Source organism: Phaseolus vulgaris, chromosome 2 (assembly GCF_000499845.2).
Source record: "Phaseolus vulgaris cultivar G19833 chromosome 2, P. vulgaris v2.0, whole genome shotgun sequence".
Lineage (NCBI taxonomy): Eukaryota > Viridiplantae > Streptophyta > Magnoliopsida > Fabales > Fabaceae > Phaseolus > Phaseolus vulgaris.
In genome coordinates this window covers 40688487-40825468 of record NC_023758.2, presented here as the reverse complement: position 1 = coordinate 40825468, position 136982 = coordinate 40688487, and the positions used below count along the sequence as shown (strand labels likewise).

Genomic DNA, 136982 nt, shown 5'->3' with positions numbered 1-136982 from the left:
TTGTTCTAACAAAAAAATAGATGGTGTAAAGCCAAATTAGATAACTTTGTAGTGCAGACAGCCTATACTTTACTGTGAATGGCTATGCAATTTCATAAAACAATTTGAATATCTCAAGAGTCCTGATTAGGTTGCATCTGTGGTATGAGGGGCAAAATACCCATTACCTATAAATAAACATTTCCCCCTCGATAGGAACTCGATATAGATTGAAAAAGAGAAAAGAACTGACACCTATATATTGAAGGTTTCTCTTACAACCCCAGAGGAGGAATCCTCTGTTATAGAAAACAAATGACATTAATGGAGTGAGATCCTTAGAAGATGGCAAATAGGAATTAGAACAAAATAAAAATGTCAACACCCAGTGACTGAGAAATGACAAGTTCCTCTTCTCAGACTAACAACATAACACGACCCTTCATAAATTATCTCCTTCCCTCATCCCCTTATTAGTATGCACATCAAGGTAAACAATCATTCTGTCTCCATGCTTGATTTTTGGCTTCCCGCATTCTGTCCTGCATGCGACCTTTCCATTTTGTTATTCCTCTTTCTTCTCCTCCCACTCCCTTTCTTGTCATGTTTTTCCTTTTCCTCTCATATACCCCAAGGCCTTGATTTCTCAGGTCCATGTTCCTTTCATTCACTTCCTTACCCCTCCTACATACTTGCGTAATGTGCCTATATCTTACATATTACAGTCCTAATGGTTCATCTTTTTCATTTATTCTTTCATGCAACTTTGTTTAGTTTTTCACAATCAAAGACATCTTGTGCTTGTACAACTGAGCATTTTGATAATAATACATTTTGGATGTTGCCTAATCAAGCATTTTGCAGTCCTTGTTCTCTTCTAAATCTGTTTGTTTCTCAGCAATGTTAACTTGTTATCCAAGTTTCCATTATTTTCTTATTGAGGTTGTTTCCTTAAGTATTACTATTTAGCTTGTGCCTTTTTTCATTCTCATCCTTCGTACGAAATTAGTGTAAAACCTTTTTAACTAGGCTATCTTATTTACAGTTCGGTGTAGTCAAGAAAGAAGAAAAATCAGTTACTAATGAGTCAATCGTGAAAATGACTTATTCACGGCATTAGTTTGGATGTTGAGATAGCAGTTGACACTGTTTTTTTTTTGTTTATGACAGCTAGGGTTGTTTTGTTAGTGTTACTTACAGCTTGGTATTTTGTTCCCTGACCTTTCTTCTTCACACCAGCCTGCTGTAAGTTTTGTGCCCGTACCTAAATTCTCAAAGGTGCGTTCCAGTTCATCTGGAATTAAAAGACAATTTGTCATGTCATTTGTTGTTGCTATCCAATTGCTTATTGAAACTATGGAAAATGTCTTCTTTGTCCATTTAATGTATTGAAACTAATGACTGCAATGCAAGGTTAGATTGTTTCAATTCTATTCCTGTTTTGTGTTTTAATATGCAAGCTTCAATGCACCCATTAGGTGTTATCCTCGACACTAATTGTGGTTATTTTGGAAGCTAAATGGTAGGAAAATGCATATCAGTGAGAAAATATTTTATATCAAGAACTCTGTTACTCGAAGAAACTTCTACCTGCTCTAAAGTAGTGTCTGAATAACTTTTCAGCAAATGAACAGTCTATTAGTACTTTGTATGAAAGCCTAATCATATAGTTTTCTTTATCCTTCGTAGTGGATATAGCTTCACCATTGTTCATTGCATTTTCACTTGTCAAGTCAAGGGGCCATATGTTGTCGTATCTGTAATGGTTCATGGTTTTTTTGTAAAAAGGAAAATAGTTTTTATGACGTAGCTTAATTAAAGAAGCAGGTGTTATAATTCAATAGTATTGTTTGAAGGATGAGTGGTGTTGGAAATTGAGTTCTTGAAATCTTTTCAGCTCTGATTTTTTCTTGTTGAGTGCTTCTTGACTCAAGTAATAGTGTACTCATCGTGTACTTCCTCCTCACTTCTTACCGACAGGCTGAAGAGTGTGATCTATCACTTCAGAGGAAATAGAGAATTTCCTAGGCTGAGAATTGGTTGGTGCTTCTGTTGTAAATCCTTTATTCTTTACCTAGTTCAGTTTATTACTGTCTTTTTTATTTTCAATTTGCTTTGTCGATAGGGATTGGAAGTCCTCCTGGGCAAATGGATCCTAAAGCATTTTTGCTTCAGAAGTTTAATTTAACAGCTAGACAACGAGTAAGTTCTTAGTGAACTGCTAAATGCACTTTTGGTTTCTCATGTAATGAACATTTCAGTTTGGTTCCCATGGTTCAAATTGCAATGGTGCTCCTCATGTTTTCTACTAAGTACACAACTTGAATCAAATTATCAATTTCAGTGGCGGTTGAAATAGAACGGGAAAATAATGATTTGACATTGTAATGTGGTGCCAAGAGGGGATGGCCTGGTTGCAGTACGGGGTGTGACCGTTAATGCAATGTCATAAAAACATGTTAATAGTTCCCATTGCGTGGCTTTATAAAAATGAATGTACTGATCCTGAAAATTTGAAGGCAAAATTTTTACCACGGAGCCCTAGTTGTTAGAAACATGTGATGTGTGTACAGGTAGTAGCACTACCCTGAGTCACACTACCCCATTTCTATACTATAGCAGATTTGTTGTGGTAATCATGTGGAAATTGCTTTTGCATACTTTTCACATCGTGGTATATGCACCGTATTAAAACGAGCCAAGTTACAAAAATCTTCATCTCAATGTTACTGGATTTTCCCGTTGAACAGATTGACGAGGCTTTGCAAGAGGGAGTTGATGCTTTGAAGCTCCTTTTATTTAAAGGTTTAGCAGAGAGTGCAAAAAGATTCAACAAAGAACAAAAGTATAAGCACTTGAGAGTGCAAAACTTACCAGTATGATAGGATTCTATTTTTCTCGTTAGACTGCAATACATGTGTACAACTTAATGATTGAAAATTGCCTGAATTTTGTAAACATTCCATATATATATTATAACTTTTTCCATCTTGATTTGCTTTATTTTGGATATTGTCTCTGTAATATGCAAACTCAAAAGTATGGTAAACTGTGTATACTGGTTGGACTTTGATGAAAGGGGCTTCTCTCAGAGTGGCATGATGGAAAATGTTTTTGTTAATTGTAATCGGAGACGCGCTATGAATAATCATATGGAGTAGGTAGGGAAATTTGACATAAACAGGTCAAAAATGAGTTTTTTTGTTTGAATTTTTTTCAATACATCTTTCATAAATTAGTTATATATACGTTAAACTTGGAAAAAATGATTTTGTTATTAATGTCGAAAAGGTTTATCTAAAAGCGTAAAAAAAATAAATTTTGAAAATCCAACCTACAGATATTCGACTTGGTTGTACCTAGAAAAATGAAGATTATGAACCTAACTTCTACTTCCTGTCCACTAGCTACCTATGTGGCTTGATATATATATATATATATATATAAGTTGGTTAGGAGGTACAAATACTTGGATAAGGATATTGTGTTTTAAAGCCTTGGGCCGGTGTTAAATAATTTGGTTGGTAAACCATCACTCCTCATGTTACTCTTACTTCATTTATGAATAATTATCGTTAACTAATTTCTTCTCATTCTTTTATCTGGACTTTTCTGGAGTCATTTCAGGCCCTGAACGTTTTCTCTTCAACACCCTTTGATTTTAAGTTCTATTTCTATATTTGATTTGATGTTTGCCGTAGCTAATTCAATTTTTAAAAGCAATCAATTATATGGCTGAATATTAATCGAATTTATTATCATGTGAAATAAAAGAAAATGAACATCCATAAGCTCAGGCTTGATTCTATTAATGTTGAACCTTGCATCGATCTAACTGGTTTCATTTCATACGCTCCATGTTTTGATTATCAAACAGCACAACGTTATGGGCCGAATAAGACAGTGAAGGATTTACAGTAGCCAGCTGTTCTGAGATCTAACCATCTTCATGCTGAAAATTTCAGAAACAGGTTTTCAACAATGTGTCGAGTGGAAAATTTCCATGTGCTCCACGTCCCAAAGGGTCCTTATAAAGAAAATAATTGACAGATTTGATTTTCCGTAGTACCATATGCTTGCCTTGTACTTTTTTGCAGGTTGCTTTGCTAGTATTCACACCATATTTAATGCATTTATGTTTAGGATTCCTCTGCAGTAATGCTTCATTTATGATGAAACACGATAAACACAATCAAAATAAATAAGTACCCACTATTCTTTCTTTATTTACTTTCAAAACAAATACATGCCATTACATGTTGTATTGCATGCAGATTCTTACCCTTTTTGTACTTTCTTGGGTTCTTTTAAAATTTTACCTTCTTTGATTTATTCAACACGTTCATTTTCAACAGGTACAACACCACTTTATTTCTTTTATTTTGGAATCCATGAAGTCTTATGTTCCTCATTTTATCATAAAAATAAAGTGACATTTTTCATCTCTTATATACCAACTGAAAATGAAAGCAACAGGCAAAATTAGAAGCTGTTTCTTTCAAAAAACTATTTTTTGTATTCAGTATATAGACAGTGTAGGCAACAAAAGGAGCACAAGCAAAGACCTTGGGATCCATAATGGGGCTATGGGTGTAGGAAAAATATTAATTTTTGATTGAAACAACTAACTCTATGGCGTCATTGTATTATGAAGGTGTATATGTTGGTCCAGTCCATGCAATGATGGAAGCTTAATTAATGAAATGGGTAGTGTTATCTGATACCAAATTGTGGATGGTACAATTGGTAGGTGAATTGTGCATGAATCATACATGTATGCCAGCTTGTTCATTTGGTGTCCTTTTATTTATAGTTGACCCTATCTTCTCTTCTCACTTCTAACACTTTTAGCCTTTGCCCATATACCCAAGGTGGAAATCACTTCCTAGGCTACCATCTTCTCATTTTCCAACAACCTTTTCCAGATCTAGGATTAAACTAATGCTGTAGTTTGGTCAAATCTCACTGTTCTTTGCTTTCATATACCTCATTACTACAAGCAAAAGCCATGGAACACATGCTGCCTGCAATATTAATCCGCAAACTAGATTTTTTAACAATTTGGTAAAATTTTACCTTTTAAAATGGATATTCGTATCAACATGACACAACTTCAATGTAAAAACACTACTTCATTGTGAAGAAGTCATGCCAAAGTAACACGATTTTAGTATATTTGAACAAAAGTCGTGCTAATGTAACATGATTTTAGTGTATTTGAATAGAAGTCATGTCATCTTAGTACGACTTTCAGTATAATCAAATTTATCAAAGTAATACGGCTTACCTATTTTAATAGTTTTTAAAAAATTTATCCATTTTAATAATTAAGTGATAAAATTGGACCAGTAAAAAAATCAACAAACTATTTACACCTACATAGGTTGATCACCTAACTATGTATTAATATATTGTTACAAAAACTATTATGATTAGTTTTTTTCTTCCATTTTAATTTGGTGAACATATATATAGCAAGCAGTTTACACATTTATGTAGCTGGGGATTTGCTTGGGCCAGTGGTTAATTATGGTCACAAATATACATCAGTGGAGAATTATTGAGGAACATATAATTGGTTCAACATTTATTTAATCCAACCACTGACATAGTGACATGTTTCTGCTTGTTTTAGCTGTAGGTGTTTGCAAAATCATATAACCTGCTCCTTAATTTGATATTTCGCCTACACCACGCATGCATGGTGTGCTACATAATTAAATCCATGTTACATTTTTCCCTTCATCGTGTCCCTTCCTTTCTGACGTTAACTCTAATTAATTAAAATTTTGAGTATGCATTACGTGGATACATAATCTGCTTAACCAATCATTAATTATCTTTCTCTTAATCCCCTTTTGTGTCACATGCATGTGTTCTGTTCCTCTCCCACACACAAAACCAAGTACAGTCACATAGACTTTGTAATAGTACTGCTGCAATTTACAATTAGCTTAATTAATACCAATAAATAGCAAGTAGCTAGCATCACATGTTGACTTCCACACGGCACTGAGAATGTGAAAAATTCAAAATACTTGCTCAGTAAGTTCTCACAATAAGGGTTGACCATGAAGTTCTGCAGTGAACACTTGTCAACTCCACTCTCAAACAAATGGGGCAAAAGTAGAAGAAGTTATGTGTGGTATCTAAGTATGATGATGGTGAGTGATCTAGATCCTTATTTCTAGCTGTGACACACAGATCAGACCAAACAAGTCAAACATGTGTGTATGCACATCCATCTCAGGCACCTTCGTGGTTGGTTCCTCCTTCATTGAAAATTTTATTCAGTTTTTTATTTTCATTTTTGTAGTGAAGGTACCAAAACACATAAGAAAGAAAAGACCAAGTCACCGACTTGTCTCACAAGGATCATGGACCGACTATTCTTCCCAGATATGCTTTGCTGACTGCTACAATATGAAGGACCTTCAAAAAAAACCAAGACAACAAGTAATGTTTTCCTTCATTTTAAATTTACACCCTCTTTTGGTTTCGACAATTCTAAGGTGACACCTCACGATTATTTATCTTATTAATGGATTAATTACCATAATTATCCTATTATATTATTGGTAATTACTTGATGGACATAATTACTCTTACCATAAATAATTAGGGTTTCTCCTTGGGTGTATTATAAATAGAGAGTACCAGACAACTAAAGAGACATCCTCATATTCTAACATCACACGGCCGAAACTCATTCTCTAAAGGGATTTTCGAGTCTCTCATCTCTTTGTCTCTCTACTCACATAATTTCATTCTAAGTGATACACCCTAAAGGGAAACCCGATCAAGATCATGTCTTCGTCCCTCAACCATACGATTACGAGTCTACCAGGTATTATTTAATTATTATTCTCGTTTCATTATATGATTGAGGAATCCTAATCCAACATAATGTAATTTAAAGACATGACATACTTGTCACAGTTTTTATACATTTAAAAAGTATGTTTTAAACCTCAACTGTCACTTATATTTACACCAGATTATGCAAAATTATAATATATAAGTATTTATCACCTCATAGTTTTTAAATTGTTAATTATTATATTTTAGGTTTTGTTTTGGTAAGATAGTGTAGTGAATATTTGAGGGGTTGAAATGGTAGGTTGGTTAATGAATGGTGGAAAGTGTTAAAAGAAGTAGAGATTAGAAGGAATTGTTTGGTGAAAAGAATAAAGAAGGTGGACCAAGAAAAGAGAAGAGAAGAGAGATTATATATTATATAAGTTGTTAATTTATGTACTTTTTGTTGGACTGTGTTGAAAATTGACCCAAAGTTCTTGCTTCACAAGTACACACTTTAGGAGAAACAACGATGCATGAGTTTTGAAAAAATGGCTTCACTCATCACAAGTGTCGCCAAAATCATTAGTCAAAAATGGTGCTGCCAACAACTTCACAACAACACCATCTGGTTCCTCATTTACTTATTTCTGTACTCGCTATTCTCTATTGTAATTAAAAAAAAACTAAAAATAAGTATAACAATATATAACAAGGATTCATCTTTTTTATGTATAGAAATTATATTTTTGTTTTATTTTTATTTAGAATGGTTTTTAGTTGACAAATATCATTTTGTTATAGCAAAGGCCGGACACTATTAATAGTAACGTACAACAAAATAAGTTTATGCATTTACACTATAAGATAATTTGACATTATTATTTAATAATGTAATAAACTTATTGAATTACAATAATTAAATTAATTTACAACAATAATCTGTAATTAGATTATAATATGTAATTGTATCGTTCTAGTTTGTTTGAGTTCTAGGTATTTGATATTTTTTTGTAGGTATATCTAAAGATAGTTCACATCCGCATAAATATTATGATACCATTGAATTAATTAAGGACGGTTTTTCTTAACTCCTACTCATAATTAACTTATTTTTTTTAGCGGAATTATCAGAATGTGAATTGAACTTTACGAGAGAATTAGATATAAATGTTCTACCTATCTAACGAGACAATGTTAAATACAAATAGAAAAAAGAAAGAAAAGAGTGAGATAATTTTTTTGGCAAAATAAATAAAACCTTAAATCTTAAAGAACAAATATTATAATATTCATTTGTATACAAGTATTATTTAAAAAAATAAATAAATAACTTCTTAAAATTAGAACAAAAATACAATTAATAATTGCAATTTTTTCCATATTATCTCTTTTGAAATTGTATTGTGTTTCTGAAGTAAACATCAAAATATATTTAGTTTGAATTTTGTTTGGTAATATCCATTTACTAATGATATAAAAAAAATTCCATACTCTTATTTAATTATATATATATATATATGAATGATAAGTTTGTTTTTATAATTTTTATGATATTTTTTACTGAGTAATGTATTATTTTAATTAAAATATTAATTAATTACCACATTAAATAATTTAACAAGAATAATACCATTTTTTCCCGTAGATCTTTTATTTTATTATTTATTTACTTTAAGAGGTTATATTTTCAATTCTTTCATACAAATCATTATGGAAACTTTATAAAAAATCATTTCCTTTTTTTTAAAAAAAAATTAGCCTAAACATAAAAATAAAAAAATCATATCCTCCCACATTCAGAATTTTAAAAACTAAAAATTTTCCTAACATCAAAGTTCACCAGTCACCGACGCTACTAAACTCACCAATCACTCTGAGCCGTTTGTTATATTAAGGCAGTGAAAAGACTTTTGAACCCCTCCATAATTAATTGTGTTGAATTCAGAAGAAAACCAAATATGAAATTAAAAAATATATATCATCTAGATGAATAAAAAACACAGAAAAGGGAGAATTTTTCTCTTACTTTTAAGTGAATAAAAAAAATTAAATAACAAAATTTTCATCATAACAATTAATGAAATTTATTCATTTTTGTTATTTTTGTATTCACACATTTTTTTATCATTCTAGTCTTAATTTCTTTATGTTTTTTCTTAGTGTACCAAAATATTAATATTCTGACTAGAAAGTAATTGTATGTGAAGGTATATGCCTTACAGCTAAAGAACAATTATTTTCTTTGTTTATTAAGTTATTTTAACATAACTCAATAAAATGTAATTACTTAATAAAATTTAAGGTCAAAATTTATAAAATAATAGAAATTAAAATAAAATATTTCTATTGTTATAAAAAAATGTTGATAGACAACACCATAACTAATAATTAAAATAATTTGATTTAACTAAAAAATAAAACTTAAAAAAATAATTTCTTCATATTTAACCACTCTCTTTCCTATTGGGCTATAATTAATAAGATGAACAGAAATAATACTATATATATATATATAATATTTAATAAATATTTTTCTTGTAAATGTATAAGTTAAGTAAGTTATTTAAACATGTGAAATATAATGAGTTTGAAAATAATTTATTTTATACAATATTTTATAATTCTTTGAATATCAATCTATTTGTATGACTTATAATTTAGCAAGTAAAATGGTTTAAGCTTACAAAGTTTATAAAAATCCAAATATTATCACCTTGATTATTATTTTTTAATTATCTAAAATATAATTTAATAATATATATATTGTTCTTGCTTTAAATAGTAAAATATTATTCTCACAATAATTATGGTCAAAGTTAACTTTTCTCTTTTTAGATAATTCCAAAAATGTTATATATATACATATATATTTAATTACTTATAATCTTAATATTTATTTTTTATATTGAATAAATATCAAAATTGATGTATGAAATATAAGTGTACTGACTGATGAATCATTGATTAAAATTTTCATATAAGTTATTAAAAAATGTATCACATATAAGTGGTTCGATACTAACATAAACAAAAAAAGTCTCTATCTATTTATCAAATGTTAAATATTCATACACCATTTATATGTCAGCAAATAATTTTTTCAAAAATTATTTATATACAAATTTTAATTAAAGATCTGCAAGTGATCACACTCCTTTTTTTTTCTTAACCAATTTAAATATTTACATGTTAAATCACTTCTAATATGATGTACTTTTTCTATATGTACATACCTCTGGAAGATTGAGTTGTTTCAAGAATAATACTTGACAAGGAAAATTGCTCTCTTCCTCAATTATTTTTGATTATATTAATTTTAATAATTTTAATATTTTGAAATTACCCTATATCAAATTTTTTGATAAATTGAACATTTGACTTAGATAGTTACATATGACATCTATTCATACTTTAAAAACATACTATGTATTAAATTTAGTTTATTTAATAAAAAAATTAAGTCTTTTTTTCAATCATGAAATTATAGAAATTTAATTATGTACAGAGTTATATAATTTGAATTGAAAAAAATATATTTTTTAAATAAAGTTATCAATAACGTAATATTTAGTAAAATTTGATGTGTGTATATATATATATATTAGTTTTCTTATTTTTAAAATTATAAATGCACTCTTTAATTTATATATTCATATAAACAAAATAATAAATTTAGAATTAACAAAATTTAAATTAAGTTTATTGTTATTTTTTTATTTGTAAAAAAAATATATAACGATATACTGCGTGTTCAAAAGACTCTATATTCACTTGTACTCTAACTCATTTGATTAATATTTTTAAAAAAATTGTAATTTGTTTTCAATACAAAGATATTAAGATCTTATTAATATTTTATTTAATTATTGAAGTAATTTTTTTTTTTTATGATCTTAATAAAACCCCAAACCTTGTGTTTTGATATAATGTGGAGGTTTTATAAGATTGTGATATTAAATATGATGTATATATGTAGTCTTAGATAAACATTTTTTTTGTAATAGTTGATGTGAGATTGTTTGTGCATGGTGTGGTTGTTGAGAATTGAGAGTGGGACCAATTAAAAGTGTGTTTTGTGAGATCTTGGAGAGGACACGTTTTCAAATTTTGATGATTTGTTAACAAAAAACAATTCATCCTTCTAAACCACTAGGTTGCCTCCATCTGCATCAACTACATACATAGATTAACCTATATTATACGTATATCATGCTTATACAACAAAGAAAACCCTCCACTTTCCCCTTATTTTTAGAGAATTTATTAAACATGCATAAATTCTATGTGATAAAGATAAAAGATTTATTATAAACCCAAAAATTTAGTGTTGATAGAATTTATACAATCCTATAAATATATTACATTTAAAATATTTTATTTAAATAGTTTCTATACACATTTTATATTTCTTCTAGTGTATGTAATTTATTTCGATGTGAAAAACATGATCATAAAAGTTAAATAGATAACACAAATAATATCCAGATTAGCACAATAAATGTATAATAATAAATGATAATTCTAAAAATCTCATCAACAATATCTAACATGAATAAAATATTATTCATATTTAACTAGATAACTTTTAAAATATTGCATTAAGTATTAATATCAACATCAACAAATAACATTTGTTCTATCTATACTTGTATATTTGATTATAAAGCGATATTTCATTTCAATCATTACCAAAAATCTAGATTTCTATAGGGTAGTTTCTGAAACTTATACAAAACTTGAAGTTAAAACTCATATTTTTATTAGATATTCACTATCTGATGTCTTCATATAAGTAATAAGGGTTGTCAATAGAGTCATAAATCTCATTATGCTTAAGTCAAGTAGTACTTGCAAAATATTAGCAATCATGTTTTTACTTCCTTAATGATAGTCAATTCATATGAATCATCCATTTGATTTAACATCAATAATTTACCTATGATATTAATATTAAATTAATACCATTGCTATTTTTCATCATTCTCATTCGCAATAAATTATTGCACATAAATTTTCATAAAACATCCTATCAAAATTTCATACAACTCATTTAATTTTAAGCATAACAAACATAAAGGATATGTTTTATGAATAAGTACCCCTGTGTGAAGTGTTCTTAGTTATCCTTCTAGATAAAAAATAATTATGTCAATATTTTTCTCACTCAAATGTCCAAAATGATGATTGAATGTCTACATCTGATTGCTTGAATATATTGTCATTGAAGCATTAATTATCTCAAATTCTTAGTGGTCAAACTCTTATAAAAGATAGCATCACTTAAATTTAACATCCTACATGTAACTAGATCAATATTCAAGCATAAAACTATAACAATCTTTAAATATATTTACAAATGTGAAATTTAATCTAATAAAAAAATTAAAATAAATTATTTACTTGGATTCTTAGTGGTCAAACTCTTATAAAAAAGAGCATCACTTAAAACATCCTACATGTAACTAGTCAATATTCAAGCATAAAGCTATAACAATCTTTAAATATATTTACAAATTTGGAATTCAACCTAATAAAAAACTTAAAAAAATTCTATTAAATTATTTACTTGAAATATTATTTTTTTTCAAATTGAATAGGTTTCACAACTCTCATAATTAAGAAATAAAGGTCCTTAATACATCTCAAACCAAACATTAATAATAATCAATACAATTCAATAATTCATTCAACAATCAAACTTAGATATTTTCCACATAATGTCATTTTAGATCAATATCAATAATACACTTGTATCAATTTAAATATGGCCAATATGTAAACATAAACTTTTTAAATTCTTCAACTTCACCAAATAACATCTCAAATATTCTAAATCAAAACTCAATTGTCATACCTTAATAACAGCACAAAACTTAAAGGGTTTATTTATACCCATTTTATTCATCAAAACATCATTAAAAAAAACATCCAATATTACACCAAGTTATTCCTAGGCATCCAATATATGAGATTTTCAATTTCAGTCATTAGCTTCAATTAACTTTCTTTAATTTGAGCTATTGCATCTTTCAAAACCACTGCTAAAAAAAAACTAGAGAGAAGTTATACATGTGAGGGAATCTAATTCACAAATCAACTACGTCACTACATACATAGATTAACCTAAATCCATATTTACTTATTAAATCCTACATCTAACCACAATCTAATCCATGCAAGAAAAAAAAAACTAAATATATATGAAAGAAGGGGAAATACGTAGTTAAATGAAAATTTTGACCAGATAGTCTTAACCTAGGTTTAATAGTATTCAAATAACAAAATCAAATATATACAAGAATGAACGATCTTCTAAATTTTTTAAAGATAATTTTAAAAAAACTAAGAAAAAATGAATTATAAAAATGCTATTTTTTATAAAATAAATAGTTAAATTTCTAATTTACATAATAAAAGAAGACATGCGTTTTTGTTAATATATAATATATAACAGTATATATATATATATATTCTTATTTTATTATTAAGTATATTTAAAATAACATTTTTGAATCAGCTAACTTTTTAACTCATGCAAGACAATATAAAGAAAAAGAGAGAAAGAAATCTACTAAAAAATAATTAAATACATTTTCAACTATTTGACATTTCACTAATAATAATAATGATATTTAAATTTTCATAAGGATGTAGCTGCCGCCAATATTAATGTTATTTATTAATGTTTTTGTTTTATTTATGTTCGACGTTACCATTCTGTCGTAGCTTACATCAAATCTTGAACCATTTCTAAAAAGGTTGTGACGGTTTTCTTCTCTCACCACATCATCTCATAAACCAAAATCGAAAAGGTGTCACACATTTCAAGACAAACAGCGTGCTTTTTGCAGAAGTACTTGTATCATATTAATATCATATTTTTTTTATAGTACTTGTATTAATTCAAACTAATAAATACGTTTTCGTTCTTTTATTATGGGTTGTTGAATTGGTGAATTAATTGAAAGAGTAAATAATAGAGTAAGGTAGTTACGAAGATAAAGAACGTAGAAAGGAAAATAAATCCAACAAACGTCAGAGAGAGTGAAACAAGAAAGGGTGTGGAGTTTGACTTTTGCGTGAGTTTTGGTGTTTGAAATTTTGGGAAGTTTGTTTGTTTCCACAGACACACGTACAAAAAACTCAGCCACATTTCAATCGCATTAGTTTCAGTCGGTGTTACTATGCTGACCCTTTCTTTTAGTTTCCGCGTTCCATCTTTTTTTATTCTTCTTTTCGCTTTCATTTCAGAGTTCACACCAGTGGCCACTCACCACTCAATCACCACAAAAAGGGACCAAAACATAACAAAAATGGACGACACTTTTCGGGCCAGCTCACATTATTTAATTCACAAACCATGCACTACAGCTGCATCTTCTACTTTCCTGCTCGAATCTTTATTTATCTATCTTTCTCAATTAATTTCTTCACTTCAAAACCACTGCTACTCATTCCATCTTATATCTACTTTCAAATTTTAAAATACGTGATAAGATACGTTTATGTGGGTTTTATAGTGTACATATTTAAGTTGTTTAATGTACTTCTGTAGACCAAATTTCATAACAAATATGTTTATAATGTGAGGTAAGAAGTAAAAATATACCAGTTGGTATATGGTAAAAAAATTAAAAAAAGCGATTATTTTCATTTTAAAATAGTGATTTTTTAGTTGTATTTGATGTATACTTAGTCAAATAGAAAAGACATCGACTATTTACCTATATTTTTAAATGTAGATTTATAAGGATAATTATGATAAATATCCGTATTTTTATTTTTTTTTTTTAAAAAAAATTTAAATCCTAAACTTAAACATTAATAAAAAATTAAAAATTTAAAGCACCAACGACAACAACGACAAAGCGAATACAACACAACAAAAACTCAAACAACAGACAATGAAACTATGGTGACCTTCACCAATGCAAGAAGAAAGAGAACTCGAAACGAACTTACAATAATACGAAGAAGACAATAAAGACTTGCAGAAAACGAAAGGAAGCACGAGAACATAAACATAAAAGAAAACAAAACATCAAAGAAGAAAATATGTATGAAAGCGTAAGTGATGGGTTTCACTATTAGAGTAAAAGATGTTTTAAGAATACAACTATTAAGTAAAGCCGCATTTTTAAACAAAATATTTTGACTTAAGAATAAAACTATTAAATAAAATCATATTCTTAAATAAAACGATTTATTTAAAAATGGGATTATTTTTAAATAAAAAACTATTACAAATAATCACATTTTAAGATAATGTTATTTTTAAAAATATATTCGTATTTTAAATGTTGATCGTAAAAACACATTAAATAAAATGTTTGGAAATGCAGAGACCCTATAACATAGAATACAGTGTACGTAGTAGTATAGCAAAGATGATTTCCGCATCTAAGCAAAAACATAGAACACAGTGTAAAAGGAACAGCAGGAACCGGAGAAGAGATTTTGTGGTCTGGGAAACGGTACGGTGTTACAAGTTACGGTGGCAGCGCAGCGTGGCCCACTCTCATTCTGACACGTGCACATCCCTATACTCCTTCATTGTTCCATGCATGCAGATCTCAAATATTATGACAGTTGGAAGTGACAATGTTTTGTCCATCTATTATCACTCATAATTTCTTTCTCTCTCTCTTTTAAATTCCTATCTATTAATTAATATTTCTCACACTTTTCAATCAATTATGACTTAATCTATTTCAATAAAAGTGCTTTTTTTTTTCTATAAAGTTTGTTCTTAAAATATTCAGCGTTACTTTTTTAGAACAGACAATAGTACTGAAATGACTTACTGGAATAGCGTAGCTTTCCTTGGTTTGGGTTTGACCAACAGGTGTATTCAGGTTACAAAATTGTCCACTTTTAAAAATATAATAATTATTACTTATATATTTATTTTAGCAGCATTTATTTCTTAAATTAAGTTCTAAAAAAGGTTAAAGTGAGAATGGAAGGAATAGGAAGGTTCCTGATTTTGTTGAATGAAAAAATAGAACACGTGGTTGGTATAATTGTGATTCATAGTCTTTGTTGAATGTGAAATTGAAAGATCTTGTGGCTTGGCATAGATATAGTTGTAATTATTTAAAATAAGAAAAGAATGAGAAGAATAAATAAAATGACCGAAAGATGAAACAGAAACACGTAGATTCGTGTTTATGTTTCCTTAATTACCACCTAAAGCAGTCGTTTTCAATTTTCACAATAAAAAAATGATAAGAAAGAAGAGTTAGTTTAATTATATAATTATATATTATCTTCTCACCAACTTAATGTATATCTGTACATCACTTTCCGACACCGTACGTTTGCATACCCTATTATTATAATATCTCTTTTATTTTTTATATCTCGTTTAGACTTTTAACACTGAGAAACTAAACAATTTGTTTCCAATTTTTTTTAAGAACTTTAAATTATTATTATCTGTAAATGAAAAAAAAACTCCAAAACATTATTTCTTATAAATCATCCAAAAAAAATAATGGTCATGGTTTTTATCATGACGGGTTATTTTTTTTTACCAAAATGAATTCCGTTTTAAAAAAATACAAATTTAGGCAAGTCGTGGCAATTTCATATGCACAAATCGTTCCAATTTGACACGATTCTGCCATATCATACTGAAGTCCTGTTAACTTGGCACGAATCTGCCACATCTTTTTTTTTTTTTTTAAATTTTATTGTTTATATATTGAGTAGTAAGTTATGTAATGTTAAAAATTAATTTGATACATAATTTTTTAAGAACGTTAGTTTTAAGGAAAAAAAAATTAGATATATAATTAATTTTAAATTATTTAATTATTTCAAAATAATAACAAATTATTTATATTATTTGACTTATTTAAAATTTATATAATTATTTTTAAACTATTTAATTATTTCAAAATAATTACATTACTTATACCTTTTTATATTTTAATATAAATGACATTAAAAAAAACAAACAGGTTTAAAAAATGTATTATTTGAATTGTGATAAAAAAAATTATTACTTAAGAAAAAAAAAAATCATAATTGTGATACACAATTATCCAATTTTTTGTTCCTTAAAACTAACACTCTTAGAAAATTATGTATCAAATTAATCTTTTACATTATATAACTTACAACCCAATATATAAATAATAGAATTTTTTTTTAAAAAAGTATGACATGACAGAAGTCGTGGCAAGTTGGCACGACTTCATTATGACATGGCAGAGTCGTGTCAAATTGGGGCAATTTATGCATATGAAGTCGTGTCAAATTAGCACGACTTGCCAAAATTTGTAATTTTTTTTAAAATGACACTATTTTGGTAAAAAAAAAAAAAAACCAATCATGATTAAAAACTCCTCAAATGACCGTACATTTCACGCACACTGAAATCTTTATAAATAAAATGAAATCATTGAGATTTCCTTTTTCTTCTTTGATGTACTTTTAAAATTTTATCCCGTGTAATATTAAATATAATAAATTTAACAATTATTTATTTTAAATCAAAAATTTGAATTTGAAAATATAAAGAATATAATTTATTACAATTTTACCTTTTAAATAATTATTTTTAAAGTTTAAATAAATTTTCACAATAAAAAAATGTACACAACAAAAAATTTACAAAAACCAAAATTAAAAAAAAAAATAATAAGTTTTAATAATTTTTTTATAATTTAATAATATATTTTTATTTCAATAATTATTATAATAATAGTATTCAAAAGGAAAAACTGTAACTATTCATCTTTTTTAAAAATAATTTATTTATTTATTTATTTTTAAAATTAGTTTTAATTTAATTATTTTCTTGAGAGTATATAAATTTATTAAGATCAGAACTTTATTTAAAAATATTTGTTTTAAATAAATAAAGGTATAAGATATAAATCGATGATATATGTCCATTTTTTTTATTTCATTTAGAAATATCATTTCACTAAAACTCATATTTCATAAACCCCATATTTTATAAATTCCTTCTAGGCATCTAATTAATACAAATTTAATATAAAAAAAACATTTATTTTTAAAAAAAAAACAAAATTATCTCGAAACCATCACATCACTTTTAAATTTCAATAAACATTTATTACACCTCCAATGTAACACACTTTAATTCAATCACACTTTAATTCAATCACACTCATTTACTTCACACTTTATTCTCAAATTCTCCCACATCCCATCCCTATCCTAAGATATTCACTCTCCAATCCAAACACAACCTAAGTTTAATTTTATATATTTAATTTTTTAAAGAAATAATATTTTAATAAAACAGTTAATTATGAGGATATTTTATATGCAATAATTAATTAATATTTTAATTACAAAATAAAATGATTGGAACTTTTACAATAAGTTTACTCAATTTCAATCAATAATTAAAATTTAATATGTAGGTATTCCTAATATAAATTCCAATGTCATTATATATTTACATTATTCGAACAACACAATAGAAGAAAGTAATTATTTAAAAATATATTATATAAAATATAAAATAAATAAATAAATAAAATGTGAACTAGCAGACCACTGAAGTCATTTATTAGGGACTCATTTACTATACCACACTTAACATGTGTTGTGCATTCAAAGAGGCAACATAGGTCATTGGTGTGATCACTTCACATTATTTGGACTCTAAGCGCAAACACTTTTTGTTGCTATTAATTACCCAATGATACAATCTCAAGCCACACCCCAAGAACATACAAGGAAATTTCTCTCTATTCAGATTCATTACTTTGTTTACACACAAATTGACATTTTTGAAGTAATATTGAATGAGCATAAAAAAATTGAAAGTGTTGTCGTCAGCAATGAGCTACACAAATGAATTTTGAAGTGGGTATATGAATATTCAACTTAATTATCTTAGTTTTGGAATAATTGTCAAGGTTTATGATAAACAAACACTTTAACTACTTTACCCTTTTGATGGATCACATGACCTAATCAATGGTTGATTTTGATAAAGTCAATCTGCTTCTCACTTGGAATTAATGGATTCTTTTTTACTTCCAGACTTTGTCAAGAAAATGACCCCTCCATTTCAAAGAGGCTTATTTCTTAGAAAATTATCCACAATTTGTTTGGAGCTTATATGTGAGAAAAAAACAAAAATATCTCAGCAAGTCAAATCAAAATTCAAAATAAATGTTTTCTTTCTAATTTGCATAAACTCTTAAAGACTGCCAAGGAAATAAATAGATACACTGTTTGTTATAATCATTGTAATACTAAAAAACATATCATTAAGACTGTTTTATTCATAAATGAATTGTGATAACTAAAATAACTTCATGTGTACTTTAAACATGGTATTTATTGACATCAATTTTTTTAAGCATTAATTAACAAATTATAATATTTAACAAGTTCACTAAAAAAATTATGAAATAAAAACCAATTTTAGAGAAAAAATAATAATTAGTTGTTATAGTGATTAAATTAGAGACCATGAGACTAAGACAAAAAAATGTTTGGTTTCTAAATTATTTTCTATTATTATTAAATGGTTTCTAAATTAGTATCTAATTAGCTATAAATTTTTTCACTACCAAATTTAGAATCTAAATAATTGATAGTTAAAACCTTGGTAACTAATTAGATATCAATTTAAAAATAATTTAATAATAATAAAAACTAATTTTGAAACATTTTTTTTAGTTTATAAAATATCTCTAATTTAGTCACTATAATAACTAACTATTTGTTGAACTTAAAATTAATTTCTATTTCATGATTTTTTTTTAGTGATATGAAAGTTATGTTTATATAAAAGAATGAGAAAATAAAATTATATTGGTATAAGTTTTATTAAATATTACATCAACTAATAATTTTATACTATTTTTTTCTAAAAATTCTTTTTACAAAAATTATATACACAAAAAAATATATTAATTAAAAAATATTTTATATTTCATTTATATAGACGAAAATCCTCCTAATATATATTTCTTAAAATATATTAAAATTATTAAAAAGAATTATAACATAAAAATCAATTTTAAAGATAAAAAATAATTAATTATTATATTAATTTAAAATAAATACTCTAAAGATAAAAAATTATTAAAATCTAAAATAATTTCTATTATTAATAAATATTTTTTTAATGTAAGATATTAAATTAATAAATAGTTTTTAAATTATTATCACTATCAAATACTTTAACTTTTATAGTTACAGCTAAATGTAAATAATTAAAGATTAATTTAAAAACTATTTATTAATATATAAACTAATTTAAATACAAATAATTTTATTAATCTATAAAATAATATTTAATTTAATTAATATAATAATTAATTTATTTTTTATTTTTAAAATTAATTTCTATTAATAATTTGATGGTAGTGAATATTAATTATTCCATAACTTTATTACCGTTATTTAATTTAAAAATAATATAAATAATTATGATATTTTTTATATAGTATTATTAAGAACAAAATCTATAACGTAAATATTTATATTTATATTTTATCCTTAATTATATTTTAAAATTGAATTTTTTTTGTATAACCAGATACAAAGAGATACAAATTTAATATTTTTATTTATTCTTGAATATATTTTAAAATTAAAAAAAAAACTATCCAAATATGATAGGTAAATGTCATGTAATTATTATTTTTACAATATATAAGGTCATAAAGTGCTTCTTTACCAATTTAGTAAAATATTTACTCTGTGATACCATAAATAAAATATCTCTCCCATATAATTAGGATTACCAATTTATACATTTTCTGAAGAGAGATATACTCAATCCCAAAAAAATATCGCCCCCCCCCCATATAAATTCAAAAACTTGTTTTCCTTAATTGTATATACATTAACTAGGAAATATTAATATAATACACATTTTTATTATAATGTATTTCATGAGGTTAAATCTAAAATTAAGCACGAGTTTTTTATTTGTATTTAGGTATCAAATAGAGAGACGTTGCTTCAGATATTGGATGGAGTCATCAGCTCCAAGGTTTGCAAAACAACTTTTCGACAATATTATTATGTCAGTTTGACTAATCCTATTTTTATATTTTTTTTACATATAATTTGAAGATTGCTATTTAACGGGTACGCGTGAAAGTGAAACAAAACGTTCACCAAGATTTATTTCATTTTATAAAGATAAAAACTCCAAATGAAAATATTTTATCAAATCCTTAGTTTTTCAAATAATTTAATTTTATATTTTATATTTTTAATTTTTAATTTTGTATTATGTATAAGTTTTCGTTTTTCTAAAAAGGATGAGAAAGTATGTTATGGGTGTGCTGGTGAAGAAGGCACAGACCAGAGTCCTTCTAAAAATAAAGTGAAGAAGAAAAATCTGAAAAAGAAAAAATGGAAATAAAATAAAAGGAATTTGAGTATACTTGTTCGACTCCACGTGGTTGGAAAGTGGAAACACTGTCTCTCTCTATCTTCATCTGCATCTTATTCTTTCTTCTCCTAAGATATGTATATATATATGTGAAGTGATTCATACCGAAGGATCCCATTACCTTTGATTACAAGTTCAAGCTAGTTACCTACTTCACTTTTCCTGTATCACCTTCTCAAAAACCACCATTTCACTCATTCTAACATCTCATTTCCTTAACTCAACAACACTGTTCATCAATCTTCATTCTCTCATCTCATCAACCCATTACATATTCTTTTCTTTTCTCCTTCCTGCCTTTCGAATCTTCAGGTACCCTACTACCCTCCATTCTCCTTTTGGTTTTAAGAATCTCTTTTAATATGTAATTATTTTTGTGGAATGAATCATGTGTATAGCATACTGCATATGGTGCTTGAGTGTTTTTTTTTTTAAAGCTATTGTACTCAATCTAACTACCTGTGAAGAAAAATAAAGTTTTTTTCTATTGTTGATGGTTTAGTGGAAGTTTTTGTTTCTTAGATCCTTGCTATTCTTTAACTGGGTTATCTGTGATATTTGATATGTGTTGGTTGGTTGGTTTGGAATCTGTTTAAGGGAATGAAACGGGTTTGCTATTTACTGTGTTTGAGATTCTCCTTTCATGAATATGAGACTGTTTTCTGTGATTTGTCTTTTAAAATGGGAGTTTGGTTGATGGGTTTTGCGGATCCGTGCTCCTTTGTTTCTGATGATTTTGCAGCAGCATAAAATTTGAGTGTTTGTTGATGCTTTTGTTCTTGCCTACATGATAGTAAATAGAATAATGCATTTTGAAATGGGTCTTAAGAATTTTAGTTTTAATCTTGGTGGAATTGTGCGGTTGTGATGTGAGTACGGTCTGAATTTGATGGTGTGGAACCGTTGTGTTTCTTATGATTGTTCATATTATTGATGTACTTATTCCATCAAGTTTGACAAATGGAAAATGCATCTTCTTGTACTTTAATACCGACTTTGCAATTTTCAGGACCACGGATTGCACAAGTTTCTGCAGATTGGTTTTGTTGTCATATGGGGATATCCTTCTCATGTCCATTTGCCGAGTACAATGATGTGGAAGATGGCTTAGATTCTGTGGTTGTAAAATCCATCAACTTTGGCAATGATGAAATCAAAACTCCAGTACGTTCTGTTAGCTTCAAAAAAGAAGATTTAGAACCCACCATTCTTAGATCTCTAGGTTCTGGAAAGATGACAATAGAGGCATCTGTGAGCTTCAAAAGAAAAGACATTGATGATATTGTGGCCACCAACACTTTGTCATTTGACAAAGAGAAAAACATGCCTATCTCAAGGACTAAAAAGAGCAAAGACATGGATAATCTGTCATTCAAGTCGGAGTCTCAAGAGGAAACCATCCAATCAGCACTTCAAAATCCAAGCAGCCCCAAACACATTGCTGCGCTTAAATTGCAGAAAGTATACAAGAGCTTTCGTACCAGAAGAAAGCTAGCAGATTGTGCAATTCTTGTTGAACAAAGCTGGTACTTATTATTCATTGGCCTAAAGATCTCTTTCCTTTTTTACAAAACTTATTATGTTTCTAACATGTTTTTATCGAATCTTTAAATAGGTGGAAGCTCTTAGATTTTGCTGAACTCAAGCGCAGCTCCATATCTTTCTTTGACATTGAGAAACACGAGACTGCAGTTTCTCGTTGGTCTAGAGCCAGAACTAGAGCTGCTAAGGTACTTTAACATTATTCAGCTTTAGGAGTTTTATTTATTGGAAGTGTAATGGTGATTAGATTACTGGTTAATATACCATGCTCCAACCTTCTTGTCCAAACTCTCAAGCTGGATTAAACTTTTCTTTGTCATTGCAGGTTGGAAAAGGTTTATCAAAAGATGATAAGGCTCAGAAACTTGCTTTACAGCACTGGCTTGAAGCGGTTAGTCAAACATGACTTCTTCTTATGTATTGGTTTGTTAATCTTTCATCAACTATTACTCACTGAAATGTTTTTGATGTGTAATAGATTGACCCGCGCCATCGCTATGGACATAATCTACACTTCTATTATGATAAGTGGTTTCAGTGTCAGAGCAGAGAACCCTTCTTCTACTGGTAATATTCTTTGTAAAATATTACAACTTAAGCTACTCTAGTGTATAGATCTTAAGTCACCAGAGTTTTAAACTAAGTTTGTTTGAAATTGCAGGCTAGATATAGGAGAAGGAAAGGAAGTAAATCTTGAGAAGTGCCCTCGTTCCAAACTTCAACAGCAGTGTATTAAATATCTGGGGCCGGTAAGGTTTCTTCCATTTATATGAACACCACTGATACATAAATGTGCTTGAGAGAATCTTTTATTTAGAATTTTATTAATTATTTTCATTGTTCTTTCTTCCAGATGGAAAGGTTGTCATATGAAGTTGTTGTGGAGGATGGGAAGTTTTTCTACAAGCAGTCAGGAGAGCTCCTTAACACCACTGGAAAAGATGCACATGCCAAGTGGATTTTTGTCCTTAGCACATCTAAGACGTTGTATGTTGGCAAGAAATCAAAAGGTTCATTTCAGCATTCCAGCTTCTTGGCTGGAGGAGCTACATCATCTGCTGGGAGACTAGTGATTGAACACGGTGTCTTGAAGGTATAAATCTGGCAGAAAGCTTGTATAAATTTATGACTCTTATGCTACAGTCCTACCACCATAGATAACTGTTTTAAGTGTTTAGCTCTAACTCATTTTGTTGTTTCTTTTCAACAGGCAGTTTGGCCACACAGTGGTCATTATCGACCGACAGCAGAAAATTTTAAGGAATTTATTTCATTCCTTCAGGAGAACAATGTGAGCCTTTCAGATGTCAAGGTATGGAAATTAAAACATAGAACCAATGCTGTACATTCTTTTAATGGTTTAGATATGTAATTACAAGATGTGAGAGAATATCTAAGGAAATTCATTTTGCTATATGCAGATGGATCCAGTTGACGAGGCTGATGAATTACGCTCTCTGAGAAGTGGTCATCTTAGAAGCCACTCTTCTGAAGAGGACTTCACTGAGAACATGAATGGCCTGGAGATTGAAGAGACCATTATTGAAGGCTCAGTTGCAGCAGAGAAGGCCAATTTGATTCAAACCGAGAGGCCTTCTGCGGTGATGACACCTAGCCCAAGGCACTTTCAAATTCTTGGAAGAGAACTTAGCAAACTTGAAATACCCAATAGAGGTCATGCGTTTGAAGGACTTGAAAATGAGGTAAAAGGTGTTGAACAAAATTGTGAGAGTTTCCAAATGGAACCTCACTCAGTTGTTCAAGAAGCAACACAAGCATTTGCATCTGAGCTAGAGCATGCAATGGCAGAGAAAAACTCGTGTGATGATAATGATGTGGAAACCATTCCACAAGAGTCCATACTCAAAAGAATCAACTCACATAAGGACATGAAATCATATCAGTTGGGGAAGCAGTTGTCATGCAAATGGACAACCGGAGCCGGACCACGCATTGGCTGTGTGAGGGACTATCCTTGTGAGCTTCAGTTCCGAGCCTTGGAGCAAGTTAATCTGTCTCCAAGAAGTGGATCCCGCTATAAATCATCCCTTACTCACAGAAGCACCACTTTGTTGAACTCTAGTCTTTCAAATGTAGCCAGTTTATGTGGGGACACAACTATTGAACCACTTCACATGCCTCAAAGAGGTGAGCACAATAATTCAAGATCAGAATGCTCCCCTTTGTTCAGAGGATCATCAGTGATACCAGTTATTCATACTTCATGAGTGAATAGGAGACTCCATTGTTTTATTCTTTTTTGCGTTAATAGGTAACCAACAATTCTATTTTTGTTATTCTTTCCCTTGATTCACACAGGCATTTTTTTCCCACTCATGTATAGTACTACATCATAGGATCAAAATTGTAAAATTGTTGGGATCTATTTATCCTCCCATTACAATTCCACCATGGAACAAGTTCATGGCTTCAAATTCAATTATATATTTATTTATAATCTATTGAAGGTGCAACTTTATATTATCCTTTTCACTCTCAAATTTAAGTCTAATCCACAATTCTTGTTGTGTTGTGCTGCTGGAGGCATGTTTGGACTTCAAGTATCTATAATTTTTATTTTATCAACTGAAAAAATAAGGTGTTTTAAGATATCTCAATCCTTCTATAAAAGACTTACCTGAAGCTCTTATCATTTAACCTCCTATAGCAACTGAAAAACCTAAATGCATAAACCTATTACCCATATTAACTATCTCATATAAAAATGGACTCACATCATTTAAATTGGCTCAAGGTACCAATCTGAAATGGTTTTTCTGTAAACAAAAGGTTTCTGAAGAACTTAATGATTCTATAATCTTTTTTCCAGCTTTGTAATTGAAAATGTCTCAAAAGGAGAATGTGTTTTCGTAGGAGAATGTCTCATAATCTTCATAACCTTTCGTGACTTACATACTGTGTATGATATCATACTTAACAGAAACAAGATGTCTTCCTGAGACAGATAAAAGAATGTGTTTTCGTAGCAGAGATACGAAGTTCATGTAACCAAAAACCAAGAGACTCAAACTTAATTATCTCAATTTCATTAACAACATATACTATGAACTTCATAAAAAAGAGTAAACTAGACAATTGAAGCTTTTGTGCCTTTTGAAATAATCAAAACTATAATTATATGAAAAGTACTTGCAACCATTGCAAAATGGTACTGTATTCACTCTCTCTTCAAACTAGCAATTTCCAATTAGTTTTTATAAAAGCCCATGGAGGCAATTTTTTTCCAATGATATGTGGTCAAAGAAAGTAGGTTGTCTTTTGAGGCTTTTTCTTTTAGCACCCTCGTTATTACTAACTGCACTCCCATAAAAATAATAAAAAGACAAAATAACCCACCCTCATTGTACCATGCCACCGTCGTCGCTCTCATCGTTACCTCTGTGCCATCATTATTGCATCTTCATTCTCCACTGCACCTTTGAGAGGAAGAAGAAGAGGAGAGATAACTCGTTCAGGAAACTATCATATGTTCAAAAATCTTGTTTTAGAAATTCTATTTTAGAAAGTTCATTTATAAATGTTTTTCATGTATTTCAAAAATCTTGTTCTAAAAAGTTAATTTTAAAAGATATCATATATATTTTATAAAGCATTCCAAAGGATATCATATTTTAAAAAGCATGTTCCAAAAATTTTATTATGAAAATCTCATTCTAAAGTGTATTTCTCGTGTTTCATAAATCTCATTCTAAATTTTGGAATAGATAATCTTAGAAAGTCACTTTTGCAAGGGTGCAGAAACAAAATGCCCATTTCAGTAGGAAAGTCCAATAATTTAGAGGACCCCTTGTAAATGGAGAAGGGCAATTTCTCCCTGCACCACATTATTTTTTATATGCACCCAACCTAAATTTATAAATTCAACTTTGTCCTTGTCACATATTTGTTTATGGATACCAATGTCTAGAAGACACATATTTGTCTATGGATATTGCTATCCAGAAGTGTCAGCTTTGCCAACGAATATTGGTATCCAGAAGTATCATGTTTGTCTACGGATATTCATCCAAAATTGTACTATTTGACTACGGATATCTTTATCCAGAAATCCAGAAGATACCATCATGCTTCCAAATATATATATATATATATATATATATATATATAATATAAGTCAATCATCCTCGACTTTTATTTTTTGAAAGTATGATGATTTTGGTACTTTTAATGGATTAAAATTTCTTAAAACTAAATTAATTTAAAAAAATATAAGTAAAGAGTTGGTGGTGTAGTGGGTTGCTATGGTGGTGAACGAGTTACAAATATTCATATTGGGAAGTATTTTCTGAGATCTGAATTTTTTTCATAAGAAGTTAATTTTGAGTTGGATAAGGTAAATTTTCACCTATTACTGTTGGGTGCATGCCAAAAAATGGTACAGGGAGAATCAGTCATGGAGAAGTTTCCATGGACAGAAAATAAAAACCAGTAAAAAAGCATAATAAGAGAGAAAGTGGAAATGAATCCAGAAAATGAGAAAACTTCTTTATCTATAAAAAAAACAAATTCTAAATTAGTTTCAATTTATTTCTGGAAGATATTTTTTCAAACAATCTATCAATATTACAAATGTAGAAATACTTGTCTTTCAATGGTTTTTCTCACTTCAAGCACAGTTTTTTTATATGAAAAGTATTCTATAAATTGAATGACTGCTTTTTAGAACAGAGTAAAAAATCTGTTTGAGAAGTACTAATTTGAAAAATATTGTTTCAGACAAGAGAATAAAAAAAATTAATAAACTTCTTCTGAAGACATAAAACATCTATAGAAAAATAAATAAAACAGAAAATCGATTAAAGGCATTTTAAATTTTTTAGGATTTTCTAAAATTAAATACAACTTATAAGAAGTTGAATATGTGTGTCTAAGGTAAGTATAATTATAGTCTAAATAATAAAATAAGGTTCGTTATTATATGTAAATAATTTTTTTTTATAAATATAGGATTGCATTTATTAACTTTTATTTAAATAAAATTTTAATATATATATATATATATATATATATATATATAAAATATAAAAGTGTTCATTTATTAATAACACATTACATGGAACGTCTATATTAAAACTATAAAAAGTATGAATGTCATATAAAAAAAGTAAATTTGGGATAGGTGGATGCAATTTTTCTATAATTAAATCCTTCAAACTTTTTTATAGGCAAAACTTAAATTTTTAAATTTTATTTTTCATAAATTTAAATTTTCGTAAATTTTAATTAAATTATAGTTATGTGTCATCTTTAAATAAAATAAGAAAGGTGATGATACTTTATTATAAAAATAGAGGACATGATTTTCTACATACAAAAATTGAAGAGAAATGAAGGCTATTTTAATAAAAAAATACCAGGAAAATAAAGTGTATTTTAAAACTAGATAATTGTCATCACTCTGTTAAAAACTTAATTGTAGAAAACCCAGTGTAAGAATATAAATAAAACAAACAACACAAACAAATGCACATGCATACAAGATAAGTAGATGTGTTGTACTCACCAACCATTATATATATATATATATATATTCAATCAAATACTTGTAATAATAATATCATGTAAATACTAATAAAGTTGATATAATATTGTTTGGATGACTTATAACTCAATGATACATAATGAACTTAAAAAAACTATAGATTGTTATTTTTATAAATTTTAAATTTAGGCATTAGAATAACAAAAACGTCTTAAAATATACAAATCTAATTTTAAAATTGAAAATAAGATTAACCACAATGCTCCTTATAAATATGATCTTAGGTTAATTCCTGACACTACATTAATGGCAAAATCTTCTGTGATTTAAGAAAATCAAAATGACCTTGTTTAAGATAATCTTTTGTTAATTCCTCTTTTAATACTCATTTATCAAAATTAAGCTAAGAATGAATATTTATGTACTAAAGGTAAATAATCCAATTAATTATTCGTATGATTTTTATTTCAAATTAATAAAATTATATTTGTTGATTTGTGTGACATTAATGAAATTTTCTTTTTAAATATATCGTTTTCATAAAGTATATAAAGGTGTATACTGAGTGGGTCTGGGTAAATCCATCACTAATCACAATAATTCTTTATTTTTATTAAAGTATGTAATTTTAAAACATTTTTTAAAATATCTTCATGATTTAAAATTTAAAGAATTTAATATTTTAAAAAATACTTCTTAATAAAATAATGAAATAAACTAAATAATAATTATATTATTAATTATTATTTCCAGAATCTCCCACTTAGTGGGTAAAAGATTAAGTTGAGAAATTAGATCAAGATTGATATAATAAAAAAAACGACGCAATCTGTTCGATAGATTCTGTCACCAGATATTTCCACCCAATGAAAATTCATAAAGGTATATTCAAATATGAAAGAAGTTAATAATCTTTTTTTTCTTCCAAAATGCAATTATCAATTACAATTTTTTAATGTTTTTAATTTTTATATTTCCTAATTCTGGGAGAAATTGTACCTAAATTTTTTTTCTTCCATAAGATTATAAGATAAAAAATAGCATTAGATTATGTGAGAATATTATTATTATTATGTGTTTATGATAAAGTAAGATAAGGACAAAAGAAAAGACGAAAGTGAATAAGTTTATGGCGACGAAAATCTACGTTCTAACTCCATTTAAATCGAATCGGGAATTGGAAAATTCTGGTCTCCACTCTCAATTTCAAAACCGAACGAAACGAACCCTTTTTATTGTGCTGTTCATCGCCAATCCCTCATCTCTAATCGTTGCATTCTCCTCACGCCACTTTCCACTTTTCAGGTTAACCCTTACTCTTTTACTCTCTCCTTCGTTTTAGCTTTCATCTTCTATTTATCTCTCATGCTGCCTACACAAATTAGGTCAGCGCTTGGTTCGATTCTTTATGTTTCACCAATTCCTGTCAAATGTTGATCGTTACGTTCTGTGCGTTTTTTTTTTTAAATATCTGCCTGATTAATGATCAATTCAATTGCAACACGTCATGCAATCGTGAAGCATTTTTTGATAGCGTATTTTTTTTTTAATTCTGTTTCTTCGTAAGCTGCACTGCATTGTTAAGGATAAGAATTTTAAGCTGTTACTCAGTATCCCTCTCGTGATTGTCCTCGGTGGAGTTAGAGTCTGATTCGTTAACTATGGCTCTTACTTTCCGAAGAAAAGAAGGCAATCAATAAAATCCAATTGCTTGATTTTTTTTTGTTTATTAATTAATAATTCCAATTTCATCACGGGCTTCTCAGCGAATAATCTAAATGATAAACTGGTACCGAGAATTAAAAGAATCTCATGTTCCTAACACTAAAACTACTCCGAACTAGAAGGGCTGCGGCACTTTACATTGGAAAATGTCCTTACGTTGAAAGATTACATTGTATGGAAAACATGGATGTAAGGATAACAGGGATTCAATGCCAGTTACATCCATGTTAGTAGTACTGTTGTCCCCAACTTAGAATTTGACCCTGGAGAGAGTTATCAATTTGTATCTGTGTACTTTGTCTAGAGTGAACTTTTGTCGGTTAGAAGACTGAAGTGTATGAAGTTAAAAGAATGATTTTATGGGAAAGCAGAATCCGAAGTTCAAGCTTTCATATTTGAGTTGGCTGAGAAGTGAATTTATAGAATCAAATAAAAACTAAAGGAATTTTAATTCTCTTAATTGTAGTTAAAGGCACCAAAAAAACCTGCCTAAGACATTGAGGCAGCACTAGATTGGTTCAGCGGATTACAGTGATAAAAACCTCTGAATTTCAGTTGTCTAACTTGATAAAGGGGTAAAATAATCAGTATGCTAAAACAATGACTAGTTGTTGGTCTTTGGGACCCTTATCAGCAGGAATCTTAGAGCTCTGTTAGTTGAACATCATACTCTTTTGTTTCTACTTTGATGCTATAATGCTGAATTTGTTAGTTTTGTGGAAAATCAAGCAAAATAGTCCAATATTATTTTGTTTTCTTTTTCTATTGTTAACTCCTTCAGTATGGTGTGTACTTTTTGTTACCTCTTGCCTTGAGATATTAGAAATCCCTAGTGCCTATAGGCTGCTTCTGCCTTTGACTTCCTTTACGCCAGTTCCTCTATAACTCAAGCTTCTACCAAATATAAAGTCTGAATAAAAATATGCCTTTGAATAAAATATATTTCTGAATTGGGTATATGCAATCTAGAAGAGACTAGGAAAAAACATCTAAGAGAGGGAACCAGCCAAATTGTTAATTGTTGGGGTCCAGGGTAGCTGGAAAGTAACCATTGGGCCTACCAATAGATTACAAGAGTGAACATGACATCCATTCTTCACCCAAAACCTTAAGGAATTGGGCATAGGGGGTCTGTTTTCTTATCGTATCTTCATCTAACCCATTCTTAACTTACACAGGACTTCAAACAAGCTCTTGAATTTCCAGCACTTGTTTAGTTCTGCAGCCTTGTTTTTGGTTGTTTTTTATAGCTTTTTCCTCTCTTTCTTCCGGCTTTTGCCATGATATATCAATAACTAGATGAAGCCATTATAATAGTATATCAAATAATAGTTTCATAGGGATATAAAGAATTGTTTTAGATGAATGCTGAGTGTTGTTTGTGTCTTTATGTAATAAACAATGACCTATATTTGTCTTTTGTCTTGGGTTTATTGGTTTTTGTCACGAGAAAAGTGAAAGCAGTAGCTGTCTCTATATAGTTTGTAATAGCAATTCATCTATTGCAAAGCCACTAGTTCTGAAGATTTAGTTTTCTTCCTTTGATTCTCACTTCAATATTATCCAGTGTTCTGCATACCTTGTGAAATTAAGTTTTGAGGCTTTTGTTGGAGACATGCAGTAGCAGTATACAACTTTAGTACATATCGAATTTCAGAATATCTAAGTGCACTTTGAAATTGTAATAAAAGTTTGAACTTATCCCTCTTTCCTCGGCAAAATAGTTTATGGGTGGGATGCTGGAATGCTAATAGGTTTTTCATCGTGGATCTATGTTTTTTGTGTGCTTATTTTCTGCTTCAGATGACACAGTGCTATTCGATATTAAGTATTTTTTAACAAAAATGAAGTTCTTTAGTCTGTTTTTGATTAGTTTGTAATTGTTGCTAATACAAGTTCTCCGGTGTAATTTTTTGGATCAAGTATTTATTATATGTTCTTTTTATAGTTTTTGTATACTATTTATGACGGAATTATGGGCATGTACAACTTGTTAATGTCTAAAGTTGGATTAATAATGAACAGTTATAACTTCTTGATCCATGGGATTTACTAGAAAACTCAATTATACAATATGTCTGATGATGTTTTCTATGCCTTCTCACTTCTTTAAAATTTATAAAATTTTATGCATTTGACATTTTGTTTAATTTATGTCCTATCAAACTCTACTTAGTTTTTATGTCTTTCTCCTGAAGAGCATCATCTGAAATAAGTGACATTTTGGGCCGTAACATTCAATATTCTGAAATTTTAAAATGTTATGATTGTCTTTTATGTGGTCGGTGGCAAGCATGGCATCCTCTTTTGGTGTGTTTAAATAATAGATTTGATTATGAAGTGATATTTTAATGAAACATATACACGATGCCAATTATTGTTTTAGATCAATGGTCATTGGTCAGTAGTCATTGCTGGTGTCAATTTGCACCTTTTCTAGTTCCAACTATTTATGTATATTGATGCAACTCAATATTTGTGAATAGGTATAAGAATCAATCTGGTGAACAAATAGTGGTAGGATAAGAGGTAGAGAATTCTAATGACGTGAAGAGTGGATCTTTTCAATTTAAAGAGCTTGTTATGCTTCAATTATTCAATTACAATTGGTATTTCTTTACGTAATCCATTTACTTTTTGGTTGTTTGAAATGTTACAGATCTTGTTTAGCTACTGCGTCTTGAATTCCAAAATGCCAAAAGTTAGAAGAGTGAAGTCCCCATCTACTGATTGCAATAGATCATTTCCTTACCCGTCCACCTCGAAAAGCATTGAGATGCATAAACCTACGAATTTGTCCGGATCAGTTGATGAAATGAAAGAATGGGAGGAAGCTAGATGTCCTATTTGCATGGAACCCCCTCATAATGGTGTTCTTTTGAAATGTTCTTCCCATGAGAAGGGTTGCCGTCCTTATATGTGCAATACCAGTTACCGCCACTCCAACTGCCTTGACCAGTTTTGCAAGTCCTTTGCTTCTCATCTGTCATCAGAAGTACTGGAAGAAATTCCTGTCGCAAGCAGAGTATCTCATAGCAGAGAAGTTCAATCAGAGCCTGGGCACCCGTCTCATCTTGGGGGCCAGTTACAGCCAAAGCTCATGTGCCCTCTTTGCCGAGGAGAAATATATGGATATATGCTTTTGGAGCCTGCTCGAAGCTATATGAATTCAAAACCTAGGAGTTGTTCTTCTGAAACGTGTGAATTCCAGGGGACATACCCGGAACTCAGGAAGCATGCTAGGTCTGAGCATCCTTCTGTTCGACCATCAGATGTGGATCCCTCGCGTCAGTGCGATTGGGTAAGGATGGAACACGATAGAAGCTTGGAAGATCTTTTTAGCTCAATCCGTGCAAGTTCTGGAGGTGAATACAATAGAAGCGCCATTTTGACGGGGGGCCTTGCTGACTTGATCTCCTCATTCTTGTATGAAATCTTCATCTCTATTGAAGATGTTAACCGAATGGCTAGTTTGTTGTCTAATTCAAGACACAGAGTGCCATTATATGACAGAAGGTCTGGAATAACGCACAGGGTATCAAATCATACACAGGCAAATCAATCAGCTAGATGGAGATCCAATTTACCTTCAATGCATCAACTGGAGAGAATTGGTAGGAGTAGGGTGAGAAGCAATTTTCCAGTTCTATCATCCCGTGATCTGGAGGCAGAGGCTAATAGAACTGCTAGATGGAGGACAAATTTATCATCTTTAAGAACACCTCGTGATGAGCATCAGTTTTATAGAGACCTCAGCGCAGAGGTCACACCTTCAACAAGGATGCCTCGGACCTCACAAGCTACTCAGACTAATCCCCAGAGCGACATTTCTTCATCTGGAAGGATCCCACCTCGTCAATTACGTTGGCGTGATCAAAGATGGTCCACCAACAACTACTACCAACGATGAGTGCCAATATATACATACCATACTCTCTTCCATATAAATATTTACTTCTGCTATCCATATGCTCATGGACATATCTCAACTCAACTGTCATTAAACTCCTTTTATTGGATATTTGGTTCAATCAAATCGCTTTACTTCACTTTCCGCTATGCTTCAATTCAAATTCTAAATTCTAAGTAGTACCCCTCAAACTTTCAATGACTTTATCATCTCTTGAGCAACATAATTGAAAAACATAACTTAGTTGGATTGCTAATTCAACTAATACAAGTTTTCTTTTAATTTTAAATATTTCTATCTCAATTCAATTGTATTCAAACTCCCAATTCATTCAACAGCAAAATACAAATTTTTTATATTGTTTATTCTTTCGAAAACAACCATAACACAGGGTTATATAAACTCTATTTGTTCATTATTATAATCACACTTAAAGTAATCAATATCATCAATATAACTCCAATATCATAATATTCACCCTCCATGACTAACTTAATGGTTTAGGTATATCTTTTTCATCCAACAAAACCTACATAATTAAAATGCAACAAATTTCATTCTAGTTCATCCATAGGTATCTAACCTAGAGCTTATAAGTCACCTCAATTACAATTATGAAATTCAGTGAATTTCCCTTGCCTCTTAAACACTTAGTTGTTCAAACCACTTAACCAAGAGAGAGAAGAGTTAGAAAAGCCTTAATTTTCTCTCATAAATAACACTTGATTCAGAAACCAACCATCACTGAAGACTTAGACTAATTGAAATTCAACTTGCCAAATCAAATCACATGCAATAGCAAATCCAATATCATGCATGCAATATCCCACAATACCTAGATTTTTAGGGGGGAAAGCTTAAATTAAAAATCCAATCGACTAGATTAATCTAAACTTAATTATCTTCAAGATTGAGATGTTTTTAGACAAATATAATATATTTTTCAAAATTTTAAAGAGAAATAAGAGAGAATGAATTTTAAATATAATTTTTAGATAAATGAAGAATAAACTAATTTTAATTAATTAATATATATAGTATAAGAAAATCATTAAATAGAAATTAATTTTAAAAATTAAATAATTAGTTACTATTTGACTAACCATTTTATAAATTAAAAGAACTATTGATATCTAGAGTAGTTTCTATTATTAATAAAAAATTATAAAATAATTTCTTTATTTTGTTTAGGATTTAAATTTTTTTTGACCTATTCATATTTTACTTGTAAGTCCCCTCTATTAATCAGGAATTGGGGATCGAGTTACAGTTATGAAAAACGAAGGTCAAACTCATTATTTTTATCTATTAAACCGCTTAAGTCTAATCCACATAATCCGTAAGGGTCAAGGATAGGACATGAGAGACTAGTTCGCATAATAAAAAAATATTTCTTTCCAACCCTCCTCAAATTTCTTAATGCATCCATTAATTTCAGAAATCAAATTCTAAAAACGAAAATAGTTTCTATATTCCAAAAATTAAAATAGCTATTTCGAAAAAGTTATTTCAAAGTATTTTTTATCTTCTAAATTTTCATTTCTAAAATTGACTTTTATGATATAAGAAATAAATTTTGATGAATGCATTAAGAAACACCTTAATAAAATAAATACAAAATTACCTCATCCAATTTTTATTTTCTATATATATTACGAGAGAATTAATATTCTTTTTATTTTTAATAAAAAAAATTTATGCAGGTTGGTCCTATGCAAACTATCTCTTATGGAGACTGAGCCAATAGACTGAGCCTACATTATTTAAGTGGGACGAGTCAACCCGACCCACATTTTGCATGCCAATACGGGATAAGCCAGTCCGCATTGTCCCTCCCCAATTAGTAACTATACCATTGCTATAGAGTGTCTAGAGGCCCTATTAAACAGATAAAAGTAAAAAGAACAATTGAAATTAACTTGTCCCAAAACTGAAATTAATTTATACAAATACATAACAAATGAATATGTTAAAACAATAAACAAAAATATCAGCCTGCTTTTGATGTTCTTGTTACATTTGGAAGAACAACAGAATCAAGATCCCCAGGATAAGGGGTAAACAAGCCTAGCCCTCCCCTACTTTCTCTTAATTTGCTATTCTTTAGTTTATTCAAGTCTTTAACCCACTCTATGGGAGAAGAGTGCTCTCTCGTGTGAGGGTGCAACACAAACAGTGAATTGTATTCACAATTGGGAAACATGAAATATTTGAATGAATCCCCCAATCTGAACGCAGTATACCCAAAACTAAGTTGATCTCTTGGTGTGAAGAGGTGAACCTCATTGAACCACAAGCAGCTAAATAAGTTACTCATGGCAGTATGTTCCCGAATGATAATGGCTCCCTCTGGTACATCTGAAACATTATCATATGTTAACTACATCACATCAACCATTACTGTTGGTAGGAGAGAAAATGTTAATGAATAGCTCATAATTTCTAACAATTCCCAAGTCAACATAAACCACAACATTTGCATACCATACAGATCAGCGAAGTAATCACAGAACTAGAGATAAAATTATTTTCTGAGGTTTCATTTTTGAACCTTACAAGCTATTTGTTGACAGGATTCTTTTGTCAATCGGCCCATTGATTTCTTTCTACAAGGAGCTCTTGTAAGAAGAGTTTACAGGGATTGCAAGGTAATTCTGGAGAGTCTTACTACACGCAACATAGGGTCTTGAACCTTAATGTTTGTTTAAAGAGACAACTAAAAAGTTACAAATCCAATAATCAAGTGGTGGTAGCATAAGGGTGATAAACAATTAACTTCTATGAGAAACTACAGAAGAAAAAATCGGAATCACAAGGTGTAGGTGAACCTCTTTTAGACGTGTTTATTAAGGTTAGGAAGGTTGCTAAAGTAGTCTTGTTTTGGGTGAACCAAGAGGTTTTGTACTGGGCTAAGGAATGTGGGTGGTTGAATAAAAATATTCAAGAAAAAGTAAGAAACAAAATGGAGTGTCTTAAGGTCTTACATGGGGTCAATAACACTAAAAGTTGGCAAAGTATCAGAAGGCTAGATGAGACAAGGAAAGTTGAGTAACAATTCAAAGCATTTGAGGAGTTATACCGAGAACTTGGAAAAAAAGAATGAACAACAAAAGATACATACGCTTGCCCAAAAATGGGAAAGAAAATCAAGAAATTTATACCAGTAAGATGTATTATGCATGGAAAAATAATTTTAAAGTTTTTCAAAAATGATCGATGACTTATTTGCAATGTGAAAGATTAGAAATCAAAGATGACAAACAAAATTTGACCTACAAAAGCAAAATACGAGTTAGAAAGGTAAAGAAACCATTGGGAGGGTGAACATAATAAAAGTATTGGTTCTGATGGTATTTTTGTCGAAGTTTGAAACTATATTAGAGAACAAAAAATCATTTGACTCACTAACTTCTTTACCAACAGTTTGAGATCTACGAAAATGCTAGATAAGTGGAGGGGGAACACTTTGGTTGCTATATCTAAAAGAATAAAGTATATAAACTATATATAGTTGAATAAAAGTTGAGTTACACTATAAAATTATGGGTAAAGATGATTGATCGTAGATGAAGAGAACAGACTAGAATTGGAGATTTACAATCCAAGTAATTTATCCTCTACGAGGTTGATGAAAAGGAATCAAAGCAAGAAAAGAGAAATGATTAGTCACAGTAGTGTGGAACCTTGTTTGATCCTCATCGAAAGTAAAAACTCATCAAGGTTAGCCACAGTTAAAATATCACAAACAAGATTAGTCTCAGGCTCACTAGACTAAGAGAAACCATGATAGGAGAATAAAAAGCAAGAAAACAGAGACTCAAATGAATTTTATTGACTTGAAATGTTGTTTTTCCATAGATTATATCCCGCTATATAAGACATGTATGGTGAGGTCACTACTAATGTGAGATGGGTATACATTAAAGCTTCATTTTGATTCCTTGTTTAATCTAGTTTTGGATATGCTTCTCCGGGACAATTAAAAGATAATCCCCTAAATATATGCTTTTTGTGGATGATATAGTTTTGATTGTAGAATCAAGGAAAGAAAATAACCCTAAACACGGGTTTTGGAGACATACATTACGGTCAAAGATTTTTGCTTCAACAGGAGTAAGACATAAAATATATGCATTGCAATTTTTAGTGAGACAAGAAGAAAATGACTTGGATGTAAAAATTGAAGTTATCGTACCATAAGTTTAACTATTTGGGATCAATATAACAAAATGAGGAGAAATTAAAATGAAGATGTCACACCAATGAAGACATTGGAGATTATTTGTCACACAAAGTACCTATCAAGGTCAGAAGATTTTTTTTATAATGTTGCTGTTTAACCAACTGCGTGAATGTTGAACTTCAACAGGACAAGAGAAAAAAGTGAGCAATGATAAGATAAATGTGTCATACAAGAACTAGATGGTATGAAATAATTGTATACAAGAAAATTTTGGTGTGAAACCTTTCAAGAAGATGACATAAACACTATTAAGATGATTTGGATATGAGAAACAAGAAAACTAGAGGCACCAATGCAGTAAGGTGAGTAAATCACATGGTTTTTAGTCATGTAAAAAGGAGAGAAGACCAAGAAGGACACTGGCAGACATTATTGAAAAGGATCTTATGGTGAGAATAACATCCTTGAACCCAATGGTGACATGTAATCCATGCAGTCAACCTCGACTATTGAAATAAGGCTATTGTTGTCATCACTGTTATTGCATAGGAGTAAATCAGAACAAGTTTAGAAAATTAAGATAAAGTTGACAAAACAATGTGTAAGGATAATAGTGATCCTGTTTACTCTTACCAAAATGATTGAAATCAAACAGTAGAAACAAAAAACAAAACCAGAAGGTCATGTTTCCTATCTTACCACTAATGGTCTTTTTATTTGAACTCCATGGTTTCATTCCCTCATAATAGTAGATTTTCATGTGGAGATCAATAAGGGGTCGAGCATATCGCTTTCGCCTCTTGTTTGCATCAGCCTCCTCATATATGCTTCGGTGATGCTTGTGTTGAGCAATGGCAAACGTATGCTTCCCTCGCCACAGGTATCTACACAGTTAATGTAATCTTAAAAGGTTAGCATCACCTCGAGCCCAGAAAAGCATGCACAGATGTGATTGGCAGTTTATCAACATTGCAACAGTAAGCTCTTAACATGAAGTTACAATGGGAAAATTTATGCCAATAATTCCATTGTCTTCTGTTGGTTGAAATATTGTTCTCATTCAAAGTAATCCCCAGTTTTATATTTTGGACATCAATATCGCCATGAATTAGCTTTTCAAAATGAACTAGATATGCTGTTATACAACACAGGTGTCAAGTGCAAATAAACATAACCCAGATAACTCCAAGAATAAAGAAAAGTTATCCATTCTGCTAGAATGCTTTAGCTTTATCAGTTTCAAGTACGACTGTTTGTTTTAGAAGAAAGGAAGCAGGAGGTTAGTATCAAACTAAATCACAAGGGGAGACATACAAAGGCTAATATCATGACTCAATCAAATAGTTATCCCAAAAGAAAATCTACAAACACGTGACAAGCAGTTCCTACCAAACCAATATTTTGTTTCTGAACTTCTTCATTCCAAAATGTAAAAAGTCCAAGTAAGAGGAAAATGGGAACACAAAAGACATCCATTAAGGTTTTTATGTAACTGATAACCACATGAAATGTATCAAATTAAAGATAAAATGCCTCCTCCCCAAACCCCTTTCATCCTTCTGAGATCTCTTCCTAAACAAAGCATAAAAGTTTAAATATTTAATCAGGAAAAACAAATTTAAAATGGTACTGCTATCAGAAAAACTTGGCGTAAAATATTTAAAGAGATATAAGTACCTCTCAAGGATTAGCAATGGATCAACTATCAACTCCATTTTACCATCAATCCAAATACTATACTGCGCTTCAGGGAACAACCTGTGGGTTAATATTTTAGGAACCTTCCCATTCCTTCTTGGTTCATCATAGGGAGGATTCTTAAGAAGAATAATCCGCCATATTCCCACCCATTTTCCACCAGCACTGTCTTCTTTGACAGTACCATTTTTCCTCATGAATTTCAGAGATACCTCATCCACTACCATAAGAAAGCAAAAAAGCTTCTTTGAACTGAAGCTTATATTTGATGGTTCATGTGGTAAATCATAGCCATCAAAGATGCCAGATGCAACAACAAATTTGCATTTCTTGACATATTTGATATCCACAAGCTCCATTTCAGCACCACCACCTCGGATAAATCCACAATGCACCTAGTGGGCAGAGCACATGGGAAAACATGACTCATTAATTATGGCAGCCAAATACAACACAATCTTACAAAATTGTAAAGCAATTGCAACTAAAATGAACTTGATCAAATCAAGGTAATTAATTTACCTTCATATTTGACTTTAGTTTGAAACTTTCCTCCCTCTGTTTCCAACTTGGATGGCCTCCAAACAAAGGAGATGATTGATCTCTATTACTTGGAATCTCATCTTTCATAATATACGACAAATTTTTGACAATTTCATTGGGAGTTCTTCCAGTAGGGATATCTATTTTATCAGGGTCATTGGAAAGAGGAATCGGACATCCTAGTGAATATAGGTAGCACCAATATCAAACACACAATTACCATTTGGTGAAGTCCGAAAAGAAGGGATGGAGACAAAACCGCTAAAATCTTACTGTGAGGGTTTGAATCTTTTGATACAAGTCCCATGGTGTCTAACATGGTATAAACCTTGCTATCTTTGTTACACATAGCTGCAGGTCAGGTAGAAAATTGATATAGTATTCAGAAATGTTATCATTATGTTGAAAATCTAGAAAAAAAAAAAGACAATGAATATTTATACTAAACAAGCATTCGTTGAAGTGTGCCTTTTAATAAGCTAACCAAACCTCCCATTAAGTTATCATCCTTCCTTTCTACTCCTGGCAAATTTGCACCCAAATTCACCAACCAAATTGTAGATATTTATGTTTCCAAAGTGAGTTTCAACTATCTAAATATACATAAAATACAAGTCAAGTGCAGCCCTACTTCCCCTTAGAATACAAATACCATCAAAGATAGGCAAAACATAACAAGAGAACATTACATTAAATTCAATTTTCTGTACTTAGATACATATACTATTCATATCTTCAACCAGAAATAGGAGAGTTCCTAACCTTCTAATTCCATTGTCTGCAAAAAAAGTTATGCTGCTAGTACAACTAATGGATATGAGAGAGAAAGAGACATAAAACTTAGCCTTATATACATTGAAAATGAATTTCCAAACCGTTTTATTTTAATGTCATCACTATGAATGGCAAGAAACGTTCTTTACCTGTTGTTTTTCTAGTCCAAGGAACCAATAAATTAACAGGCATAGGCAGCTAACAAAATCAAGTTAAAATATAAAGTGATGTGATTTATTCCCTTCTACCCAACTCCCAAAATATCACATCAAGAATAGTCATCAGATAGATGAAGAATCTGTTTTATTACAATTAAGAAGAGTTATCAGCAAGAGACAAACATATTCACCAATTAAAAAGATAAACTTGAGAAGATTCCCAAGAAGTAACCAAATGTAATAAATTTTACTAACCTGATAAAAAGGAGACAGAAGTTTGACATGACCATATATGAAATAATAATGCAAGAAGAATTAATAACATCCACAAGATCCCGACTACAAGAACCAATCGAACAAACCCTTTCTTCCAAACAATCTTCGTGGGGTAATCTTGAGATACCCTCCCGGAAGAAAATAAAGTCACATCAACATCTGCACCACCAACAAACAAACACAGTTTATTTGCCAATGCCAAAGTACCTGTTAACTTCACTGCAATATCACCTAATAGAGAAACAAAAAGAAAAAGAGAACAATTTCTCAACAGATAAAAGAACCGAAACAGTTTATAACAACCCTTCGTCACCTTTAGCAGGATTTTGATTACTTCGGTCTCCTCTACGACTTAGGCGCAGAGATCGAGACCTCTGAAGATCATCCTCCATATCTGTTTCTCTCTTCAAGTTATCATCCCTGTCATTGTATTACAAAAATAAGGAAGATTAGAATAAAAAAGATGACATTTTTTTCATAACCCATGAGACTAAAAAGCCCATAAGATGCCCAAAGTTATTAACAACTAAATTCAGAACGAAAAAGGGAAACTGATCCACACAGCAACTGATTACCCCATCAACTCCTATAAAATATTAAATCAGAATAACTTTCGAAAACAAAACTTTAAGAGAGAAATGAGGGATCAAAAGGGAGAAAAAGAATAGGGCAGGACCCAAATGAAGATTAAGATTAGTAAACTGAGTGGATATGGGGAAGAGTGGTGTCGGTGAGAAGGGTGTCGATGCATATAACCATACAAATAATGGGAAAAGGAGCAACGAGTTGGGGCATCACTATCAGGTGTCAATTGTGAATGAAGTAATGGAGGAAAAGCAGAAGAAATTGGTACCTGGCAGAAGAAGGGATGGTTTTGTTGACAGTGACAAGAAGAAACAGATCTGTGTGAAAAGTGTAATGTTGTATTGGGTTGCTTCCAACAAGAAAGAAGGTGAAGAGAAACTAAGAATGTAATGAAGAGATGTTGAAGTTTCAAACTGAAACAGATCTCCCTCTATCTATCCTTTGTTTTCTCCTCAACACTCATCTGGGGTCATCATAGGATCATGGAAGCTTCAGAATCTCTTGTTTTATTTTATTTTCCCCCCTTTAACTGTAAATTCATTCAGGAGCCCAAAAATAAGAGGGTTATGGCAATAATCTTGAATATCAAGTGTCACCTAGTTTTTAGTCTATTTTATTACTCAAAAGCTTTGTTCCAGTTTAATATTAAATATAATATTATTAATCAGTAATCATAATATAGATAATACAATATCAATTAATTAACACGAAATTGTTTGAGTTTAACTAAAAATCTTCAATTCAAGTTTTAAATATACAATTACATTAATATTCTGAAGGATGTACTCCATAAAGAAATAATAAGTAATGAATTCTTTCAAATATTTTGTTTCCTTAGATAAATTTACTTGCTTGAATTTCAATTACTGAAAATTTAAGATAACCTTTAAAAGATATAAAATAAAAAAACTAATCACTTAAATCATGCAAAAACTTACTTATAGTGTAGCGATTGTAACAAAGTATCATATATTTTTTCTATTTCAAATTATTTTTCACTTACTCAGAATTTTATTTAAAAAATAGAGAGCATGTTTTTAAAATACTTAATTACTTTGCAAAATCAGAAGACATTAAAAATCATAAAATACGCGGCGACACTTTATGTAGAAAAAATTCAGTTAAAATGGTCATTTTGTTTTATAATTATAATAATAAATAAATGTAATTAAGATATTGTATGTTAACTTAAACGGCAAGTGATTGTAATAATTAATATTAACTAATAAAAGACATCTTTGAAAGTTCCAGTTGAATTTTACGTTTTAACTACATAGGTGAGTGATTGTTGTCCTTCATTTGTTCTTGTCCATTAAAAGCTCGAAGCTCTTCATCATCCACGTGGCTCTATGATCATTCATGAAATGCCTCAAAGCGATAAGGTGCTTATTACAAAGTCAATTGAAGTTCAACAAAGCCATCATCACTTTGTTGATGGTGACAAATGGACTTCTCCTTAGAGCGAGCCTAAAATTTCAGCATCACATAAAAACGAACATAAAACATGAGCCTCTAGTTTTGAGTTGAAGTATGTAATTTGGGGTGTCCATAGAGTGTTGCTGTGCTACTTTTTTCTCTTATTCTACTCTTGTTCCTTTGGTTCGCAGGAAGGAACATGGAAGCTGTGTGTGCTTTTTCTGTTGGCACACTTCACATCCCAACAACACCTAAAACACCAACCTCATTTAGGAAATCCATATTCTTCAGCAACCATGTGAGTTCAACATTTTCTTTGGTTCCTTGGGGAAATTCAAAATCCAAGCTTTTCACTGCCTTGTCACCCCCTCCCTTGACAGAATCCAGCAACCAGCCTGAGGCTGAGCCAGAATTTGAAGGGCAAGAAGAAAAGTTTGACTGGTACTCTCAGTGGTACCCTTTGATGCCAGTTTGTGACCTAGACAAGAGGAAGCCTCATGGGAAGAGGGTGTTGGGCATTGATGTGGTTGTGTGGTGGGATAAGAATGAGGGTGCTTGGCAGGTTCATGATGATGCTTGTCCTCACAGATTAGCACCCTTGTCAGAGGGAAGGATTGATCAATGGGGCAGGTTGCAGTGTGTGTACCATGGCTGGTGCTTCAATGGCAAAGGAGAATGTAAGTTCATTCCTCAGGCACCCCTTGATGGACCTCCGGTAATTCCTCTTCATCATAAATTGTAGTTAATGTATGTTGTTCTAGTATAGCTTCTAAAGTCGTTACTTTTTTATGTTACATTTCTTGTGTAGTTAGTATCCAAAACACACTACAAAATGCTTACTTTTCACCCCCTTTAGCAATCAAAAGATTCTGATTTGCATGGACCATTTACTCATTTCCTAGCCGTTAATTTTAGCTTGTCACAATTTCATGGAGTTTTGTTAATCTGATGTTATGCTTCAGTATACTTGTACTTTATGCTAGCTTAATGTAGATGCAAATGGGAGACTCTGATAGTCATTAAATTTTGTTGACAAATTGTGCAGATTCATACGTCCAAAAAAGCATGTGTAGCTTCTTACCCAAGTACGGTGCAGAATGATATCTTGTGGTTCTGGCCAAATAGTGATCCTCAATATAAAGATATTATTACAAGAAAAAGGCCCCCACACATACCAGAAATAGATGATCCATCGTTTACTAAATTAATGGGAAATAGAGACATTCCTTATGGGTATGATTTTTAGACTGATATGTTCTTTCCTTACGTGTATGTGACTCACCTTCTTTTACCTGAAGCACCTCTAAGTTTATTTTTAATTTCCTTTGTTTTTGATTGATAATTGGCACAATTATTTTAGCTGATTCTCAAAGATGAAAACATAAGTGCAATGGGGAAAACCATATTCCCCAATTAGTGTATCTTTCTAACAAAATGAATGTGAAATTTCAGGTATGAAGTACTGACAGAAAATCTTATGGACCCTGCACATGTTCCATATGCACACTATGGACTAATGCGTACTGCAAAACCAAAAGGTAAATTTTTTATATATCTTTCTTCACTTGAGTAAATTTCTATTCCAACAAAGAATGTTATAGCTGTCCATGGAAGATAATCAACCGAGATTACACATCAAAGAGAGAAAGGAAGAAGAAAGGGTCTTCAATGGTTTCTTCAAAGATGCCTTCTCCTTGAGTTCTTTAATTCCCCTCTGTTATCCACCAATTGTCCCATTTGATTTCAAAGGAAACATAATTATATATTGTTCCAGAAAATTTGAGATTAGCGAATTGTCTTCTCCAGGGATCATGCTTTCTATCTCCTTCATTAGCTTAGTGAAATTGGATTCATTAGAAAATTCCTTGCTTTTTTGTTCCTCTACTCGCTGAGAAAAATTGGATTTTCTCAGCAACTTTGCATTTTAGCTCTTAAGACCTCTCTTCATTTATTTAGTTGAGCGAATTTGAATTCACTCAACGAGTGTGCTTGTGCACAAATTGTTCATGCACTCACAATAAGCAAAAAGTAATTAAAGTTTCATCATCTAAAATTGTCAATTAGATATTCCTAATGTTATCTCCTAAATTAAAGTAAAACAAAGTTGAAACACAAGGGATATTAGTGAATTTTCATACAATTATGCTCATAAATGAAGTAAAATTGGCACTTATCAGATCCTTAGATTTTACTGGCCAGGCTTGAAACAATAGATAAATAAGACCCTTTTATTTTTCAATATTTCAAAAAGTTTAAATATATATCATAAAAAAATATTTTTTATTATATTAAATGAATAACATAGTTTTAATAAATCCTAAAAAGATATATCAATTTTTTTATTTGGTGAACTATCATTTAATTTAGGCATGTCAGTGTGATATGTTTGTTAAAATTTTTAGAATTTAGAGTTTAGAATTTAGGATTTAATGTAAAAAAAAAAAGTGGAAAAGGTTTCGTATTTGAATTAAACATGTCTATATTTTTAAAATCATCCCAATTTGATTTAAGTAAACCCACGAAGAATTCATCACATTTTTTAACAATTTTAATTTACTTATATATTTTAAAATAATAATGTTATATTTATAATAATTTTTACATATATTTATGTTCTTCATTTATATGCTAAATTTTAGTTTATTTCCTTTATAATCTCAGCTTTTATTTGCATTTCCTATTTTGTGAAAAAAAAAGAGTAAACACTTTAAATATATTATCATAGATCAATTACATATTGATATGTTTATTGCAATAAACTGAAAACTCATAATTCAATGTAGAATTATAAATATTACACATTTCATTACAATATTTTAATCATATGTGGCATTTTAATTTGAACAAAAAACTTATATAAAATAAAACAATAATTTTCAATCTATTTATAAAAATAACTTAAAAATTATTATATACTTTTAATGTGGACCCTTTGTTTACTGTGGGCACTGGACTGCACATATCTTTCTTTAGTAAATTTGTATTTAATATATATATATATATATATATATATATATATATATATATGACAGATATGACACTTACATGTTTAGAGCTTAATGACAGTGAAAGCCGACAGAGAAGGAGGCAGGCCACTTGAAATGTCTATTGAAAACTTAGATATCAATGGTTTTACAGCAAATCAAGGTTGGGGCAGAAGCAAATTTATGCCACCATGCATTTTTTATGCATATACTCCAGATCAACCTTCCTCATCTGGTGAAATTAAGGTAACATGGATGCTATCTTTAGATAAAAAAAATATGCAGTTATTTCAAGTGTTGCATGATGTCTGTTAAACTTTATGCAGAAACCATCAGCTCAGAAGAAAATGTCTTTAATCTTTATCTGTGTTCCGGTTAGTCCTGGTAAAAGTAGATTAATATGGTGCTTCCCAAGAAACTTTGGATTGTGGATGGACAAAATTGTACCACGATGGATATTTCATGTGGGACAAAACCTGATTCTAGATTCAGATTTATATCTTCTCCATGTTGAGGTAATTCCTATCATAATTTATAAACTATTTATCCTGTTGACTAATCAGTTCCATTAGTCTGTTTTTTCCTCTTCAAGTTATTGTAAGTTATGAAAACAAAACTATCACAAAGAGCAGCAACAACTTATTTCACTAGGTGGTATTCGCTACATGAATTAAACGATGCTATAATGTTTTATTGTAAATCATGTTTATACGCTAACAGAATAACTATTCACTTCTAAATCCTTCTATAGGTCTACCCCTTATAAGCCCGAACTACCTAAGACAAGAATATCTAAAATGAAGTAACTAACTTTTTCAATGGGTTAGTTTATTTTGCTTGTCTTTGTGCTTATTAACTTATGTGGCCATTTGCAACAAAGAATTTGATCAAAATATTAGTAGATGATATTTTCACTACAAATGTTTGTTATGCATAGTAGTTGACAGGTTGACTTTATCTTCGAATTTGTGCTCAGGTTATTAATGTATAAAATCTCTTTTCTCAATATTTGTAATTATTAATTTCTTTAACTGTAACAGATTGATCACCCAATTTCTGTCAGTATCACAGATTTTGGGCCTGATGAAATTTATGTTCTTCTGACTTGAATGGTCTCAAACCATTTTTTTCTTAGCCTTGGTGAATATATGGACTTTTCAGGCCTAAATTAATTTTCTGTTGGTCGAACTGTTGGGGGCATTTTGTCGAAATAACTCTTTAAGCATTCTGCAGCTTTATAATTCGACATTTGCTTCAGCTTTTATGATTGAATATCTCTTAAAGGGTTAATAATTTTACTTAACAATGTTGAAAAATCTATTATGTTTTAACAACCAGTTGCCACCTGTATTATGTTCTACATGTAACCAAAATTGGGTACCTGTCTTTATTCTTTTCTTGCCTGTGTTTCTTAGTTTTGGTGCTACATAGAAAAGAAATGTCTCTAGAAAACAGTTTAATTTGATTTCTCATATTTGGTTATTAAATTCTTTTGATAGGAACATAAAATAATGGATATTGGTTCAAACAATTGGCAAAAAGCCTGTTTTGTTCCAACAAAGTCAGATGCCCTTGTTATTGGTTATAGAAAGTGGTTAAAGAAGTATGCTGGTGGTGAGGTTGATTGGAGAGGAAAATACACTGGAGGTCTTCCTTCAACACCTCCGAGAGAACAGCTTATGGACAGGTACTCATAAGATTGCACTTGAAATGGAAGTTTCAATTTAGTATATTTCAAATAGATTTGCTTCTTCCTTCAATATGTTCTAAAAGGAAGGATTTTAATGAGTTAGTATACCTTTTGGTCACTGGATGTGGCAACTTTAGGTGCTTTGGTCCATGAAAAAGTTTATACAGATTAGTCCTTCGAGGTACGGAATTATTCACAAGTTGACTGCTTTAAAGGGGTAAACTTGTTATAGATCTATTGGTATTTTAGTTAGAGATAAAGAAATTTAACAAAGAAGTAGCAAAAAAGAAATGTAACTATTGTTCCCTTGTATTAAGAAGTAGACTTTAAGCCTAACTCGACCTCATAAAACCAACTTATAAGGTGATGTTTCCACCCATTTATACACTATGAAATGTTCTAATCTCTAGTCGATGTGGGATCTCCAACACACTCCCCTCACGCCGAGAATAATAGCTCGTGTGTGGAACAATATATTTATGGGTGGTCCGATAGCAGCCCAGTAGCGGATGACCTGATAAGCCTAACAAACTCTCGCTAGGATAAACTTTAAATGACTCTGATATCATATTATAAGTTATTGTGAAGAGGAAGAATTATATTTGATAACGGTATATTATACAAAAGAGATAGGAAGAGTATATATAGAATTACAGAGCATGTATGCAAACCCATGTGTACTTAACTGTCTAATATCCCCTCCTTAAAATTATGGTTTATCAGTAACCGTAAGTTTACTATGAAACTAGTGAAAGAATGTCCAGACACTAGTTAGTTTTGTTAAAACATCGGCCAATTGAAATCTAGTTGGAAGATGAATTAACTTAACATGTTGTTTTTTGACGTAATCCCTAACGAAATGGAGATCTAATTCAAAGTGTTTTGTACGAGAATGCATTACTGGATTTATACTGAGTAAAACAGCTCCCAAGTTATCGTAAAAGAGTTGAGGTTGTCCAGTGGAGATGTGTAGTTCATGAATAAGAGATTGAAGCCAAATAACCTCAGTTAGAACAACTACTATGCTTCGGTACTTTCCTTCTGTGCTGCTCCTAGAAACTACCTTTTGTTTATGTGAAGACCAAGCTATGATGTTTGATCCAAGGTAAACACAATAGCCGGTGGTAGATATTCTGTCATCAACGTCATTGCCCCAGTCTGCATCACTGAAAGCAAGATAATTCGTGGAGGTGCTACGTTTGATGAGCAAACCATGCGTTGTTGTTCCAACGAGATACCGTAAGATACGTTTGATTGCTTTCCAGTGGTGTTCCTGTGGATTTTGCATGAATTGGCAAGCTTTGTTAACAACATGAGAGCTCGGGACGTGTAATGAGAATGTATTTGAGTGCACCGACTACATAGCGATATAAGGTGGAGTCTTGAATAGCAGGTGAAGCATCTTTTTGTAGGCGAAGAGTTGATTGCATGGGAGTTGGAACAGGGTTAGCTTCTTGAATGTGTGTGCATCGTAGAATATTAGTGATGTATTTTGTTTGAGACATAAGAAGATTTCCATCATTGAGATGTTGGACTTCAATGCCAAGAAAGTAATAAAGATGTCCCAAGTCTTTTAGAGCGAAGAAGGAGCCCAATTTTTGTATTAGAGCTTGAATCTCATGAGTAGAAGACCTTGTAATTATGATGTCATCTACATAGTATAAGAATTGTGAAACCTAACAAATAGGGAGTTATCACTATTTGTGGAATGAAAACCAAAAGTTTCTAGAGTAGAAGTTAACTTTTGAAACCACGATCGCGGTGTCTGCTTCAAGCCATATATACATCTTCTTATAAGGTGGATGGCTTTACAATAGGACTGTAGGTTTCGTTGTAGGTTTTGTACCATATTAAGAAATAGACTTTAAGTCTAACTTAACATCATAACATCGACTTATAAGGTGAGGTTTGTTCCCACCCATATACTATGAAATGTCTTAATTTCTAATCAGTGTGGGATATCCAACACACTGAAGAGTAAAACAGATCATGCTCCACGATATTAGGAGTTACAAGTGATAATGGCAAAATCAACTAAAAAACAAACTTAAAGTCAGAAACTAACTCATCGATATTAGAAACGACTAATTTGGCTTTTTCAAACTAAAACTACTTTGACAGAATCTCAAGGCATGTTCTTAAAACTCTTCCTTGCCTTGGGGACTACCAATGCCCAGCTTCTTACTTGGAAATTAAAATTCTCTGAATGAAAAAGACTTTCCAAACATATCAGCAGTTTGATCTTCAGTTTTACAGTAAATAATGCTTATATTACCATTTTCTTGCACTTCTCTTTAAGTAAAATAACTTTACTTTAAAGTGCTTGGTCTTCCCATGAAACACATGATTATATGAGATTGAAGTAGTGCTCGATTATCACCAAAAAATTGTTGCGCTATGATCTTGCTTCAATCCCAAATCTACTATAATGTTTTTTTAGTCAGATAGCTTGATTTACAGCTACTGTTGCAGCTACAACCTCTTGTTTCTTTGAGCATAAAGAAAAGACACATAATCTGTGACAATTGAAAATAGATGACCCAATTGTTACTATACTCGCCCTTATCTCTCAAAAGCAACAGAGGAAACAAACTCTAGATTTCTTTCCAGCATCCCATAATTTATTTATAACCCTTGATTCCCAATACAACTGTGTTTTCACTAACTTCTATTTTTAGAAGCCTGACCAACAAATTTGGCAACTAACAACTAACTATTTTTCTCAAAACAATAAGGAAACTAACTTTGCTAACTGGCCCCGAATTCCACTTATTACAGGAAACTAACTTTGCTAACAGTACCTTGAAGTACTTTTCATGTTACCTGGCCAATCATTAATCAGAAAAACCAAATAATTTGAAGTCTTTTACCTTGTAATACTTGACTCCTTAATTGACTGTTTCTTTGATGTATTTTTGCCTTCAAGTGTTGATCTTGCACAGTGCATGAATCTTGATAACAAGCTAACTGGGAATAAGATGTCAGGCCTTGTAGATGTAAGATACATTAGATACCCAATTAAGCTTCTAAAATGAGCTTCATCGAATTTACCAGCTCCATCCTCCTTGATGAACTTCTCCTTTTGATTCATAGGAGTGTTTATTGTTTTTGCATACTTTTTCTGGCATATAGTTATATTCTAATAAACAACTTTTGGAATGCTTGTGTTCCTTGGTCCTTAAATTTCTCATTACAAATTAATTTGTACAGGTACTGGTCCCATGTAGTGAATTGCAAGAGTTGCAATTCTGCATACAAAAGCCTCAATGTGGCTGAAGTAATACTGCAGATCATATCTGTTGCTTCAATTGGGATTGTGGCAACCATGAAGCAAGGTACAATGTCAGTGGCAACAAGAAATTCAATGGTTGTGTTAGCAGTGCTATCATTTGCATTGTCTAGGTGGTTAGCTCACTTCATATACAAAAACTTCCGCTATCATGACTACGACCATGCATTCCGCTGAGATGTGTTTTCCATAGTTCTTCATGTCCAAATATATGTACATACATACTATAGGGAAGCTCCACAAGATTAAAGCTAAACATTCTCAAGTGCAAAAAAGGAAGAGATATGAGTGAAAAGTGTAATGTTGTGTTGGGTTGCTTTCAACAAGAAAGAAGGTGAAGTGAAACTAACAGATGTTGAAGTTTCAAAACTGAAACAGATCTACCTCTATCTGTCCTTCGTTTTCTCCTCAACACTCATATGAGTCGATTGACATGAGATTGCAAGATTATTTAAGTTAAGAATTTTAAATTTAAATTCTGAATATAAGAGCATTAAATATTTAGAATAAAATATAATATATATATATAATGAATTCACTTAAATATACTGCCTCCTTAAATTAATTTTAGAAAATAAAATAATTAATTACTATTAGATTAAATTAAAGATTATTTTATAAACTAAAATATTATTTGTATCTAAAATGGTTTTTATTATTAATAAAAAATTATAAAATAATTTTTAAATAAAATATATATAAATTACTTACCTAGATTTTAGTTGTTTACTACTTTATGTTTTAAATTAATCTATGTTAAAAGATTAATAGAAATTAATTTAGAACATAAAGTAGTAACTAACACTAGCTAATTTATATACAAATTTAAAAATTATTTTATAAATTTTTATTAATAATAAAAATAATTTTAGATATCAATAATTTTTTAGTTCTAGTATCTAATTTAGCTAATATAATTATTAATTATTATTTTTTTCTTAATTTGATTGTTATTTAATAAATTTTTTTTAATTGGTGTAGTTATAATAAGAAATAAATATACGAAGATATTTATTGTCATTGTATTAACTTAAATGGCAAGTAATAATAAGTGACATCTCTGAAAAGAAACGAATCAGAGTTATACCGTTGATTTTTACGTTTATGGTCCATTCATAGCTCCAAGCTCTTAATCATCCACGTAACCTTTTAATAATTCATAAGATGTCACATGGCGATAAGGTACTTTTTTCCAAGGACAAGCTTCAATGTTAAAACAGTTCACAACTTATAGAGAATGTTATTGAAACTCAAAGTTCATTGAAGTTCAACAAAGCCAAAAACACTTGTTTGATGGTGACAACCAGCAACTCATGGACTTCTCCTTGAAGCGAGCCTAACATTTCAGCGTCACACAAAAGTGAGAGTTGAACATGAGCCTCTAGTTTTGGGTCGAAGTATGTATGTAATTTGAGGTGACCTCTGTGTGTTGCTACTTTTCTCTCTTCTTGTACTCCCTTTGGCTTGCAAAGGATCATGGAAGCTGTGAATGTTTTTTCTGTTGGCAAACTTCACATCCCAACAGCACCAGAAATACCAACCTCATATAGGAAATCCTTATTCTTGAGTAACCATGTGAATTCATCTATTTCTTTGCTTCTCAGAAGCAGTTCAAAATCCAAGCTTTTCACTGCCTTGTCACCCCCTCCGTTGACAGAATCCAGCAACCAGCCTGAGGCTGAGCCAGAATTGGAAGGGCAAGCAGAAAAGTTTGATTGGTACTCTCAGTGGTACCCTTTGATGCCAATTTGTGACCTAGACAAGAGGAAACCTCATGGGAAGAGGGTGTTGGGCATTGATGTGGTTGTGTGGTGGGATAGGAATGAGGGTGCTTGGCAGGTTCATGATGATGCTTGTCCTCACAGATTAGCACCCTTATCTGAGGGAAGGATTGATCAATGGGGCAGGTTGCAGTGTGTGTACCATGGCTGGTGCTTCAATGGCAAAGGAGAATGCAAGTTCATTCCTCAGGCACCCCCTGATGGCCCTCCGGTAATTCCTCTTCATCATAATTTGTAGTTAATATATGTTGTTCTAGTATAGCTTCTGAAGTCGTTACTATTTTATGTTTCATTTCTTTTGTAGTAAGTATCCAAAACACACTAGAAAATGCTTATTTTTCAGGTTTTGCAATCAAATGATTCTGATTTGCATGCACCATTTACTCATTCCCTAGCCATTAATTTTAGCTTGTCTTGATTTCATGTTTTCAAACATGCAATATTGATGGTGAGATCATATTATATCAATGCGTAGAAGGTGAGTAGTGACTTGTGAGTGGTTTGGTGGAGTACTTTCTTATTAAATTCGTTGGTTGTAGTGTAGATCTCACTAATACATCATATTACCCGTGGCTACTACCCAAGCATGTCACCCATGGCCAACCCTTCCTCTTTTTGTTGATCTGATGTTATGCTTCTATAGATTTGTGTAATTTGTATTTTTGTTTACGTGTGCTTCTTATTTGAACATGTATGAGTTACATTACATCCCCCAAAATTTAAAGTTCCGTTTATTCTTGATGTGTGACAACTTTCTTGTATAGTCAACTTATCTACTTTCCATGAGCAGTAGTTTACTTGTACTTTTGAAAGTTAATGTACTCCATTCATATTCAGTTTATAGTACATAGTCAACTTACAGAATACATAAGCAACTGACACAACACAACTTCCAGTGCTTTTTAGAAGAAAAAAAAGCAATAATACTCATGGTTTAGTTTTGTGCTTCGTAAGGTCCAATTGTTTTAAGTAAGTTTATGACTACTACACATGAACTTGTAACCCTTTTAACAACTCAGGAAAATCACACACAACTCAAAATTTGAGTTTTTTTAACAATATCCATTAGCCTGATGAATGTATGATAATTGAATAGGGACTTAACACATTTAGTAAAGAATCAGCAGGCTGTGTGACCCCTAATGAAACTCAGGAGGTAAGTCACAAACGACCCTTAGTAGGGGTTTCCTTTTATTTTCAAAATTGTTAAATGCTTCCAAGTTTCTTCTACTTATAATCCCTTGATCAAACAACCAAAACTGAGGATAGTAAAGGGTAGCAGTAGATTGATTCTTCCATTGTTAGCTTAGCTGTCTTGGGTCTTCTCTTCCTGAAATGCTCCATATGCTAGCTTAATGTAGCTGCAAATGGGAGACTCTGATAGTCACTAAATTTTGTTGACAAATTGTGCAGATTCATACGTCCAAAAAAGCATGTGTAGCTTCTTACCCAAGTACGGTGCAGAATGATATCTTGTGGTTCTGGCCAAATAGTGATCCTCAATATAAAGATATTATTACAAGAAAAAGGCCCCCACACATGCCAGAAATAGATGATCCATCTTTTACTAAATTAATGGGAAACAGAGACATTCCTTACGGGTACGATCTTTAGACTGATGTGATATTTCCTGTTTTGTAGAGCTACAGATCTGTAAGTGACTCACTTTCTTTTACCTGAACCACTACTAATTTTTTTTTATTTTTCCTTGTGATTGGTAATCGGCCTAATTATGCTGATTCTGGAAGATGAAAACAATTACACAAGCATTACATTATGGATAGAATTTGCATGCGAGGGATGACAGCCATATCCCCTTCTCTGTATATCTTTCTTACAAAATGGTTATACAATTTTAGGTATGATGTACTGATGGAAAATCTTATGGATCCTGCACATGTTCCATATGCACACTATGGACTAATGCGTACTGCTGAACCAAAAGGTAGGCTTGTAAGATATATCTTTCTTCACTTGAGTAAATTTCCATTTACTATATATGTGACACTTACATATGTTGAGCTTGTTGACAGTGAAAGCTGATAGAGAAGGGGGCAGGCCACTTGAATTGTCTATTGAAAAGTTAGATATCAATGGTTTTACAGCAGATCAGGGTTGGAGCAAAGGCAAATTTATGCCACCATGCATTTTTTATGTGTATTCTCCGGATCAACCAGCCCCATCTGGTGAAACTCAGGTAACGTTGCTGAGCAGATATTATCTTTAGATAAAAAACAATATGCAGTTATTTCAAGTGTTGCATGATGTCTGTTAAACTTTATGCAGAAACCATCAGCTCAGAAGAAAATGTCTTTAGTCTTTATCTGTGTTCCGGTTAGTCCTGGTAAAAGTAGATTAATATGGTGCTTCCCAAGAAACTTTGGATTGTGGATGGACAAAATTGTACCACGATGGATATTTCATGTGGGACAAAACCTGATTCTAGACTCAGATTTATATCTCCTCCATGTTGAGGTAAATCCTGTCATAATTTATAAACTCTTTGTTCTGCCGACTAATTTGGTTCCATCAGTCTACTTTTTCCAATTCAAATTATTATCTGAATAAAGCAATCATAAAGAGGAGAAGCAACAACAGTTTCTTCCACTAGGTGGCATTCGCCACATGAATTCGATGCTACAATGTTTTGTTGCAAACCATTCTTATACACAAACAAGTAAATTATTCACTTCTAAAACCCTTTGTAGGTCTTCTATACAAGCCCAAACTATCCAACAATGACAAGATTGTATAATCTTTTTTGACATGGGTGCTACCCAAAGTTCTTCTCCAATACATTTCTTTTTTTTTTATAAAAAGTTTTCATCTTAGACATCACTATGTTACTTGACATCTCAACTAGGCTGACATCTCAAGTAACAACAATAATTTGCCATCACATGAAAAAAATATTATTAAAAAAATAAAATAAAAAATACAAAAATATGGGAGGATTAGACCAAAACCCATATCATATGTTAACAAAAATGATATATAGGTAGACTATACCTATTAATAAAGAATTCTAAGAACATACCAGATGAGAGCGTATTATACCAATGAAATGATTCTCTATGAATTAATTTTAAATTAGCCAACTTATCAGTACACGCATTCCCTTCACGAAAAATATGAGTAACTCTAAACCTGAGTAACCCTAAACCTGATTTTTACATAGTAATTAAGACAAGTATTTCATCGATTACGAAGCATCCAAGGAACATTTGTCCTAGCAGTAAACGCGACACAAACCAATGCAGAGTCACATTCCAGTCAGACATTAGTAAGTCCAACTTTTTGAGCTTCCTCCAAAGCATATATGACTCCATCAAAATTCAGCAACTAAAGCAGTCTGAACGTCAAGAAACACAGAGAAAGCTCCAATAAACTCCCTCATACTCCCATGAAAAATCCCTCCACAAGTGGCAAGACCTGGATAACCCCTAGCAGCCTCATCAGTGTTTATTTTAACCCAGCCTGGTGAAGGAAACTTAGGACGAAGAACTTTACCAGTACGAGTATTAATACCAAAAAACTTAATCACACTAAAATCCATCATATCATTCTTCATTGAAGTTTTAGAAAACTTTCCCACTAGACAAGCTAAATCTTTAATAACTGAAATAGCCCTATAAACTTCAATCTTATACGGAAAACGAGCATAAAGTTCTCACAGCAAGCTTAATCAATTTAACCAAAGGACTATCATCACTTTTAATAAAAGAAAGAAGATCATCCTTATTAGAGAAATGAGAAGTAGGAAAATCTGTCGAACCCAACTCCAAATATACAAAGCATTAGGGCATTCAAAAAATAAATGATGAATAAATTCCTCATTCTTTTCACAAAGTGTACACATAGAACAAATATGCAGACCTTTATTTTGAATATGCTGAACTGTAGGAAACCGCCCATGAAAAACTTTCCAAAGGACAAGAGTTTTGGAAGGTGGGATATCTAAAGACCAAATAAATTTACCCCAACCACAGGGAACTCCTGGTTCCAAGAAAAAAAGTCCTAGTCGTTTTAAGAGTGAACCGACCAGACTCATCTAGAATCCAATTAGGAACATCCTGATCCGCCCTAACCATTATATAACTAAAAAGATGAGGCATCTGCTATAAACACAACGGAATATTCCAATCATGACCTGTCCAAAATTGAGAAATTGTATCCGAAATGTTAATACCATCAGATAATCCTGCAATATGTGCTAAAGGAGTAGTAGAACACCATTTATCATTCCAGAAATTAATAAAAGAACTTGTACCAACAGTCCAAGAAGTATAATTAAGTATAGTAGAATAAAATTGCTTAATTTCAGGCACAAGATATGAGGATCTATAAACCATTTTAAACTCGTATTTTGATTTAAGAACCCTGACTTTCAAGAGCAAAGACCAAGACTTGTTGCTATAAGCAAAGTTCCAAGTAAGCTTAAGAAGATATGCATTATTTTCATGGTGAAGGTTAATAATCTTCAAACCTTCATTCTCAAGGGGAGAACAAATCGTATCCCAATTAACAGTAGCTATGTCTTACATAGAATATCTCTAGTCCATATAAAATTTCGACACCACTGCTCAACTTGCTTAAGAAGAGAAACATGCCATTTATACAAATTAATGCTATATGCTAGAATTCCCGTAATCACCGTATTGACCAACTGAATCTGACCCATTATGCTAAGAGATTTACCTTCCAAGATGCTAATACATTTCTATTCCTATCTTGTATAGTAAAATTGAGTTTCATAAACATTGCTCTAGTTGTATAGTAAAATTTTCCTTTTTGTTCAAGTGGTCCTTTTTTTATCACACACAATACCAAGGTACTCTTCCCTTTCGTTCTTACAGCTTGAATCTTATGGTTTACATCTACCTCTTTTGCTCATAAAAACAATAAAAGAAAGGTATTGATTGTTACTTTTACATCGTAATAGTATAAAATTCAATATCTACAATTGTTTCAATGGATTGGATTGGTGGGCTTGGCTTTGACCTTATTAGCTTATAAGGCCATTTCCAATGAAAATTTTGATCAAAGTATTAGTTGATGACATTTTCACTACAAATGCATGCTATATATATACTAGTTTCTTTAATTATGACAGATTAATTGCCTATGTTTTGGTCAGTATCACCAATTGGGCTTGATGAAAGATGTATTCTTCTAACTTAAAATATGCTCAGTCCAGTTTTTTAGCGTTGGACGAGCAAATGGACTTTTGGGGGATTTTGTCCCATACGAAATAACTCTTTAATACAGTCTGCTGTTGTACAGTTCCATTGCTTCAGCTTTTATGATTGAATATTCCTTAGAAGGGTCAACAATTTTACTTATCAGTGATCAAAACTCAATAAATCAGTGATCAAAACTCAATAATTTATATCTTAACAACCAGTTGCCACCTGTATTATGTTCTGCATGCAACCAAAATTGAGTGTACCTATATTTATTCTTTTCTTGCCTGTTTTACTTTCTTCAGCTTTGGTGTCGACATAGAAAAGAAATATATCCCTGGAAAATAATTTAGTTTGACTCCTCATATTTGGTTATTAAATTCCTTTGATAGGAACATAAAATAATGGATATTGGTCCAAACAATTGGCAAAAAGCCTGTTTTGTGCCAACAAAGTCAGATGCCCTTGTTATTGGTTATAGAAAGTGGTTAAAGAAGTATGCAGGTGGTCAGGTTGATTGGAGAGGAAAATATAGTGGAGCTCTTCCTTCAACACCCCCGAGAGAACAGCTTATGGACAGGTACTCATATAAGATTGCACTTCAACATGGAAGTTTCAATTTAGTATATTTCAAATAGATTTGTTTCTTCCTTCAATATGTTTTAAGTGAAGAGTATTAGAGCTAGTATACGTGTTTTGTTCTTGGATGTGGCAACTTGTGTTGCTTTGGTCCCTGCATGTAAAAGGTTTTCAAGAACAAATCACACACATATACTAATTCAAAAATGGAAAACTCTTTAGCCCCTCTTAAGATGCTTTTTCCCTGGTCCTGACATTTCTCGTTACAAATTAATTTGTACAGGTACTGGTCCCATGTAGTGAATTGCAAGAGTTGCAATTCTGCATATAAGAGCCTCAATGTGGCTGAAGTAATGCTGCAGATCATATCTGTTGTTTCAATAGGGATTGTGGCAACCATGAAGCAAGGTACAATGTCAGTGGCAACAAGAAATTCAATGGTTGTGTTAGCAGTACTATCATTTGCATTGTCTCGTTGGCTAGCTCATTTCATATACAGAAACTTTCGCTATCATGACTACGACCATGCATTCCGCTGAGATGCATATCCAAAAATATGCATATACACAGTGAAGCTCCACAAGAATAAAGTCACTGGCACTTGATTTGACTTTTATAATTTTAGAAGTTAATATACACTTCGAAATTATAGTTAAGAAAGTGGTCTGCGAAATTACTGTTCAAATTATTTAACATAAACTTTTTAACTTACTCTTGAGATGAGATATCTCCCTTTCTGGTTCTCCAATCTCCGACAATGAAGAGAAGATCATGAGTACTTCAACGATTGAAGAACTCACAACCTCCATCTTTAGGCATTTACCATCATTGAAATCATCTCTCACACAGGCAAATACTTTCCACCTGCCTCACAAAAGGGAGAAACTTGGAGTCTAAATGTCACTCCACAACAGAAAAAGAGATATGCAAAAGAAATCATGCATAAAAAGAGTTGGCGAACCAAATATTCTTACCTCCCAATAAACACAGGCATGCAGCTTTTTCAAATTTGAATGCATTATCTTTTTTTTTTCTCTCCCCTACTCAGGCATATTGTTGGAATTATGATAGAAAAATTAAGAAGAGGAAATAGAATACATCCAATAATTTTTTAGCTGAAAGCAAGAAATGCGATATCATTAATATAGATTTGGTTCTCGAATAAAAATATTCTCATATTCAATTGACTTCACGACCACGTTTCAACTCATAAAAGTGTATGAATTTATTGAACAATATGGAGTTGATCACTTAACATTTGAAAAGTTTTAAACAATTATGGTGAAGTTGACTTAGTGCAACATTGAGAATAGTTAATATTTATCATTGTAAATGGTAAAAAGACATCTATTGAAGAAATAATCATACACAAAGATGAAGTCATTTTATAGTTGATTTTCCTCTAGCATATCACTTACCGAGCAACTCTCCCATAACAATCCAATTGACCTTACTTGTCTCAATATGACAATATTTTGGCAAATAACATGGATGACTTTAGGAGTTAAGATTCTAGAAGCATAATAATTGACTTCGTCAAATAATGAAGCCTACTCAATAAAGGTGATGGGAGAAAATGTAACATTTTATTTTACCCCTAATACTGTGTTTGTTTCCAATGAGAAGAGAGGAAAGACAAAGTGTTTTGTGTTTTTTATGTTTTTTTTTCAGTGGTTTTAGTGGTTTTAAAAGTGGGGGTGCATGAGGAAAAATATGAAGGAGTAGATTTATGTTGATTCCATATAAAATTCTTACATTTAACCCAAATATCTTTTTAGGTGCATTTTATTATAATATAAATTATACAAAATTAAATATTATATAAATTTATTTAATAATTTTAAAAATATTTCATTATACTATTAATAACAACATATAATAAATAATGAAAATAATAAAATAAAAAGTATAATATCAACAAAATATATAGTTATATAAAATAATAAATGTATGTAATAATAAATATTATTTTATAAATTTTAATATATTTAATAAATTTATTTTTAATTTAACACAAAATATTTTCTATTATATTTTTATTTTTTATTAAAAATACAAGTAATTATGAATATTATATATTAAAAAAATTAATTCAAACCTAAAAAAAAAATATATCACAATTTATTATTCAAATATATTTCAATAACAAAGATAAATGTGTAAACATACATTTTAATTTTTAAAATAATTTCTAAATTTCTTTCCAACCTCTAAAATCACATCTCACTCACAAATTCACTCTACCATCCCTAACTCAAAACCTCAACTATCCTCACATATCAATCTCTAATTCTCTCTCTTTCCCTCCCCACAAATCCCCTCACAACACACCTAAATCTCTAAAAGTGATATATTTTTAACTACTGCAGAAATAACATGACATTTATGAAAATGTAATATTGAAAACTCAATACTCTTATTTATTTGGAATTTGTAAAAAAATTCAATAAAAATACTCAATATTATCTCACAAACAATAGTACATCAAATCATTATATGAACATGGACATAATTTGCAAACATATTCATACAATAACTACCATTACAGAAAATTACTTGAAGCTCAAACATTATTTCAAGTTTGAGTACTTAAATATTATTCATAATTCTCATTAAAAAGTATCAATTTATATAATTGTCTAAAGCTAAAAGTAACTTTATTTGGATTCATTTTAAACTTAAAAGGATTTGTAATATCTAATCTACTCACAAAATGACTTAAATATTAATTAATTACAACTTAAAATAAAATAAAATAAAACTCAACCATTCTCAGAAAACAATTTCATGAAAGGTTTTTTTAAAATCTGAATTTAATGTTTGAGAAATTAGGTAATTTGATTTATATTAAAATTTTAAAATGAATTTCAGCCGCGATAAGAAATAAGACATAAATAAGAAAAATGAATAAGTGAAATGAGAAGACGGAAAAGGCACAAGAGGGAAAGTGTTACATGATTTGTAAGACATCTAATAAAATAATAACATTTTAATTTTTGTAGATTATTTATCTTAAATTATTATATTTTATCCTTAAATTATTATGTGTGTGTGTGTGTGTTAGGCGAAAGTAAATAGAAAGAAAGAAGTAAACGGAAAAGGAAGAGTGGTTAGTAAATACTTACAGAGTATACTTACACCACTGAATGACGGGTCACCAGATTCAGATCCACCGTCGCCATCATCATCATCATCATCGTCGTCATCGTCATCCTCACCAATAACCTCTTTTCCTAACCCTACATCCTTCGCTTTCTCAGATTCAGATCCCAAACCCTAAAAATGAAGGACTCCGACTCCACCACCAGTACCAACAGTGGCAGAACCGAACCCATTGCCCAAAACATCATAAAACTCATAAGCAATCTTTGTTTCTCCGTCTTCGTCTTTTCTGTCCTAATCTTCACCGTCATCGCCATAACCTACCAACCCCCAGACCCATGGCTCCAGTCCACCCCAGCCCTAACCAACCTCTTCACCCAATCTCAAAATGCCACCTTCCGAATCGACTCCTCCGTCATCAAAACCGGCGAGGACCTCGCCCCCTCGCCTCAGGACCCTCCCCTACCTCGCCCGCCCTCTGTCGCCGCCGTAACCGAAGCCGTCATCGAGAAAACCGAAGAGCGAATCCTAAATTCCACTGCCAACTCCACAGACCCGCCGCTCCCCTCTGCCGCCGACTGTGACTTAACCCTAAATTGCTCCGATCCTCGCATCCTTATTGCTGTTCAGAGGTTCAACCTCCGCGCTTTCAAGTCCATTGCCTTCTTCGACTATCAGCCGCCGGTGAACGGCTCCTCCACCGGCGAGTGTGATGTCGCGTGGCGCTTCCGGAACAAGCGGGAGCGGTCGTGGCGCAAGTACCGCGATTTTCGCCGCTTCAAGATCAGCGTCGCTGATGATTGCAGGTACAAGGTGGTGCACGCTGGTGGGTGGCACTCCGGCGCCAATGCTCGCCGAAATTTTACGAGAAGCGGCGCCGGCAGGGGCGGTAAGACCATGCCGCCGCGGGTTTCGGCCCGCGATGATGAGATCAATGACACGATTCCGACTTTGGGGTCGGAGAGTAACTTTAGGAGTGGGAAGTATTTGTATTATTCGCGTGGTGGGGATTATTGCAAGGGGATGAATCATTATTTGTGGAGTTTCTTGTGTGGGTTGGGGGAAGCTATGTATTTGAATAGGACTTTTGTTATGGATTTGAGTGTTTGTTTGGCTTCCAGTTATAATCCTAGTAACAAGGATGAGGAAGGGAAGGATTTTAGGTACTATTTCGATTTCGAGCATTTGAAGGAGACAGCTTCCATTGTTGAGGAAGGTGAGTTCTTGAGGGATTGGAAGAAGTGGGATAAAACCCATTTGAAGAAGAAGAAGATTCCTGTTAGGAAGGCTGTCACTCACAAGGTGACTCCTATGCAGCTTAAGAAGGACAAGAGTACGATTATATGGAGGCAGTTCGATGCGCCTGAGCCTGAGAATTATTGGTACAGGGTTTGTGAAGGTGAGGCTGCTAAGTATATTGAGAGGCCATGGCATGCTTTGTGGAAATCGAAGAGGTTGATGAATATTGTAACTGAGATTAGTGGAAGGTTGGACTGGGATTTTGATGCAGTTCATGTGGTTCGGGGAGAGAAAGCTCAGAACAAGGAGCTGTGGCCTCATTTGGATTACGATACGTCGCCGGATGCTCTTCTTGAGAAGCTTAAAGGAATGGTTCAACCTTGGAGACATTTGTATGTTGCCACCAATGAGCCTTATTATAATTACTTCGACAAGTTGAGGTCAAATTACAAGGTCCATTTGCTCGATGATTACAAGGAAATGTGGGGAAACACGAGTGAATGGTATAACGAGACGACTCTTCTCAACAATGGAAAGCCTGTCGAGTTTGATGGGTACATGAGAGTTGCAGTGGATACAGAGGTCTTTTACCGTGGTAAGACACGTGTGGAAACATTCTATAATTTGACTAAAGATTGCAAGGATGGGGTCAATACATGCTGATCAGGTTGGCACGACTGATTTTGATGCTTATGCAGAATACATGGTACACTCGGGCCTTGCTTTGGATTCAGTTTCAGATTCATACCATTGGGTTGAATATGAGCTTCTTGTTGTACTTGCCTGTTCTTTTATTGTATTCATTTATGTTGCTTATCATGATTTTGTATACATACTATAGAGTCCACTGCTTTCCTCTTTCCTTCAATTGGCTCAAGCTGCTAAAATCATTCTTATTCTTTTTCTCTCTCTTCTCATTAGAATGTCGGTTTCCAGAATGACCACAACACTGTATTGAAAATTAAGAAGGGTTCTTTGCTTGCTGAAGCCCTTTAAGATTTTATTGTCTTCGATGTTTGCATTTGAAGTCACAGTGGATACTACAGTATATGCAATCTTCACCTTTAAACACACTGTTGCCCTGACGAAATTCCAACCAAACTAATTTACCTCGTTCCTACAAGCTCTATGCATAGCCCAATTATTTTAACCCAATTTTAACACCATCTATGTATACTTCCTTTCGAATAACCTTTTTGACTGCTAGGAATACCCGTTTACTCCGTGCCATAGCCAATCTAGATTAACAATGGGTTGTATCACTTGTATGAATCTTTCTTGACTTGAATGTGGCATGTCTACATCCCCCTCAAAGGTCTGTTTTATCGAGATTACAGATTACCATGTGCCCTTTCTAAAGTGTGGCATCTCCCTCATGTTTATGCTGAAACATAAATCGTTCAGAATTATTGAGCATGAGTTGCTATAGATCTTGTATGAGGCAAACTTCTTATGGATTTTACATTACACAACCGTCTATAAGAAAATGAAATGGATCAAGATAATACCTTCCTCAACATTTGTTTGAATTCTGCCATGAATTACATTTTAACTACATTGTGAATCGTAATCTGGGTTGTTTATACATGACACAGGTGCAAGTGAGATGATTGATCAAACCAATGTTCTACGACAGGCTTAGACATTACCAATATGTTTGTCTCTGCACATCAGAGTGTGGATCAAATCCCGCACATCTAAGCCATTTTTGTTCCATTTAACATGAAAAAACAATTTCTTAGAGGAGTTGAATGCCAATATAGTTATATTAACACAGAACATGCATATACGAATTGCTTAAAGACTACACAGGCAATCCTCCGTTTATTAGCTAGAATGTTCTTACATGCTTTCGTTAGTTCATCATTAAAAATTAATTTAAACCTGTCAATACAATCCAAGCAGGCATCAATAACAGTAATGTCCGGTTTCAACATTAATATCTATCGTTCAATCTCCGTTAAGCAACCTCATGTAATAATCACTAATAACTAATATAACCTTACTTAATAGTACGAACAACTTCGATAATAATCACTGATATCTTACATAATTAGCCATGTTCGAATTGCTTAAGGCTTAATCCATTTTCGAATTATTTCCTGCGCAAGACAACATTTACTAGAGAAAACTTTCTCACTTAGTGATTTTATTACCGTTTCTCCCTGAACCAACCTTCACCACGCTGATATCCATCAACAACTTTTACAAAGACATGTTTAACATCATTACACATTAACTTCACCACGCTTATAGAGACCACCATCGCACATGAAAACAAAAAAATAAAAAACGACAGAATAGTTGACCTTGAAAATCGATAATTAAATTTGGAAGTGACATTCCCTCTGGTAAAGTCGATAATTAAATTTGGAGATGAAATTTCCTCTAGTAAAGTCACCTACATAAGATTTGCGATGAATGGTTTTGGGATTCTCCGAACCGATTTTCCCAAGTTACCAGCTGAAACTGGGTTATATAAGCAAACAAATCCGTATTGGCCAGAACCGTGAAACCCCACAACCGTAAGTGATACGGCCCGCACAACACACCAACAATACAGTCAGAGTGTAATTTATTAACTCAAACAAATATGGTTCCAGAGAACTATAATCCCACAACATTTGCCCCATCTTGTATCTCATAAATTAAAACAAAAAGCAATCACGGTGCAGCCATAGAAGTTTAGTTTGATGCCTTTTCCTGACGACAAAACTAATCGGGAAACAAACACGAGGCCTCAGAATAATGCCACGATATATGCCAAACTGTAAAATGTTATTCCCATACAGCTGAAAACAACAAAAACATCCACAGTCTAGGCATTAGATATAGCTTAGGTTGATGTTTTGTGCTGATGGCAAAACAAATCAGCACAAGACCGTCCATAAGCACACTAATATTATAAACAAAATTCAAAAGGGGCAAATGATTTCAGTGACAATGACAGGAAAAGGAAACAAGATATATGAAAACAAAATACAAATTCAAAATAGGAGAATGTTTATCATCCTCCACATTATCCTCGAGAGAGTAAGCAAGAGGATGTGAAATAAAAGAGAATGAAATTTGTTTTCGCACATGCTTTGAATTTACAGGCTATAAGGGAGCGTTGCAAATCTTCGAAATGTGCAATATCAGAACTAACATTAAAAGGGGGAACGTGACTAACAATTCAAGAAGAAAAGCAGCACGCAGTTCGGCAAATTTTCGTTAATAAATTTCATTCAACAATTAATACGACTTCCCAAAAAAACAAAATTCTTATCCATTAATAATTTAATTGTACATCATTCTACAATTTTTCAAACAAATAAAAAAGGACCAAAATCCGATATCACAAGTATCAATACAATAACTGAAATACACAACTGACTACTCATCCTCCTGGCTGCGTAATCTGGCAGTTTTGTTTGTTACAACAACATCAAGCTGCGCAGCTCTCTCAACTATTTCCTTCCTCTTTCTTGTCGATACATTGTGTGCGATCTCGGCACAGTAAGTCCTGAAATTAAAAAATAATGTTAAAAAAGATTTATTTGCAAAGGCATCAACTGAAGACATGGAAATTAGTAAACAAACAAGGAACTGTAAAATTCAAAACAAACCTGTTGTGCATCATGAGCAGTTCCAAATCCTTAACGTTGCTAACAACAAATTTTTTGAAGCCGTTAGGAAGATAGTGAAGAGTCCTCTTGTCTGACCCATAACCAATGTTTGGCATTAAAACACATCCTTTGAATTTTCTCCTAACACGGGAATCTATACCCTTTGGTCTACGCCAGCTAGGCTGTTGAAAATATATTATAAACAGAAAATAGTCATTAGAAAATTAAACTAAAATAACCATTAGCAAACATTAAACACCCCATAGGCAAAGGAAACTAACACAATGTAACACTTCTGCAATCTCAGTCGAAAGATGGTGAAATTGTCGATAATAATCACAGACAATCAGCAAATACGGAATTGACATCACTGATTGCAATTCAGACAATTTTCAGATATAAATAACGGAAACTATCAATAACTTCCTGGTTACAAACTATAAAAAGAAAGATTTTGAATGCAAAGGATTTTGAAACATGAATTTACGTATTCAATGTAAACAGGAAAATAGTAACAGAAGGCTTATTAAATAAACCAACAGTGTCGCAAGGCCTGTAAAAATTTATGTATGCCCTGTAAAACGAAATGTCCAGCTACAACTGGCCAAAGGCCAGAACTCTGGACATCAGATACCATGAGCAATGAAAAATGTTCTTAAAAATACGATGAAAGAAAAAAATAAATAATGAACGAGTAAAAATTGAAAAATGTAAGAGATCAGATGGTAGTGCATGTTAGTAATCATCATTTAACAGCAGAATAGATGGATAAACATCATCATATCTCTTTACATCTCACGAGAAAAAATTGAAAACCATTCACGAGGAGAATAATGGTAACGTGATGACATATTTCACATAACAAAAGCAGAAAGGGTTGTTCAACAAGAAAATAGTGGAACGATTTCAATTGAAAACTTAAAAATCAAAGTGAATGAGCAATGAATACATTTAGTAGACAAATTCATGAACGGATCAGACAAGTAATAATTCACCAGTGTGCACCGTAGGAGCACTAAGACTGGGTGTCAACAAGTTGTCATCACATCCCATGTTTAGAAAAGAAAACAAAAGCATGACAATAATGAGACAACAGAGAATCAAACAATTGCTAGATCTAACAATCACACAACACATAACACAATTCTCAAAAATGGGATCAGATAGTCGATCTCTCACCACTCATAAAAATATATAGTAAGACTGGGTGTCAAAAATCATCCTCATATCCCATTGGTCTATAAAATTAAACATCGTAGAGGATAGCAAGTATACAGCAGTAAACAAAGAAAATTCGGCACTGAAATTGATTTGATCGTAGAAAAATAAAATTAACAGTAATAACAACGTAGAAGGATCAGATAAAACGTCGATCACCATCTTACACCTTGTGGTGCAAATTAAGACTGGGGCGACAAATTACTATCATCATTTCCTTTACAAACACCACACCAGTTCAATTCAAATCACGGTGAGATATCAAGAACCATCACTTGTCCAAACAAGACATGTAAACTTGAAGAAACAGAGTATTTAAAAGGAAAAATGAGTACCTTGACGGAAATCTTGCGGTCACATTGAGGCCTCTTGAACCTCTTCACTCTCTTCTTGACGACCTTCTTCGAGAGGAGAGGCACCGCCATTGTCTCAAAACTGGCTTTCTTGCTGAAAAAGGTGGGGATGGCGTTGTATATATAAGCGCTTCAGCGTTTAGGGTTTTGAAGTTACAACAGAATGCCTCTATTCTAGGGTTTTTTGGATTGAGGTAAGTGTGAATTATATTGGGCTAAACAATGGGCCCAACTAACATCATAAGCTTGTTATTTCCACTTCCAGAATTTCTATTATCACCTCCTTCATTTTGAAATTTGACATGCCTGCAAGAGACATCAATTATTGTTACATGGACAATTGTGATTGCTCAGCTATGTAGGAGTCAAATGTTGTTCCCCAGTTTTAGTCACAGATAAGATTATTTTATTTCTTATTAATAATATAATTTATTATTATTTATATTTTTAATGTTATTTAAAATTAGTTATTGTCATTGTAATAAAACAAAAAACAAAAAAAAGAGTATCCAACCGTTATTTGAATTCAAAACCTCTTTCTTAGAAAAACCAAGTCTAGATTACTTAAACCATTAACTTGTATAATTTTAAGTTCCTTATTGTTTTATTCATATTTTTAGTATACGTATAATTTTTAACATTAATTCTACTATTAATATAACTTTACACAATGCTTAGAAAATATTAATATTAAATATTATATTGTCGCTAATATCGACATTAAATATAAGTAAATAAAATATGTTTAAAATTTAAACTGTTTAAAATAAAAATTAATTGTATTTTTAAATTATATATTTAGTTGTTTTTAAATATATATTTATAAATAGAAGTGTTGAAGTGAGTCAATCACGCTTATGTGGATTATTTCATCACGGCTTGGCCTAAAAAAAATAAATCAATTTGCTTCATCTTTTGGTAAGCCAACAAAGTTTTGTAATTTGAATTTATATGATAGATTAAATGAGTTGATTTATTTCAACATATTTTGTTTTTAACTTGTTTCGTATAATTAAAGTGAATTCACTCAACTCATTTCTTTATAACATTAATATTCACCTGCTTTACTAAACATTTATAATTAGAAAGTGATATTATAAAGATGGTACGTAAAGATCAAAACCTAACTTATGTAATTGGACAAACAAATAAATTAAGCATAAAAAATCATTCAAATATTGTTGAACAATACTACAGTCTTAAAAAAATCAAAGTATCAACCTACCAAACTCTGAGACTAATTTATATAGAGATTTGCAAAACGATATATCAATTGATAAGAATCAAAGGAAGGTGCATTACATTTTTAACATTCAAGTCAATAAACAAATATAAAAGCATAATAAAAAAAATAAGTATAAAATTGATTTGAATTGAAGTATTATCTTCTAATAGTAATATTATATAACTTTTATGTGATTTTATTTTTCAGTTAGTAATGTAATAATAAATTGTTATAACAATTGGAAACAAGAAGGATGTGTTAATTTTGATCTCTTAATAATTATGTAAATGATAAATATATATTAAAAATAATGCTTTACATTTTTTAGCTTTATTTTTTTAACAAAACAATTAATGATTTAAACAGATAATAATTAATTATATAATACGCAATAATTCATAAGATTATTATGAGTATATCAAAAGCTTGTAAATGCAACTTTCAAAGGCTTGTAGTTATTTTTAAGCTCCCTCAATAAATTAATGATAGAGTTTTTATTTTTTTACTTTTTTTTATATACATTTTTTTGTCTTGAAGTCCATGTCTATTCAATATATTTTACTAATTTGATGTATATAAAATATTTTGTTTATCTTAATGGAATTAGTAAATTGATATAACTTGTAACAATACATTTCTCTATAATTTTCACTTCAATATTTGAGATTTAGCTTTTGAAAATACATTAACTAAAATTTTTGTAGATATTTTATAACGAAAAACTTATTCATATGATAAAGTTCGAAAACAATATTACATTAAGAATCAATTTGACCATATAAAAAACATTAACATTTTATAACATAATATTTTTATTCATAAATATCAAAATTAAGGATACAAGAGTGTTTTAGCTGAATAAAATTTTCAATTTATATAAAAAAAATGGAGTGTGATAATAAAAACATCATGGGAGTGTGAGAATAACAAATCCCTTAATGAAAAAAGCAAGAACGCATTGGATCCTCACCATTCAAATCAATATTTTGGCTAAATCGCTTATTTCCATAGCCAACTATTATTTTTCTTTTTCATTTCAGTTAAAAAAATTATTTGATTTTTTTTTTATAGATTTTACATAATTTTCAGATTAATTTTTCAGAAGAATATTTTAACAATTTCTGCAAAAATAATCATAAAGAGAAATACTACTTATAAATCACTCTTCGAATACCTTTATCTAAATATATGTTTTTTACTTAATTAAACATCTCAAAGTTTTATCCATTTATTATTTTATTGAAGTTTTAATTAGTATTTCAACCCTAAATTTTGACCTTCATTTAACTAAAATTATATATATGTATATTATTTAAGATTTAAATTAATAGTTTAAACTACGACAAAATATTTTTTAATTATTAAACTTAAAAAAAAAAATTAATTTGAACAGTAAAATATAAGATAAATTAAGAGTAAGAAACAATTAAGTGTGAATATTATATATAACAATGTGTGAAATGCATAATTAAATAAATAAATATAAAAAGGTGTAATTAAAAAAAGGGAAGAGTTTATATCTGACTTAAAAAAATACGTGTAGTAATTTATAGTATAGAAATATTTTTAAGATCTTTATTTACTTTTCATAAAATTCTGTTGTTTTTTTTTATCGCTGATTTAATTTTATTTTGTTAGTTTTTGTTGTTGTTATGTAACACTTTTTATTTCAAAATTATTTGAACCTTTTATTAAATTTATGATGTTCATAATCCTTTTATTAAATTTATGATATTCAATAAAAAAAGTAAGTACAAATATTTTTTATTAAATTTATGATATTCAATAAATAAAAAGTAAGTACAAATATTATTTGATGGATAAAACAAATGGAAAAATAAGAGAGATACTATACAGGGAAAGAAAAAAATATTCTGTCAAAAAAAAGAAAAAAAAAAGAAAAGAAGTGTATTAATTAATAACATGGTCACGGGTTTTGTCCTTAGCTGTTGCAAAACCAATAACATATTTTGGATTCACCTAAAAAAGAACCATATTAATAACTTTCAAAATGTAAAAGATGGAAATTCTGTAATATTTAAACGGGAAAATATGTTTTAAAAATATTTTCCAAATAATTTTTTTATATTTTAATTTTCACTATCATTGTGATAGAATGAGTTAATAATTGATCTTTCTATTTTTTTAAATAATATTTTAATTTATATTTGTATATATTTCACATCTTACACAATGCACACTTGTATTAAAATTTAGAATTATATTTTTTAAAATAACATGATCTCAAATAGCTTATTTTCAGGAGTTATTTTTTCCATCTAGAATATTAAAAAAAGTATCTTAAACAAGAACTTTTAAAATTATGAATATTAAAAATAAAATTATATCATGATTTAAATTATTTACCATAGATAGAAAATATAATTTATAAATTTAAAATGATTTATTTATGATAAAATAAAGATTTATCCTATGCATGCACAAGATAAATATTTTTTTTTCAAGAAAACTAAAAAAATTCAATGCCATTCAAAAGTAAATTCAAAGGAGGTGAATGTAGTTTTTTTTCCTAATTATTTATGCAATAAACTACTTAGCAAACTTTGAAACTTCTAGGATTAAATATCAATTATATTGAACTTCTTTTTTTAGGTATATTTTTTTAAGAAACAGTCTTATTGGATCTAAATGCAACTACTAGATAACATTCTTAATAGAAGTATATGTTATCATAAAAGATTTTATAATTTGTATACAACTTTAGATTTAGATTTATTATTTATTGATATTAAATATCATTAGTATTTGTGTTTTGTATTAATAAATAATAAAAAGGACATTTTGAAAAATTAATAATAATAAAAATGAATTAAATTAAATTAGCTAGTTTTATTAGTAGGTGTTATTATGTTAGAAATGTGATATATTAAGGAGGGAATAATAATTTGATTAAAGGAATGAAAAAGAAGCTTTATGGTGCATGCATTATTTATGAATTTATGAATAAAGAAATAAAAAGGTGCATGTGCAGATACATAAAAAATGTGAAAAAAGGGTAAATGAAGAGAGAAGTAAAGAAGAACATAGGGCAAAATGGAAGGCAATGATGTGGATGTAATGTTGTCTGTTAGTAATAACTCAGTGGGGAGTGAGTGAGCACTGTTACCTCTTCCTTCACCTCTCTCTCCCTTTCTTCTCCAAATCATTCCCATTCCTTCTCCCAACACAAAAATCACTAGTTAGTTGGATACTTCACAGCACCTACACATTGCAACCCAAATCTCCCAATTCAATTTTCTCACTGTTTCAGTTTCTGCTAAGTGCTACTGTGCTCAAAGCTGTTGCCTTTTTTCTGGTCTGTTTTGTTCTGTCCCACCTTTGAACTTGTGAATAGTAGCTACCCAACACCCACTTTACAGGTTCTAACAAAACCAGGTCCATACTCTGCATTTCTCTTGCTTTCTTTGCAAACCCTTTTAGGAGGGTTAGGTTATTTCGTAATAAAAGGGGAATCCCACTTCTCTTTCTTTTCCATTTTTAGAAAATGTTATAAAAAGACAATCTTTATTTTTTGACTGAGCATTGATGTGCACAATGTACCTATTTGGAAAGCTTGCTCTTACTAGATTTGATTTTGTGTAGGTCAGTTTTGTGCTAGAGTGCATGTGGGATTGTACATTGGTTATTGTTGTTTTGTCCAACTTTTGGTCTCTGTATATGTTAATTTCCTGTTTGTGTTTTGTTGGTGATTTTAATTGTTCAAAATGTGATTTCATGTTTTTCTTTGCTGAAGTTTGGTAGCAAGGTTTGCTGGGCAGCAATATTGGGCTGAGCTTCGTGGCTGAGGTTGTGTTGGATGTGATGACGCTTAAAACATGGTTTGCGAGTGTTTTGTTGCTAACTATTGCTATGCTCACCACTACATTAGGTAATTTATACCTGTTCTGTTATTTTGTGTGTGTTTGTTCTGAATATCTCAAATTGACTTTTCTGCTCTCTTTTTGTTCTTATGAGCAGTCTACTTACTGTATTGTCCAGACTGATTTAGCAGTTGCACTGTGTGTCAATTTAATTTTGTATTGGAACTTTTTTTTTTAATATTGTTTCTGGGCACACCATCATGTGATAGGTTTTAATTTTTCAACAGTTTTTTGTTTTACTTATATAAAAGTATATGTAAAACGTTTTTTAAGTCTAAATGAAATGGATGTTAGGGGACAGCTTAGCCAATAGTCATGCATTCCCCTAAATAAAGTGAAACTTATCTTGGCATTGGCTTTGTGACATTGGATTTATATATTCTACTTTGGCCATAGACCAGGATCTATGGCCCAGTTCAATCTTTTAATTGTTTGAAACTTAATTGCTATGTTAGTACTTTTCATTGTCTATCAGATTCTGCACGCAAAGTCATTAGTTCATCAAGCTGACTCCGAGTGGCCTGAGTCTCCTATGCTTGCATTTGCATTTATTATTTATTAACTACAATTGATGAGGTGTTTCCTCTATTGTTGGATTGAGATTGATAGTTACAAGCACGGATTTTTACAGTCAAGAGTCCTGTTTTTCTTACATAAAAGAGTGACCACATGTCTTGTACGTTGTTCAGGTTGTTTATTTTAATAAATGTGTTATAGTTACCCGAAGGGGAAGTGATTAGGGATGTGGATGTACGGCTTTGATTGTCTATTATATTTTTCAGTTGAAGCTAGATCTAATTGTTTAACTTGCAGGTGCATTGGTGGGGGTAAACATTGGCACTGATGTTTCTGATATGCCATCTGCTTCAAATATAGTTGACATTCTACAAGCTAATCAAATTACCCATGTGCGTTTGTATGATGCTAATGTGCACTTACTACAAGCACTTTCTAACACTAGTATTGAAGTAATTGTTGGTGTCACTAATGAGGAGGTACTGAAGATTGGAGAATCTCCATCAGCAGCTGCAGCCTGGATTAATAAAAATGTTGTTGCTTATGTCCCTTCCACCAATATTACAGCAATAGCAGTTGGGAGTGAGGTTCTTTCCACAATCCCAAATGTCGCCCCTGTTCTGGTTCCTGCCATGAATTCTCTTCACAAAGCCCTGGTTGCTGCAAACCTTAACTTCCAGGTCAAAGTTTCAACTCCTCAATCTATGGATATTATCCCTAAGCCTTTTCCTCCTTCTGCTGCCAGCTTTAACTCTTCATGGAACAGTACTATGTATCAACTCCTTCAGTTTTTGAAGAATACCAATTCCTCCTACATGTTAAATGCCTACCCTTATTATGGATACACTAAAGGAGATGGTATTTTCCCTATCGAATATGCTCTTTTCCGACCTCTCCCTTCGGTGAAGCAAATTGTTGACCCAAACACTCTGTTTCATTATAACAGTATGTTTGATGCTATGGTGGATGCTACCTACTACTCTATAGAAGCCTTAAATTTCAATAATATACCCATTATAGTCACAGAGACTGGCTGGCCATCATTTGGTGGGGCCAATGAACCAGATGCTACTGAAGAAAATGCTGAACTCTACATTAATAACATGATTCAGCGGGTCATGAATGATTCAGGTCCTCCTAGTCAGCCAAACATAGCCATCAATACATATATATATGAATTGTTTAATGAGGACAAGAGGAATGGGCCTGTATCCGAAAAAAATTGGGGCATCTTTTATACCAATGGGAGTACCGTTTTTCCTTTGAGTTTTGGTGCTTCTGACCAGATTACTGGAAATTCTTCAGGAGTTTTTTGTGTGGCTAAAGACGGAGCAGACACTGATAAGCTGCAAGCTGGCCTGAGCTGGGCATGTGGACAAGGAGGAGCAAATTGTGCTGCAATTCAACAGGGCCAGCCATGCTATCTCCCCAATAATGTGAAAAGTCATGCCTCTTATGCTTATAATGATTATTATCAGAAAAAGCATAATGGTGGTGGAACTTGCGACTTTGATGGTACCGCTACAATTACTTCTAAGGATCCTAGTAAGTTTATATGGTTTCTTATTTCTATTTTAACTCATTCTGGTATTTTTCTCTTGTGATACTTCAACTTATTTCTTTGGATCTCATATAGCCATTTTTTCCCAAATTGCGCACTAACAGTTGTAGGAAATTTGAGAACATCATTGGTCATTGTATCATATGTATTTGAATGACAAATGGACCAAGAAAGCAATTATATTATAACTATTCAATTTATAGGCATATATACCAACATGCTTTCCAAATTACACCACCACACATCTATGGCTTAGCTTAAGGTTGAAGTTGAATAAATACTTCTAATTCCCCCTGCAAAACATAGTGGGATAGTAAAACTTTGTTTGGTGACCTTGTCTCTATTTTTCATATTATTATTATTATTACTACTATTAAATTTAGCAAGATAAAAAGTTAGTCTTTGAATCATTGTAAGAGCAATGTAAAGTTTTAGGTTTGTACAGTTCAAATTGAATTTAATTACCATCATTGGCATCACCTCAAAAGCATAGAGCCACTACTCTGTAGAATATTCAAATAAATTATGTATCCCTTACTTCTTTGATCGTAGTGTAATACAGCATCATCTCTTGGCTCCAGTCTCATTGCTTGATAATAGTAGTTACTGAATTAGAGTGACAATGTCAGTAAGTTGCACTTCAGTTGTCTATTATCTTGTTATGTAGAAATGCCTCAGCCTAGGTAATTGGGTCTGTAGCAGTATTACTATTGACTGGGTGCGTATCTTTGCCTTTATGCTGATTCTATTCCTAGTTTCTGGTAAAGATGTCATAGTGGCTGGTCTCTTTTCTGTAAGGCTCAATGTCCAGACCACTCACCTCTTTGATGTTTGATAGAGTTTCAGAAGTTTGTTCTTTTGGTTTGGCAATATGATAGCAGTATTTATGATCCTCAGGGCCCAGATATAAAACCTGTTGAAGCTTCATGAGCTCTACCTAATAGGCTACTATAAATATCTCATTGTAACCTGAAAAGCTAAAACCAATAATTGCATAATTGAGAAACTACTGGTGTGGACTTTTTCAAACATGCATCTTATAAATATGGGTGCCACTGAAACATTTCCTTGTGAGTATTGTCATATCTTTGTGTTGAGGAATTGTAGGAAGTTACTTAACCAATTGATTCTGTGGACTTTGTTTCAGGTTCCTCGTCTTGTATATTTACTGGAAGGTATAGAATCTTAATCTTTATACATCCTTGATACATTAGATTATTAGACTTAAGGTCTGTTGGTGATTTTTTTTTTTCTGTAAACACTTCTAATAGAGAAAAAGAAGATTTTTTTTATAAACTAAAATTAGTTTATCTACGAATTACAAATCAGATTTTGGATAAGCTTTAAGAAATAAGGTACACAAATTAACTCATGTATAAATGAATTTTATTTTTCCTTTTTTTGTCTCCTAGAACTATTTATGGAAAAAAAAGAGTTCCAAATAGACCCAAGAATTAATTGGTACGTTTTAAATTTCTTATATGTTCATGGATTTTTTTTCATCAGTTCAAACTCGAGTGGTGGATTGAGTATACCTCCAACGGCACTTGGACCATCAAGCCCCTTTAGTGGAAGTACGAACCTGCAAGTGTGTAGCCTTAAGTATTTGATATCTGCAATTGCTGTATTTTTGGCTCTATAAATGCTCATTTAATGATTCGTCCAATGTGGTCATCATCGATTTTTGTTTTTTCTAACTTTTCTTTTGTCCATGTTATTCTTCATGTGTCCCATCTAGTGCATTTGGGATCATTGTAATTCATCACTCTTAAGATAGGTAGTTATTTAATCCAGTGCTTTAGCCAGAAGAAACGAACCGAATACCCTTAGAAATTATGCACTTCTCGTGATCATAAAAATTTAAAGTAGCATTTTTTCCATCCATCCATTGGTTTCTTAGGCTTAATGTTAATGAAGAAATACGCATGCAATTTTTTTGAACTATTATGAAAAGGTGAGTTCGCTGAATTACTAACAACAATGAGCATGACACCAGTGAATTATTTAGTCACTTTCATGGAACTGCCAAGAGTTTGTAAGAACGAGCTACGGGCAAGAATAATATTAATGTTAATGTTTCAATTAAATTTGGGTTAGGTCAAGATTTTTTCTGTATTAGTGTTTCTTCTGATTCACGGGGGCATATGATGATACAAAGAATCAAATGAATACAAATACATATATATTTCACTCGAGTTAGCATGTACACTTCAATTAATGATATCTTTTGTCTAATATTATCCATCTTTCTCAAAGGAGCAACTTTGGGCTAGTTCATAAGTTACCCACTTCCTCTATAGATTATTTCAATACTAAAACACATTTGTGACTAAGTTCAACATGTAATTTGTGGCAAACACATCACATGACCTTCGCTACTCATGTTAACATTAGGAAAGAAAAAGAGATTCACTAAAGAAATTCATGAAAATATTCAACAAGGTAGCGATGAACATAAGAAATCTAAACTTCGCGGTGATGTTACACCACATGGTCATGATACTCAAACTATATCCATTCTTTGAGGTTATCAAGTTCATGTAATTTGAAGAGTTGAAAGACTTTCACAACTAAGTACCAATTGAGACAAACTCACAAAAGATCAAACTTTAATCAAAGTCCCAAGAACAACATTGTCTATACTTTACCCATTATACTTCATTGAACACCAATAAGTCAAGAATCCAATTGGATTACACCCCTATAATATATCTTCACTTAAGGACATGTCACAACAACAAGGAAGAAAAAACATTCAATAAGAAGACATCTTGATTCATACTAGTAAGGAACAAATCCTTTAAACATGGATTTTCAACATCACTCGTGAGATGAATTACCCATACACGAGCCAAATACATGATGAAAAAGCTACATAGGAGGATATGAAGACTACACTTAGGGATAAAAAACGACGGTGACACGAGTTTTATGCTCTGATTGTTATTGACCAACTTTGAAAAAGGAGAGATTGTGTTGAATATACCAAGAAACATCTAAGGTGTAAACAACATGAAAATCTAATACACATTTGCATTGAAAATGTTTCATCAAATCACCTCACCTTGAACTTTCACCACTTGGAAGATAAATATTAACAAACATTTTCTACCATTTACGAGATAATGCAAATTTCTCGTTAAAATGGATCAAAACCAAACCTTCAATAAAGATAATAGTCTAACAAAGACATAAATTAATGTAGAAAAATAAAATATGTCAATATGTAGTTCTCTAATTATTACCATTGACATTCATTGACAAAGGTTTCACATAATTTTACCAAGAATTTGACATGCAACATTGGACTATCTTGGTGGAATACTCCTAAAACAATTGGGCAAAGAGAAACTACGATTGTTTGAATTCCATAAAAAGATTGAGAGCAACAACAAAAAAAATGAAAAAAATGAGTTGAATAGTTGTTAAAAACATTGTAGCATAGAAATATACTCTAAAATCATCACATAAAAGATTTTATAAACCTCACCTATGAAATTGGATGTCCTGGTCCTGATTAAGAGTAGTGAACCATCACTTTATTGATAAACATTTAAGGTTGAACTAAATCTTGTTGAAGAACTACTATACAAGACAAAAATCTTAAGAAGAGACATGCAAAATAAAAACAATTCATAGATAAAAGAACAAAATATTAAAGAACCAATATCAAGTAAAATCTTGTTCAATTAAAAGAAACTATATTAAATTGCATAAACATAAATTAGATACATTAGAATACTGGTCTAATAAAACAATGCAAATTTTTAGAACCCATGTATCTTAAATTTTATTTTAATTACTTTTATATTTTTTAATATTTTTTTTTTCTACTACTGATTTTTTTTCTTTATATAGAACATAATCAAGACTCGTTAATTTTAGAAAAAATAAAAACATATTTAAATCAAATAAATATTTATCTTGATAAATAAATCAGTATACTAATATATTAAATAATAAGAACGAATGTTTAAAATACTCATGTCGAGATGAAAAAACTTGTACCAAAAATAAAGTGAGTTTTGTTTCTCATAAGAGAAGGGATGATATTCAAGTTTAAAAATTGCAGTAAAGTGAAAAGAGTAATTTTGTTTAAGCATTTTATTATGATATTTTTGAATAAACGAGTCTCACAAGAAAAGTGCAGCAACATAACATGTTACCAAATTAGGAGCTTCCTCTGCAGAAGAACAAATCCAACAATAAAAATTGTGATCGATCGAATCGGAGCATGGAGAGAGATTCCGGTTCAGGCACTAACGGAAAAGGATACGCGTGGGCAGTTTCTGCTGGATTCAACGCCGCTCTTGCAGCCATTTCCGTAAAGCTTCCTCTTCACCAGGTTAGGTTAGGTTACACTTTTGTATTTCATATTATTATCACTTCTCTTTCCTTCGAGCTTTGTTACTCATTGCGAACGGAACAGTTTCTCAGATACGGGATGGTGTTATTGTTCAATGTAACGATGTGGGCTTCTTATGTCAATAGCCTTAAAGCTCTCTCCTCTCTTCAAGCAACTGTCACCAATTTCGCTACCAATTTCATCTCTTCCGGTTTAGCAGGTTTCCTCTTCTTTAGGGAATCACTCTCTTTCCAGGTACCCTTTCTCTTGTCAATACTGTAATTGCAATTTATACACAATCCTTTCTGTGTCCATGTTTGAAATAATTTCTCAAGAACACTTATAATAAAGAAAAATTAGAAGAAAAAGTGAAAATAACCTTTCATAAGTTCAAATTAGCTCATATATAAGTTAATTAGAAGAAATTTTTTTATATAATTAAAAATTTTATTTTTTTGACCTGTGCATAAACTAATTTTAATTTATAGAAAAGTTAATTACTTCTTTTCTTGTTCATATTTGTCACAATGTTATCACTTTGGCTTCCAATTAAAACACCTTATGAAGTTTGGTTAATTTTGAAGGTTTTAACTTGGCTGTTGAAGTTAGAAGGTCTACTCCATTTGCATCTAACGTGGTCATTTTAAACTATCTCCGAACCATTTTGTTATTAGTCAGACTTTAGACCTTCCATGGTTCTAAATTGCAGGTGTGGATACTGCGGCAATTTTTTATAGTTATTATAATTATTAGTATAGCTTTTATTTATAAAACTGCATAGAATTTTATTCATTTTAAGACATTTCATCATTTTAAACCATTAAATACCCTCCCACTCCCACATTTCGGAAACATTCCACACTACAACACTTGGAGTAAAAGATTGAAGTTTGAATATTTTTTCGACAAAGTAACACACAATGGTGTTGAAACTCTGTTGTGACTTGCCGCTCCATTTCATGTGATTTAGAATCACACTCTAATTGTGGGTAGCTTCGCAACAGCAATATTCAGGGAGAAACAAGTGCTTTGGTCTGCCTTTAAAATCCATGGAACCTTCACATACACCATTTTTGAACTATTCTCTCTGGTTGGAACTTGGAAGCCAAACCTTCTTCCATCAACCCCTACTTGGGACTTGGAATTGTTTTTGGATTAAGAATTAATCAGGTTAACCTTCTAGATGCTTCAGAGTTATTGTGGCTGTGGGCTAGAGTCAGTTTGGTTCCCCGTTAAATTGAGCTGAACTATTCCGGGATGATCTAGAGTTTTTGATGCACTTCTACACATCAAGTCTATCTTTCTTTGGGTTTTAGTGTGTTTTGGATTCACATGAGATCATCTAAGATCACGTTGAAATACCATTTAATGTAATTTTAGGTAAATATTCACATGTTTGGCTCATGTCGATGAATTGATTTTGTTGTCCAGATTGATTGAGTTAATTTTTTTTAAAATAGCTTATATGTTGCAATAAAACAGTTATGGAGTTTTTCTACTAACTTGATTTTAGAATAAAAATATCCAAACATAAATCTCTTCTCTTTAAAATCAATTTTACAAAAGCTCCCCAAGACACACTTAATTTTCAAGGGGCACCAAACAGATGACCCTTAAATGTTGTCCTGCTCCTTCTTTTGTTGTGCTAACAGGGTATAGGGATGATACTTGGCTTTTCTTCTTTGTTACTGATGCTGACAGTGCTAAATAACTAAACCGCCAAAAAACTTATTCATTTGTGCATTTTCTGATGCAAAAACTGTTCCACAGTGGTTTGCAGGTGCCATACTTATAATAATTGGTGTAGTAATACTTAGCAACTCAAGTATTGAGGAGAAGGTTAGCACAGATTAGGTGTTAGAGTTCAGCATGATACCTTTTTAGGCTTGCTTGTTGAAGACGGAGGCTAGCATCTGCAGCTGCATGGAAGCGCATTTTGGACTAGAACTTGGAAATATCAGGAGTAGCAAAGTTAGATAGTTTCGAGGGCAGTTCACTTCACATGAAACAAACACAGAAAAAACACTTCTTGCCTTCGCTGGTTTAATAACTCTTGTTATATGTCATTCAGGTTCAGGCAGTTATTTGCCGCAAGCAACTTTTTGTTCCACTATTCTATGGCTCCTTTTTTAAATTTAGATTTGTATTATGATCTCAAGGTTCTATCTGCTACATTTATGAATGTTCAAAATTCATCTGCAACTACAAGTTTTCTTGCTGATCGAACTAGCTCTCCATTTCTTCTATGAATTCATTCATTACAGCATCAATGTAAAAATGATATTACATTTGAGTACTGCTGCCCATCCAATAACACAGCATGACATGCGATGCACCAGCTAGTGATGTTTAAAAACAAAAGGAAAACAGCAGTGGGGGAGTTGTGTTTTATTCATATATAATCTATGGATAATCTATAAAGAAGATTTATTTTTTAAGCGTTTTTTAGTTTATACTATTGTGAATACAATTCATTTTATTGATTTTATTATTTATAAAAAACTACTAATGATACATAAAAATTATCCTCAAGTGGCATGAAATTATAATATCATAAAAGTTAACAAAAGTATGTATATTTTTATAATTATTCTTTCTATACCACTGTTTTTATAACTTTAATAATAATATTTCATTTTAATAAATTTTATAATATTTAATATTTAGTTATCATAAAAAGGTGGATACACATGTACATAATAGATGCTTGTGTTTCCATTAGCACAAGGATAAAGTAAATTTTATTGACATTTTTTAAGATTTTGTCAAATTTATTGTGATAACTTTTTTTCTTGGTTTTTCTTTTGAAAAATGTAATATTGTGTACATGCAAAGAAATTGTTACAAATATTAAAAACAAGGTGATTATCAACAAAATGATTATCGGAAAGAAACCTAATTAAATACAGGCTAAAAAAATATGTTCAATGTTTAACCTATGATAGCTTTTTATAAAAAATAAAGTAAAATAGCATAATTTAATTATAAGGTAAATAAATGCGAAGGTTTTAAACTAGGACACTGACACGACATGGATACAGACACAAAAATATGTATAATCTTTAAAATGTAGGACACGGGGACATAGATCTATATATTATATAATTTTGAATTATATAAATTGAAAATAAATATTTATATGCAAAAATATGTTTGAGATTCTTTTGGGAGCATGAAGATATTTTTCATGATGAGTTCAAAAGAATTTGTTCCTTACTTTTATAATCATAATAAAAATTTATACAATAAATTTGAGTTTTTAGAAAATTATTGTATTTATATTTTTTAAAATTGTGTTAGAATCGTACTAGAATTTTCAAAAATCCAACAAATATTTTTTGAATTAAACACTTATACTACTATTGTCGACACGGTAGTTCGAGTCTCATAGATTTTAAATGACTCTTGAGAGTACACGTGATTTGTTCTGAAATGATGGAACTCAATAAATAATTAAATTAATTCTATATTTTTAATTAATTTCATTTAAATTGACAGCAAAAATATCAGTAATCCCCCAACTTGACAGAAATTTGTAAGACGTCGAAAGCCATATATGATATTCTATCACCAACTTTTGTAAAAAAGAATTATACGAAAGAAAACTAGCAAGTTTTTTTCACTAATTTTCTTCTATCAATTCTATTAACAAAAGGTTTAAAAAATTATTTAAAACATTTAAAAGCAATCCATTTTGATCAACGAGAAGATTACTTATTAAAATATTATAATATAAAAGTATAGAAACTAACATCATATTAATCCAAATAGCATTGAATTGAAATTCCTGAGATAAAATCTGGGATACCCACCTTCCAATAGTGAAAAAATGGATGCATTAGCAACTTTAGTTTAGTTAGTTAATAACGATGAATGAAGTTTAAGGACGTAGTGGTAATGAGAAGCGAAGATGGGAGAAGATGAAGTGAAACACCTTGGTCCTTGATTGTGGAAAGTTTGAAGACGAAGAAGAAGAAAGTTGTTGAATTTGTTTGGGGTTTGAGAGATTGATGAAGATATCAGGAGGGGGAGGAAGATCATCGTGGAGTTCTTCAACATCGTCATGGGTACCCACAACCTCCGTGTCGGCATCGGGAAAGAGGATTCAGAGGGAAATGGTGGAACTCAACAACGACCCTCCTCCTGATTGCTCCGCTGGCCCTAAGGGCGATAACCTCTATCACTGGATTGCCACAATTATTGGAACCCCAGGTAGCTACACATTCCCAATTCTATTTATTAACCCTATCACTGTCCTATCATCTTCCCAACTTTGATTTTTCCTTTATTAACTTCTTCTCTGTAGGAACACCCTACCAAGGTGGAATCTTTTTCCTTGACATCAAATTTCCCAGTGATTATCCCTTCAAGCCTCCCCAGGTACATTCTCCATATTGCTTGCACCGTTCTTTTTTGTGTTTTCTACCAAGGAGTGAACATGTACTTCTTTTGAGTAATCCGGTTCATCTTTTTCAGTGTGAAAAATGTTTCAATTTCCCCTGTATTCCGCTATATTTGTTTGTTATTTTGTTTTAGGGGCACGTATTTGCAAAGTTAACTCACTTTGAACTAGTGTTGTTTTCATTTTTCGTTATTCTTTTTCTTCTAATTAAGAAATTTATCCAAACAGCCGCATTAACCACTACCTGACTTATTCGTAAGTGTGACAAATTATTTAGCTAGTGGTAACATCTTTTTTCAGTCAATGTTTCTTTCTCATAATTTAGTGTTTGCATTGGCATGTGGAGGAATTTTGCTAGCAGTCGCGGGACTGGATCTCATAATTTTGTTGCTAGTTGTGATAGTTGTTGCTTCTGTCCTTTATTCTGTAGGTTATATAGTTATACAACCAGAAAGGTGTATGAAGTGGCTAAATAAAATATCGACTATATTCTAACTTTTTCCCTTTAATTTATAGAGCATTCTATAGCAATATTTTAGAACGTGGGGTTTTCTTCCTTTTCATAAGTAAAGGTGAATGATTTACATGAATTTGCATGCGTGTGGGTGTGTATGAATCTTTAGACATTGGTTTTTATTTTCTTTTAAGAACTACAGTCTATAGGCTGTCTTTTTCTGATCAGAAGATGATATGTGTAGTTTTTGAAATATCTCTTCATTTAATGAAGAGATATCTGTCAAGTTGGGTGTGCGGTTTTATCTGTCATTTTGTCATTGAATTAAGAACTCAAAGGGGGGTCTACTTGCATTCGTTCAAGAAAGAGTGGATCCCTGTTGAGATCTCATGCTTTCATTTCAAAAACCCAACTAGAATATGATTACTACAGCGATAAGCCCAATCCAGAGTATGAAGCATAGAAGAAAATACCAATTAAACTGATCACGGTAATACCAGCTACAGTAGCTATTATCCAAAGAGAAATTCTTCCAGTACATTGAACTTGGTGAGATCTGGCACAGTTTTGGTTCTGTCAGCTCTTTAGCAGAGTTTACCGGTGTGCATGCAAGGCGAATCAAGAATCAGGAGCGCTAGAGACTGTTTGACAATCTAGACAGTAAGCCGTAAGGAACTAAGGGGTTTAGATCGAGACTAGGATTTTAGGTAGAGGAAAGGTTACTCTTAAGCTCAAATGCACATGCTGACCTGTTGTGTACATGCTTGGCATGGAGGTGTATTTTATACATAATTGGATTGAATTCCTTGAAATCCATGCTCATTGTTAACCGAATAAAGTTGTTCTTGTATGGATAGTGTTGATATTTACTTAATAGTATTGGATTGGATGTGGATCAAGACGGGGTACTACAAGAAAATCATTAAATAGAAACTAATTGATAGCTAAAATCTTAGTAGTTAATTATATAACAATTTATAAACTAGTTTATAAATTCTATTAATAATAGAAACTACTTTAGATATCAATAATTTTTTAATCTCTAAAATAATATATATTTTAGTCAATATAATAACTAATTATTTTTTGTCCTTAAAATTAGTTTCTATTTAATGATTTTCTAGTAGTGGGTTTGACCAATGTGTGCATGGGGTGCACATTTGGACCGTGATTTTCACAATCACTTGAATAATTTAAGCAGACAGTACAGATGACTTGCTCCATCAGTTTAGTTCAGTTTTGCAAGGGATGAACTTGTCTCTCTCTGATTATTACGTTCCATATTTGAGTATAGAGGCTCAATATGGCACTTGAGCCATGGGGGCTCTTCACCCAACAGGCTAATTTATGGGATGAATGCTTATAATAACTTGCCCGTTCATTGAGAAATAATTGATGTGGAAGGGTGCTTTAAAAGAAGCGGCCAGGGAAATACGTACATGATACATGTGCTTGACGAGTTAGAATGAAAGTCATTCAATGATTGGTTAGCTAGAGTGTTCTCTCACTTAATAGACCAGTCTTACGGGGTGGGTTTTCTCATGGGCTTGAGTAGGAAATCTTAGAGACAAGACAATACCTTCAGCAAAAAAGCAAATTAATTCTAAGATCATTCAGCTATGCATCACCGTTGTGCAAATAAGGATATGGCGTATAATTCTTGGAAAATAAAGAAAGTTGAATGTTTGTGTCACCTTTCCTTTCCAAGAGTAGGAGGGTTGTCCAAGATTCCAAGATATATAGTCACTAGATGCTCATTTTTGTAAGTATTTGATAAATATTATTGGAAAAAGGTTTTTCATTTGCTTGAATGCACATATTTTTTGGCTTTTGATTTGGCACAGACAGGGAAAGTTATCTGTCTGGCTGTGCTGTTGACTGGGTCAGCGTGAACTCCCAGCTGCTTTTTCAATTCTAGTTTTTTAAATTGAAATTTGGAGCAGTTTACTTTTGTTTTCTTTTCCTTTTTGAGTATGTCACTGTTACCTCTTCTATTTTTGCATTTTTTAAAAGTATACCCCCTTTATTTTCAAATCATGCACAAACATTCCGTATGAAGAGCCTAAATTATACTCCTTCTGTTCTTGATTTTCATAAACTTTCCCTGATCTAGCAAGAGTGGTAATGGTTTTGGAAACAAATGAGCGATATGCAGACAAACCAGAAAATAATGTATAAAGCTGTTGAGTAATTTCAGTGTTTTACTGTCTTAAATTAAAGAAATGAGATTGCAGGTGGTATTCAAAACACGCATTTACCACTGCAATGTAGACCCTGACGGCCTTGTAAGTATGGGAATATTGAAGGATGATTGGAGTCCAGCACTAACAATTGCTAAGGTGCTACTTGCAGTTAGATCAATTTTCACAAATCCTGATCATTGTAAGTTCTTCCAACCTCTTAAAAAAATACACATTGATATGACTATGTAGGTCAAACATCTAATATTAATAACGCCAACACTTTCAATCAACATACCAACCAGGCATTTACGATCTTGGAGTGTAAAGTTGTCATCTTTGTTGCAGATAATACTGTTGTCCCTGGCATTGCTCACTTGTATTCGGGAGACAGAGCAAAACATGATGGTATTGCTGCAGAGTGGACTGTTCGATTTGCCAAGTGAATGTGGTTCAAGTGTCCTTTCTGTTCCACTATTTATGTAAATGAGAAAATGATAGTTAATAATTCTATAGCAACTCCTCCTTGCTGCTTGTTCCAGAGAGTGTCTTAGTTGATTCTTCATAGTTGTACCTGGAAAATGGTTATTTATCATCACATGCTTTTAATTATTTTCTCTGTTCTTGTTTTCATTTATTTTGTTATATTAAATTTGTTTGTTTAACTAAATCTGGGGTAACAACAACAAAGACTTATAAACATGTCTTTTGTTTAAGTAAAAAAAATGAACATGCCTTTTAAATTTAATTTTGGGAATTTTAGATTTTTTACGAAGTTATGGATTCTATTTAATCCAATTTCATATATCTATGAAAAGTAAGAATGACCATGTATTTGAAAAGTTTTGGAAATTGAGATGCAGTACGAGATTTAAAACTGTATGCTGTATTAGTATATATTTTACTTTTGTTTCTTTAAATATATTTTTATAAACTAACTGTTTTAAAATCATGACTAGTAACAAAATTGTTCAACACTATATTGAAAAGCTAATTTATTTATATATTTGTATAAACATTAATTTAAATGTTATATTTGCTCTTCATTTATAATTCCTAGTATCTTAGGCATTCTTAAAAGAATTTAGAATGTGCTTATACGTCTGTATGATGTTGGAGTGCAATCTAAAATTGAGAGGCAAATTCTTTCTACACCATATCTATTTCAACCTATATTTAATCTGTCATTTAAAAAAAATACTTTTAAAAAATGATGAAATATCTATTTCAACCTGTATTTAATCTGTCATTCTAAAAATATACTTCTAAAATGACGACAAATAGTTTTAAATAAAAAAATATTTGAATAAAAATATACTTCTAGAACTCTTTTATAAAATATATGTTAAGATTTTTTATTTCTGCTTTTCAAAAAATGTGGTTGGTTGGTTGTGAGGAGAGGCATCACCTACTACAGTGCTACCTTGTGGTCAACTTTGGGACCTCAAACTCACCAACCGCATTTTAACTAACCTTTTTAATAGCTTCCAACATTTGGTTCGTTATCTTTTCCAGAATGCTCTCAACTCAAGCATTTCATCCAAATCTTTCTATTATTCTTATCATTATTTTTATTTTAATATAAATTATTTTATAATAAAAATATATTTTACTTTTAAAATTAATTCTATGTTAGTTTTGTAAATTTTATTTTTTTAATATATATTTGAGTCAATCAATTTAATTATTAACTGAACACTGACTTATTTACCTAATACAGGTACTCTTATCCGTTAAATCAGTTTTTTACTAAATTAACATAATTTTATAGATTACTTAATAAAATAGGTAAAATTAAAAAATTGATCAAAAGTGATGTTAGTTTGACATATTATAGTGTCTTACATTATTTGAGTTGACAACTAATTATATTAAAACCGTGTTAAATATATTAAATTGGTGTTATTTTGTTATAATTTTTTCACAATAAAATTATATCAACTTAATAAATATTAAATATTTTAATAATATTTTAAAAATTATCCATATAAAATTACTCTATTATGACAACAAAAAAATCCCTTAAATTGGTATGTGGGTAGGTGTAATACAGGGAAGTCAAGCTTGTCAACATACTTTTTTTTCTAACAATAATGGGTTGGAAGTGTTAGGTGGTGTGAAGAGACTGCATGATCAAATTCAAAAACTGAAGAACCCCTCTGCAAATTTTGATTCAAGTTGGAGGGTTGAAAGAGGAGAGAAAGCGATGGTGAAGAGCGTGAGGGAATTGGAAGTGGAAGATTTGGTGAATGCAGGGTTGACACTGGCACAAGCCAATGAACTCTACGGCGTTTTGAGGGATATTCTCTCTCACTATCCCTCCCACTCCGACAACCACCCTTCACTCATATGGCGCCACCTTGTCTCTCTCAAACTCCTCAAACCATCCTTTCCACACTCCTTGCATCACCTTCTCTTCCACTCTGTTTATCACTCTGCCTTCCACACTCATCATGCTTCTCTTCCACTCTATTGGTTCCCTTCTCTGTAAGTCTTTCTCTGCTTCTCACACTTTTCACTACTACAATCTTCACTCACTTCTCTTCTTTCTTTCAGGGACCACTCCAAACGCACCAACCTTGGCCGTTTCATGGAAACTCATGCCCCTCAGCTTTTAGGATCTTCCTACAAAGACCCTATTACCAGTTATCCCCTCTTTCACAACTTTTCTGTTCAACACCCTCAGGCAAGCAACCCAATGCCTCTTTAACATCTCTTCTTTTCTTTCTTTCTTCGTTAATTCTTATTGTCAATGCAGCTCTACTGGTCCCTTCTTCTCAAGGAACTTTCTATCACCTTTGTTGAACCTCCCAAGTGCATTTTGGATACTTCTGACCCTTCTAGACATGGAGGGACCTGGCTTCCCGGTTCTGTCCTCAACATTGCTGATTGCTGTGTGCAGCCCAGTTCACATCCCTACAAACCAGATGACAGTTTAGCCATCGTTTGGAGAAATGAAGGTTTTGATGATTCCGAGGTTAATGGTATCACGCTTAAACAACTCCGACAACAAGTAATGTAGGCCTTTCAACTCACACTCTCCCTTTTGTTTTTTATTGTTGCAGTAATTTTCATAGTTTTTGCTGTGTTTTTTCCAGGTTGGTAGCGAATGCAATAGATGCCTCATTTTCGAAAGGAGATGCAATCGCAATTGACATGCAAATGACAGTCAATGCAGTGATTATATATCTAGCCATTGTTCTAGCAGGATGTGTTGTGGTATCAATAGCTGATAGCTTTGCACCAAAAGAAATTGCAACTCGCCTGCGTGTTTCCAAAGCAAAGGGTATTTTCACTCAGGTGATGTTTAAAATTTGGTATTGTTTATGACTTTAATAGTAACCTGTTATTCTTCAAAGTGGACTATTCAATCGATATTGTTTTTGTTCTCTCCTAGTTACCAATTTCTGCGTGTTATAGGGTTCAGTGTGTGTGAAGCAATGCTAAAATTACTAAATTGTTCTTATGGCTTAAAAAAATTAATTTCATTAAATGTTTCTTATTTGATGAGATTCAACCTACAGTCGATGTTCACGGATACCTAATTCAGGTAGAACTTGTTAAAATAATTTGGACCTTTTTTCGGTAAACTTATTAGTCATGGTTTTAATAAATATGAATTAGTTAGAACAGTAGCTGCATTGAAAGCTGTATGTCGTGTGTTAAAGGGTGGCATGCAAGGAGTTGACAGAAATTAACAACCATGTTGGTAGCAGTTTTAGTGATTAAAATGTGCTTATTAAATTAGATTTCATAATGCAGAGAGTTTTAAATGAAGTTAAGCAAAAATCAATTAGGACACTAAGTGAATGAAATCTTAATATGTCTAGCCATATGATAAATCTGAACAGATAATGAACATATATTTGAGTTCTAGATGAAGATGATGGTTATCCCAGGCTTCCTGCCTTTTAGTCAAGCACTTTCACACTCACAGCCTAAAAGTAGCATAGCAATTATCCAAATTATAAACTGATAATTACATGGATGATCTTGTCATATATTGTTATTACATTTTGTAATATTCCCATCTATCTGTTAGAAATTAAAGTTTCTGGGCTTGCACCTGACAAATTAAACTTTTAGGAGACTGTTCTACCAAATGGTCAAGAGTTATGTCCTCACTGACAAATTCCTTTAATTAAATTATAATTTCACCAAAAGGTCAGACTGCAATAGTACTTTTGTGCTTCAATCTCAAATGGTTCTCACGAAAGGATATTTTAAACGTAAAAACTATTATTGTGCTTGTGCTTTATAGCTGAAGCTTTAAGATATTTGGTTCTTGAAACTATCGTTTATTATACCCAGTTGTATAGTTCCTTCATAGGGTTAGGTTCAATGCCATGATCCTGGCTTCCTAGTTCCGTCTGTTTTAGATCTTTCATCTAATAGAATTATAGAAACAAGTTGTAATAGTACTCTCAAATATTCAAACTACTTTTGTTTATACCTGGAGTTATAAAGATCAAAATATTGAAGAATATGTTGAAATCATGAATCTTATGAATGTTGAAATATTGAACAATTTTGAAATTTTCATTGTTATTGCATATTTTACAAATATGGCTGTAGATCCCACATTAGTTAGATATATGTCTTATGTAGCCCTTACAAGGCTTAAGCAGCTCTCACTTTACAAATAAATTTTATGAGATTAAGTTAAATTTTGTGTCCAGATTCTTCTCTCCTCGCATTTGCCTTTTGGATGATCTATTATCAGACTATACGAGATATCCAGTCTTGTAAATATCCCACTCGAAATGTTCAATTTTGAACATAAATGGAGCGTGTTAGAAATTTCATTTTACATATATATAAAAGTGGAGGAACAATCCTCACCTCATGACACACGTACACACCCACACACACAAATATATAAAAGTGGAGTAACAATCCTCACCTCATGAGCTAACTTTTTAGAGTTGAGTTGGACCCAAGTCCAAATTCTAAGTGTTGAACATATAGTACTCTTGTTTAAGGAGTGAGACAGAAAAATATATTCTTGTAAAATAAATTGTAGATGCTCCTTTGGAATCTTCTTTAGATATAAAAACATATAGATTAAGCTTTTAGGAGAACGGATCCTTGACATGGTCTAAAACTATCCTGGTCCAGTGGTAAAGAGTTTGATCCTAGCTGTCCTCACATTTAGGATCTTTAATATAAGCACTTACATGATGAACTTTCAAAGATAAATTCGAACTGTTAATTTACTCAGCTTGAATTTGTTTCAGGATTTCATATCAAGAGGTGGCAGGAATTTCCCTCTGTACAGGTAATTATTTTCCATATTGTTGCATTATGCAGATCATATTATCTAGTTTATCTGTTCAGAAATCCTTAACTTTTGGCACAATTACCAGCTCAATATTTGTTATAGTATTGTTATATAACAATCATTTCATAAATGTTCCAATGGCATGTTCCTTTTTGCTACTTGGGTTTGAGTTCAATCCAATGGTCCACGTGCTGGTGAGAAGTTTTTGCATTTGAGCATGGATATACATGGTTGGGCAACGTTAGGAAAACTCAATCTGTTATGGAACACAGAAAAGTCATTCTATTAGAATATAGGAGTCAAGCTGAATGAAATAATGTTTTTGTAGAACCCTTATTTTTTTCTCTTAAATGCCTCAATGGAACTTTTTATACGCGTGAGTCTAGTTAATAGATATTTAATGGGACCATAATAAAAGAATATTGTGGCAAAATTATATTTTTTACTTATGAAATAAAATTGATATCTTAAACTCAAGTCATCTTTTTTGCATACTACCTTTTCTGATTCTAAGGATTCTATCAAGCACAATTGTCAGAATGGGACCAGACCAAAGTAACAGTTCTAACCAATTTCTTTGCTCAACTCTTAAAACTGATCTTACTGAGAGCTGGTGTGAAATCAGTTAGTCTGGTTCAAATCGTGGTAGTTAATATATATGGTATTGTATATGTTATGACATATTTGATTTGGTTTCATGTTTAATTTTGAATATTATCAGTTATAAGTAATGCCATTTGCATTTTCTTTAAAATTGTAATTATATTATGTTTTGCTTAATATTAATTAATACTTTATGTAAAAATTGAAATAATGTCATTGAATTGTACCAGTTCTACTTAAATAGACTAAATATAGGACCTTGAACCAGTGTCTTAGTTGGTTCCAGGACTGGCCAAGTACCAAAAACCTTATCAGGTGAATAGTTTGTTCTTTTCTATGCTAGATGGATGCTTAGTATGCATCTGTCTCTTCCATTCATAAAGCATAACTTTGGTACTTCTTCAATTCTCCTTCAATACGATTCTTCTACTTGGAATGTCTCATTTCCTAGCATAAACTATAAGAAAGCGTAATGCTTACGAAGCAAAACTTAGAATATTTCAAGCTTTCTTGTAGCTTATGCTAGATAAATTTAAGGTTGTTCCTTTTACATATAGAACACCGGCTCATTCTGCTTATTTCTCCTTGCAGTCGAGTCATTGAGGCAGCTGCATGTAAAGTTATCGCGCTTCCTGTGATAGGTGATGATCTAGGTGTGCAATTAAGAGAATGTGATTTATCATGGAAGGATTTTCTTTCTTCTAGCAGACAGCATCCCAGGTAATGTATACATTAAAATGTGTCTATTATTATGTGTCTAAAATAGTCATTACTAGAGATCCCATAAACAGAAAAAATGGGCTGAGAGAAGTTGCAATATTTCTCGTGTTTTGTCTCACCTTAACAATTAAATCGTGGCAGGTCACATCACTACACTCCATTCTATCAATTAATTGATTCTGTCACTAACATACTGTTTTCATCTGGAACCACAGGTAAAGATTCTGCCTTGAACAGTGAAACACATCAATAAGAAACTCCCATTATAATGATTTTCTAGTTACATTTTTAATTTTCAGGGGAGCCAAAAGCAATTCCTTGGACTCAACTTTCACCCATAAGAAGTGCTGCAGATGGATGGGCTTTTGTTGATATTCAACCTGGAGATGTCTATTGCTGGCCAACAAATTTAGGATGGGTGATGGGCCCAACTCTTATATATTCATGCTTTCTATCCGGTGCAACTCTTGCTCTGTACCATGGATCTCCTCTAGGCCATGGTTTTGGAAAATTCGTTCAGGTATTTGTCCAACTCTAATATTTCAGTTCCTATATATTTGTGATTAACATAACAACATGCACTACAAGAAAATGTTGAATTAGCTGCTAATAAATTGTGAAGGCTATAGAGTGGCTGCTAATAGTGAGGGCCAAGCCTTCTATAAATGAAAGAGAGAAAAAAAATTAAAATAGCATGAGTTTAGTTAACGTAAAGCCTACACTAAGTTTTTCTAACAAATAAATAAATAAAACTAGTGTGGGTTTAGTAAATATAAAGCTCACGCTAGATATTTAAAAAAAATAATAATAATGTATTGCATCCGCTAAACAAGCACACACATAAAAAATAATAATAAAATATTAAGATTGTGAAGGTTTAACCCACACTAACATTTTTTAAAAAATAAAATACCAAAACAAGCGTGGGTGTAATAAACGTAAAACTCACACTAAATTTTTTCTAAAAATTAATAAATGTGTACGATAAATACAAATAATAATAAAATATTAAGATTGGGAAGGTTTAGCCTACACTAAACCCACACTAACATGGTCATTATTTGTGATTAACGTTTAATCACTTAAGACTTTGTGACAGTATGCTAAATAAAATACATACTGACTAGTAGCAGGACTGAATGGGAACTATACTAGGCTAGTTGATTTTTCTTCCAAATTATGGATGCAATGAAGTACTATGATGCAGTGGGATGTAGAGGGAAATGGTTGCAAGTTAGTGTCATCTACAGTGGCATAGCTCATGAACATTCCTATCCTGTGTGAAAACAATTTGCATATGTAGGCCACGCTGATGTCAAAACAAGGTAAAAAGAAGTTTTCTAAGAAATTGTCTCATAAAATAGAATTACTAAGATGAAGTTTGTGATGACAAAAAAAGTATTGTGTCGGTGAGCTATGTCCATAGAATGTTAAGTTATGTAATTCTGTTATGGTAAAAGAAAAGAGAAAAATGAGTTGTCCTTGTGCAGTTATTTGGCTGAGCTTCAACGACTAGGTGCTTCTAGTGGAAAATGAACCCCTGTACTCTAGTCCTGAATGTAAGGGAAAAATAACCTTTTAGAAGGCAAGATTTTCGTTGCTAGAACCTGAGTTAGCTACAAAGAGGTTGCTTCTGGATGAGGTGAATCAAACATAAACGCAGCAATAAAACATGAGCGTAGTACTAACTGTTGTAGGTGATGTTGTATTCTGCATCAATAGAATTTGATACATTGCTGAAAGACCATTCAACTGCAATTGTTCAGGATGCAGGTGTTACTATTTTGGGAACAGTTCCGAGCTTAGTAAAAACGTGGAAGAATACACAATGCATGGAGGGCTTGGATTGGACAAAGATAAAGTAAGTTCTTGTTAGTTTGAACCATCAAGTAACAAATGAAAAACTGAACTAAACTGAGGTTATATGCAGAACATTTTGTTCGACTGGAGAAACTTCAAATGTTGATGATGACCTCTGGCTTTCTTCGAGGTCTTATTACAAACCAATCATTGAATGTTGTGGAGGCACTGAGCTTGCATCTTCTTACCTCATGGGAAGTCCACTGCAGCCCCAAGCTTTTGGAACATTTAGTACACCATCAATGACAACTGGTTTGGTCATCCTTGACGAAAATGGAGTTCCTTATGTAAGAATATTTTCTCGGTAGTTTATTTGATCATATGATACTAACTATTTAGTATTTTGCCAACGACTTGAGACCTCTTTCACCGTGTCAATACTTATCTATAATTTTGTTGTTGCAATGGATAATGGATGTCAAGTGCTTGTTAGTTGTTACATAATCCAGACTTTGAACCAATAAGGCTAAATGGAAATATTGATCTCAAAATCTTGAGATTGTATGTGTGTGTTTGTTTGTGTTGTTACAAATTTTCAATTCTCTCAAGTCTTTAAGAATTTTTACTCTTACCAAGTGGATTCCATTTCGTTTTGGGATAGACAAATTATTTTTTAGGCTTTCTAATTTGTTTGACCTATTTGACCAATGTGACAGCCAGAGGATGTTGCCTGTGTTGGTGAAGTGGGCTTGTTTCCTATTTATATGGGAGCAACTGATAGATTGCTTAATGCTGATAATGATGAGGTTTACTTTAAGGGAATGCCAATGTACAAAGGAAAGGTATATACTTCAATTATCCTATTTCCAACGTGACATTATTTTAACATTCAGTTATTGCTATCTTGCAATAGTAATTCAGATCTGAAGGTATTTTGTGGCTTTTCTTGCATCCTAATGGCTTTTTAAAGGTCCAGAATCAATTGGTTCAATACATCATAATGCTTGTTTGGTGTCTTACTGTACGAACACACACTGACCGAATTGCACACATAAAATCCAAAAAAGAAAGAAAGAAACTAGAGAGGATAAGATTACCCTTTAACTATCGACTTAGGATGTTTATCAAACACTGTTATGCCTACGTAAGTGATCAATATCTTCATAAAGGTTTTCAATTAGTCCCATTGTAAGTTACACGGTAACTTAATAGACTATGTTGTGAATTGTGATGTTACCTACTCATATTATGTTGTTATTCTCATCTACTTCTTAAACTGGTTTATTATCCATAATTTGTCATCTGTAATATGTTATAAGCAGGTTCTTAGAAGACATGGAGATATAATCAAAAGAACTGCCGAAGGCTATTTCGTTGTACAAGGGAGGGCTGATGACACAATGAATCTTGGTGGAATAAAGGTACCTCATCTCCAGCTATATTTATGTTTTTTTCTCCTTCTCCCAGTTCTTGGATACACATGGTGTAATAATCCTATATCTTTCCATGTCAATGTCCAGCATAAATTAATAAGAATGGAAACTACTTGTTACTGACCATGGATTCATCAGAAATTCATAAATTCCTACCTTGACATCCTTGGTCTGACTGTTATTTTACCTGGATTTTTATGTTCTGATATGCAGACAAGTTCTGTAGAAATTGAGCGTGTCTGTGATAGGGCAGATGAAGGCATTTTGGAAACAGCTGCAATCAGTGTTGCACCTGCACATGGAGGCCCAGAACAACTGATTATATTTGTAGTTTTAAAGAAAGGATACAATTCAAATGCAGAATCTCTAAAAAGGAAATTCGCTAAAGCCATTCAAAGCAACCTTAATCCGTTGTTTAAGGTATGACCCCTTTGGTTCATTGCAAGCAATTACCATTTTGAATTGAGTAAATCATGAAAAGCCACAACTCAATGACTTAAATATTCATGAAATTTGAAGTTTGAAGGGAAATTGAAATTTTATTGGAATTTTAACCTGACTTCTGATGATTAAGTTATTGATTTGATGTTCACAAACTCATTTTGTTACTCTACAGGTGAGCCTTGTTAAAATTGTTCCGGACTTTCCTCGAACAGCTTCCAACAAATTACTAAGGAGAGTTTTGAGAGATCAAGTGAAACGTGAGCTTTCAGTTCAGAGCAGACTTTAGTGACATTATTAATTTACAAAAGAACAAGGCATACATCAAGATTCAGTTCATTCTCTTCACTTACTGTTCTTGGCGTGTAAACAAGATTCAGTTCCTCTTTCTCTGTCATTCATGTTTCTCTACCACAATTCCTTGTAACATTCATATTCTTCTTGCAGCAATAAAAGCACTGATAGATATTTTCTAAATTTTTATTCCCACATCAAAATTCGTCAAAATCATTCTACAAATTCTAGAACATTGATTTGATAAAAAGGAAAAAAAGAAATTGCGTATTCAAAGACTTTTAGCATTTTTTTTATCATTCAAAGAATGATGTTCAAAGCTATATCTTTCATAAATGAATTTAATTGGTTTTCCTGAATAAACATTGGCTACTATTAATGCTGTTTCCAATCACGTAAAGAGTGACAGAAGTAACGATGAACGCGTTACGGGGCTTTATTTACGCCTTTCAGTAGTGAATAACACTTGTTAAAAAAATTACATTATATACTTTAATTATTTCTTAAAACAACTTAATTTTTGTGTTACCCTCACCACTTCATTATTATAAATATTCCTATAAATAATTTTACCTTTTTAAAGTCTTTCTTTGATCTAAAGAAACACTTTCCGCCAGATATATCCAAACGTAAAGATCCATTTCATGAAATTAAATATAATAATCAATCACGTTGTGCCCTTTCGCTAAACGTCATTTTGCAGTGAAAGCAAACTGTACCTGTATGGATATTGGGGACTGAGTAATGTTGGTCCACGTCGATACAAGGTGTCTGCTTCAGTCTTAGTTGTCTTGTCCTTCGAGTTTCCTTCTTCCTCGCGTGCCTCGGTCGGCCGGTGGGGGTACCTGCGATTGTGCTCCGACGCTCAAGTCAGTAATCTCTCAGTGAGAATCCTTAATAATCTGAAAAACATACCTTTTTCTCTTTCTTTTCCTTCTTTTGTACCTTCCCCTTGGGCTTGGGCCCTCTGGGTCGTTAGTGGTTCGCCACGTGTTTTCTGGTTTTTGGGTCGTGTTAGGTGGTTTCCTGGGATTTAGGGGATGTTCCCGAAAATCTGGGGAGTGCTCACGTGCGTTTCGTGCGTTTGTTGTTCAGTGGGAATTAACCGTTTGTCCCATGCGTGACCACATTAGTTAGATAGTTTTAATCTGAACAATGCGGTCGTCCGGTCCCGACCGGTACACAAACTAAAACACGTTATTAAGGGTACTCTAAAAACAAAATCAGCATAAAATTGGATCATTTTCTATTTACAGTTTACAGTTTAACAGAAGTTGTCTGTTTCTTAAATGTTAATCATTAAGTACATTTATTAGTTAATATATATGATTGAAAAAGATTAACTAACCCACTAAATCAGGATTATATGTTCCCCATTCATTCTTCTTTCACAGTCTTGATTAGTTTTTATTCCAATAGTGGATTAAACAATGTCAATTTCTCCCTCCACCATATCAATTTTAGCCTGCCACCCAATCAGCTCTAAAAAATGACAAAAATATCCCTCTTAAATAACAAAAATAACCTTACACAAAAATGGAAAAAATTATTTTTGAAACTTTTATCTGAAATATTTTGAATTTAAATTTTCGGAACATATTTTTGAATTCTGAAATTTTTTATCCATGTATTTTTAGTTTTGTGTTCAGAATTTTTTTCCGGCATGTATTTTTTTATTTCTCAATTATAATTATTATTTTAGATTTTTTAATTTGGAATAAGGGTAGTTTTGGAAATTTAAAAAATTGATATGGTGGAGGTTAAAATTGATATGGTGCAGGAAGAATTTGCCTTAAACAATAAACCGAATAAAGGGTTTAGGAATTTATTAATCAGAACCTATCCTGTTAACTCTAAACAGACGAGAATCCAAATCCATTGCTGCTGGCAAAACCACTATTAGCAATAAAAATGTAGGTAGTGGCTTCAATGAGACTTGTAATTCTCTAGAGACCATTTAGTAAATTGGAAACACTCGCAGACACCAAATTCAAGTAAACATTATTATAACCGGATCTCAAACAAAAACAAAAATGTCAACGGTACTGCATTTGCTCGAATACAAAACTGATGGCCCTGGATTACACCGCTTTAGTTCAGCAGTAAGATACCAACCGAAAGTCCCTTGTAACATGAACTTAAATGGCAGAAAATTGTGATGAAGAGGAAGCAATTAGTTGTCATTTACACAAATGAATATTCCACACCAATTGCAGCCATTTTCAAACAAATAGCAAGCAAAAGAAACTGCAAAGGACACACATGCAAATCGGAAGTATTTGAATCTTTGCTCCTCCTGCCAACACCAAATTGTAACTGCTGCCAGCAAAAAGCACAAAATTTGCTCCAAGCAGTGATGAAGCAGAACATAAGTCATTTGGTAATGTATTTCCCAGCCTGGATTTTCACATTTCAGTTTCATTTCTTAGCCAAGACCTCTCCCTTGAACTCACTACCGGCAGTGACCACAAAACCTGCTCCAATCTGCCATGACAAGCAATGTCACATTCCGATTCAAATTGCAATCATGAAAAAATGGCCTGAAAAAGGTAAAACAAATTACTTGGCAATCTTTTAGTACTGCCCGTTCTTGGAGCTGTACATTGCTGCAGATAACAGAACCTTGGATTGAACAACAGTCTCCAATAGAAACATGATTCATAACTACTGAGTTAACAACCTGCATGCATAAAGCAAGTCAAAAGAAAACTTGGCATTAACATTATTGAATACAACTCATTAGTAATATGCCAGACAGTGTTGCTGATCGATCATTTTGGGCCGGAGATCATATGCCATAAATAAATCAAAAGACCAAAAGGAAACCTCCTGATATCTTTTAAGAATAATATATCATCCCACCTTAACATTGGCACCTATCCGACAATGACGGCCAATGACAGACCGTTTCACACTGCATTTGTCACCCATCTGTGAACCTTCCCCCAGCACACAATGTGGTCCAACCTACAACAAATCATAACTACTTATATGAACCTAAAAATAAGAAAAACCAAAAATAATGCTCCAGAAACTGTATATCAGACCACTCAAGTAACTCACAGTTGTTTTTGCCCCAAGCTCTGCAGAAGGATGGATAATATTGTTTTGAGCAGAGAAAGAATACCCTGATAAATGACCAGCCTCTCCTATTACCTGTCATATTATAAAAATGAATAATGCAAAAGCAACCAGAACTATACCAAAGAAAAAAAAAATGTAAGGCAATAATAGCATGTAAAGGCCGTAACAACAACAAACTCACGTCTCGGTTTATGTCATTGTATGCTTGTATAGAATTTAAGCGGGCGCAGTACTTGCTGCTTCCAGCAATATACACACAGCATTTGTGGGTTTTTCGATCAGAAGTAGAACCATAATAACCCAGTGCATGCCGTAGATGAAAGGTTGGTTCAGATGCATTAGCAAGTATTTGAGATACCATTTGTTGATTGCTTTGAGATATAACCTTTTCCGTCCCATTTTCTTCCACTTGTGGCATACCATTAAATAATACTTCTGATTTCTAACTCTCATTTAGAAAATTTGAACAAGGTTAGAATCCTTAAATAAAAGTACAACAAGACCTAACCTATCTCTTGAAGAACCATTAACAACTAACCAGTTGGCTCCGGACTAGATATGGTAATACATCATGCTTTAAGCTATGAAATGCACTTTTCTGATCTAGAACTTCTTGTAGAGCTGATCTGCAAGAAAAAGTTTGTTTCAGGATATACAAAAATGAGTAATTCAAGACAAAAGAACAAAGAAGGAAGTTAAAAAGAAAATGAATATACCTTTTGAATGCATACAAGTGGGCATCCATCAGATCAGCTCTTATTTCTATCTACAGGAATGACAAAAAACAATAAAGAGAAATAAGAAATAGAAAAAGTCTTGCTTTTAATTTTCAATTACTAAGATGAGCAGTTCGTATTTTCACAGAAGCTGCTACTTCTATAAGATTGTCAGAATGAACAGTTTTCTAACTCTGAAAACACGATAACCAATTTCCATCTCTACATAAATCACAAACAGAAAAGAACTCCGATAATAAAGTTGGTCAATGTTCTGAACAAGAGATGCAATAACAGCAAATAGCAAATGAAAATATAAAGTTTTGCTATAGAATAGCAAGTTAAATCTCACACCATAAGAACGATACACTTATAATATTAGAGAAATTATAGACAGGAGGAACAAACTAAGAAGGTCCAGACACGAGAAAAAAAAGTACCTGACCAACTGCAGGGAGTATGCTCTTCTGGATTCGAAGATCCTTTTCAACTTCTGCTCCTGAAAAGTGTTGCAAGATTCCACGTGAACACAAATATAACAATAATATGACATATATAAGTAAAAGCTATATAACTAACCAGTTGCTATGTGAACTAAAAACTGCTTTGTGGGATCCAGCCCTATCAAATCATAGCGGCCAGGTTTCTTGGTTTTATCTTTCCCGCCAGAGGATACTGACTCTGAAGGTCCACTTACAGGAGCAGAGCAGAGCATAGCAGTGACAACTGCATCATGTCGTCTATGAGTAGCTGCAACAGCACCAAGTGGCACATCCGTAACAAGATCACCACTGACAACCTGCAGAAAATCAATGCAGCCATGAAGAACAACATTATTTAGATCACAGAGCTCACAGGCAAGGGAGGGAGGGATATTCCACCAAAATGTCTTTAGCAGTTAGGTGATGAGAAATAGCCCGAATTGCACCTGCTGTGCCCACATCCTCAGGAACTGCAGCAACCTAGACAATTGTTACACAAAAAGATCATCACACGTGTGGATGCATTATCAATCTTTAAAGGAAAAACTAAATAAGACCATTTAGATCATTTTCTTAACAAGCAATCGCAAAAGAAGAAAATAAAAAACAAAAGGAATCAAACTTCTTCCACAAGTTAAAATCAAACTTGTGCAATAGGTTAATTTGAACTTATAAAAGAAGTGAAAGACCCTGTTTAAATAAGCTTCTCAATAAGCACTAATAAGAGAACAAAAGAAGGTAAAACAAATTAAGGCAGCATCTCCCAAGAATTAGAATTGACTTATACTTAAGCTGATTTATCAAACTCATCCATTTTAACTTCTTCAAAGCTGACGATTTTAACTAACACGAAAAATTAATTCATTTGATCTTTTGTCTCTTCTAATGCAAGTGGGTAATGAGAAGTTTCCCCAAAAAGAGTCTACTCATTTTACTATCTCAATTCGCTTTCTCTGTAAGTATAAAGGTTCATCCAAACAAAACGTAAGTAAGACCAGGGTACCCTTATGCTTATGGTCACTATCAAGATACGTAGAGACAATGAATCATGTTTGGTAAATGAACGATAATATCAAAAATTCGATTACCTCAACATGGAGGCGATCAGCATAAGCCCCTGAAATCCAAGCCCCAACGTGAAGAGCCGCTTCTTCGCCTTCAACCACCTACAGTTAAATTTGCTCACTAATTTCACTATCCACCCTTTCCAATAACAGCAAAGATTGCGAAAAATGAAATTACCACAATGAGATCCTTGAGGTTGCTGAGCTCCAGGTACTCGAGAACGTAAGAGATAACGGGGCGATTCGCCACCGGAAGCAACGCGTTCGGAAGCTCCTGCAGACAGAAATAAGCGCTTTCATATGACATAATAGCGTTGAAAACTGTTTGGTTAGAAGCATTTCCGTAGGGAACCTGAGAAACGAGGGGGAGGAGCTTCTTGGAGACGCCACCGCCGAGAACAACCACCTGAAAATCCATGGCCACAACAAAACGCAAAGCCAAACAGGGTTTTGGGGTTTTCGAAGGGTTCTGTTTTCAATTTCCCTAATCAAATCTAGGATTCTACAAACGCTTACTCATTCATTCATTCCCAAACCCAAACACAAATCCAAACACGCCTTTAATCCACCTTCTGTTAATGTCAAATGCACCTTCCTTAATTGGTGCACCAATTTTGTTCCCTGCACACAACTTTTTTATTTTTCTTTTGTATATAATAAAAAAAATGACAAGTCTCCATGAAAAAATATTTTACTTTTGCATTGATTATGATAATTTAACATACAAAACCTATAATAAAAATATTTTAGAGATCATATAATAAAACAAAAAAAAATTCCAAAGACAATATTCAAAATAAATAAAAAAATCAAGGTCAATGATAATGAAAAAAAAAATCATTTAGATATAAAAACGTGTTTAGTTAATTAATTTTTATGTAATGTTATTACATTTATTCTTTTTGAACTTTGATTGCATTCATTTTTAATCATTAAAAATCATGCTAGGTATAATTTTTAAGTTAGGGTGAAGTTAAGAAATTATTTTTGATATTTCATAATTAGATGACAACTTAAAAGTGATATTATGGGTGGATAAATTGTTTTTTTATTATCTATTTTAAAGCGAAAAAAATAAATATATATACTCGTGTGTATTGGTATTCTTTACATGATATAAAAATACATGTAAGGAAAATAGACTCAAATTGTTTTAATAAAATAATGTTAATTCTTTTGTATATAATTGATTTTAATAGAGATATTTTCCTTCTACTTTTGAATTGGCCAATAATATAAACTAATATTTTAAATTAAATTTATAATAAATATTTTCTAAATATCTAGCTTATTCATTTTGAAAACATCAATGTGGTTGATTTTTTTTTTATTGAAGTGATTTTTATGTTAAATTATATGTTTTTTTTTACGTTGAGTATTCATTCCATTTAATTTGATTTTTTTTTAATTTTAATTTTAATTAAGTTTTTAAATTTTAAATGTATTAACAAAGAGAGCATATAGGGTGTTCCCAAACCCTTTTACATAATATTTACAACAAGAAGTCAAAGAATTACACACTTCACTCTATTTCTAACTTCTTCAAAATCTTAAGACCTATGCTAGCAACATTAAGTTATCTAGATAGATACAACCTAATACCCCTTCAATTTCAATATTAATATTGGTAACATTGAAAAATACTGATATTAATATTTTGGATTTCAATATACAATATAGATTTCTCAAAATTATTTTCTTGCCCTCGATTTTAAAATAGGGTGAACTTGATGACATTATCTAATTATTCTAATACAAAATATAGGTTGACTAAATAGAATATAGAATATAGAATATAGAATCAATATCATCTTTTAACTCACTTTGAAAATTCTTTTAACCCATAAAGTATGACGGTCCAAATTTTGCAATATTAAAAAAAACTATATACATAATTATGAAAATTATATATAATTGCAAATTTTATTTATTACATTGAATCCACATTTTGTATGATTTCATGAAATTATAATTATGTGCATCATCAGTTTAAAAGTATAACAATATTGGGAATTAATATAGTACTATAATGTGTAGCCAAAGGGATTATATTGCACAAGTATTACACATCGAGTTCGAATTTTGTATAATCTGTTCTGTTAAGAAATATGAAAATAATTTTAAAAATGACCTAATTAATGGGCCAATCAATTTAGTACGTAAATGCTAAAAGTGAATGTTAAAGTTAGAAATCAGTGCCATAATACATGATCACTGTAAGGTTGGTCGTTGTTGTGTTGAAGTTGAGAGAGAAAAATTTGTGATAACATAAAGGTTTAAATAGATTTTAGTGTAGGATAAGTTGAAACCTCATTATCTGAATTGAAAAAGTATGCGTAAAAGGTATCACTTACAAATTTTCAAAAAATAATTCATCTCACATTTTCCATTTTTCTTTTTTACTTTTAGGAGTTGAAATTTGAAAAAATTTACTTCAACATATCAGAGTCATCTTTTAAAAGACTGAAGATCTTACTCTCGATGTCAAACTCTTTTGAATGTGCATTAAAACCTCTTCGTCTACTTTCATCTTGAACAGCTAGAAAGTGACAAACGAACTCAAGTGCAGTGCAAGGTTCTGAAAATTCACAATATTTTGTTTCAAGTACACTCAACTTTAATGTCTAAAATATTCCTTCTTCCATAAGGAACCAATACCATTTGATTCCCATTATGGTCATTAATCAGTAGGGACCAGTCTCAATGTTTTTCATTTTCGAAAATCCTTTGCCCCCAAAATGGGAAGAAACAAACTTCAATATCCTCTCTCAACTCTACCATTCACATTTACATAACAAAATACTAAATCACTTGTATTTTGTTAATGCAGATTCCACATTTTTCCGTTCACTCACCATTGTTAATTCAACAATTTTGTGAGACAGAAGCATAATTTGAAAAACGTACAAGGAGTATCGAATAAGCAGTAATATACATGTGATATTTGTGTGGTAAACAAAAAACTAATAACAAATTTGGTTACACACATCACTCCTTCACTATATCTCAACACAGCATCCTGATTGAACAAGCCCAGAAAAACCTTCAGCAACACTTATACTTCTCAATTTACGATTCTGCCCCTTCTCCATGTCCACCAAATAGAACCCTTGAGCTGCCCCTTCGTATTCGGATCCACTCAACACAACCCTCGACCCGACCGCAACCCCACAAACCCCAACCCTAAAACCCGGATCCAAACCTCTAAAGTTCACCAATTTCCCATCTTTTCCAACACCAACACAAGATCTGGGGCACCGACCCTCTTCCCAAACCCCGTTAACCTCCCTCCACTGACCCGACCCAAGATCCAGCACCTCCACCGACCCGTCGAACATCCCTTGCCTCTCTGTACCATATCCACTTACAACCCAAAACTCATCCCCCACCACAACTCCCTCGCACTCGTCCCTCTCACGGCCCATCGGGCCCACCCCGGCCCACTCATCGCCCCTCGGGTCATACGCCCACGCAGACCTCAGCGCGTTCTTATTCTCATCATGCCCGCCCGCCACGTAAACCCTACCCCTCCCCGACCCGATCGCGAAAAAGGACCGCTTCTCCGGCATGTCTTTCCCCCGCCGCCACTCGCTCGTTCGAAAGTCGTAAACAAACACTGCCGTCAAGGGCTCGTAACTCGCTGGGTCCCACCCTCCCATGAGCACGAGACTTCCGTCGCAGCTGGCCAGCTGGCAGAACAGCGGCAACCCGAACGGGTACTCCGGAACCGGTTCGACCCGGTCCCACGCCATGCTCTCCGGGTCGAACAAACTAATCCCGTAACACGGTGTGAGTGAGCCAGTGAGTTTGTCGTGGCGCGGACGCTCCTCACGCGCCTGAACGAGGCACGTGACTGTTCGCGTGCGGCCGGTTTTCTTGCGGTGGGTGTAGAATTGGTCGCTCTGGAGGAGGTGGTGCCAGTTTCTGCAGACTCGGAGCGCGACTCGGTGCGCTGAGTGGGGCAGACGAGTTAGGCACTCGAGGCCAAGGTCCGTGGGTAGCCCTGGTATCAAGTCGTTGAATTGGATGAAGATGGAGAAATCCATATCCATTTCCTAATAATTCCACACTCTCTGTTTCTCACCATTTTATAGAGATACAATTCCTTAGATAACTCATCGTAATCCACTACACTATTTTCATTCAGATATTTTCTCGCACTTCTTAAATATTTTCACTTTTCATCATGCTCCCATTTTCTAATTCTTTTTTATTCTAATCCACTGAAATTTGTTTTGCATTCTACAAATTATGACCTATCCAATCAATAATTCATGTTCAATTTCATGAAAAAAAAAAACTTATCAAAGTAACATAAGAGTTTTAAATCAATTATATTTTTACTCATAGTAAAATTTTAGTCACCACACGTCCTACCTCACTAATTACTGTGTACAAAAAGAGGAAAAGAAAAACTTACAAAAAAACATGAAAAACCAAATTAAGGTACATGAGTCAAATACTTTATTACTGAGAAAAGAATAAAAAAAATCGTATACTTATTTCTAATATACATAATATACATGTGAATAATCGCAAAACTATAATTCTTAAAAACAAACCATCAGTACATTAGAGAGTTTAGAGATCATCATTATGATTTTAAGAGACATACTAGTGCGTGTATATGTGAATATTAAAATGTTTTAACATAAGCAACTTGTGCAAGTTGTTACCTATGAGATCTTTGAAAGTTTCTCTATTATATTAACACTATTAATGATCAAGTTCGTGGTTAAAGATAAGGAATATAATCTTAAAACTATGTGCAACTTTTTGTCTCACCAAATGCATCCTGTTATTTTATTTTTTTTATAAAGTTTTCGTGTTAGGCATCACTATGTAACTTGACATCTCAGTTAAGCTAACACCTCAAGTAACAACAATCATTTGCCATCACATGAAAAAAAATATTATTAAAAAAAGAAAAAAGAAAAAAAAATGCATCATGTTATTTATGAAAGTCGTTCTTTTTATGAAAGATCAAAGACCTGTTTTTGCAAAATTAATAGAAATACAAAGTTTTTTTTATAATGTTACATAAGATTACTTATCAAAATTTAAAATTCATTGGTAATTCTTATTTTATTGTCCGGTTATATGTTGATATGATTTTGATTGGACAAAAAATTGATGTGATATAATCGGGTAAGTGATTGATATGGTTAAGTTTAATATTTTTCAATAGGGAAGCGAGTTTTTCATTCTTTGTTTATCGCATAAAATTTTGTCAAGATATCAAAGATTTTTTATCTTTCACTTACAGGGAAATAGGAAAAAAAATTAATGAAATATTGGTTGATAAGATCTTTTACTAAATTTTGTCATGATATAAAAAATTCTTCATCTTTCGGTTACATGGAAATGGGAGAAACTAATGAAATATTGATTTATAATATATTTTATTTAGATGTGATAATTTTTATTTCTCATAAAATCATAAACTAAGGCAGGAAGATAAAACATATGATTGTTATTATTTAATTTTATTATGATATTATTCTAATGATAAAAGGTAGATGGGAGGAAATCAACTAGAAAAACTCTAAAAATAGAGGATGACTCCCAAAAAATCAAGATAAGTGTTATTCAAGCAATACATACTACACTGGTCAATTTTATGCTCTCACTGACTTGATCGTCAGAGTATTATCAATAGGTGGAGCCCTCATCATTTCACAATGACTTCCAAACATCAAGGAGTTACATTTTCAAGGAGATAATCTAAGAGACCACTTTCAAACGTCTGACCTCAGCTTGACGAGAACATTTGGCGCCAAATGTGAAATAGGTAAAACTAATCCTGCAACCATCAAACACCCAAACTCTAAACTAAACACCAATACATAGTCTACATGAGAAATACCAGGCAAGGAGTCTAAGCACAAGATGGCAACGATGCACCCTCCCTAAAACAAATTATGGAAACTATGCGAGCTCTTCAATAAGACAATGAAGAGACTAAGAAGCAAGCAGAGGAGTTTCGTGGGGAGCGAGAACGCTTGCGGGAGCAATCTCGAGTGGAACAAGAAAGGTTTTGTCAAGAACAAGATTGTCTACATGAAGAAGACCAAGTATAGGAAGAAAGATTACGCAGCGAGGCATATTCTTCCAGAAAAATAATGGAAGACACTATCAAAATAAATTAAGAATTATAAAAAAACCAATGAAGAGTTGTGGAAGACAGTGCAAAGGCCAGCAAGAAGAGGCATGATGCTTAGTTCCTCGAAATTCTCACAAGTGATAATGAAGGAGCCAATTTCACCACACTTCATGACACCAATAGTAACCCCTTTCTTCGGGGTAGAAGACCCCAAAAATCACTTGAAAGCATTCAGAGCCCAGATGTTGATCTTTGGAGGATCAAATTCAATTCGATGCAAAATGTTTATGGGTACATTCACAGAAATGACTCTCCAGTGGTTCAGTGGAATTTTGGATGGATCCATCACCTCCTTCTGGGAATTTGAAAGATTGTTCAAATAACAATTCTCAGCCAATAAAGTAAAGCCTCCTCGAATGGCCGACCTTTTGATGTTAAGCAACAAGAAGGCGAACTCCTCAAATAATATCTTAACCATTTTTGCATGGTATCAGTATGCATCCAAAACCCTAACGAAGAGATGGCGGTAGATGCAGTTGTGAAGGGCCTCCTAGTAAATTCATTCCGCAAATCTTCACTTAGAAACATGGTGGAATAAATGGCGAAAATTCGGGAACAAGCCTCAACCCACATCAAGGTCGAGGAAGCAATTTGAAGAAAGAAGGCGAATGAACAACAAAAGCAAGGAAAATACAAAGACAATCAGCGAGATCATCAACCAAGAAACATCAAGACCTCATCCGGTAGGCGACCTGATCAAAGATATATTTCATATGTAGTTAGAAGAAACAATGTCAATAAATCTCAATCGGGACATCACTTTCCCTATCCAAAGTTTAATCTATCCCACAAATTGCTTATAGTAGATAATGATGTCGCCAACAAGTTAGAGTTCTCGAGGAAGATCGACCGCACGTTAGGCAATTGTTGGGAGGCCTGATGCGAGTTCCATCAAGCTCATGGGTATAACATCGATAGATGACTGGCTTTATATCATTAGCTCACCAACTTGGCAAATAGGGGTTTCTTGAAGAAATATCTACAAGTTCAACAAGAAAAGGAGGTGGTATGAGAAGCTGTGTCAGAGACCTTTCAACAAGAAACACCAATCTTAGGTGATTTCAACACTAGAGCGGCTTTGTCTTTAGAAACCTAGGCAGCCAAGCCCCCTTCGATCCCTTCTCTTTGTTTCACATCAACTAACATGAAAAACATGTTTCCTCATAAGATTACCTTGTGGTCCTGACGATAGTCTAGTGCTAATAAATCAAGGGAGCTCGACTCATATTTTTTTTAAGACACTTACAAAAGTCTACAAATATCGTTCAATCAGTTCAAGTCTTTCAATGGAACTCTTATGATATTTACTAAAAATCAGGTAGATATTCGAGATTATGTGTAACATATATGAAAGTTGTTGTTTTTATAAAAATGAAATGCAAAATTAATAAAAATACAAATTTTACATAAATATTTATATATTTATAGCTAAAGATTTCCTTATTACGGATTTTTTTATAAAGTATGTAGTTTCATGACATACTTACAAAGATCGCATAATCGATTTCATAAATGTTAAACATATATATTTTGTTTATATTATTGATTGTGTTTTTAAGATAATTCATTATATAAGTAATCTTAACTAAATATTTACATCAAGTATGGCACGTAAACGATTATGCATCCATTCTGAAAGTACCTACTATGATTTTCCATGTTTAAAATAATATATCATTATGATATCATGATAATTGCATGATAAAACTATCATACTCATTTTTAATATTATTTCAAAACCAAACATATATAATTAGAAACATTTTAAGTTATTTTTACTTTCTTTTATTAAATTCAAACAATTTCAATTTTCATATATTTTCATTTTATTTTTCTCATTTTTCATCCTCTCATAAAAATATAAAACAAAACAAAAATGTGAAGTTTTATGGTTAATACAAAATAATATTATCGTTAATATAAAATGACAATTAATTTCTATTGTTTTTATTGAAATATGTTAATAACAATGTTGTAATAATCTCAATGACTTTCCTATCCTCACCTATAATTGTTGTTGTCACTACTCTTAATATAGTTGATAACAATACTTTTAATGTAGGTAACAACAAGTATAGGTAACAACAACACTTTTTGGTTAACTGAAAAATTAAATAACAAAAACTCAATTGAAAAATATAAATTTTTAAAATATTCAATAAAAGAATTAATTGAAAATATTAAAATTTATAAGTAACTTTAAACTTAATTAAATATTTTAAAAATATGAGGGTAGAAATGTATGTTTTTTTTGTATTTTTCGTATTAGTATAAAAAAAATATTGGGCTTATTTTATTTCTAATAAAATTACAATAATTTTTCTATATAGCTTTAATTTTCATGATAAGGAGGGGATAAGTTACATTTTCATGAAAATGAGAAGTTATAAATATTTTTTATATTAATTAATTTAGAATTCAAAAAGCATTCACATGAATAGAAAAAAATATTCAAATGTATTTTTAGTTATGCTTAGGAACAATTTTCCAATCATAACACTATCACAAATTACATCACCAAAAATTGTAATTTGAATAGACCACAAATATAAGAATTAGTTTTATAGTTTGAATATGATAACAATAAGATAACTATTAATCTGTGCAATGTTTGGTGTGCATAATGATAATAAGCAACCAATAATATGATGTGGTGATGTTAATGATAACGGTAACTATAGTAACAACTATTAATTACAATAATAAAAATAGATGACGATATTATTAGAGTAATTATTATAATAATAATAATAATATAATAATAATAATGACATCACAGTGATATGAATGGTGACTAGGATCCAGCATTTTCATACCTTCTTCCAAATTCGACAAAATTCAATTATCTCTTTATTGTAAAGAATTTGTTTATATAAATTAAAAATTTCAAAGTTTATACAAAATTGACGTAATTTTTTTTTTAATATTAAGAGTATATGTAAAACGAGCTATTTGATGTTTTATTTAGAATTGAGCTACTAATACAGTTATATTTATAGATTGGATAAAATTACGAACATAATATTGATATTACAGTGAAAGCTTTTCGAAACACAACTTATGTAATACAAATAAATATTCAGATATCCGCAGATTTTTTTATTTCAAATAAATTATTTAATATATAAGCTTAAATAAACTTAATTTTAAAATACAATTGAAATAAAATTATATAATAAAATATTTTAGCAAATGCAAGAATGGTGTTCTTTCTAAAAAAAAAATTGGACTATAAAAACAAACTTTAAAAAGTTATTTTTTTTATAAATAATTTCAACTCCATATATTTAAATAAAAGTATAAATTACAAAATGAAATAAATAATTTGTACTATAGTAATCTTTTTCTCATAATTTTATTTTGATTTATAATAGTTAGTAAATAAGACGTAGTCATAGATTAAATATGATAATATTTGTAATATTCAGATTTTATCCACAAATATTGGGTGGATTTTCTTCGTTTCCCATTGAAAATAGTAGAAGTGGATAAGAATGCATTCGTACATGTAGGGACTAAGGGAGCCAAAGTATTATTTTTTTAAAACTAATATTAATGTCTTAGTTTATTTATTATTTTCTTATAAAAGTTTTCGTATTATTATGCAATATAATTTATTGAAAGTTATAATTTTTTTTAATTGATAGTGATGTTTTATTAATAATAAATGGTTAAACATATTTTTAAATTTAGTTTTTTAAAATATTTGAAGAAATTATTAGAATATATTTTTGTTAATTTTTTTTACATGAAAATAGTTTTGTTCATAATTTAAATTTAGATTTTTTTTAGATATTTATAGTAAAAATAAATTATTAGAATATTTGTTTATGTAATAAATAAAATTTCAGTATAAATTAAAATATTTAATAATTATTTATTGTTATTATAAATATTATATATTATAATACAATTAATGTTAAGAATTTATTTATTAAGTTAAAAAATATAATAATTTTTTATTATAAATATTCAAAAAGTTAAAATTTAATTTATTTTAATAATTTTTTATTATAAATATTTAGAAAATTTAAAGTTTAAATTAAGAATCAAAATCAATTAAAAAATGTGATGTTTAAATAGAATGATGTGACGTGTAAAAGAAGATAATCTCAATTACTTTATCCATTCATCTCTGCATAAACCTCGCAACTATGGTTGCATTTCCCAACCAGATAAGTGCAAAAGTTGAATGGTACAAAACCAGAAAAATAAAGCTGTTTACATACAATGATTGTGTTTTCATGTAAAATCACCATCATTCATGGCATCATATAGACGCGTAAAAAACTATAATGTTAATAAAATACCTTAAAAAATGTAATGTAACATTATTAACTCTTAAAAAATGTGCTATGTAAGAGTGAATAAACAAATATAATGTTGAGATCTATGTAAGTGTAAGCATAGTACGTTAGAAAGAAATAGAAGAAGATTGACTTAAAAAAAAAATAGAAGGACAAAAAAGGTAGAAATTTGATAATTATATTATTAGGATAAAAATGATTGAATATTTGAGTTTTGAGATAAAAAAAAATAAGAAAAGGACAAGAAGGAAGGAATTGTATTTTTCAAACATTTATTGCAATCTTTAATTGTTGAAAAAAGTTATGGCAATACTCATAAACACTCTGAATTATCTGTCCTCTTGTCTCAACATTATCTTTTATTAATTAAATTGTGACTCAACTTGCAGTACCTTATGTTTTGTTAAAATAATATTTTATAGTTTGTATTAATTTTCTCTAAAGATTATTAAACATTTATATCTTAAAATTTAAAATTCTAATTATAATAATTTCATTTAAATTGTAATCATTATAGTATAAATAAAATAAAAAAATATGAAACTTAATATATATATATATATATCGCATATTTACTCTGGACCCACTCTCTCTCCACGTTGCTGCTACCGTCTGTATCGGTCATGAATAAAATTATTTATACCCAACAATTTGTAATTTCTCTTTCAGTGTGACGGGAATTTTATTTTCACAAAGAAATAAAAATGATCTTTTAAACTAACTTGTTTCTAGATTCTTCCATATTTTTTAATTAAAATATTATTCTTAAGAATGATATGGTATTCCTCGCTTTCATTGAAAAAAAATATGATAGAGTTTTGCGTTGATTCAAGAGTTCTTTTTGTTTGAATGATTTTATTTTAGTAGACTTAAAATAAGGAGTTTATGGAAGGGTTGGTCCTCTTTTAACAACACAGGGAAGTTGGAAATTATATTTTGAAAAGAACTATAATAAGAAATTAATTATTTAAAGTTCATTTAATAATTTTTATATTTTTAAATTTAACTTTTCTATCTCTTATTTTTAAGATTTTTCAGTTAACTATTTTTTTTTTCAAGATTCAAGAATGTTGTAGTGAATATTAGAAGAAGTTGAAAATGTTTTTTATTACATTTAAAACTAATTATGTCAGTCAAAAGTCCAAAATATATAGAGACATAAATTTATGTCCATCATAAAATAAATTTACATGGGACTAGAAAGTACTCATAAAATCTATTATTATTGAAACTAATATTGGGAATAGTTCAAATTACTTCACAAACCTAATCTATATTATGTTGTAGATAAGATTGAACATTTAAAAAAAAAACTTTTATTAAGTCTAACTTTTTAAAAAATTAGATCCTAGAACAATAATGAAAAATAGATTCTTTTAAAATAAGATCTTAAAACAATAAAAGAGTTATAATACAAGTTTATTCATTTAAATAATTTAAAGATATGGTTGAAAATTAGACTTTTAAAATATAATTTATATATTACATGGGATAAATAATTCGTTTATTACAATAAATAATGATATATTTAACATTTAGTATAATAAAAAAATTATAATTTTCTTAATTCTATTAATTTCATTTAAACTCTTTTAATGATGGAGATAATTGAACATGTTTATATTTCACATGTATTTATTTATTAAAGAAAACATTCACATTAATATGCAATAATTTCAAGTCTTTTACCTTTTACTTTTTGTTTTGTAAATTTAAAATTTCGAGTTTTCAAGATTAATTTTTTCATAAATACTAATTACTAGTGATGGATCTTAAGAAAATAATTTGGCTTGCCAAATTTGTTCTGTTAGTATACAAAAAAATTTAGTAATACCAAATATATAAAATATACTAAAACAATAAATAATAATTTTATTTTTACACTAATTTTTTATGTATCTAGTAAAAATTGAGGGCCAATACCTTCCTCACGCATCTCAGCTCCTGTGAATATAAAAAATGAAACACATGCTCAGTTATATCAACTATTAACAAAACTAATATAATTAAAATTATTATAATATAGTTGAAATTGTTGTAGTAATACTCTAGTTTCATTCGGGTTCATTTTAGTCTATATTGTTCGGTTCGAATTGTTACTTAAAAAATTAGTTCTGTTGTGTCACCGTAGTTAGAAAAAATAAAACAGACTAATTTTAAAAAATATTTAACTTTTTATATTGATTATTCTTAAGAATTGAAAGGGTACAAATATTTCAAATTTAATTTAATGATAATTAAATATTGGATACAGTATTATCATATTGATCTCTGGGGAAAAAGTGATGAAAAAAATCTTGAAAATAATTATTTAGTGATGAACTAATTTTCTAGAACTGAAATTTATGCAGTATTTAAAAATAAAAAGGCGGCAAAAAATTTCGAAGTATTCTAGTCCCCTCGCCATTTTTAAAAATTAATAAAAAATTGAAATGTTCATTTTAAAGATCAAATTGATGATTTTTTAAAATAAGCAAACATATTTATATATTGTGTAAGAATAGTTTAACCAGAGAAAATCTTATCCATTGAATTTGTACAACTTTTAGTGCAGTCGTTGATCTAATTAGTATGATCCTCTCATGTGCAATGGGAGGAGCTTTGAATGTTAGGACTGCAGAAACAATAAAATATTTAAGCCTTATATTTCTAGAAGCATTTTACTTTTTCATTTTGTATTTTTTGAAGTTGATTTGCCACTAAATATGAAAATAAAGTGACATGGACATTCTCCTTATCCTTTCAGAAAACGAAGAGCTCTCATTTTCAATCAAATGAATTGAAAACATTCTTAGCATCAGATCCAAGAATATTGCATGGTTTAATTTTTATTTTTATTTTTAACAATAATACATATATATTTTTAAAAATTTAGTTTAAATTATATTTATGAAGAATTGTTTTTAAGTAAACATTGTGTATATTTAAGTAAACAAATAGTATTTGTATATGTAAACACGGAGTATACTATTTTGTATGTTATGAAATATATTTTCTAATGGATGGTTAAAAATTTAAAATATCTTTAACAAAATTTATTAAAACATATTTTAACTTTTTTTTAGGCATAAAAATGTCTAAAATGAGTTTATCTCTTTTAAATGTAATCTCGCACATGTATTACAAGAGACGGATTCAATTTCGAGTAAATTGTATATTTTAAAGTTAGTTTTTGTGTGTGTAGGATTTGAAAAAAATAAATCTTGACTTATTTTAGTTCAACCAATAAAATATTAATTTTCAATTTAAGATAATTAATTAATTTATAATTTGATTTTAATAAAAATAAATTTTAAAAGCTATGGTATACAATTTTTTTGATATATCTTAAATTTATTAAAATTTGTTAATAAAATCATTAAATAGAAATCAATTTTAAAGAAAAAAAATTAGTTGTTATATTAACTAAATTATATATTTTCTTATATACTAAAAAAACTAATAGTATTTAAAATAATTTCTATTATTAATAAAATTTATAAATTGGTATCTAATTAGTTATCAAGGTTTTAAATTAGATACCAAGATTTTAAATTGGTAGTTAATTAGATACCAATTTATAAACCAATTTATTAATTTTATTAATAATATAAATTATTTTAAATACTAAATTTTTTTTCTCTCTAAAATAGTATGTAATTTAGTCAATAACAATTAATTATTTGTTATCTCTAAAATATTAAAATAATATATAATTTAATCAATATAGCAACTAATTATTTTTTTTCTAAAATTGATTTTTTTTAATGATTTTTTTATCATGTATTTTACAAGAAGTTAATCTTTTATTTAGTTAATTATTTTTATATATATGACACTGTGATAGGAAAATATATATTCTTTTAAAATAAATTGATTTTCTACATATAAGAAAGTGACAATAATATATGGATTCACTTCAACTCTAAACTATGTTAAGTTCTTCTTTAAGTCATTTTTAAAAATTTAATACACAACAAACATTATTACTATCACTTATAGTTATTACAAGTCTATTAAGTCAATTTTAGTTATCTTATTTTAATTTTTCTATAAAAATAAGAACTAAAGTATTATAAACTAATATTTCTAGTTAGAACAAAATGATGGAATAGATGAAACACTAGAGGTAATTCTATTAAAGGATAACTCTATTAAAGGATAACGTATAAGGTAAGATGCTCCTAATTGTAATCCAACTTTATATATTGAAGTATATAATAATTGAGATAACACCAAAGGTAAATTCACAATGTTTCAAAGTTAGTTGTGATAACACTGTTAAGATTAATCACTGCATCTAAGGTATAGTCTACTTTAGAGTTTTATCACGATTTTGTCCTTAATATACATCTTGAAGGGTTAAGAGAGGAAAATGTATTTTAATTGTCCTTAACTTTGACTACTAGCGACGTGGGAGACAATCATTTTCTTACAAGACAATTTTGTAGGGTTAAGTTAAGTTTTAACTCACTTTATATTATGGTATCAAAGTCTATTATAGCAAAAAATTTCGAGTTTATTGTATTAGCCGCTATCTAATACATACAAGATGTTTATCCCTCAACGTGAAAGAGATATGTTAGAGATCACAAATCAACTAGAAATAAGAATAATTCACACTAGTGAAGACAACTCTCAACTTATTGAGTCAATTTTATGAGAATGAATTAAACTTAAACTTACTTATTAACAGTTATATATATATATATATATTAATGTAAATATAAATTAAAAAATATTAAGTGTGTGACTAGAATTTAAATTTAACTAAAATAGTATTACTACATTTCTTAATTATTTAAAAATATAGACTATTTTTTATTCATTAATATGTGTGTTTACACTTTTACAAACATAATAAACAAAATAAATAACAAGTTTGACAATCTATACGCAGAAATAGTTCACACCAAAATTTCAGATAATATTTAATCGAAGAACCATTTAGTTTTTGTTTTTGTCTTAGGAATCATTTGGCGAAGACGAAAGATGGTTATTTTACACCGAAAGTGTGAATCACTTGTCCATTTCCTTTCATTCAATTCAGCTCTTCAAATTAAAAGCACAATTTAAGAAAAACCTAAGTAACACACTTCTTTAGTATTTGTCACCATCTCAAGAAATTGTTTTATGTTCTTAAAATTATGAAGTTTAATGAACTGATAAGATGGTTTTACATATTTATTTTTTTAAAGTGTTGAGTGAAACATTAATTGCGCCTTCTTTGTCTTAATATAATCTGTGTAGTAGAGTTTCCTCGAAGCCACCAATGATGTCATGAAAATTGTCCACTATGTTTATCGTGAATAATTAATAACATTTTTTCCTAATAAAGTCTGGTTTTATTTGTATGGATTTGTGTTCTTGGTGTTTTAGTGTTGAGTAATTTAAAAATGATAATTAAATTTATATTATGTTTCATCTTTAATTTATTTTATGTCAAGATAATGTAGGGTATCTGTTGTATGACAATAGTAAATGGTTTCGAACCATTTGATTGGTGGCAACTTCTTCCTGCACCTCTACAATTTTTTTCCTGCACTCCATATTTTTTAAAAAGACTGTTTTACCCCCTTTTAAAAATGATTTTCGAATTATTCTTTCTGAAATATTTCTGGAACATCTTTTCCAGAACATGTTTTATGCATTCCGAATTTATCAATCTGGAAATAAAAAAAATGTGTTCCAGAAAAGAGGTTTTAGAATGATTTTTTGTCTTCTGAATTTTCTATTCCGTAAATATTTTTTGCTTACGGAATCACTATTTCAGAAACACAAAAAAACTGTAAAGAGTAATTTTGGTATTTTTGAAGAATGTAGGGGTGCAGGAAGAAAAATGTAAAGGTGCAGGAAGAAACATCCTTAATTCGTTTAAGAATAAAAATAGTTAGGCAGTTTCTTCCTGCCCCCCACAATGTTATGTAAAAACAAAATTGTCCCTATATAAAAACTGTACATTTTTTTTTTTTGCATTCTAGATTACGATATTCGATAAATTTTTGAATTGGCGCTTCTGGTAAAATTTCAGATTGGCATGTCCGGTAACCTCCTGGATTGGTGCTTCTGGTAGTACATGAATGACAGTGTTAATCCAAAATAAAAAAATGCAGAACATCCATAATTGAAAAAACCATTATGGATCCACCAATCCATAATTCAAAATATGCATTATGGATTAAGAAATCCATAATTAAAAAAAATCATTTCGGATCCACCAATCCATAATAGAAATTAGGCTTCAGGATTGAACAATCCAAAAATCAACAATTTATGCAAACTTTACTTCCAGAACACCCCTCATCTGAAAAGTAACATGATTCACTTCCAGATTGATGAATCTGTAGCACACTCCTAGATTTCGATTTCAAATAAAAGAAGAATGTTAGTTTTGAGATTTATAAAATTGTGGGGGTGCAAGAAGAAAAATATAGAGTTGCAGGAAGAAATTGCCAAATAATTAACAAACAAAAAGAAGAAGTTAGAGTTGGACTTTTAGCATTTGGGACAATAGTAGTTAGGGAAGAGGTTGCTTCTTTCTGCACCTCCTTATATTCTTGCAGCACCCAAAATTAATGTGAAAATACCTTAAAATCTCTTACACCCTTTTCACCTTCTTTGGTATTCCATTTTATCTCACCTAACGCTCCCAAATACTTTCATTCTTTTCTTGTATTGGTTTTTCAATATTTGAGTGTTCTTCAAATTTATAAAATAAAAAAATATATATTATGGATTACATAATTCGAAAGTCTTTTATGTATTTTGAGATTAGCTCATGGATTATGTAATCCGAATTTCGAATTACATAACCCGAAAGTTAATCTCATATCTATAAAAGACTTATAGATTATGTAATCCATAAGACAATCCCGAATTTGGAAAAGTCTTCCAAATTATGTAATGCAGAATATAAACTACACCACACCATAAATTTCATATATTTTAACATTTTTTTACATAAGGACATTTTTGGAATACAAAAACTTATAGGAATGACACAAAAATGTATAAAGGTGCAGGAGGGGAAAAAATAGAAGGAAGGGTGAATTTGGAAAGTGGAAGGTGCAAACAGTGAAATTCCTTAAAATACACAATTTTTTTCATTCTTCCTCCTTCCAAAACTTTATAAAGGAAGTAAGAACTCTATCTTCCTTTCCTTTGAGAGATTTGCAGCTCCAAACTAGTGAAGAGTTTTGTAAAAGAACTTTCTTGGGTTTTGTTCTGGTAAGTTCCTCCTTCTTTCATTCTATCTTCTTTCTCCTTGAAAACTTGTAAAAGATGACTTGGGAGAAAAGTGATTTTAGGTAAGTTTGAACTTATGGTGGGTATTTATATCTAGGATTTCATCCTTAAAGTAATGTAGGATGTTTACTTGGTGTTCTTGACTCCTTAAGTATTTTTAAGTTGTAGTTCCTTAAAACATAAGAAAAATTAAGAAAAAGAAGCTAGTTTGGTTGTCTACTTATATAATAATAATATTTGATTTACAATATATGTTTGGTTGATGAATTGAATTTTTAGTACATGCATTTCAATCATAAGGTGAGGTTTGCACTCACTTATTTATTGTGAAATGTTATTACTTTTAGTCGATGGGGGATCTCCAACACACTCCCATGTCGAGACTGTCAACCTGTGTCTTATTATTAACTTGTTTGAGGTAACTATTTTGAGATAATAATATTCACAATGTTGAAAATGAGAGATAACTTCATTCTAAAATTTGGTTTAGACATAGCTGATATTCTTAAACTTTGCCACAAATGAATGTTAAAATCAAATGAATTGAGTAAGCTGTGTTAAACCAAGGTTGAAAAAAAAGGGTTTCTTCAATCCGAAAACTTGATTCAGTTTATTTTCTTTCGTTTTTTTATTAAAAATGAACAATTTTGAATGTGTTACTTTTACAAGACAACCTCAATCTTTGTACTGTCTGAGTTATATTGGTAAAATGACCGATATGATTTTAACCGAATATAAATCCGATGTGAGGTAATTGGGAAAATGGTTGTTATGTTTTAGTAGATATCATATATTCTTTATCTTTTAGTTACATGGAGATAGGAAAAAACTAATGAAATATTTTAAAACGATTTTTATTCTTTATAAACTCATAAATTGATGCATGAAGATAAAAAATATCATTGTTATTATTTAAATTTGTTGTGATATTATTTTGAAGATAAAAGATATTATTGTTATCATTTAAAGTTGTTGTGATATTATTCTGATGAAAACTCTATAAATAGAGGATGACCCTCAAAAAAGCAAAGACAAGTATTATTCTATGCAATACATACTGCATCCTAATATTTAATGTTTTAACTTACTTAATCGTCGAAGTATTGTCAGCAATTGGAGCTTCCCTCATCTTATTGTGATCTCTCAACAACCCAAAATTGCAACTAAGAAGGATCATCTCTAATCATCTGACCTCAAATTTTGACAAAAACATTAATAAATTAAAAAATATATAAACTCAAAAGATAAACTAACAACATATTAAATTTTATAAAATATAGACAACTTACAAATTAAAACACATTTAGCTTATTAATTGGTAGATGTGTTTAACTATTATTATGCTGTTAGTAACAATATTTCAAAATTGTTAGAATAATCAAAATGAACTAGATTTAAAAGATAAAAGGTTAAATTGATTTTTTTTGAAAATATCAAATTGAGTTTAACAACAAACTAAAAGACTATAAAGTGTGATTTTATCTTTAAAATAATATAATTACATTTTTTTTTGCAATTAAGGTAGTGTTATAGGTTGCTCATAAGGTGAATTGTTCTCACATGTGAGTTCATTGTTATTGGATGTGATAATGGGTTAGGTATTGTACTATGCGACCCCAACATTTATTATATTAAAATTATGAACACATGTGAGTTAGAAATCATTGAAAGGAGCAAAGTTAATATTTTTTCAAATGATAAAATAAAATTAAATAGAGACAATAAAATAGTAAAAGTATAATTTTATCTTAAAAATATTTATTTATTTACTACCCTATGTGTCATAGTTCCCCTTCTATATAGGCAGTGTTATAGGTCACATATAGGGTGAATTATTTTAACACGTGATCTACTAATGTATCATTATTCATTGTCGGTAAATATCACGTGGATGAAAAATAAGTTAGGTATTATAAACTCTTTTTCTTCGAGGATTTATGTGGATTTCAATTTTACTTTTTCATTCTCATATATGCTAAATATGTGTATGTTTTATTCACATTCGCTGTCCTTCAATTTACTAGTGTAAAATTAATAAAAAAAATAAAACATATTAATTAAAAAAATAGAATTAAAATTGAAAAACCATTCTGGTCACAAATTAAACATATATATCTTATATTTATTATAAATAATAAAAAATAAATATAATTAAATTATATATATTATATTTAATATATAATAAATAATACATTTAAATTTAAATGAATATTACATTACATTAATAACATTAAATACAATTTTTAGAAAATATTAAATACATACATTATTAGATATTTTTCAGCATCCTTTGAGTGATGTAATTAAAACTTTACTTTACACAATGATCCAAATAAGCACACTTTACTTTACTAATTGCTCTTATCTTCGCTCCGACGTAACCTCAGGAAGAGTAATTGCCACCCAAAAAGGTAGAAGGGACACCAATTCTTTAATCAGATATTTGATCAGATTGGATCTAGAAATGCCAATTCCAACTAAAATAACAATTCAAACTAACAAAACGACAACACTTTGCCAATGGTTTAGGAATCTACATCGCCATCAGTATATTTTCATGACAATTTATAATTTAATGCATAATGACTGAAGAGAATCCAATTTCTCTAGCAGAAATATGAACAAAGATTCCATCAAACAGGGGCACTCACACACACCCAACTTCTACAACACATAATCATCTTCATCCAATTTATCTCCAAAGCGGCTGAATTCAAACCACTTCCTAGACTTGCAAAAATTCATGAAATAATATAAAGCAATCCCAAGAGAGGTCAAGAGAACACTAGCCAAGTACACAAGTTTGGAAGCCACACTCATGACATACACCAAAAGCACAGACGGTATCAAGCACATTAGGACCAAACCAGAGAACCCCAAAGGAACCTCAAATGGTCTTTTCAAAGTTGGGAATTTCCTCCTCAACCTTAGGAAAGCAGCAAACTCCAAAAGCATCCCCAAACTGTACAAGAAATTCACAGTGGATATGATCTCTGTGAAGGAGAAGAAACACACAGAAAGTGTTATAACCGTTGAGACCAAAATAGCCATCCAAGGAGTGTTAAACCACCTTGACCTTTCTGCAAAAATTCTTGGTACGAATCCCAAATCAGCCATACCCAGAAGCTGGTATGCAGCACTACTGAGTTGGGCTTCAAACAGCCCAATTATTGACAAAACAGCCCCGATTTCCATCCAAATTTTCAACCAGTTCCCAGCAATGATTCCAGCCACATCTGCAAAATACCCACCAACCCAACTTTTTTGGTCAAGTGGCATAGCCCCAGTGGCAGCCAACAAGGGAATTATGTAACCCAAACAAGTAAGTAACCCTGCATATAACAGGGCCTTTGGGAATGTTCTATGGGGTTCCTCAACTTCACCGGCTAGAGTACTAGCACTGTCCCAAAAGTTCAAGTTCCAAAAGATGGTGTTGAAGTAGAGTGCCCAGTCCCTCTCCACACCCTCCTGACCCGAACTTAGCCACCTGCTAGGATCAATCTTGGGCAAGGAAAACAAAGAGAGCAACACAAAAGGCAAGAGGGAAACAACCCCCAGAGCAACTGCAGTATAACCCACTATAGCCAAACCAGAATAGTTGAGAAAAGACAACACACAAGTGGAGAGGAATATGGACACAAAGCGGGGTAAACCAGAAGACAGAGCTGGGATCACTAGTTTGAGATAATCTATGCAGAGAACTGGGTATGAGGCTAAGTTGATGACCCCACTGTAGAACTTCCAAAAACCCATGAGGGAACCCCAAAAGGGACCAAAGGCTTCATTAGCCCATATGACAAACCCACCATTACCAGGAAAGGTTGTGGCCAATTCTGCAGTGAGGAGGGCCTCAGGGATGCTCCAAATGAAGGGGAAAACCACAAAACCAAGAATGGCAATGAGGGGACCTGCAGCCCCAACCGCAGGCTCTTCACCATAAGGGCCTCCAGCAACCTCAAAATAGATGAGAAAAACCAAAGGGAGAAGAGCTAGCTTCTTGTGTGGCTTGGTGTTAGCGCCATGTTGCACTCTTTCTCTCCCTTCTCTGTGGTCTAAAAGATGTTGAGAAGTTGGAGAGTTGAGGGAATCCTCCATGTTGGTTTGGTTGATTGGATTGGAAGTGTAAACCAAAGGCTTTATGATGATTCCAAAATCAACAAGCTTCTAATGGATTAATAAGATACTGATCAGAGGGTTGGAATTAGACATCTTTGTTTTCTCCACCAAGTACTTTCCTTTGCGTAACTCTCACAAACACCTTGTACGCTAGCACTCCAACTCCAAACCTAGCCAACAAACTACAACAATCATATTTCTTACTTTCTTACTCTACTCTAATACTAGGAAAGTCACAATTCTAGGCTTCCATTTCGTAAAACTTTTCTATTCATGACTCAACTATTTTCGTCCAATTTGGAACCTAATTTTATAGCAGAATTTACATTTTTGGCGAGAAATTTAAATCATTGTTTTTCCACGTATAATTTGCTATGATCCAAACAATTGGGAAGCTACGTTGTCAGTTTGTGGAGCGTTATTGGAGGAGGAAAAGAAAGAACAGCAATTGAGGAACCTTACCTTGTCACTGTTACTGTCAGCGTTTATTGCCCCACTCTTTTCTAGTGGACATTGTAATAATTCTTCAAATTTCAAATTCCCATTATCTCAAGTTTTATTAAATATTAACCATAAACACTTATTCAATATTTTAAGTGATTTTCTATAAAATAATCAAGCAAAATAATGTTACGATTTTATAATTACTTATAAAAAATTATAACTCAATAAACTAAAAAGACTTATATTTCTCAATTTTGTATTCAACATAACGTATGATATTGGATTCATCCTTCTCCAAGTTGTCTTTTACACGTCTTGGAAAGAGGGTGGCCACGCAGAAATTATATCAATATTCAATATTTTTTTAACAACTTAAAAGTTAACTTATATATAATATATCATATAAAATTTTAAAAGAAAAAATGATTAATAAAAAAATATTTAATTGATAAAAAATTTACTTTATTTTTCTTCTTAGGGAGAAGTTTACTCACACGTGCGTACTGTTAGTATTTAACTTTCTTTTAAATACAATTATTTTAAATAGAAAATATCTGAAGAAAAAATTACTATATTGAAAATCATTTAAAAAAATTTAATATATAAGAAAGTATTCCGTAGAGCCTTTGTTTCTTGACCGCAAAACAAATAAAATCTATTCTCACACATCACCGTCCCTTCTAATTTTATTTATTTTGTTTACGCAAGTCATTATTAACTTAGACAAAAATCACGATATTTATTTCTTCAACTTATTAGTTTATTTGATTAAGACATAAAAAATAAATAAATTATTTAGAAAACATTTTTTAACAATTACTCTCCAACATCCATAAAAAAATATAACACATTTAATACCTCAAAAATATTAAAAATAATACCTATTTGATTTAATCAAATTTCTTTCTCGTTAATTTAATCAACTTTCTACTTACTGTTGAGATCATGTTATGTTATACCTTAATTCGTTGAATTCGATTATTTCATATATTCACACGTTTTTCTTATGAAAATAAATCAATTTAATAAAATCAAATAAGATAATTATAAACGATAAACGTGTCTTTGAATATTTATCTATTCGAAGTCAAAACTGCTAGTTTAACTAATAAGATTTTATATCAATTCAGTATTTGGTAGTTGAACAAACAAAATATATTTTATTTTTTAAAATAGCAATTAAAATCAAAGCACGAACATCTTTTTCTTTTGAGAATCAAGGATCATAACGATGGAACTTTTATTTGATAACATAAATTAATTTATTATAACAAAAGGAACAATCACACATTACAGCAAAAAAAAAAAAAAAAAAAAACTAAGCAATTGTTAAACACAGCAACTGTAATCACAAATTAACTTGGTTACAAATGTGTGACAACCCCACAAATTTCCTTGCAAATCATTACTAATGAACATAAAAAAAATCACTTTCTATTTTCTTTTTCCTTCTTCACCGAGAGTAACTTCACCTAATAAGCAAACGGAACATAAAGGAAAATAAATAACATTTCATTTTAACCTAATCGATTCGTTTAATAAATCTAAATAATTTGGAAAATAATAGTATTACAGGAAAACTTTCTTAATTCAAAGTTGAGAAAAAAAACAGTGTGACCAAATGGTTCTCAATCTTTCGGTATCCGATAACAACTTATTCACATGCTTAAATATATTAAAATTAAATAATAATTAATAAGGTTAAATCATGTGGAGAATAAAAAATACCTTAATTAAGATTCATATACTAATCTCAATCTAACAGTAATATGATCTATTGCAACCATCTAAAGAGAAAAAGAAAAAAAATCTAAAAAATTTGAAAAAAAGAATGAATGACCAAAAATAAAAAATGAGAAAAGTGAGGATCGATCGAAAAATAAAAAATTAATTGTTGAACTGGTAAAAGATTCTCTCTATTCCTTATTATACAAGAGATTTAAAATTATTAATTTAACATTACTTGTTTTAAATGGAAATATAGTAAAATAATATATTATAAAGAAATAATATTTTTTTTGTTTTATAAAAGTAAATTATTAGGAAAATATACGAAAACGAAAAGTCTGGACTTGTGTATGTGATGTCGTCCTTGTCCCTCATATATCCGATAAGGTTGTGAATTTTTTTCAAAATATCGTGGATATATAAAAAAAATAGTTGAAGTTTTCATACCCTATTAATATAAAAATATATAATATCAATCAATTAAAAAATTATTAATAGAACTTTTTAAATTATTATAACTTTAAGACAATTGAAATATTTCTTCTGTGTATTCTTTTTCAGAAACATTTTTTTAGAATAATTTCTTATACTGAAATTAATTTATAGAGCAAAATCAAAGAAAATTTGTTACAAAACTTAAAATTAAAACTCACTTATTTTTTACATGAAATAAAAGTATATTTAAACTGTTTATATATAATCAATATATACAAGTTATTTCTATTAACTTTTCAGAAATATAATATTTTACCCGTGAATAAATTAATTTAACTTTCAAAAAATATTTTCAGTTTTTCTTCTAAAAAAATATAAAAAAACTTCTTCTAAAGAATACATTAGTCAGATTTTATCTATAGAGATAAATAATATGCAACTTTTTCCAAAATATTTGTGTATTCTTCACACCCATGTAGCATATTAATTCATCCATTATCTTTTAGTTTCAGTGTTTTATATGTAAGTTCATGCAAATGTAATTCTTTGTTTTTAGTTACTTGTATTAACTTTCGTATTTTTTATTTAAAATCAATTGTTTGTTAAATATTAAACATTCCTTTATCATTTTATAGAAAATATGTTCAAGACATACACTCATTGTACTTTTATTAGTTATTATCATATAATTAGAAAAAAAATGAAAATTATAAAAATTGCCTTTAAAAGTAAAAAACAAAACAAAAAATTGAAAACCAAACAAAAGAGAAAATGCGTTTGCCGGGAGTCGAACCCGGGTCTATTGCTTGGAAGGCAATTATCCTAACCGTTGGACTACAAACGCTTGTTGAATTTTCTATCACTTTTTCAGTATATAATCAATTTATTCTCTTATTTTGGTTTCTCCAAATTTGTATATAGTTGCGTCTCTACACTGCAATTTCTGAATTGGAGGGTAGAGGCATGGAGGGAATTCCTGTGAGGACTATGATACCTTCAGCTTCAACATCTCACTCTCATCATTTCCAAAGGAACACAATCATACAACTATCATCTTCTTCAACAACAACGGTTCCCACCCAAAACAGATGCTTAAGTTTTTCTGTTCGGGCCAAACTGTCTTCTTCTGATTTTCAAGGTACCCACGTAACGATTTCTGGAGAATTTTATTCAAAATATGAACTTTTATCTCTTGGCTTCATGCCACTGAATTTCAACTTTGGGGGGTTGATATAGGAATGAATGATACTATCTCTACCTCTCTGTTCATAACTTGTAACAAATTTTAATGGCACCCTGTCTTTTTAATATTTATATAACCACTATCTTTGCAAGATTGTGCTCCTTTCACATGATGATTCATTGCAGTTGACGAAGGCAATGATTTACCTATAGAACATTGACTTAACGTTTTGAATAATTATCTTGTTGGTATTATATATTTGTATATTAATGAAATTTTAAAGCGATTTTATAAGAATCATTAGTTATCGTGCATAAACTATTTTTTCTTTTATCGTAATCTATTGTATATATTAATTATTGATTATATAACTATTAACTATTTTTGCTCTAAAGTTAGGGGAGTCAAATAATATCTGAGAAAAACTTAAGTACTGATAGATTTATGTTGTTGTTTAATTACAAATCATTATATAAGTAAGTTTATTGACTTTTATAAAAATTACTTTAAAAATAGTACTGACCACAATTTGTGATTGGATGGTAGTATTAAATCTCAGTGCATAATCATTGATCTCATAGTTTTTTTTTATAGAATCTTCTCCTACAAAAAATCTCATTTTGAGGATTTATCCATTTATAAAATATATGCTGGTTGTCAAGATTGATACGGTTTACTCTTTATACAGATTCGCATTTCTTGTCACCATTTTCAACTAATCTATGATCTTAATCGATTATTCTTTAGTCACGTCATTTGCTTTAGTGTGTAAAGTATTCGTCAAATGCTTTATATTTTAATGTTGCAATTATGTGTTTGCAACTTGCAATATATTCTTAGTGTATGAAATTATTGCTATTAAACTAAATGGTTGATTTTGTTTGTCCAAGTGTGTGTTGTCTAAGTTGGCTTCATCCTATTTCTGTATCTAGTATAAGTTCAAAATTTAGCAGTTACTGATCACTTCAGTATCCTGGAATTTTGCCTTCTTTTTTTAGCTCTAGCATGAGTGATAAACACACATGAAGCTTGGTTTGACAACTTCTGTTAAATTGGCAAAACTAATCACTTTCGTATTTATTGTGTCCAATGGTTGGTAGTAACTAATATGGATTGCTTTTCACATTTTTTGGACCAAAAAGTATTTCCCTAAGTTTCCTTTCTAATTTATGAGATTGAACAGAGGTAGATGCATTGATAACTTTAATCTGTTAGTGTCTGTCACTTCTTTAATTGAAATGAAGACCTGAATGATTTCTTTTCTCTTAACGTTCAATGGTATTTATTCCTATTTTGTGACCAAACGGGGTTATGATATAATAACACATCTTTTAATAATGAAGACCTTTTCTTGGTATACCATTTCAATGAAAACTGAGAGTAGACGTTTGGTCACTAATGTTCTAATGAAGAGATTATTTTATTCATCAATCTGTAATGTTCACAGATTTTCGGAGCTATGCGAGGCCTTCACATCTTTTGCCAGCCTCTGAAGTGAAAGAGTACACAAATACATCAGTAGAAAACATTTCATCATCTCTAAAGGAGGGTGGATCCAAATCTTTATTTAGGGTCAAGTTATGTACCAGCAGCTTATATGGCTCAAGTATTAGTGACTTAAATGCTGGAATTCTCCTTTGCCTGATAGATGAAAATGGAAATTCCATATTGCAAAGAATCCCTGTGAGTTTGATGATTGATCATTCTACAGAATCAGGGGATGTGACTAATATTGACATGCTTCATTTCCAAAGAGGTTCTGCTGATGAATTCATTTTTGAGGGTCCAAAAATTGCAAGACTTGAGGCCCTCTGGGTTAGTGTTGAATCAGGTATATTATTGTTGATGATATGTTTTGCAATGATTGAAAGCTTCTGTTGACATCATCCTTGACCTACAATTTTAAAGTGTTCTTGATTAACACTCTTGTTTATCCACAAGATAAATACTTGCAACAGAGCTAGTTTTAATGCACTCTCAAATAATAGATGAAATTTATTTGAAATCTCAAAACTTTTTCGGTCTCATTATTTAATGAGTCTTTACTTCTGATTTTATAGGTTTTAATAAATTTTAACTGATAGGATAGAGTATGTTGGAAATTGTTAAAGAATGAGTTGCTTGGTAGCACTGTCTTGCGCACAAATCTGTTTTTGAGTACTGAGCAAAACATCCCTTGTGTATTGTTTGCTAGGAAGCCAGTGTACTACTATTTTCTTCTAACATCGAAAGCTCAAATTCGAGTTTTAAAAGCATTATACAACCAATATATGCTCTTTGTGAAAAATATTGACCTGTTCAAACCAAGGCTTTCTTACAACACCCTTCTTCCGTCTCTAAGGTCAGGTCAGTGGCGCCTAGGAAGTGTATCCTTAATGGTTATTAGTTATGAAGGGCAACCGTCTGGATTGGAAGATGGGGTACAAAGGTACACTGGTTTCCAGTATGACTTTCAGATTGATGATGTGTTGCTTGGTGAGGGAACTGATCTGTCCATGTTGGAATTAAGACCTACCCTTGTTACTGGCCTAGAAGGGAATGATCTCACCAGCATCTTCAACAAAGGACTTAATGACCATACCTTGCTCTCAAATCCTAATATCTCAAAGGAAGATAGCATGAGGGAATATGCAGATTTGAAGTTCTCATTGTTATTTTATGATGCTATGCTGACACTTTTTGGTACATCTGTGGCTTCCTTCTCAGCCGGGGAAAATGCTGGAATTGACTTCTTGATTGGTGGGATTGGAGGCTTCTTGTATCTGCTACTGTTGCAGAAATCTGTGGATGAATTGCCAGCTTCAGAACTAATCACCAGTGACAAGGGTAGAACTGATGCATTATTCAAGGGAGTTAAGGGTCCAATAGCAAGTGTGGCTTTGGCTCTAGGCTTGGCTGTAATTGCATCAAGGTATAGCTCTGGAGATCTTCAAGTCATGCTAACACCAAAAGATCTCATAGTTGGAATGATGGGATTTCTTGTATGTAAAGTTTCTGTGTTGTTAGCTGCATTTAAGCCTATAGCATTTGGTCCAAAGTCACCAACTGATTTGTAACATAGTACTTTTGTCTCTTGTGAAGTGGTTTATTTTTTAAACCGATTGTATCATCAATACAATGATCCATATTGTTGTATAGTGCTGATTATAAATGATTCTTATCGTAAGAGTCAATTTCATATAGAGGAGAGAAATAGGATAGATGGATTACTCCTATTTTCTATTTCCTTCTTACCAAACAATGCATAAAGGAATGAGAGGGGGAATGGGATTTTGATAAAAAAATCTCCCATTCCTTTTCATTATAATATTTCTCTCCCGTTTCTTCAATTAAAAACCAGTTAATTGTCAGTTTTAAATGCTGATAATGTTTAAGGAAACATGCTCGACATGGGAACAACATAACACTTGAAATTTTTTAAAAATTAATAAATATAACATGAACCAATAGCTTTTGTGCAAGAAAATGATCTTCGATCAGCAGCTTTTTTGCTTCCACCCACCTCAACCTATCTCTCCAACAATTAAAAAACCAATAAAAAATGGAGGACAGCAAATAATAATTAATTGACGACCGAGTAGGAAGTATGATATATCTGTAAAATTATATATTCATCTACAAAATACGGCATTTGAATTACCAAGAATTGAAGATCATTTTTTTATGATAAATGATTTTATTAAGGCATACGGTAGTTTGAGAAGCTAATTGTTTATTTTCACTCCGGTTACCCGAGTATGAATATCAGTCATCATTAAAAGCACCTTAAACTCATCATAGATGCGTCCCACTCACTCTTTTAATTCAAACTACTCATTTCCTGTAAAAACAAGACTACCTATTATAATATAATTCTCACAAGGCGGGTAAAGAATCACAAAACACTCATTAAAAGATATGTTAAAGCATTATCCATCTACAGAAACCCACCCCCTTTAATAATCCTAAATTGAGAAAAGAAAGGCCAAGAGTTGTAAATAAATAGAGAAGGAAAATTGAAAAAATAACATTAAAATTGATACATTGCAAGCTGGAATGATACACATGCCCACAATAGCATCGCCTACTGCTCAGCTTCCTCTTGGAAAGATTCAGTTATAATTCAACTAAATAACACATCCAGCGAAGCCTAACTTCGAAAATATAAGTATATCAATATGATTCATGGCTCTGATTTGGACAAGTAGATGAGCTTGCAGATTACTGCAGGGCATTAGTTGCTGTGCTGGTAACAGCAACTCAACCAAAGTAGTATCATAGGAAGTAATCAGGCGTTCTCCTGGTTACATCTGGCTCTCCCCTCCTTGGAGCCGGTTCAAACTGAGATTAAAAAGATAAAAAGTACAGATCCAATATATTGCTTAATTCAAAGCCAGCTAAAGAATATTTGGAACACCTAATAAATAAATAAAAGGAAAGCTCAACCTGAATGAATGTGTGTCCTTTGCAGTCATCAACCTCGAGAATTGATGCCATGTTCCCACAACGATAACAATAGTTAGGTGCACTAAAAATAGTAACCACCTTTTGATCCTGTAACAAGGGATTATTAATCATCCATTTACCACAACGACTGAATATAAAACCAAACCAAACTAAATGATATGAAGTATTTACATGGCCCCAGTTATATCCTTCCATAACCAGCTGGTGAGCTCTAGCAATCAGCTTCAAGTTATTGGTATGATTAAATTGCTCAGATATGTCCTACACAACAGCAATTTGCATAAGCAGTAAAAAAAGGTAATGGTGAGGTGACAGATGAAAATAATACAATCTTGTTATATGAAAAACAGGATTACCTGCCCAAAGGTATATCCAGCACCTCTAGGAGAGATGCCCCAACCACAACGATCATCCGGATCGGACCATAGAAGATCACACATAGGTCCCTCATGAGGAACTTCTTGTACGCGATCAAAATTTCGTATGTTATCGAGGGTTTCAATAGAAGGAGACAATCCACCATGAAGACAAAATATTTCAGATTCAACCTACGAAAGTTAACATATCACACACTTAAGCACCATTCAATTATTTAAAAATTGAAAAACATTGAAATATGTGAACTGCAACTGATTGAGTTGCATATCATGAAGATTACAAAAATGTAATAAGAGTTAGCTTCAGGAGCATACTTTTTAAGAAATAGATTAGAGACACAGCTTAAAAAGATGCATATTGAATTCAGAGTACCAAGAAAAAAAAACACAGAACTAGAAAAGGTTGTTAAAAGTGAATCCTACTAAGGAACAGGAAGGGAAGGGGGCAAAATATCGTAAATCATGACATTGTAACAAGGATTGTAAGATCCTACAAATTTCATAGTATGTGTATGATGCATATAAATTCACATTTTCGAAATTAAATCACCAATATAAAGCTACTTTTATATTGGATAGTAATGGTAAAATATAAGATGCTGAAGGAGAGGGAACATCAAATTCAGTCCAAAGTTTCATATAAATTCACAATTTTGTCATTATATTACTAATATATCAATCTACTTTTATATTTTGATAGTAATAATAAAAAATATAAGATGCTGAAGGAGACGGAACATAAATTCAGCCAAAGATCAAAGAGTGGTTTTATTTTAATCGAAAGGCCCAATAGCCCATTTCGTAGGTTTCAGAAACCAAAATATCAAAAGCTTCTCCTTGCTTCCATACAGAAGGAAGAGCACAAATAGATCAGGATGATGCTTCAGTCAGCTAGATCACAAACAGACCAAAGTGACTTGGGAAAAAAAAATGCAGAACTAGAAGAGTGAGTTCAAACGAGATCAAAAGGTTAGAAAAATTGGGTTCAATTGGTGTCATATGAGATGAGGTCTCGAGGATTTTTTAAAAAAAAAATGGGTAACAACTGGGCCTAGAATCTGTCAGTGACATTCAGTTTTTCTTTGACCAGGTAGCACGTGCTTCCTGGTGAGAGGGAAATTTTGAGGGGCAGTGAGATCATCCAGCAAAGTGATCAACTAATCCCACATGACACAATCTTACACGTGGACAGTCTGCCAAGGGTGCCATCAACCATTGAAACAAAATACCATAGGCCTGAGAATAATGATAATCTAACAAAATATCCCACTGTACTTTCCAAAATTATGAAATGGCGGTATACTAACCAATGCTGTCAACGGAAAGTAGTCAAACAAATCGGTAAAGATCTTCCAAACATTAGCAGTACCATACCTGTAAATCAAATAAAAACATTCAATAATACAGGATTGCACAGCTTCAAATATGCAGGTTATAAAAAGAAATAAAAACTATATAAAGGATTAAAAAAGAAGAAAAAAACAAATGCTACATGAATTTAATCATACCAAAAGATAACAACACACCAGCAAAAGACCCAGGTAACAACATGATATGAATTCCAAATCAACCTTCATTAAAAAATTAATTTGGTATATTTTATAATAATAGAATGTATACAACTTATTCACTCAGAATTGCAGGACCCGCCATTATTTGTACAGGGTCCATCAAAATTTCTTTGTTTCTTTAATTCTCATAACAAGGAATCAGCAAGTCGGTAAGGAGCAAGAAAGAGGATGCAAATCCCTAAACATAGAATGCAATTAAATCATATTTATAATCTTTATTAAATCACATCACCAATGAAGATACAGATAAAATGCCTAAGTAACTTAATTGTTTACTCCAGGAATTACACGTTGCATGTAAGTGACCCATGGATCACATCTCAAAGCTTAACAATCTGAATTAACCCTAAGTTAACTGCCAGTGAAAACCTTAACTACAAGAGTGATATTGCAATGTTTTCTGATACTGAAAGTTTATCGAAGTACAAGTCTCTGATACCTAGTAGAGAGCCAAATAATACTTTTTTTTTATCAATGTCTATTGGGATAAAGGCTGTTGTTGTAATTGTTGCTATCATTAATTGGGGAATAAAAAAATAACTCCTTAAAAATATGCTAAAAATTGAGATTTTATACATCAAGCTCTACAAAGGGAAAAACAATTACCATTTTCATAATCATTTTTAGCTCACCTATGTGACACACGTCCAAAAAAAAAAAGTAAACTAAATCTGTAACGGATAACAGGAAAGGAATACACGTTCATTACAGTGCTAACGGTAAGAAATAAAAAAAATTTAAAAATTGTCTAAGAAAAAAAAATGATCCCATACAAATGTTAACTTAAACAAAAGCACCCTATAAATAATGAATTTAGTAGGTACTCACTTCCGCAGGCACTCATCATAAAACCCATAAACTTGAGTAATCTGCAACAAAAAGCATCAGCCATTACCATTCAAAGCTAAAAACATGCAAAAAACTAAACAAACAATTAAGACGATGCTGTACACAGTACTATAGTCAGTTGCTTAAAAGAAGTTCTAACTATAACTACTTCCTGGAAGTAATGGTATCATTTTTTTAAGAAAAGCTTATTTTGGTTCATGAGATACAAAATAATTTCCTAAAGATGAACGTATGAAAGCATTCAATTCGCAGCAATATGAACTTACAGTAGTATATTGACAAGGAAAATCTGTCAAGAACTCAATTGTCACTGACTATGCCTCCAAGTACAAAAATAGGATTTTAATCTAATATGTAATTCACTAATCTCATAAGGTCACATGATTTTAAAACAACAAACCTGGCGACTTTCATGATTTCCCCTCAGAATGGTGATACGTTGGCGATAACGCACTTTAAGGGCAACCAAAAGCTGCAGCATTATTTTGGAATTAGCACCAAAAATGTTACAAAATAAGCACCATATGGAAGTAAAATAAACACCATCTTTGATATGCAATTAAAAAAATGTATAGTTCATAGGAAGTGGATTTTAAACTTAATTTAACCACACAAAATCAAGTTGTAATGTGAGGTTTGTACTCAATTCTATACTATACTTTGGTCACACATCCGAACATGAAAATGTCTAAACCCTAAACCCAAAAGAACCTGTTAGGATAAGCTTTGATATCATCCTAGGAAATAGACTTCAAGTCTAACTCAATCTCACAAACATTGGCTTGTAAGGTGGTGTTTGCATTTACTTATATAGTATAATTTAGTCATATCTCTAGTCGATGTAGGATCTCCAACAATAGTTATAGTCCAGAAAAAAAAGTTTCCAGATAAAAAACAACTGCTGATAAACTAAATAATTATCTACTCCTCTAAGCATATATCAAATCACAAATACAAATCAAGTTTGGTCACTTAGCCAAAGGCCAATGACATTTCACTAAAACATCCTAAACAAGTAATCACACATGACTTATGAAAAGTAAATAACAACAAAAAATACTTCCTAATGGAGTTGAACTCTCGAAAAATAACAAAGTACAATAGTTCATATTTACCGTAACAGTTTCGACA

General features: G+C 31.2%; 17 protein-coding genes and 5 non-coding genes across 34 annotated transcripts in view; 11 read left to right on the top strand and 11 right to left on the bottom strand.

Moving 5' to 3' along the window:
* The window catches only part of LOC137812121 (peptidyl-tRNA hydrolase, mitochondrial), a 6357-nt gene extending 3390 nt beyond the window's left edge, over window positions 1-2967 (top strand). For all 8 annotated transcript variants that reach the window (XM_068614022.1, XM_068614018.1, XM_068614020.1 and 5 more), the window contains 3 exons: window positions 1960-2018; window positions 2105-2181; window positions 2730-2967. In XM_068614022.1, coding sequence (XP_068470123.1) covers window positions 1960-2018; window positions 2105-2181; window positions 2730-2861 — 268 coding nt within the window. In that variant the 3' untranslated portion in view covers window positions 2862-2967. The remainder of the gene's footprint in view (window positions 1-1959; window positions 2019-2104; window positions 2182-2729) is intronic.
* An 18218-nt stretch (window positions 2968-21185) lies between these two features.
* LOC137812120 (IQ domain-containing protein IQM2) lies at window positions 21186-25191 on the top strand. Of its 2 annotated transcripts, XM_068614017.1 has the most exons (9): window positions 21186-21499; window positions 22197-22713; window positions 22803-22917; window positions 23055-23120; window positions 23208-23296; window positions 23391-23478; window positions 23583-23822; window positions 23940-24041; window positions 24151-25191. In XM_068614017.1, exons 2-9 carry the CDS (start codon window positions 22241-22243, stop codon window positions 24955-24957), a joined length of 1980 nt encoding a protein of 659 aa, XP_068470118.1. In that variant the 5' UTR covers window positions 21186-21499; window positions 22197-22240; the 3' UTR covers window positions 24958-25191. The 2 variants fall into 2 exon arrangements, with proteins under 2 accessions (XP_068470118.1, XP_068470117.1); XM_068614016.1 differs by lacking the exon at window positions 21186-21499 and having other exon boundaries at window positions 21536-22713.
* A 4131-nt stretch (window positions 25192-29322) lies between these two features.
* On the top strand, window positions 29323-34011 carry LOC137812119 (uncharacterized). The gene is made up of 2 exons (XM_068614015.1): window positions 29323-29537; window positions 32617-34011. Exon 2 carries the CDS (start codon window positions 32650-32652, stop codon window positions 33865-33867), a length of 1218 nt encoding a protein of 405 aa, XP_068470116.1. The 5' UTR covers window positions 29323-29537; window positions 32617-32649; the 3' UTR covers window positions 33868-34011.
* A 1748-nt stretch (window positions 34012-35759) lies between these two features.
* Window positions 35760-42694, bottom strand: LOC137812118 (probable hexosyltransferase MUCI70). 2 transcript variants are annotated; one of them, XM_068614014.1, is made up of 8 exons: window positions 42353-42694; window positions 41813-41919; window positions 41479-41658; window positions 40565-40642; window positions 40271-40470; window positions 39728-40143; window positions 38750-38934; window positions 35760-36225 (listed from the first exon to the last, which is right to left on the bottom strand). In XM_068614014.1, the coding sequence occupies exons 2-8, from the start codon at window positions 41889-41891 to the stop codon at window positions 35858-35860; spliced, it is 1506 nt and encodes a 501-aa protein (XP_068470115.1). In that variant the 5' UTR covers window positions 41892-41919; window positions 42353-42694; the 3' UTR covers window positions 35760-35857. The 2 variants fall into 2 exon arrangements, with proteins under 2 accessions (XP_068470115.1, XP_068470114.1); XM_068614013.1 differs by lacking the exon at window positions 42353-42694 and adding an exon at window positions 42075-42243.
* A 731-nt stretch (window positions 42695-43425) lies between these two features.
* LOC137812113 (protochlorophyllide-dependent translocon component 52, chloroplastic-like) lies at window positions 43426-51939 on the top strand. The gene is made up of 8 exons (XM_068614009.1): window positions 43426-43612; window positions 43692-44215; window positions 44546-44733; window positions 44953-45038; window positions 46567-46730; window positions 46811-46999; window positions 47984-48171; window positions 51385-51939. Exons 2-8 carry the CDS (start codon window positions 43700-43702, stop codon window positions 51638-51640), a joined length of 1587 nt encoding a protein of 528 aa, XP_068470110.1. The 5' UTR covers window positions 43426-43612; window positions 43692-43699; the 3' UTR covers window positions 51641-51939.
* Window positions 51940-52642: 703 nt separating this feature from the next.
* LOC137812116 (protochlorophyllide-dependent translocon component 52, chloroplastic-like) lies at window positions 52643-59724 on the top strand. The gene is made up of 7 exons (XM_068614012.1): window positions 52643-53455; window positions 54658-54845; window positions 55104-55189; window positions 55278-55441; window positions 55531-55719; window positions 58820-59007; window positions 59290-59724. Exons 1-7 carry the CDS (start codon window positions 52940-52942, stop codon window positions 59543-59545), a joined length of 1587 nt encoding a protein of 528 aa, XP_068470113.1. The 5' UTR covers window positions 52643-52939; the 3' UTR covers window positions 59546-59724.
* Window positions 59725-62069: 2345 nt separating this feature from the next.
* Window positions 62070-64215, top strand: LOC137812114 (uncharacterized). The gene has a single exon (XM_068614010.1). The coding sequence runs from the start codon at window positions 62289-62291 to the stop codon at window positions 64008-64010; it is 1722 nt and encodes a 573-aa protein (XP_068470111.1). The 5' UTR covers window positions 62070-62288; the 3' UTR covers window positions 64011-64215.
* Window positions 64216-66591: 2376 nt separating this feature from the next.
* Window positions 66592-68702, bottom strand: LOC137812115 (large ribosomal subunit protein eL32z-like). Its single transcript, XM_068614011.1, has 3 exons — window positions 68509-68702; window positions 66956-67137; window positions 66592-66852 (listed from the first exon to the last, which is right to left on the bottom strand). The coding sequence occupies exons 1-3, from the start codon at window positions 68596-68598 to the stop codon at window positions 66723-66725; spliced, it is 402 nt and encodes a 133-aa protein (XP_068470112.1). The 5' UTR covers window positions 68599-68702; the 3' UTR covers window positions 66592-66722.
* On the bottom strand, window positions 67252-67334 carry LOC137813091 (small nucleolar RNA Z196/R39/R59 family). The gene has a single exon (XR_011081332.1). It is a non-coding gene; the product is annotated as a small nucleolar RNA Z196/R39/R59 family (small nucleolar RNA).
* On the bottom strand, window positions 67668-67744 carry LOC137813089 (small nucleolar RNA Z195/SNORD33/SNORD32 family). Its single transcript, XR_011081330.1, has one exon. It is a non-coding gene; the product is annotated as a small nucleolar RNA Z195/SNORD33/SNORD32 family (small nucleolar RNA).
* LOC137813143 (small nucleolar RNA U31b) lies at window positions 67928-68005 on the bottom strand. The gene has a single exon (XR_011081377.1). It is a non-coding gene; the product is annotated as a small nucleolar RNA U31b (small nucleolar RNA).
* LOC137813142 (small nucleolar RNA U31b) lies at window positions 68310-68391 on the bottom strand. The gene has a single exon (XR_011081376.1). It is a non-coding gene; the product is annotated as a small nucleolar RNA U31b (small nucleolar RNA).
* A 4054-nt stretch (window positions 68703-72756) lies between the features above and the next one.
* LOC137812109 (glucan endo-1,3-beta-glucosidase 4) lies at window positions 72757-77593 on the top strand. 3 transcript variants are annotated; one of them, XM_068614003.1, is made up of 5 exons: window positions 72757-73147; window positions 73506-73640; window positions 74446-75693; window positions 76857-76884; window positions 77216-77593. In XM_068614003.1, the coding sequence occupies exons 2-5, from the start codon at window positions 73574-73576 to the stop codon at window positions 77349-77351; spliced, it is 1479 nt and encodes a 492-aa protein (XP_068470104.1). In that variant the 5' UTR covers window positions 72757-73147; window positions 73506-73573; the 3' UTR covers window positions 77352-77593. The 3 variants fall into 3 exon arrangements, with proteins under 3 accessions (XP_068470104.1, XP_068470105.1, XP_068470106.1); XM_068614004.1 differs by having other exon boundaries at window positions 72786-73131; XM_068614005.1 differs by lacking the exon at window positions 72757-73147 and adding an exon at window positions 73314-73354.
* A 2152-nt stretch (window positions 77594-79745) lies between these two features.
* On the top strand, window positions 79746-82280 carry LOC137812112 (uncharacterized). 2 transcript variants are annotated; one of them, XM_068614007.1, is made up of 3 exons: window positions 79746-80054; window positions 80139-80309; window positions 81825-82280. In XM_068614007.1, the coding sequence occupies exons 1-3, from the start codon at window positions 79944-79946 to the stop codon at window positions 81906-81908; spliced, it is 366 nt and encodes a 121-aa protein (XP_068470108.1). In that variant the 5' UTR covers window positions 79746-79943; the 3' UTR covers window positions 81909-82280. The 2 variants fall into 2 exon arrangements, with proteins under 2 accessions (XP_068470108.1, XP_068470109.1); XM_068614008.1 differs by having other exon boundaries at window positions 79824-80059; window positions 80147-80309.
* A 1523-nt stretch (window positions 82281-83803) lies between these two features.
* On the top strand, window positions 83804-87702 carry LOC137812111 (constitutive photomorphogenesis protein 10). The gene is made up of 4 exons (XM_068614006.1): window positions 83804-84266; window positions 84361-84434; window positions 87145-87292; window positions 87439-87702. The coding sequence occupies exons 1-4, from the start codon at window positions 84065-84067 to the stop codon at window positions 87534-87536; spliced, it is 522 nt and encodes a 173-aa protein (XP_068470107.1). The 5' UTR covers window positions 83804-84064; the 3' UTR covers window positions 87537-87702.
* Window positions 87703-89107: 1405 nt separating this feature from the next.
* LOC137812107 (probable CoA ligase CCL12) lies at window positions 89108-97845 on the top strand. The gene is made up of 14 exons (XM_068614001.1): window positions 89108-89577; window positions 89647-89776; window positions 89849-90108; window positions 90189-90390; window positions 92328-92368; window positions 93566-93694; window positions 93836-93909; window positions 93994-94214; window positions 95461-95555; window positions 95625-95841; window positions 96211-96336; window positions 96817-96915; window positions 97141-97347; window positions 97544-97845. Exons 1-14 carry the CDS (start codon window positions 89123-89125, stop codon window positions 97655-97657), a joined length of 2370 nt encoding a protein of 789 aa, XP_068470102.1. The 5' UTR covers window positions 89108-89122; the 3' UTR covers window positions 97658-97845.
* A 1806-nt stretch (window positions 97846-99651) lies between these two features.
* Window positions 99652-103678, bottom strand: LOC137812108 (uncharacterized). The gene is made up of 13 exons (XM_068614002.1): window positions 103361-103678; window positions 103187-103282; window positions 103033-103110; window positions 102344-102424; window positions 102042-102261; window positions 101903-101961; window positions 101463-101512; window positions 101285-101372; window positions 100928-101188; window positions 100726-100818; window positions 100525-100629; window positions 100226-100342; window positions 99652-100146 (listed from the first exon to the last, which is right to left on the bottom strand). The coding sequence occupies exons 1-13, from the start codon at window positions 103424-103426 to the stop codon at window positions 100081-100083; spliced, it is 1380 nt and encodes a 459-aa protein (XP_068470103.1). The 5' UTR covers window positions 103427-103678; the 3' UTR covers window positions 99652-100080.
* Window positions 103679-105921: 2243 nt separating this feature from the next.
* On the bottom strand, window positions 105922-107176 carry LOC137812106 (F-box/kelch-repeat protein At2g44130-like). Its single transcript, XM_068614000.1, has one exon. The coding sequence runs from the start codon at window positions 107058-107060 to the stop codon at window positions 106008-106010; it is 1053 nt and encodes a 350-aa protein (XP_068470101.1). The 5' UTR covers window positions 107061-107176; the 3' UTR covers window positions 105922-106007.
* Window positions 107177-123129: 15953 nt separating this feature from the next.
* Window positions 123130-125273, bottom strand: LOC137812105 (probable polyamine transporter At3g13620). Its single transcript, XM_068613999.1, has one exon. It carries the CDS (start codon window positions 124795-124797, stop codon window positions 123367-123369), a length of 1431 nt encoding a protein of 476 aa, XP_068470100.1. The 5' UTR covers window positions 124798-125273; the 3' UTR covers window positions 123130-123366.
* Window positions 125274-128197: 2924 nt separating this feature from the next.
* Window positions 128198-128269, bottom strand: TRNAG-UCC (transfer RNA glycine (anticodon UCC)). The gene has a single exon. It is a non-coding gene; the product is annotated as a tRNA-Gly (tRNA).
* Window positions 128270-128337: 68 nt separating this feature from the next.
* On the top strand, window positions 128338-131774 carry LOC137812102 (uncharacterized). Its single transcript, XM_068613997.1, has 3 exons — window positions 128338-128563; window positions 130056-130439; window positions 130955-131774. Exons 1-3 carry the CDS (start codon window positions 128389-128391, stop codon window positions 131662-131664), a joined length of 1269 nt encoding a protein of 422 aa, XP_068470098.1. The 5' UTR covers window positions 128338-128388; the 3' UTR covers window positions 131665-131774.
* A 701-nt stretch (window positions 131775-132475) lies between these two features.
* Window positions 132476-136982, bottom strand: part of LOC137812103 (serine/threonine-protein phosphatase PP2A catalytic subunit) — an 8342-nt gene continuing 3835 nt past the window's right edge. The window contains exons 4-11 of the mRNA XM_068613998.1: window positions 136967-136982; window positions 136252-136323; window positions 135831-135871; window positions 134739-134805; window positions 133411-133602; window positions 133226-133315; window positions 133034-133141; window positions 132476-132928 (exon numbers count right to left, since the gene is read on the bottom strand). The exon at window positions 136967-136982 is cut by the window's right edge and continues 56 nt beyond it. Of these exons, the coding sequence (XP_068470099.1) occupies window positions 132863-132928; window positions 133034-133141; window positions 133226-133315; window positions 133411-133602; window positions 134739-134805; window positions 135831-135871; window positions 136252-136323; window positions 136967-136982 (652 nt within the window). The 3' untranslated portion in view covers window positions 132476-132862. The remainder of the gene's footprint in view (window positions 132929-133033; window positions 133142-133225; window positions 133316-133410; window positions 133603-134738; window positions 134806-135830; window positions 135872-136251; window positions 136324-136966) is intronic.

What these genes read in the sequence shown, in the direction of transcription:
- LOC137812116 (XM_068614012.1), top strand. Translation starts at nt 52,940, where the DNA reads ATGGAAGCTGTGAATGTTTTTTCTGTTGGCAAACTTCACATCCCAACA. An exon ending in GCGTACTGCTGAACCAAAAG is followed by an intron (nt 55,190 to 55,277) that starts GTAGGCTTGTAA and finishes GCTTGTTGACAG; the next exon opens with TGAAAGCTGATAGAGAAGGG. An exon ending in AGAGAACAGCTTATGGACAG is followed by an intron (nt 59,008 to 59,289) that starts GTACTCATATAA and finishes TAATTTGTACAG; the next exon opens with GTACTGGTCCCATGTAGTGA.
- LOC137812114 (XM_068614010.1), top strand. Translation starts at nt 62,289, where the DNA reads ATGAAGGACTCCGACTCCACCACCAGTACCAACAGTGGCAGAACCGAA.
- LOC137812120 (XM_068614016.1), top strand. Translation starts at nt 22,148, where the DNA reads ATGGAAAATGCATCTTCTTGTACTTTAATACCGACTTTGCAATTTTCA. An exon ending in GTATTAAATATCTGGGGCCG is followed by an intron (nt 23,479 to 23,582) that starts GTAAGGTTTCTT and finishes TCTTTCTTCCAG; the next exon opens with ATGGAAAGGTTGTCATATGA. An exon ending in TGAGCCTTTCAGATGTCAAG is followed by an intron (nt 24,042 to 24,150) that starts GTATGGAAATTA and finishes TGCTATATGCAG; the next exon opens with ATGGATCCAGTTGACGAGGC.
- LOC137812112 (XM_068614007.1), top strand. Translation starts at nt 79,944, where the DNA reads ATGGAGAGAGATTCCGGTTCAGGCACTAACGGAAAAGGATACGCGTGG. An exon ending in TAAAGCTTCCTCTTCACCAG is followed by an intron (nt 80,055 to 80,138) that starts GTTAGGTTAGGT and finishes CGAACGGAACAG; the next exon opens with TTTCTCAGATACGGGATGGT. An exon ending in GGGAATCACTCTCTTTCCAG is followed by an intron (nt 80,310 to 81,824) that starts GTACCCTTTCTC and finishes ACTGTTCCACAG; the next exon opens with TGGTTTGCAGGTGCCATACT.
- LOC137812105 (XM_068613999.1), bottom strand. Translation starts at nt 124,797, where the DNA reads ATGGAGGATTCCCTCAACTCTCCAACTTCTCAACATCTTTTAGACCAC.
- LOC137812109 (XM_068614003.1), top strand. Translation starts at nt 73,574, where the DNA reads ATGACGCTTAAAACATGGTTTGCGAGTGTTTTGTTGCTAACTATTGCT. An exon ending in TATGCTCACCACTACATTAG is followed by an intron (nt 73,641 to 74,445) that starts GTAATTTATACC and finishes TTTAACTTGCAG; the next exon opens with GTGCATTGGTGGGGGTAAAC. An exon ending in TCTTGTATATTTACTGGAAG is followed by an intron (nt 76,885 to 77,215) that starts GTATAGAATCTT and finishes TTTTTTCATCAG; the next exon opens with TTCAAACTCGAGTGGTGGAT.
- LOC137812118 (XM_068614013.1), bottom strand. An exon ending in AACTAAAGTCAAATATGAAG is followed by an intron (nt 40,144 to 40,270) that starts GTAAATTAATTA and finishes TCTGCCCACTAG; the next exon opens with GTGCATTGTGGATTTATCCG. An exon ending in CCATTGCTAATCCTTGAGAG is followed by an intron (nt 38,935 to 39,727) that starts GTACTTATATCT and finishes TTAACTGTGTAG; the next exon opens with ATACCTGTGGCGAGGGAAGC.
- LOC137812111 (XM_068614006.1), top strand. Translation starts at nt 84,065, where the DNA reads ATGAAGATATCAGGAGGGGGAGGAAGATCATCGTGGAGTTCTTCAACA. An exon ending in CACAATTATTGGAACCCCAG is followed by an intron (nt 84,267 to 84,360) that starts GTAGCTACACAT and finishes TCTTCTCTGTAG; the next exon opens with GAACACCCTACCAAGGTGGA. An exon ending in TTTCACAAATCCTGATCATT is followed by an intron (nt 87,293 to 87,438) that starts GTAAGTTCTTCC and finishes TCTTTGTTGCAG; the next exon opens with ATAATACTGTTGTCCCTGGC.
- LOC137812113 (XM_068614009.1), top strand. Translation starts at nt 43,700, where the DNA reads ATGGAAGCTGTGTGTGCTTTTTCTGTTGGCACACTTCACATCCCAACA. An exon ending in AATAGAGACATTCCTTATGG is followed by an intron (nt 44,734 to 44,952) that starts GTATGATTTTTA and finishes GTGAAATTTCAG; the next exon opens with GTATGAAGTACTGACAGAAA. An exon ending in CCTCATCTGGTGAAATTAAG is followed by an intron (nt 46,731 to 46,810) that starts GTAACATGGATG and finishes AACTTTATGCAG; the next exon opens with AAACCATCAGCTCAGAAGAA.
- LOC137812108 (XM_068614002.1), bottom strand. Translation starts at nt 103,426, where the DNA reads ATGGATTTTCAGGTGGTTGTTCTCGGCGGTGGCGTCTCCAAGAAGCTC. An exon ending in ACCTCAAGGATCTCATTGTG is followed by an intron (nt 103,111 to 103,186) that starts GTAATTTCATTT and finishes ATTTAACTGTAG; the next exon opens with GTGGTTGAAGGCGAAGAAGC. An exon ending in ACAATGACATAAACCGAGAC is followed by an intron (nt 100,819 to 100,927) that starts GTGAGTTTGTTG and finishes ATAATATGACAG; the next exon opens with GTAATAGGAGAGGCTGGTCA.
- LOC137812106 (XM_068614000.1), bottom strand. Translation starts at nt 107,060, where the DNA reads ATGGATATGGATTTCTCCATCTTCATCCAATTCAACGACTTGATACCA.
- LOC137812102 (XM_068613997.1), top strand. Translation starts at nt 128,389, where the DNA reads ATGGAGGGAATTCCTGTGAGGACTATGATACCTTCAGCTTCAACATCT. An exon ending in GTCTTCTTCTGATTTTCAAG is followed by an intron (nt 128,564 to 130,055) that starts GTACCCACGTAA and finishes TAATGTTCACAG; the next exon opens with ATTTTCGGAGCTATGCGAGG. An exon ending in CTGGGTTAGTGTTGAATCAG is followed by an intron (nt 130,440 to 130,954) that starts GTATATTATTGT and finishes CTCTAAGGTCAG; the next exon opens with GTCAGTGGCGCCTAGGAAGT.
- LOC137812115 (XM_068614011.1), bottom strand. Translation starts at nt 68,598, where the DNA reads ATGGCGGTGCCTCTCCTCTCGAAGAAGGTCGTCAAGAAGAGAGTGAAG. An exon ending in ACCGCAAGATTTCCGTCAAG is followed by an intron (nt 67,138 to 68,508) that starts GTACTCATTTTT and finishes TATTTTCAACAG; the next exon opens with CCTAGCTGGCGTAGACCAAA. An exon ending in CTGCTCATGATGCACAACAG is followed by an intron (nt 66,853 to 66,955) that starts GTTTGTTTTGAA and finishes TTTTAATTTCAG; the next exon opens with GACTTACTGTGCCGAGATCG.
- LOC137812107 (XM_068614001.1), top strand. Translation starts at nt 89,123, where the DNA reads ATGTGGGTAGGTGTAATACAGGGAAGTCAAGCTTGTCAACATACTTTT. An exon ending in CTCTATTGGTTCCCTTCTCT is followed by an intron (nt 89,578 to 89,646) that starts GTAAGTCTTTCT and finishes TCTTTCTTTCAG; the next exon opens with GGACCACTCCAAACGCACCA. An exon ending in CAACTCCGACAACAAGTAAT is followed by an intron (nt 90,109 to 90,188) that starts GTAGGCCTTTCA and finishes TGTTTTTTCCAG; the next exon opens with GTTGGTAGCGAATGCAATAG.
- LOC137812119 (XM_068614015.1), top strand. Translation starts at nt 32,650, where the DNA reads ATGCCAAAAGTTAGAAGAGTGAAGTCCCCATCTACTGATTGCAATAGA.